The sequence below is a fragment of the Xenopus laevis genome, chromosome 1S (assembly GCF_017654675.1).
Source record: "Xenopus laevis strain J_2021 chromosome 1S, Xenopus_laevis_v10.1, whole genome shotgun sequence".
NCBI lineage: Eukaryota > Metazoa > Chordata > Amphibia > Anura > Pipidae > Xenopus > Xenopus laevis.
In genome coordinates, this window is record NC_054372.1 from 169,006,370 (window position 1) to 169,123,500 (window position 117,131).

Consider the following 117,131-nt stretch of genomic DNA (forward strand, 5'->3'; position numbering starts at 1 on the left):
AAGCCTGGCAATGTGTGGTGAATTTTGTTTGCATGTTTGTTTTAAAATTCAATACATTTTTATTTATTTTCCAAGAATTATGTGTACAGACTATTATCTGTGATGCAATCCCAACTTGCATTTATATTGCTTTTATTACTACCCATGTGAGGGAATTATGGCTTTATGGGGGAAATTATGGGGGATATTATGGGGGAAACACTGCATTATGGGTAAAACTTGTGGTGGAATGTGTCCAAAATTGCACTTTGCACACAGAACTTAGTCAGAAATGATCCCTTCTGTCTCACACACATACAAACAGACTGACTTGATTATTCATACATGTATATTTATTCATACACATACACATACATTCACACACATGTGCACATTCACTTCCCATGCTAAAACTTGCCCCTGGCAGCAGTGTTTCCCTTACTCTTTCTCTCTCCTCCCTTCCCCTGGTTTCATGAATGATGTGTCCGGAAGCCACAAACATTGGCCTGTATTGACAAAGTAATCCCTTTGGTCTGGTGAATTATTTCAGATCTGAAATTGCAGGTAGGTTAAAGCAAACAAAGGCCATGCACATGCAGAAATAGCTTGTGGTGCATCTCACTGTCTGTCTTTCCTCTTTTAAATGTGCTACACTAAAGCAATATCACCACCTAGTGCCCATAGCAAATAACACAGCTGAGGCACCAAGCAATTTGTCATCTTCTCGAGTGGTCCTGGGCGTCAGGATAGTTGGGGATCCACACAAAAGTTATTCAGTGTATGATTTTAAGGTACAAAAAGAGGGGTTGTGGGTGTACTCCATGGCTAAGTTAAAATGTGTTTAAATACAATGGAAGTGCTACTGATCTGGCCAATTAATCAATGCACATTCCCTGGTCCCCTGTCTCATAAGTAATTCCGTATATATGCAATTGCACGTATTTCCAAAAACAGGGGTTTTTAGTTACAAAGTTATGATCATAAAGTTGATAAACCACCATACCACGTCAAGGTAAACCCGGTACGGTGGTCTCTAACTTGATTATCTCTGGTCATAGAATAAAAAGTCTTGTTTCTCTCTGCAGAGTAGCATTACTTGTAATCAGTGTCTCCTGAAACTTGCCATTGGTTTCAGTCTGAAGGCTGGATCCTCCCCTGCCAAGGTCAGTATACCACCACTTTATATAATTATCAAGGAAAGGTAATTTTAATGTTTGTAAATATTGGCATGGGCATTCAATTCCCCAAAAGCCTCTGTACATTTACTAAGCAGCAAACAACAATGAATGATGTGAAATGACACTTCTATGTTTAAGCAGGAGATTTATTCAGGTGAAATGCACAGTAAATAGTACAGAGAAAGTGTAACAAGTCCCGATGTGTTAAATGTTTAATCAGTGACGGACTGGCCCACCGGGATACCAGGAAAACTCCCGGTGGGCCCAGGTGTCAGGGGGCTTCTTGCTTCTAACCATTTGGCCTATTTCATGATCATTCCATATTTCTAGTGATGGGCGAATTTATTCGGCAGGCGCGAATTCGCGGCGAATTTACGCGTTTCGCCGCCAGCGAATAAATTCGCGAAACGCCCGCGAAAATTCGCGGGCAAAAACGGGCGCCGGCGTCGAAAAAACGGGCCCCGTCGTCAAAAACGAGACGCCGGTGCCATTTCGCAAATTTTTCGCCGTTTCGCAAATTTCGGCGAAGCGAAACGGCGCAAATTCACCCATCACTACTTTTCTTTATGGGAACAAAGCATCTTAACAATGGAAAAATAGAGTATAGTACATAGAGGAAAGAATGAGGAGAGGAGGTATAGTAGTTTGAAAAGTGGGCCCTCAGCCTAAAATGTTTTGGTGGGCCCCTGGCATCCCAGTCCGACACTGTGTTTAATAGAAGGTCTATTGCCTATTAAACGGCTGGCCCTTTAAAATAATGTTGCACTTTAACCCTTGCCTGACCTCCCTCTCAGCTGCTACTGCTCCCACAATCCCTGGGGGAGCCTATATAGAGGCCCTTGGTTTTATTGAGTGAGTGAGACACCCCGTGCGTGTATTAAAAGTGAGAGAGACACTGGCACTGAATGAATGCGCATCCTCAGCTCCAGACTGGTAATAAACCTTAAATAAGGATCCTACAGAGAGTGCCCATTCCCTTGCTGATACTAGTGCCAGTGTTGTGCGCATGTCTCCTTAGCACAAGTTCTGCCCCTTGTTGCCATGATGTCTCCATCCTCGGCTGCACTTCACTTCTTAAGGGAGCAGCCCTTTGAGGTGTAGCAGCCTCGCGGCATCAAAAGGAGCTCTGTTATTGGAACCTGAAGCCATTTCCTTTCCAAGGAATGCGTTTTCCCCATCAATGGCTCTAATATACTCAGCTGCTGTATAATACCTTCTTGTTCAGTGTGAGGTTGGTGGGTGCTGCGTGGGGAGCTGTCCTCAGCCATCCCCAGCCTCTCCTGCCTTACAACTTCCCATCTGCTTCTAATTTCAGCCCATGGTGTATATGTAGTGCCAGCCCCACCCACTGTAACCCCCCCACCATATATAGGTTCAGGTTATACAGGGCACTTACACTGTACTTCTTTATTTAAGTGGAATAGTAAAGCAGCACTTGTTGCATTAAATCCATTGGCACATACAGGGGATACACTGAAAGCTCCTATATCAGCAAACTCCAGTTCCAGCGTCTCCCTCTTGGGGCTGTCCTGTGCAAAGAAGAGATGCAGCTTAGGTGATGTGAGACATCCCAGATGAAGAGAGAGCGGATAGAAGTGCATAAAGGAGCACTGTGAGGGCAGCAGGAGGTGGGTGGGGTGGGTGTGTTCGCTGTCCTCAGCACCTCGCACTGAGTGGGCACTTGGAGAGCTTTACGTGCACTCACTGGAGGCAGGGCACTAATTATCCCAGCTCAGTGGTGTACTTTGCTTATGACGTGTTACTTTCCCTTTCTGCTGGATGAGAAGTGACTCCTGTTGTCCAGGAACCTGTGCCATCCAGAGACGCAACAACTGGGACATAGACACAAGTTCACAAGGTGAGAATTTCTGCTTCTTCCTTTAGCTGGAAGCCCAGGTCCTGCTAGCAACTTTCAGCTAACTTTTATTCCCTCTTCTACCTTCTCTACCTGTATGCCAGGGTATCAGGTATTCAGTGACGCACTCTTCCCGCTGACAGCTGTTGAGGGATAAAGTTAACTGAGCTCTTGCCAATGAAATGCCAATCTACTTGGGAGGAAAAAAAAACCTTCAATGACAGCTGCCAATTAAATCCCACACCAGCAGGGAAAGAGTTAAAACCAGGACATGCCCATTTAAAGTGCAGTTCTGCATAGGTACATGGCATCCTGACCCCCACCAAAAAGGCTTTTTTGTAATTAATAGGGTTTCATTTACAGTAGGGCGAGTGATATTCTGTTCATTGTAAATATCAGTCCTCTAGCCGATGAACTATAATTCCCAACACAGTCTGTGACTATATGTGGGTTCTTGGGCATTGCAGAGTCGTATGAGCTGGAGGGCCATAGGTTGCTTTCCCCCAAATGCAGCTTTGTTTGCAACTGTGCAGGGAGGTATTCATACCTGGAGGGTCCAGACTTGTACAGACCTGATGGCTGGTTTATCACTTACTGTCTGGGTATGACAGGTAGAAAATATCAGTTAGTCCTTTATATTGTTTGCCTGGCAAGTGCAGAAGATGATTGTATTTATATGGAAATGGTTTGTTATTGTGTTCATGCTGCTGTCTTAGTTGGGAAGGGGAGACTTTCAGTTGGACTAATTGCAATATAGACTAAGCCAAACCAGTACTCCTACTGTTTCTCAGTGCTGAGAGTTCAAGAACAGAGTTTTTTTTTTTTTTCTCTTACTTTTGGGTCGCTTTGGTGCTGGCAAATTCTCTCTAACTCAGCAATGTCTATAAAACTGATACAGGAATTGACAGTGTCAGTAGAGAGTCAGAAGTGCAAGTTTTCATACAGTACAGTAGGTAGGTGGGCACCACCTGCAATGTCATTATTGTATCTGTATCTGTATAGCAGGCATAACCTCCTTGTAAATCTCAGGCTCTTACTGAACCACAATTCTCAGCATGCCCTGGCAGTACTTAACTGGATTGGATTAAACAATAGCTAAAGGGCTAGTGTTTGGCTTACCTGTGCCGTACAGCTACAGAGCTATAAGAGGGAAGACAAGTTATATATGTATATATAGTGACATAATACTTCATCTCATATTGATGTATGTATTTCTGAACAGTTTAATATAAATACTCTCTTAAATGCTGTTTAACGTAAAGGAGATTCACTCTTGGTTAAAGAAGAGACGTCTTTCTGCCTTCAGCCTGCCAGTATAAGGTGGTTGATACATCTGGTCAGTCAGTTGACTGGGGCTAATTTACTAACAAAGGTGTTAAATACTTGTAGGTCAAAAAAATCCTTAATTGATTACTATTGGCTGCACTATAGGAGAACTCCGCCAATCCATAGGGTGCTGCTCACTTACTATTATAGGTGCTAAACAGCACCAGTGTAAATGTCCACCAATCAATCTGATTTTTATCTTCGTTTTTCCAATTGTTTCATGTCAACTGACTGCTTATTGGATGCTATTGGCAAATGCACTGGTGCAATTTAGCACCTATGTTGGTAAATAAAGAGATAAGTGATCATTTACTTTGACCATGGATACAAGTGCAAGTGGTCTAAGAGGCACAAAAGCGCAGTGTTCATTTAAAAAGCACTTGTGTCTGGGGTCTGGCTGCATTCTGCACCTAGATACATATTTGTGCCCCTCCTATCCGATGTATTTATGGGGCGAACACAGATCTCTGGACTATATTTTAGATCTGGAAGACCAGTGCAGTGCTTAAAAGTGCATGGAAGTACACAAAGTGCAAAAAACATGGTTTGATGTTTTCTGCCCTACAATCTTACAAAGCCAGAGAGAGAGCAAACACTGGAGAGTTCAAGTACTGTAGATGTTGTCTAAAGAGTTCTTTCAGTGGGATCCATCATTCTTTAAGGCCAAACAGCACAAGGCTATGAAAAAAACCTTGTATTGGCTAGCGAGGGTGTCTCACAGCTGATCAGGTGACTACAATTGCCTCCCCAGCTGTGATGACTGGAGATCCTATCATGTGGCAGTGTTGATGGAACCTGATTCTTTAAGGTTCAGGATTAAGTGGAGCGATGACGCACAAGCTCAACAGCTCTGAATTCAGCTCTATATCAATGAGCTCTGTGCAAGGGAATAAAGGCACAGTGAGCAAGTGCAGGCTGAATGTTGCCTTTGTGATGCTTCCTGGCACATGAACAACAACAAACTGCATCGCTACCATACTAAGCCTCTGGCACCGGCCCTTCCACCCTTTAAGGTATTCCCCAAGTCTGTATAAAACAGCCTCAGCTGTACAGTGATATGTAAATGCTTGCCAATTTAAGGAGCACTCTATACATTCTAAAAGCTGGCCAACAAGTCATCCCAGGTCTAGCCAGTCCTACACTCACTCTCATCTGATTTGTTAAGAATTCTACTGCTTCATTATACATTTTACACAGGGACCTTTATCTGCAACTTGCTTTCAAAGTTAAAAATCCCAAATGGTTTCCCTGTCATTGGCTGAGATTACCCGACTGTCGCTGGAAAGGGTGGGAGCTACAACATGGAGCTGGCTGCTGCTGGTTGGTTGCTTTAGATCACTGCACTTGGGCAAACTTAATGGGGTAATGTAATAAATGGTCTCAAGTTTGTTACGTGTCTAGAAAAACATAGCGAGCAATTAGAAGATAGAATTAAACAGATGTCTAATTTCATTAGCCTAGCACTGTCTTTTATGACATAACCCCAAAAAGAAAGAAACAGACACCAGGGAAAGGTGGTCTCTGCCCTGTGAGCTTGCAGTCTAAGTGCAACTTACATATACAAAATGGAAATGAATAGTCGCTGCAGTTAGACATTGGCTCAGAAATATCAGTTGATTGCTATGGGCTGCTAAGTAGCCACTTGCTTGCCTACAGACTGAGCACCCCTACATTTAAGCTCTCTTCCCCTAATGGTGCTGTAAGCTCAGAAGTCACAGAGCTTGCTCTGGGTCAAGACCCACTATGTGGCAGGTAGAAAAATAAAGTGTCATTACTTGCCCACTTGCTTGGCCTTTTCCCTTAAACTAGTGCCACTTTGTCCATGACACCATTGTAACAAATACAGGGTTGCCACCTTGACTCAAGAAGACACTTAAAGGCATACTGTTGATTCCCTACGGAGGGACTTTTAAAGAAAGAGAACACAGTCACCCACCCCAAACAGCATGGTGGCCCCATTGGAGAGTTTAGGTCAATTCATTGTCTAAATACAATTCTCTTTTTTCTTCTGCGTTGGATGGGGACAGAATGGATGCACTGTACACTTCTGCTCCTGCACTAATACACTAATACACAGTGGGACCAGTACAAATGGGAATCTGCTGAGTGGAAAGTCTGTCTGTACAGTTCCGATATGATGTCATGATGGCAAACAGACCTCTGAGTATATTCTTGGCAAAGGGAGCCTAAAAAAAGGCCTAAATCCATTTTGAAAGTTTATTGATCCAAAGTGACATAAAACTGCAGCATTTATTTTCTTAGCAACATAAAATTTATAGATAATTCAAAGAATAATACACTGAAGGAAAGAGGGAAAAGTGGGTTATAAAGCAAATGCATTCGTATGCTTTTATGTTTGGCAGAACTTAATCCATTTTAAATTTGTACCTTATTTTAAGGACCTAGAAGAAATAGCAGGCATTTCATTGGCTGTTATAAAAACAGCCTTCCCAAAAATAAATGAATCCTGCAGAACCGAATTCCCACTCTGAGCACGACCACCTCCCCACACCAACTCTTTACCTGGAGAAAAAAAAACCTGAAATCTGCTGACAAATTGATTTCATAGTGGTCCCCCTCTATCTGGATTAGTATTTTATACAGGGGACTTCAGCCCTGAAATCTGCTGATTTACGTTTATTTACAAGAACCCATAATTTAGTACTAGTGATGGGCTAATCTGACCTGTTTCACTTCCACAAAGAAACTGTGAAAATTTGCCAAAATGCAAGTCTATGGGCGTTAAATTTATTTTTGATGTGCGACATGGCGCGTCAAATTCTTTTTGTTGCACAACATTTTTTTTTCACCCATTGGAGTCTATGGGCGTCATTTTCAAGGCGAAACTTGGTGTAAAAATTCACTCATCACTATTTAGGACAATATTTACCTAAAGAAACTATTTTTTCCATAAATTTCTATAGTAGAGTGTATGGAGCTGCTATTCAATGTCCACTGTACAGCAGCCCTACCCATTAAAAATTAATAGTCTACTGTATATATATTGCTTGGGTTAATGCGCCACTTACTAACCATTGGGTGTAGCTAGCTGAATAAAATATTCACTGCAGATCAGTCACAAGTATAGTTTAAATCTATCAAATAGAAGCCATGTGGCATATATTCACAATAAACTCCCAATAAACCACATATATAGAATAGAAGTTACAATACCAGACTGATTAGCAATGACTTTGTATTCTCATTATGTGGCAGTTTAGAAGCCAGTGCAATTGACATTTCATAATCAGTCCTGTAGCTTTAGCTTTTATGACATGAATCTCATTTTCTTATTGATGATTTGGGACACCAAACTTATCTTATCAGCAGCTGCCCAAATCTCACTGAGCATGTGCAGTGTCACTGACACTCCTAACAATATCCAAGATGGGGAACTCCCGTGCACAACTTTGAAGATCTGAATCATTACTGCTGTAGAGATAATGAAACATTAGCCTGCTGCTGATTTATATTTTATACAACATTTCTACCCATATTTGTTTTTAGGGGTTAGCTCACATTTTGCATGGAAACATTTGCAAACGGTAAATGTTATTTTTTTAATAACTCAGCATAGGGCAAAATGAGACTAACTGCTGCTATATAAAGTTCCACACAGAACATACATAGTCCAGATGTGTGTAAGCCGAGTAACTCTATTAGTCACAGCCTTGGAAACTTCCCAGTGAATACTTCCACCCATCAGTCCTGCCATCACAGAGACCCCGTCTAACCTTTACTGTTGGGGGTTAACTCTTTTTTTAGCATAAAGCAAACAGGTGCTTTGCTGCTGGTATAAAGAGGCAAAGTTTGCATGACTTCATTTTTCTTTGCAATGCACGAATGTACATAAATGAAGGTGCAGCAGCACATTTGTTGCCCAATAATGATGACATTCATTTAATGTACTTGCTCCTAAAGCTACTGATTGCATGAGGAGATATGATTACACTTTACAAGTACATTAGAGGACATTATAGACAAATAGAAGGGGACCTTTTTACCCATAAAGAGAATCACCGTACCAGAGGCCACCCCTTTAGACTAGAAGAAAAGAACTTTCATTTGAAGCAACGTAGGGGGTTCTTCACAGTCAGGACAGTGAGGTTGTGGAATGCACTGCCGGGTGATGTTGTGATGCTGATTCAGTTAATGCCTTTAAGAATGACTTGGATGATTTCTTGGACAGACATAATATCAAAGGCTATTGTGATACTAAACTCTATAGTTAGTATAGATATGGGTATATAGAATTTATGTGAAAGTATGGAGGGGTGTGTGTATGGATATTGGGTTTTCATTTGGAGGGGTTGAACTTGATGGATGTTGCCGATTTAACTATATAACTATGTAACTCGCGCTTTGCTGCAAAGTGCCAGTGCTCCTCACTAGTGATGGGTGAATTTGGGGCCTTTCGCTTTGCGAAAAATCTTGCAAAACGGCGTCTCCTTTTTGATGCCGGCGTTCTTTTCTTTGATGCCAGCGTTCATTTCTTTAAAAAAAACGTCCAAACGTCCTAAAATGTTTTTTGGACGGAGGCAAATTTTCGCTGGTGAATTTTCGCTGGTGAATATTTGCGGCGATTTTGAAAATTTATTCACCGGCGACGAATTGCGGGAATTCGCCGCGACTTTGCGCCTGCCGAATAAATTCGCCCATCACTACTCCTCACCGCTGTTTAGGTTTATCATACACATTGATGCAGGGGAACCCTGAAACTATTGCTAACTCAAAGGTGTGCGTCAGGGTTCCTACAATGGACTGCTTCAGTTGACTCAGTAAAGTTGCACCTAAAGGATCCAATGCAGCAGAGTGCTGCATGATGCCATTATTACTTAAACCTAGTTTCTCTTAAAGAGCCAGTAATATATATATAATGATATAGAATAAATAATATATTTGCATATACGGGTCATTTCTGTTAGTCTAGCACCAGCTTAGAAATATTTTTCTTTGTAGCAACAGTCCACCATTTATGTTGGACATTTCCAAAGTGTTTTGTATTTTACCTGTGGAACTATTAATTGCAAGGGGTATAAAAACCCTAGCATTGCTATGTGTGCCAGTGCTTTTAGAGCTCAGATGCAAAATAACTATACTCTGTATTTGAACACAAGCTAGACCCTTTCATATTAATGTACTCAGAGCTGTTTCAGGCAGGAGGCAAGGTGAGAGGTTCCATGCAGGTGGAAAGGGTATCAGATCAGCTGCCAGGTAGAAGCAGATCCAGAATTGCCCCTGTTTATGCACTTCCCCACACCCATGTATATCAGCGTTTTGGAATTTTCACCCTTCCAGTTACTAGATGTAGTTCAGCAACAGAGGTGTGATGTAGAGTTTGCATAGCAATGTGTGTGTTCTGTATGTTAGCATTCTCCAGGGTAAAAACAAATCCACATCTTTCGGAAACCATGAAAAGTAATAGGTTGAAATAAATGTGAGATGTTATTTAAAAAATGCCACGTATGTATCACAGTTACCGTCTGTTATTCCTAAGGAATTATCAGACATTCTGACTCCACAGTTTCTTACTGTAAAATACGCCCTCACTTCAAAAGGTAATTTGTAGGCAACAAAATGTTCTTTGTGATGAAAAAATGTACGTTAGGCTTTAGTCAGTGGCGTTAACGCAGGATTGGAGGAAACAGCTGGCTAAACAAATATTAGGTGTAGAGTGGATGCATTGGTATAAATTAATAATGTAGCTCTTTATTTACACTATGAATGGGAGGTTTTGTACCGGCCGGGTGAAAGAAACTTGGTTTGTGTGTGCCACCTAGTGGCTGCTGCTGTGATACGGCACCTCTCGCCTTCAAGCAAACCACATCTGTAATGGATTCGAACCTTATTTTAGGATGGAAAAAATTGTGATAGGTTCATGTTTAAATGAAGAGTTGGTTCTAGTAACTGTTAAAGTTAAAAATTCCAACCGTAACATTCCTGTTGCCTTACTCGTTTCTATAAACTGTGGATTTATGTGACTCATTGTTACTAAAATAACCATGGTTTGTTCATTACTAAACAATATCACGTTATTAATAGGTTGGATAAACATGACCTTTTTCAATGGCATCTTATTCAAGGATAGGTACACCCTAGGCTGTGTACACATGGGCAGTGTCTGAACCTCAAGGCAATACTTTCCTATGTCTGTACTTGGCCAACTGTAATGGATTTTCCCCTTGTATACCCACACCTACAACTTTTCCTCGCCTAACTTCTTTCTAGTGGCTGGAGGGAAACAGTAAATAAGCAGAACGCTGCATGAGCAATATCCTTCCTTACATGCTTTTATAAAGGACATTTGGTGGCTTTGAGAAGCAGTTGGGTAATGCTTGAGAGACGCTCAAGTTGCAAAGACCGCATTGATGTTTGGCAAGCAACAGATATGAGCATGGCTCAACTGTGGATATGAATGTATATTCCAACATTTTGACCTCAACCCTAATGTCTTTGCAGTGGTTCTGCATACATGCCTAAACAGATGATGTAGCTGACTTCAATTATCAGATGATTTAGCTGACTTCAATTATCAGATGATTTAGCTGACTCCAATTATCAGTCTTTGATGTAAATTGGTGGTGTCATTAACAGAAATTCATAGAAAGGTTAATCAATGGGTTGCACTCTAGAGATGATTTATATTTGTGTATAGTAGAGTAACAAAAAGCTACTGGGCCCGACATCAAATTCTTTTCAGAACCTGAAAACCTGTTTTGCATGTTTAACTCAACATCATTTAGCTGATGTCTCATTCTCCCTTATATCTACCTGACTGGGCATGAGGTCTAAAGTCTAAAAAGCAGAGAAAGCATTAGTCAGAAAGATTAGAGCTCAAGGAAACAATACTGAAAAGGCTAAACTATTTCTAATTGGACTTGCTTTGTGAAGTAATATGGAAACTGAGCAGTACAGGTATGGGATACATTATCCATGAGAACCCCGTTATCCAGAAATCTCCAAATTATCGGAAGGGCATATCACATAGACTACATTTTATCTAATAATTCAGATCTTTATTTAGAAAAAAAAAAAATTCTTTGCAATAACAAGACAGAATCTTTTTTTTTGTAACTTAGATTTTTATTGGTTTTACAAAATCATAGTAAACAGTACAGCTTAACATTTCTGTGGTTCAGCAGAAATAATGGAGATAGATACAGGTACAAGCAAACAAATATATGGAAGAGCACCAGGGGAGAAACTTACAGCACAGCAATTGGCAGAGCAGGCAGATGTGAGACAAGTAGCGAGTAAAGCTGATGTCCTAAACCTGGGGCAGATTGTATCAGAATAGGAAAAGACCTACTCTAAGGAAAATCAAATCAAAGAACGACCCACCAGGCCTCTCATGGCTCGGTGGCGGACGGGGGGAACAAGACAGAATCTTGTACTTGATGTCAACTAAGATATTATTAATACTTTATTGATGGGAAGCAATCCTATTGGGTTTAATTACTATTTAATACATTTTCAGTACACTTAGGGGGTTATTTACTAAAATCCAAAAATTAGAGTTGGGCGAATTTGACTCGCTTCGCTTCGCCAAAAATTCGCCGCCAGAGAAATGTCGCCGACGCCCATTAAAGTCTATGGGCGTCAAAATTTTGTGTCGTGCACGAAAATTTTTTGACACAAGTCTTTTTTTTTTTGACACGCAATGCCATACAAGTCTATGGGTGTCATTGTCGCGACGAAACAAGGCGAAAAAATTCGCCCATCCCTACTCACTATTTTCTTAAAACCACATCGACAAAAATCCTGTGCACATTTATACTGTATTTATCAATAAATTTACTTGAAAAAAAATTTTTGTGGGAAAAATCTCAATAAAATCGTTAAAAAAAATCCAAACTGTGTAATTTTTTTTACATTTGATGTCCGAAAACTCAGCTTTTTTTTGGATAATCACAGAAAACCACAAATTTTTTGGGCTATTGTAGGAAACCCAAACTCAGCGCAGATCACATATCTTTAATTTGTACATGAGACGTCTGCATTGACTTCTATATAATCTCAACAGGTTTGAGATAGATTCATTTTTTTATTCAGACTTTTAACAGCTTCTGGTTTTCATAAATCTTGAAAGATTTGAGGTTTTTTTTCAAAGAAAAAAATTGTGTTTTTCGAACAGAAAAATCAGACTTTAATAAATACCTTCCTTAGAGTATGGCGATCCAAATTACGAAAAGACCTCCCATTTAGAAAACTCCAGGTCCAGAATAGGACATTTTTAAGCTTACGTTGCTGCTAATCAAATATAAAACATTAGGCTTCCTATACTTCTTTTTGCCTACCTGCTGTGTTTTTGGCGTGGGCCAAGCTCTGCCATCTTATTGCCTCTAGAACCAGCAACAGAGATCCTCCCATCAGCTATAGATTAGCAAACAGGGATACAGGTGAATCCCAAATTCTTTCTTAGATTCGATGATCATCTACATTATGCACTCATCTTTGGAGATGCATTGCCAGTGATTAAATTCCTTTACAAACAAGAAATGAAACTCGATTATTTGTATTCTCTGGAACACATACATGAAGCCCACTTGCAGTGCCTTTTGTGCATACTCAGAGCAAACCTGTTATGTTTTCAAATAATATTTAATTACTACAAAGCAGCACAATTTAGGGGACAATCAATTACATGGAAAGGAAATTCCAGAGGCATAACTGCATTGTAAGAGAACATCATTCCTTCTCATGACAGTCTAAGTTACAGTATATTAGGATGTTTCCACTGAAAAGAGTTACAGCAGAGCAGTAATTGGTTTTAAACATGATGCATGAAGTTTTTACCAATTAGCAAAATGAAGGAGATGTTGGAACCATAAAGTCACCGCACCCTGAAGAAAAAAACCTTTTGACTTTACTGTGCCTGAAAGTTTTTGCAGTGTACTCGGTCCTTTAGATGTACAACAATGTTTTTTTCTATGTTTTCCCAGTAAACGCTAAAGGTCCTTGACAATCTATTTCTGCTTAAAGTGAGTTTACAATAATTGTATGCAAGAAGCCATTTGAGTTAGACAGTAATTCATTCTCAAGGTCATTTCAGTATGAAAGAAGCCTTCTTTATTCATTCTACCCTGTCTCCTGTGGACAATCTACTGAAGGCAAGAGGTCCTGTGTGCTTTCATAATCTTCTGCATGCCACATACTTTATGCTTATGGATTTATTTTACTCTTGTTTTGAAACTGAAGCATCACAACGAAGGCAGAACAAATGTGCTCTGTCATCAGCCGGCACCTTTTATATTCCTGAAACAGCATGTTGAACATAGCTTTAGGTTCCTAGGAGTTCGGAAAAGAGCCTTTTGTGTTGACCTCCCTCATTTTGTTAATACAACATAGTGTACATGGTTCGGTCTCCATTTCGTTTCTCTGGAAAAGTTGCACCAATAACATTTCGGGAATCGCTGCTGTTGTTTTCAGTTATAGACAAGGGGAACTGTTGATTTGGCACAATGGTGGCGACTGGCACCAATAAATACAGATGGGTGTGTTATGGGTGAATGTCATGCAATTTTCGATTATGGGATATGGCACAACTTTAGCATTTTTTATGCAAACAGGTGCAGCAACCTCCTAACTATCTGAATTACTTTCCTAGAAAGGAAGGATAAATTGGAATGCCAGCTGCCAGGTCTGATCCCAACACAACTGTCCAACCTCATTAATGCTATTGTGGCTAAATAGAAGCACATCCAACCAACAATGTTCCAACATCTATTGAAAAGCCCAGTGGACAGGAGAGGGCTGTTAGAGCAACAAAGAGAGGGTCAACATCATATTAATATTTTTGCTAACAATATTAGCAACAATGCAGTTCTGTTGGTGGCAGCCAATTAGCACTTTTAGACCTTAAATAAAAATCATTGATTTGGCAGTTGCAAAATTAAAATATTTCTCAGTTCATTCAATATTTCGCTCACTGTGTTCTGGCTTCACTCCCCTGTGTCCACCCAATAGGGACTGTATAACAGTTTTAAATATATTAATACAAAGTGCCAGGAGTTACAATGGATAATAAAGGAGCTTGATGTATATGGGGAGGGACATGTAGATGCAGATGGATTGGAACTAATTGGCTTCATTGTGGAGTAAACACATCATTTTTGTCAATTATGTTTTTAAAGGGCTTCATGTTTTATGGAAGTTGTGACTCTGGATGTATAAAGGGTACAATTACATTCTGGGTACCAGTTTGGACAATACTGTATCTTAGCTGCTTGCTGTTGGAACAGGAACCCAAGACTTTTCTATGTGCAAAGTGGCTGAAAACAAAGCTTGTTTGTACAAGAGGCCCAGCCATAAGGAATAAGGCATAAAAGACCTTGAGCTTATCTTTAGTTGTCACATTGTTCGTCTGTCCCATTTCCATTAAATACTAGAGTTAATGCTAATGCTTTAGCTGCCTGAGGCAAGTAATGAAATGAGTTCTATACTGTAAGTCTTTGTACACTAATCTAAGCCACCAGAATGTTGGGTTTTAGATAACATAAGAGACAGGAAATAAAAACATGATGAAGATTATGCAGAAAAAAAATACAAGTGTAAATAACATAATGTGACCACTAATAAAAAAGGATGACTGAGATTTTGCTGGTATATTTGTAAATGATGGCAAATCACCTCTAAATTATTAGGCACAAGTAGAATCTTTGTTCATATAATTGGGACTAGTTAAGGACATAGACTCCATGGGGCAAATTCACTAAGCGCCGAAGCGCCGAACGCTAGCGTCAATTCGCTAGCTTCAGGCATTTTCGTTACTTCGCAAATTCACTAACGTACGCTGGCGTAATTTCGCTAGTGTAACTTCGCACCCTTACGCCTGGCGAATTTGCGCATCGAACGAAACTACGCAAATTCACTAACATGCGCATTGTTCTTTACGCCACCTTTTACGCTAGACTTCCTTCGCCACCTCAGACCAGGCGAAGCGCAATAGAGTAGATAGGGATTGCTTCATAAGAAGTGAAAAAATTTTCTAAGTCCCAAAAAACGCTGGTGTGTTTTCTATATTATGGGTGATAGGCTGAAAAAGATTGGAAATGTTTTTGGGGCTCCCCTCCTTCCCCCCTACATTTCCTGACTCATGGCAACTTAACTATACAGTGGGCACATGTGTAGGGCAAAAAAAAAAATTTTATTTGATGTTTTGAAGGTTTCCCAGGCATTTGTAGTGATTCTACGTATTCCTCCATTGAAATTTGAATTTGGCGCCGTATGCAAATTAACCATCGCTAGCGTAACTTCGCTTCGCTTGGCGAATTAACGCTAGCGCAACTTCGCAAACTTTCGCTACCCCTGTGCGCAACTTCGAATTTTAGTGAATTTGCGGAGCACTGGCGAAACTACGCCTGGTGTAGTGTGGCGAAGTGCGGCGAATTTGCGCTTGGCGCAACTACGATTCTTAGTGAATTTGCCCCCATGATAGATGCCTATATATCTGTCAAGTAACAAACGGTACTGATGTCATGTTGTAAAGAGTATCTACATTGTTGTACAGACAGTATACAGTAAGTGTTTACCCTTAAGGACATGGCATTTTTTTGTCTTTTATCTGAGCCCAGCCATTGCTCCAAGTCCATCCCTACAGTTTGGGTCTCTAATTTGTCTCTAATTTAGCCAAATTTCATTTAGTCTGCTTTGGATTCCCACTCTGCTGCAAATATGGCAATCAACAGCAAATGCCCCAGCCTAGCTTTCTTTTGAATTATAGGTAACAAAGGTAACATATTCAAGTACTGTAAATTACAATAAAATCATTTTAATTGCAGAAATATGTCAGCAAAAAGTACAATTCAGCTCTGTTGACACTATGAAAAGTACCAGTTATATTACAGCATTGCAAGGGCATACCCAATCCAGCTTATAGCTAATCTAACAGAAAATGCATTAATGTTTTATCGAACAATACAAAGTAGATAAAACAGAAAAAATAAAGGCAATTTGAGAGAAATAAGTGAGAAGGTGAGGATAATTTTGCAGCGTAAAAATAAGATACTGTTAGAGCCGTGTCTGATCATAAAGCTGCAGCTGTAACATTCTGAAAATATTCCTGGAGATAAAATGGAAGCAGAGAGACAACTTAGGATAATGTAGTTTGATTTTTATTACAAATGCAATCGCTATAAAGAAGAGCCATAGGCTAGTTGTTAGGCAAGGTTTACAAGCATTTATAAAAACTACAATACCTTATTATATTTGAAAAACTAGAGGGGAAAATAGGTGCTATATTAGGTATATGACACTAAGCTATGGCACTGTCATTCAATGGCTGGAGGGTATTTTATCCCAGGATGAACATTATCATGAAATCAAAGTCATCAGGGATTCTGTGACCATAAAAACATAGACGCTGGTTCTCCTTATGCAGGTCATTAGATTTAATGTGCTTTCAAGTTACCCATGAGGGTATGATATTCACTTATGGGACTCCTTGGGGCCCATAGCTTGCTGGATAAGGGGTTTTATCATAATTCAGGGAGCTGTGCTAATAACTGTTATAGCAAGCACTATACAGATAATCACTGACACTGACAGATAAATGGAAATATTTATAACAGTGGAGAAAGCTAAAGAGATATGGTAGTCTGTATTTTGTTTCGATAAAATAATAGCAATCCTAGTAAGCAGTGCACCATCTCATTCAAATTATCATCTGTATTCAATAGTTTTTACCAAATGTAAATTCTACTGATAGCTTTGTGTCAGAGCCCACCTACCTTTTCAGCAGATCGGTAGACTGGGTCCAGAATCTGACTTGGAACAAGTCCTGTACTGGCAGTGAAGACCCTTCTTTGCAAAGGAGGCAGCACTGGGAGCTGGGGGAAGGCTGACTATTATAACCCTAATTTGGTTATTGTCTCTTTAAATAGCAACTTACCCTTGGCAATCCAGAGGCCATGAGTCCCTTTTGCATATGAAAAGTACTGGGAACTGGGAATTACATAGCAATTTACCCTTGGCAATCCAGGGGCCATGAGTCCCTTTTGCGTATGAAAAGTACTGGGAATTACAGCGCAGTGCCTCCACCCAGGGAACATTGAGGAACACACCTCAGGGGGGTTTCACTAGGAATAATAAAACACACATAGTTTGCAAATGAAACTTTATATAAACTGCAGTAAAACTTGGGCAAACTAATACACCATGCACTCCTGCACTGGAGACATGTGGAACACTACCTAAATCACTATTAGGTACTTAACTGTTGCTCCAACACAGTCCTTTTTAATATCAAAGTCCCTATCCTCCAGAAGGGGTATATAACCACACAGTTCAAATTAAATGTCCCTTCCCCAGAGCTCTTATTCCCCAGGTAGCGCTACCATTTCCCAAAAGTACCTCTTCCTTTGGAATTTAGCAGCAGCTTCCATGTAGCAGGTAAATACACAAGACTTGTCTTCACGCTTGTATCCTTGCCAGTATCCTCCCTTGGGTGGCTCACTCACCGGGGTGCTCTCAGAGGCAATCACACTGGAGATAACAGGCAGCTCTGTGGCAGGATAAATCTTACCAGTGGCACCTTTCTCCTTCTTAGTCTCTAGCAGCTTGGCAGGGAACAGGCTGGGCTGTACCTTCACAAATTACACAGAGTTAACAGCTTCTCTGTACTTGACAGTCTTTCAGCTACTTGTGCTGGCTCTGTTAAGCTCTCTGGGAGACCCCGTACATTTGGCTCCAAAGTCAGGCAAGCCCTCTCTCCCAAGGATGCACTGGGGTGCCCAGCCAATCGGATCGCTCTCCAGCCTATAACTGGATGATGTCACAGGCAGAAAAACAGGGGAAGGATTCCTCTTGTCCCCTACACTAGTATAAAACATTTGGATATAAAGCACATCCTATTATTAGCCAGCAATATGGTGGGACATAAGTTTATGGATGCAGTCATAAAAGAATAACTGACATGTGGACAGAGCTGAGGGAAGAAAAGCTCATAGTTTCAAAAAGCTTTAAAACCCTAAAAATTACACTTTAATAAATGGGACTCAAAAATTTGACCAAACACCAAAACCCGAATCCCCTTAATTTACCAATAAAACGGTAAAAAAAATCAAAAGTTATCACAAACTACAGCGTCAATTTCGAATTGTGTGACTTTTTCGAATTGTTACTCCAAAGACTCAAATGTATCTAATTGTCCCCAAAAACGCAAATTTATTGGATTATGAAACAAAAACCAGGGCAAACAGCCCAAAAATAACGAAAATCATGAAGGTAAAAAACATGTTCCAAAGGTTAAAGGGACCTTCTGCCATTGACCTCTATATGATTTCTGATATTTTTGGATTCAAATTTTTAGCAGCTTCAGAGCATAATAAATCTTGAAAAATTCAAGGTTTCATAAATAGGCCCTTAAAAGTTGCAGGTGAATTAGAAATACATGGAATGTTTTCTCAAACATTAATATGGAAATGAAGGTACACATTTGATTCTGAATTTGACACACTTTTTCTATCATCTATCCATCTATCTATCTATCTATCTATCTATCTATCTATCTATCTATCTATCTATCTATCTATCTATCTATCTATCTATCATCTATCTATCTATCTATCTATCTATCTATCTATCTATCTACCTATCTATCTATCTATCTAGCATCTATCTATCTATCATTTATCTATCTATCTATCTATCTATCATCTATCTATCTATCTATCTATCTATCATTGAATATGCTTTTGTCTATGGAGAATAAAACTTGAAGCAATGAAACTAAATAAACAATAACAAGCTTTTAAAATATATTATTCAAAAACTTTACCAACAAAATTTTGTAAAACAATTTTAGAAAGAAAGAACCCCACATATATCAAAATACAACTTAACACGGGTTACTTCTTATACAGCTATCTCTCAATTTTTCTCAATTGACTGTGCAAGATGAATCATAAATTATCTCTTAAATATAATAAATATCAATCACTACTGGTCCTTAAAGGGATACTGTCATGGGAAAACATGTCTGTGCATTACTATATTTTGCATATGCAAACACAGTGATCTATTGGGAAATGTGCATTGGAATTGCGTGAAATGCATTTAGTGTGATCAAATTAGCATATGGCCGTACTTCTTTAGGGGCTTTATTTACAAAGGTGAGAGGAGAAAGGTACATATCCCATTTTGAACTGTCCTTGGTGCATTAATATAACATAATGATATTAATAAGATAATGATACTGATGTACAGTGTACACTACATATAAAATATTAAAAATTAAGTCTTGGAAGGAGGAGACCTGTCTTTTGCTTTCAAAATTCAGGACCAGCAGTGCAGAAAGGACGGACAAATGGTATTATAACTAAACAGTAAATCATTCAAAGTTTCTAATGAATACATAATGGGAAATTGCTTACCATCACTTTCATTGGGCATATTTTATTTTTACACCCTCTTTAAGCATGGCTTCATATTTAAATAGCATTTTCTTAGTTCTATATCTACGGTGCATCCTAGTCACATCCAAAAATTAACAGCAGCAATGAGGATAATAGATTAGAAAAAATAGCCAACTTTATATTTATTTAAAGAGATACTGTCATGGGAAAACGTGTTTTTTAATATTCAATTTTGAAATCTGACATAGGGCTAGACATATTGTCAGTTTCCCAGCTGCCCCCAGTTATGTGACTTGTGCTCTGATAAACTTCAGTTGCTCTTTACTGCTGTACTGCAAGTTAGAGTGATATCCCCCCCAGCAGCCTAACAAAAGAACAATGGGAAGGTAACCAGATAGCAGTTCCCTAAAGGTGCCCTTACATGGAGAGATCCGCTCCTTTGGCGATGTCGCGGGACCACATCAACGAATAGATGCGGCCGCGATCTGACGGGATTTTCTGTCCCATCCGATCGAGATCTGGCCGACTTTCGGCCAGATCTCGATCGGTGAAGCCCGTCGTGGGGCCCCATACACGGCCAATAAGCTGCCGACACGGTCTGTCGGCAGCTTTTATCGGCCCGTGTATGGCCACCTTAACACAAGATAACAGTTTCTTGGTAGATCTAAAAACAACACTCAATAGTAAAAGCCAAGTCCCACTGAGACTGATTCAGTTACATTAAGTAGGAGAAATAACAGCCTGCCAGAAAGTAGTTCCATCCTAAAGTGCAGGCACAAGTCATATGACTGGGGCAGCTGGGAAAATGACAATATGTCTAGCCCCATGCCAGATTTCAAAATTGAATATAAAGAAATATGTTTGCTCTTTTGAGAATAGGATTTCAGTGCAAAATTCTGCTGGAGCAGCACTATTAACTGATGCGTTTGGAAAAAAACATGTTTTTCCATGACAGTATCCCTTCACGACTTAATTGATCATAGTAATTAAAGTGCAGTGCAATAAATTAGAATTTAATGAATTAATTAAAAGAAATTAATTCCCAAACTTTCAGTGATTCCCAATATTCAATTAATTGGTTTTTATACTAGTAACTAGTGATTTAGTGAATATGCTTTAATAGCTTATCTTAATTTAAAGTGCAGTGCAATAAATAATCACTATGGCGTTCTTTCTTTCTAAAATTGTTTTAAGTAATTGTTATACTGACGTGTGTCAGACCCCAATTACGATCAAAGAAATAGAATTTTAATTGGTCGGATCAGGGGTATTACACAAACAATATTTTTTACAGATATCTGCTCTGTGTTTTAATTTGCAAATATTGTGTTTACATGTGTTTTCAACTGTATAAGTGCCAGCTATAACAAGAAAGTGTATAAATCAATTATGTACACTTGGTATTATCAGTGATTACACACAAGAGCAGCAAAGGAATTGTAGTCATGGCTGTCTGTACAAGCATAACAAAATCAAGAGCCAGTCTTCAAATGTGGAATAAACAATAGATCCTACTAATTCTAATGCAGTTTTGTTATTTTAAAAATGCAAGAACCTTTCTTTTAGATGTTTCCTTTTAAGGCTAACTCTACTAAATCCAAAGCAAATACGTTTTCCAAAATTATTTTTGTTCTCTGTTGTGGTTCTTTGAGTATTTAGCCTGGCAGAGTTCACTGCTTGAATCACTAAATGGCCTTGGATTGTATCAGTTGTGAAAGGGACACCATTTCCTTAAAGGGATGCTGTTGTAAAAGTAACACCTGTTTACCTGTGAAAATGTGTAATACTGTAAATAAACTAGTGCAGATTATAAAGGATGCACGGACTTTGCTTCAAAAATTATAAACAAAAATTATAAAAATGTGTTTATAAGAACACAGTCAATAAAAATGCAGGCAGTGTAGTCAATGCACATTTGTCCCTTCCAGTGGAAAACCTTCACACTTGGTGATCCTTTCCCCATCACTGGAATTATCATGGGGTGTAGCAGTACAGAAGGAAATTCTTCATACGGCACCAAGGGGGCAGATTTATCAAGGGTCGAAGTGAATTTGAGGGAATTTTCGAAGTAAAAAAATTCAAAGTAATAGTAAAAATAATACTTCGAACTACGACTTCGACCTTCGATTCAAAGTAAAATCGTTAGACTATTTGACCATTCGATAATCAAAGTACTGTCTCTTTAAAAAAACTTCGACTTCAATACTTCGCCAACTTAAACCTGTTGAATTGCTGTTTAGCCTATGGGGGACCTCCTGTGTGTTTTTTTTAAAGTTTTTTAAGTCGAAGGATTTTTTGGGAAAATCGCAGGATAAAATCGTTCGCATCGTTCGATTCAAAGTACGATCGGAGTAGAGGACTGTGGTGATCTCTTCACTCTTTGATAAATATACCCCTAGGTCTGAGGGTTTCCCAGGGAGAGATTACTGTATAACCGTCTTCCTTTTTTTCTTTTCTAATTTTGATTTATGATTTTGTGCACAAAGAACAGAGCCACACACAATTGTTTATGCGTTTATTCATGAACAAAAACAGCCACCGAGTTTGAAATTGCCTCAATATATAAAATCTAAATCTGTATTGTCACAGAAAACATCCCTGCTCTGTTAAAATAGGGTTACGTATATATGTGGCTTTTTCTTTAATATGTACACAAAAGGTTAGGGTTCCGTATTGCTTCTCCGATACCTACTTTAAGAGACTTTGTGTAATTATATCCCTTCTCCTGAGGAAGCAAAAACAATTTCCCTACATGAATAACAGAGGCTATAACAGAAATATTATGTATGAGTAACAATAATCCTGGAATATAAAACATAATATTTGCATGCATTATTTGTTAAACAGCTAAAGTTTGTGTTTTGCCTATTACTCCTTTCTCATCATTACATATCCATGAAGCCAGGATTATAAATAACACAATATTAATCCTTAATGTGCTTTCAGCATCTTGTTTTCAGCTTTTCTATCAGCTGTGTTTAATGGAATTTTAAAAGGAAATATATGAAATTGTTTTCATCAAATAGCTGTGAATAGGAAACAACTCATTATAAAGAAAGGTAGGCATCAGCGGGTTGGTTATGAGAAGGCACGTTAAAATTCCAGAAATGTTTGTTCCATCAAAATTTTTGCCACCTTTGCCCTCAAATGTCATAAAGGAGAAATGTTCAACAGAAGTGAAAGTCTCCCAGGAAAAGCTCCGAACAGTATAAAAATGAAATGCTCACCGGCTGAAGTATTACATGTGTCATTCTGCAAACAAATGGAAATTGAAAAGTGGTTCTTTCTAACAAATACGATTGTCGCTAAGAAATACATTTATCATAGGAGAAAAATGGGAAAAATGTAACTACAGACACACACAACATCTTTGAAAAATATATTAGTTTGGCTATTGTTCACTGAAGCTTTAATAAAAATTATAGAAACTTAATACAATGGGACAGTATACCCCAGTGTTCAATATTAATTTAACAAACAGGGCTGAACATGCCTTGTGCCCCCAGATAAGCAGAACATCCAAAAAGCGGAGAACAATTAAAACCTTCGAATCAAACGGTTCGAAGGATTTTAATCCATCGATCGAAGGATATTCCTTCGATCAGAAAATTGTTAGGAAGCCTATGGGGACCTTCCCCATAGGTTAACATTGGCCTCAGTAGGTTTTAGGTGGCGAACTAGGGGGTCGAAGAATTTTTTAAAGAGACAGTACTTCGACTATCGAATGGTCGAATAGTCGAACGATTTTTAGTTTGAATCGTTCGATTCGAAGTCGAAGGTCATAGTCGAAGGTTGAAGTAGCCCATTCGATGGTCGAAGTAGCCATATTCGACCATTAGAAATTCGAACTATTTTTCCTTTATTCTTTCACTTGAGCTAAGTAAATGGGCCCCTTCTTGTCTGTGTAACAAAAAGTCATGTGATGTTTAAGATTCGGATTCCATTTGGCCAGGCACTTGAATTTGAATCTGAATCATGCTGGAAAAGGCAGAATCCTGGCCAAATCCTGAACTAAATCCTGGATTTGGTGAACCCCTATTGTCCACGAAGGCTGCTAAAATGGGATACAGAGGGAATACCTTTACAGGAACCCTTACCCTAAAAAGTAAAACATGAGTAGTTTTAGTAAGCCCAGTAATATCTTTATTGTATAGGTCCCCACAAGTTCATTTCTGCTGACAGTCCTTATAATTATAATGGGAACTAGAGAGGAATCACTAACTGATCAGATCAAGTTGCCTTGAGTTTATTGATCCTACATTTCATCATACAGCTCACAAGGTAGAAATGCAATGGCAGCTTACAATAAATAAAAGCAAAATGGTATGTTACTGAATTACACACATTTTTATGGAAAAGCAGGTATAGATGATATAAAAACCAGTCTTTTAAAAGTACATTACCAATGATTTCATAATTCTATCAATACCTGTTGTCTGAATTCCAAAGTCTAACTCAGCATAATATTGTGTACCTGCCAGCTAAAAGTAAAGAGACGAATTTGAAATCGAAACACATTTGAAAAATTTAAAATCCATGAATATGTAACAATGTAATATGTAATAATAATTTGCTGATTCAATCCAATAAAACTTCTCCTAAATATTCCAGTTTTCCCCACACACAAACCATTGACCACAGTTTATTTTATTGAATACCACATCTTACACAAAAATGTTGTTCTCTGTGCACGAAAACACTGAAATACATTCGTTTTTAAATGTGACATTTTGGGATAAGTTCTTATGAATTTTATTTTAGTGGTTTTCATTAGTGATGGGCGAATTTATTTTCACGTTTCACCGCTCACGTATATGTTTTTGCGAAACTGCAGCTAAAATTCACCTACCAAAAATTTGCTGCGAAAAAAAAATTAACGTGCGTCAAAATTATTCAGATGCCCATTGACTTTCAAGCATTTGGACAAAATAGTCGCACATACAGTATAAAAATTGTCGCTCGTGTAAAAATTGTTGTTCATAAAATAATTTTGATGCCCATTGACTGAGATGCATTTCGCAAATTTTTCGCCGTTTCTTCCATCACTAGTTTTCATATTTTTTTTTAAAAAACTTAAATTTTTCGAGTTTTGTAAAGTTTTTGCATTTTTTTGTGGATCATTCAGTGTTTTTTTTGTTTGTGCTTTTTCTATTCGGATCTTTTAATAATGTTCAATAATATTCATAGTTTTTGGAAAATTAGTTTATTTGTAGTTTCAAAAACCTCTAAAACCATAAATGCCAGCTTTATTTAAAGGAGAAGGAAAGTCTTCTTGCCACTTGTGGGTGCCAAATTTTTACTTACCTGAAACCCCGGGCTGGTGCTCCTATCAGCAGAAAACTGCACCGGCCCGGGGGTTATTCCAACGAGCACCACGGGGCAGACGCATGTTCAGTAGACGAAATATCCAATTTTTTAGTTAACGTTCAGCTTCTTGCTCTACTGCGCATACACAGCCGCACAAAGAAAGAGGAAGCAGGAAGAAGATTGCTTTGTGGTGCTCACTGGAATAACCCCGGACCGGTGCAGTTTTCTGCTGATAGGAACACCGGCCCAGGGTTTCAGGTAAGTAAATGCAATCACTTGGGGGTGCCTAATATTTGGCACTCCCAAGTGAAAGAAGACTTTCTTTCTCCTTTAACACACACACAGGGAGCACTCACACAGAACTGTGATGTCGTAGAGCTACCGTATATGGCTTGTGTTAATAATCAAAATAAAATGATCTGCACTCCCCAACTTGTAACTCTAAAGTAGTTGTTGTAGGTGCTATAAGCCTCTCACAGCTTGATCTACTTTGTGGATGAATAATGCATCTAATGCATTAAAGTCAATTGGCGTTTTCTCTTATGGTGGCTTATGTGCGTTTCTTTTAAGCAAATTTTTCGGTGGCAATTTTTTGCCGCAGTTTCACGAAAACATGGCTGGCAAATAAATTCGCTCATCACTATTAACGGACCTTAACAATCCTAGGTGACCCAGCCAGTCACCTCGCCCCCCCTTTTGCATGGTGACATAACGTGCTTACACTCTTGTTCGTGGGGTGACATCAAGTGGGGCACCAGAAAGCCCTGATACAATCTGCAGCAAGTGCCCAGACTAGGGGTAAGTGGATGGAAGAGTTCTGTTCCTGGCACCCCTTCACCTTTGCACCCTATGCACGTGCCTCTTCTGCCTAACCCTAGTTCTGGCCCTGCTGACAATCCCACTAGCCACCTGTATAATATCTCACCTTTCCTTTGAGCTTGTAAGATCTCATAAGCAAGGCCCTCCCCCCCATTGTATCCTAACAATATGTAAAAGTAACCTTGTGCATCTATTCTGGTAAAATATTTGTCCGTGTTAACTGTTATGTCTTGTATTTTAATTTACCTTACACTGTAAAGCACTTCAAGGAACAATGATGGATAATAATAATAAAATAATAATTGGGGTATCACAGGATAAATATTTATAATCATACATTACCAATATTATATGTTTTCCGACTGTGTACAAACTCATTTTTAAATGTTCCATACATACTTACCAGAAAGCCATTCAAATACCTTGAGGGTCCGTGCAGTTAGGTGGTGTAGTGAATGCGATCACTGGAAGTTAGCATAGTGCTGCTTCTTAATAGGCTTAGTGCCTGGAGATAAAAAAGCATCCCCTCCAACACGTACTCATTTGGATTTACTTCAGAAAAGACCCAGAAATAGAAACTTACCATAAAACCTGTGAAATTTCAGTATTCCCTTCAAGCAATATCTTTTGCCTCAAGCTACTCTTTCCCCTTAATAACAGCGCAAGAAATAGCCTTTAACTAAAATATAAACTGTAACTAACAAATCCCATCCTAAAACTCCTTCACAAACAGGAACAGTGTACGGAATGTACAGAACCAAAGGTGCCACTTCAATGCTGGGCTGAAATAGAAAGTGTAAAATAGAGTAGATTTACATTTGGAATGGAAATCAATAAGTGTGTGTGTGCTGTGAATAAGAAAGCTATAACTATATTATATTAATACCAAAACATCAGACTTCATATGACCACTATCTCACAATCAAAAGTTTTGGCAAGATAATTTGAAAAAGGCTATGATGGTGCTGATATAAATAAATTATCACACTTGAACCCACAAAACTTTCTAGGTTACTTGGAACTTTTCAGAAGTGGTAATCTACAACACCCCATGCAAAGTGCAACAAAAAGGGCTGCAATTGGCCAATTTTTGCACTTTGCCTTCTGTGTGTGCCTTCAACTGGGTTGGAACTAGGGGTAGGCAGAAGAGTCATGTGCCTAAGATGCAAAGATGGAGGGTTACCAGGCATGTAACTCTTCTGCCGCCTTCCCCTAGGTCGAACCGTTTGTATTCCCCACCTTGATAGCCCTTCACAATCCTTGTCATGTGCATGCTCGTTCATATATGCACACATAGGGGGGAGGCAACTTAGCCAGCTGGGTTGCCTAGGGTGTGGCACTGGCCTTGAATCGACTGCTGTCTGCTCTCAATTCATGAAAGGCAGGCAGGAGAAGGCAGTAAGGTGTAGTCCCTCAACCCCCTACCTGCAGTGTGGAGCTGTACAAGAAACATCCGACATTAGGGACTTGTCCTTACCACCTGCTCAGTCAGTTTGGACAAGGTTAGCTTCACCTCCTCACACTGTTCAGTTCACCAGAGGAAGGGAGGTGGAAGCCCCCAAAACAAAAGGGATGCAGTTCCCCAATAAAGTAGCATAATTGCCTTTATTCTATTCTATTCATCTGCAAAGTACATCGAGCTGTGAGAGGCTTATAGCACCTACAACAACTGCTTTAGAGTTACAAGTTGGTGAGTGCAGATCATTTTATTTTGATTATTACCACAACCCATATATTGTATCTCTACAACATCACAGTTCTGTGTGAGTGCTCCCTGTGTGTGTTAAATAAAACTGGTATTTATGCTGTCCATTACCATTATTAATAGAAGAAGTGTAGTTCGACAACACCACTCCATTCCTCCACTGGATAATGTGAAAGCCCCACTAAGAGAAAGGCTTAGTAGCAAATTTACTTACCTCCGTAAATTCGCCAGCGTAGATTCACCAGGACAACGCTAATTCACTAAAATCCAAAGTTGCATCCAGGGTGCCGAACACTGGCAAAGTAGCGATAGCGTTGCCTAATTTGCATACGGTGGGAAGTTAAAGTTGAATAGACGTATATGTTGCAGCAAATACATTACACTACACAAGCCCGGGAAACCTTAATAAAATAAAATAAAGTTGTTATATTGCCCTACACATGAGCCCAGTGTATAGTTTATGTGCCATATGTTAGGAAATGTAGGGAGGAAGCGGGTTACCCCAAAAAATGTAACGCTATTTTTCAGCCTATCACCCTGAAAAAGAAAAATACGCTAGCGTTTTTTGGGACTTAGGAAAATTTTCAACAATTTTTTTAGGAAGTCTTATCTACTCTATTGCACTTCGTCTGGTCTGAGGTGGTGAAGGCAAGTCTGTCGCAAGAGTTAACATTCAGTAAAATCTGCATCTTAGTGAATTTGCGCAGTTACGTCCATTCGCCAGAGCGCAACTTCGCCAGGCATTAGGGAGAGAAGTACCGCTAGAGTCTCTTCGCTAGTGAAGTTACGCCAGCGACCGTTAGTAAATCTGCAAAGTAACGAAATTAAATGAAAAGTGATTCGCTAGCGTTAATCACTTCACCTTTTAGTAAATTTGCCCCTTATTGTGTAGCCCTGCTCTGCTCAAAATTTAAGGTGGGTTATTTATCAAAGTCCAATTTTATCTCAACATTTTCTGCTACAAACGCCGATCAAATCCGCTCTGGTTTTTTATGCTTATTTATTATTACATTTTCCCGAAAATTTGCTATGCGGGGAAAAATCCGGATTTCATGATTTCACCCAATAATTCGATTTCTTACACTTTTTTGCCCGAAAACTCAGAAAAACTTCTCCCGTTGACTTATATGCAACATGCATAGGTCTGAGAGGGCAGATTTTCTAATCCTGACTTTTCCATCCTCGGGGTTTAGTAAATTCTGAAAAATGTGTGATTTTTTAAAAGTCAGGTTTTATAAAAAAAAAATCACAATTTTTTCAGGATTTGGTAAATTAGTAATAACCCCCCTTAGAGTTTCAGTATTGTATCTACTGCACTTGCATCAGCAAAAGGATGATTTATCAAAAGGTAATGTAATCAAACATCCAAGATGATAGAACGTATGACACAGTGTAATATCTGCCTGGATTTGAACCAAGGACCTGCAATTTACTATGGAGTCAGAAATTCCCTTAGCTCCGTATGTTCAGGCGACTGTGTGAGAGTATTCTGGTAGGCATGGTCTGCTGTAGTTGTTATTTATCTGCCCACAGCTGCTCTGAGTTTCTCATCAGTTTCCCTATGAAAGCTTGCTAGAAGCTCATTCACTGCCTGCTGAAGGTCAAGTCTGCTTGTACCCGGGTGCTCTGATCCCCTCTGATATGCTGTGTAAAAAATGGCAGGATAATACACCACACATCGCCAATCTTTGCAATGGAAAAAAAACTAAAAAAAGGTGTAAAATTTTTACTCATTTTTCTTGGAGTGACTTCCATACAACTTTAAATTTCCCACCCTATGCAAATTGACCTAAGCTCAAGATCACTAGCGAAAATTCGCCCATTAGTGTATCTGCCCCTTGGTGTGCTGGATTCTGGTCTAGATGTCTTTTTCTTCTTTGGCCTGGTCCTTAAGTTCCCTGATATACATAGTGACTTAAGGTACTGGTACACACGGAGATTTGCCGCCCCATTTGCAGTGCTTCATTTTCCAAAGTCGCCCGAAATTGCCTCGCACACACGAAGAATGGGTTCTTATGGTGTATGTATGTGCCACCAAAATAGATATAACTGCTTCTTGGCTAAAAATTATAAAATGATTTGTAGAATTATAAAATTTACATCACTGCCCAGCTCTAGTGATGGGCGAATTTATTCGCCAGGTGGGAACTCGCAGTGAATTCCCACGATTCGCTGCCGGCATAAAAAAAAAATGATGCCGGCAAAAAAGAAACGGATGCCGGCGTCAAAAACGGACGCCAGCGTCAAAACGGACCCCGGCGCCATTTCGCCCCCAAATTTGCCCATCACTACCCAGCTCCATAGTTTGTACATTCAGCTAGCACTGCAAAATTCCTGAAACTCCCGGTTCCTCTTGCAGTGTCTAGGCTGGCAAGGGTTAAATCCAACCAGTAACAACTGTCATTAGTTTTATTCTATAGTGGTATAAAAATAATTCTTTGTTATTAGGGAAGTTTATCCGTAGGAGCTGTGAATATGAACAGTAATGCCTTTTTATTTTAAGAAGCCAGATCTACATACATTACACAAATACAGTATATAGCATTTTTGAAACCTTTGTAAATGCCAGAAAAGTCCAGAAATCCCAATTCCATTCTTTCTCTAATTCATAATCGGTAGGAAGGATTCCTCCGCAGTACCTCTTGCCTGCTGACTGCAGACACTTTACCTTGCACATCAAAGGAGCATGTCAGCATTCTACGTAAAAATGAATGGAAATCAATCAGGGCAACTGCAGTGGTAGTATAAACAAACCACTATGCTGCGAGCATGCTTGTACTCTCTGTATTGTATGTCAGGGTAAAATGGTAAGTAGCTATTTCATGAACTATAAATGATAGACTTTAACAGCTCTTTTACATAGGTATTGCTATAATTAAAGGAAATATGCAAATAAAAATGTAATTCAATCTTAAACAGTTATCAGATCCCTATCCCTATTGTTTTATGTTTAAGCTCTAGCCTTTTATTGTTTGTAACCTGAAACTATATTGCTGATTTATAATATTCCCTTGACAAAAATTGAGGATTTTGGCTTGTTTTTTTTTTTTTTTTTTGTGATTGTACCAAATAGTTATTCTCTTTGTCATAAATGTGCATTTCCCAGAAGTAAGGGAGAACTTAACTGATGCATTCTTTACCTTGTTCAGGAGTTCTAGCAAACTTGGTCAGTGCAGGATAGGCTGAGACACCACTTTCGTGTAATGCCAAGTTAGGCAGCAGCAGCTGCTGCAAGGACGGAAAGATTTCTAATGTTCTCAAGCTTCTTTGTATGTGATGCTCTTTCAGTGAAGAAGATCCTTTTGGCTTTTGAAGATGAAGAGCCTACTTTGCCTGGTGCTAATTCCTTTGTGTTGGGCTGCACATCATGGGAACTCCACTGTGTATCTCGACAGGATCATTCACATCCACGGTAAGGAGACAATATTTCTTTACAGGTAATTTAGTAACATACAGAGGTAGAAGGCTCCCTTTTTCTCTCCAGTGTCTCATATTATGCTGCATTGACTGTTTCCCCTCTCTGCTGTTACTTTTTTCTTGCTAAGTTTGCACTCGGGTTCTGCAGTGCTGGGCTAATCAAAAGCCAAGCCAGCCTTCTGTTACAAATATTTAATATACAATCTAAGCGATCAACTGCTGTATTTACATCTAAACTCAGCTCTGTTTAAACTCCAGTCCATTTGCATTCTCTGGGAACATGCTGATTTCAGGGCTGCTGCAGTGTCCTTCACATCATATTCAGGTGCTAGAGTTTTATACAGTTGAATGTACAAGGGATACAGAAATCAAATGTTTTATCTCATGCCTGGGCCCTGAAGCTGTTATTAATGTCCCTTTTGCCTATTTCTTTTTCCAAATCAGGATCCCCCCTGCAGTGCATTGCAGCTTTTTGAGTGTTGTTTCCTTTAGTAGAAAAGTCACAGTAAAAGGAAAGCTGTAATGCAGCAAAAGAATCGCAGAAGAATGCCTTTATGCCACAGGCGCTTTTATTAAACAGCATTGCACAATAGAAGGGAGAAAGCAAATCAAGTTCAAAATCATGTTTAATACATTCTTTCATGAGAACTGTCAGAACAACAAATACCATTGCAATGCTTATATCACATGTGCAGATGTTAAACTTTACATGCTATTAAGCTTTGGCGGCATTTAAACATGAGCTTTGGAGTTAAGGCAGTCAATATCAATCAGTCATACAGTCTGACAGTTCTCTGGCTTCCCCCACTGAAATCCACGCAGATATTTGCAGGCCTGATTTTACTGAGATAGAGATATCAACCTATCAGTTTTTAGATTAAAAATTGATCCTGTGTTTTATTATTGGGTACACTTGATAGAATGTATAGCAGATTCTCTAGGAAGATCAGACTCATAAAGCAACTGTATATCTACTGCAAAGTAATCAATGCGTTCGTGGGGTGACCCATGCCTCAGAGACCACTTTAGCCCCTTTCTGGCACACTTGACAATAGCAGTAACAATTGAAACCTATGCATATAGGCACAATTTTTATAAAATATGATAGGTCCTGCGTGCCTACACCATACATTCTGCACTATAGGCTTCATGGCCTTCCAACACAAGAAACTGAAGGGCTATCACCATGCCCAGATTAGAATAAGGTACGAGTGGCCTAAGGGTGGACTAGTGTTAAATCGAGCCCTGTGAATCACTGCCACAGGTATTGTGAGGGACAGGGGCGATCCTGGCCCCTCCGCCGCCTGAGGCAGCAGCAGTTGCTGCTGCCCCCCCTCCCCTGGAAATTTGCTCTTAAAGTGCCAGGAGCAGCATTTTTGCTGCCCCTGGTACCTAGTGGGGCGCTGCCGTCTGAGGTGACCGCCTCAACTCGCCTCATTGGCGAAGCACCCCTGGTGAGGGATATCCCAGCAGAGGGTGTTTGTTCAACTCTTGTTCCGGCTTTGCCTTGCTGGCATATCTAGGTATACTTGCTGTGGTTGATAGCCTTCTCACATATTCAGGCCTGACATTAGAATGTAAGCTGCACTGCTGCAGGGACTATTCTGCAAAGTATGTCAGCACTATTTAACTAAATAAATAATATATTTTTCAATAAGATGCTATTAAAAGTGAATCTGTCATCCATATATATAAAGCTGTATAGTAAAAGTCTTTTCCAAATTAGACATGAAACCCAAATTCTTTTTTCCATTAAAACATCCATACTTGTTATAAATGCAGGATTTCAGCTGTCAATCATATATAACCTGCCCCTCCTCTATGCCTTAGGCTGACTGGTTTAAATAATTTATATAGTGTAAGTAAAGTTTATTTTGCTTAACAAACACAATAGATAAGAATTTGGAATTATTTCCTGGGGTGACAGGTCCCCTTTAAATAACCTCTACAGTGGATTCAGTATCTTCTATGACAATTAAGAAGTAAATTCCATCTGGGTGTTAGTTTTTTTAACCCAAAACTTCAGTTGTATTAATTTCGGTGTCACTGACATTCACTAAAGTGCGAATTTTCCATAGTGTTACCTTTTGCCAAAGTTTCCTTCACCAGCGTAGGCCTGGCGAACTTATAAGATGAAGCTACATCCTCCTCAGTCTTATGTCAGTGACATCATATCCTGTAAGCAGGGGGGGTAATAAAAATGATAAAAAAACGCCACTTCAAGCATTTGCAACAACATCTCTTATAAAGACATATATATGCCCTCTATGTACCCGCCCTATTCAAATTGACCAACACGTAAGTGTACTAACAAAGTTTCGCTAGGCCAAAACAAATGGTAGCAAAAGTTTGCTATGAAATGCTTGTGCTGACAAATTAACACTAGTGAAATTTCGCCAGAGTTGGGCTGCAGAGATGCAACTTCGCATATTAGTGAATTAGCCTGACAAAGTGGCGCAAACTGTGGCAAAGCCTTCACAGGCGAAAAATTCGCCCTTTAGTGAATTTCCTATATTCCTTCTTGCTAATACATACCTGTACTGTTCTACAGTTACCCATGAAAAGGATCTGGTTCTTGAGAAACTGGTGAGAGTGAGAACGGCAAATGGCTACAAGCTTTAGCTCTCTAGATAATGTTTCCCTCTTCCATAAAGAATTATAGAGTTAGTTACTGACTATTGAAAATTGGCATTGCTCTTCTGCAGTTAAGTGGCCCCTTAACACAACCACTTGTTGGTGGTCCTTCCTGCTCAGAACTTCTACTTTTGTTCTGAAATACGCTACTACTTGTAATGTAAACACATGTCTTTTAGCAGAGACTCGTGTTTATAAAATACTTTCTGGAGATTTATTCCACCTGTCAGGACTCAGTTCTTTGTCTCAGAATTTCCTGTTATACAGTTTTCAGTTTTTAAAAAACGACAATAAAATGCAGGAAGATGTTCTATGTATAGAGCCCTTTTCCTTAAACAACTGTCTCCACCGGTAATTTATATCCCGTGGATTTGTGCATTTCATTTAACACTTTATTAATTGTAGTACTAACAATACAAATGGCTTTTCAACTATTTTAACATAGGCACATTTAACAAAGGGAGGGGGGAACACATACAGACTAGTGATGGGCGAATTTGGGGCATTTCGCTTCACCGAAAAATTTGAGAATTTCCAGCAAAATTCACAAACTGCAAAAAATTCGTGAAACGGCGCCGGCGTCTTGTCTTTGATAGCCGACACCTGTTTTTGACACTGGCGTCTGGTTTTTGGTGAAATTGCGCTGGCATCCAAAAAAAACAGATGCCAGCGTCCATTTTTTTTGACGCCAGTGAATTTTTGCAGCTGTTTTGCCAATTTATTCGCATGTCGGCGAGTCACAGGAATTCTGCGCAGGGCCGGATTTACCCTCCTTGCCCCCCTAGGCCAGCTACTGTGCCGCCCCCCCCCCCGCACTGCATTTTCTGGATGTGAATCTTTTTTCCAATCAGGACATTTATGCAAAAGTGGATCAGATGGATCAACTAGCAGTTAGGCTTGTTTGAGATATATCTATATATATTCTCTATATATAGACACCTTTTTATACATAGATGCAGAGAGAGATGTGTCCCTTGTTTTGATAAGTTTGTCAATTGTGCTCCAGTGGGCAGCCGCAGCACCAGTTAAATATTTATTATAAATAAAAAGTCAAATCTTGGCAGCATCATAATCTTTGTAGTTCCTATTTCTCAGCAGACATTATCCCTTATAATACATGAGTGATACTCCGAGTTCCCTGTGTAACTCAGCCTGCAGCCTTGTGTCTTTATATGGTCACAGAACCCCTCAGTGACTTCTAATATCCTTATCATTTACAGTAGGGGGTACATTATCCCTTATAATACATGATAATACCCCGACTTCCCTGTATAACTCAGCCTGCAGCCTTGTGCCTTTATATGGTCACAGAACAACCCCGTCAGTAACTTCTAATATCCTTATCATTTACAGTAGGGGGTACATTATCCATTATAATACATAAGTGATACTCAGAGTTCCCTGTATAACTCAGCCTGCAGCCTTGTGCCTTTATATGGCCATAGAACCCCTCAGTGACTTCTAATATCCTTATCATTTACAGTAGGGGGTACATTATCCCTTATAATACAAGAACTGGAATGGTTTTCATTTTGTAGGAAGCAGGAAAGGGACATAAAAAAATCTGTAACAGGTTTAGAAGTTAGAACACTTGTGATTCTGCACCTCCAGCAAATCTGCAAGTTGACTATGACATATTTCTCTACATGGCCGATATACAGCAGATCTGCAGGGGAAATATTAAATGTACATACCAGGAACAGATCACCTTGCTGGGACACACGCAGCACAGCAGAGGCAGCAGCAGCACGAGCACAAAGAGGAGTGGGAGGGGGCGGAGCCACAGCGGGAGATAGGCTGGAGGAGCGGTCCTAAAGCCAGCCGGATCTATCAGGAGCAGCCGACTTACACAAGATGTTAGGGGGCGCCTTCTTGCCGCCCCTAACATCTTGCCGCCCTAGCCCCGGGCCTAGGGGGCCTTTCCCTAAATCCGGGCCTGATTCTGCGCGAATTTGCGCCTGCCGAATAAATTCGCCCATCACTAATACAAACTAATAATTAAAATCAGGTAAAAAGTCTTACTGGTTTTCAAGGTATAAATGCTGAACTCCTGCCCCACTACCTACCAGCTGCATTCCTCTTTACATCTTGGAAGAAGTTCCTGCACCCTAATATTAAGCCATTTTTGGACCTTCAAAACTGTCTCTATTGTTACTCTAATGGTGAGGCTTGTTGCTGTCTAAAGGTGTATGCAACAGAAATACACAGGCAAATAGATGTAATGGTGAGTAGCATTAATTGTATAACAGATAAGAATAGTATGCATAGTCAGGTGAATAGTTAACAGACTAGAAATGCTGTAGATATACATACAAATGCAAGTCTGTTGTTCATAATTACTTTCTATATTCAAGGATACATTTGTTAGTTCTATATTTATCTGATTTCTTATCAGCCAACACCTACATACAGTACAATTTCCCAGTGGTAGTCTGAGCCATGCTGTTGATTAATTATGCATTAAACAGTAACATTATAAACACCTTTACTGTTTATAGATCCCCAGAATAAATTATTCTACCTGTTAAATATTCAGTGAGGCCCATAAATCTTTGGACAGAGACAACATTTTTCTAATTTTGGTTCTGTACATTACCACAATGAATTTTAAATGAAACAACTCAGATGCAGTTGAACTGCAGACTTTCAGCTTTAATTCAGTGGGTTGAACAAAAAGATTGCATAAAATTGTGAGGAACTAAAGCCTTTTTTTAACCCAATCACTTTATTTCAGGGGCTCAAATGTAATTAGACAAATTAAAAAACTAAAAATAAAATGTTCATTTCAATGGCAATGGCAGCCTGAAGTCTTGAACTCATGGACATCACCAGATTCTGGGTTTCCTCCTTTTTAATGCTCTGCCAGGCCTTTACTGCAATGGCTTTGCAGTGCAGTGCAGTTTGTGGGCCTTTCTGCCTGAAGTTTTGGATCATGAGCTGTTGAGGTTGATATTTGTTTCTTCTGTCCAAAGAATGTTTTTCCAGAACTGTGCTGTTTTTTTTTTTTTTTAGCAAACTCCAATCTAGCCTTTCTATTCTTGATGCTTATGAGTGGCTTGCACCTTGCAGTGCACCCTCTGTATTTATTTCATGCAGTCTTCTCTTTATGGTAGACTTGGATATTGATACACTACCTCCTGGAGAGTGTTGTTCACTTGTTTTGGCTGTTGAGAAGCGGTTTCTCTTCACCATGGAAATGATTCTGTGATCATCCACTACTGTTGTCTTCCTTGGATGTCCAGCTCTTTTTGTGTTGCTGAGTTCACCAGTTCTGTCCATCTTTCTTAGGATGTATCATACTGTAAATTTTGCCATTCCTAATATTGTAGCAATTTCTCGGATGGGTTTTTTCTGTCTTTGCAGCTTAAGGATGGCTTGTTTCACCTGCATGGAGAGCTCCTTTGACCGCATGTTGTCTGTTCACAGCAAAACCTTCCACATACAAGCACCCCCCCCTCAAACAAACTCCAGGGCTTTTATCTGCTTCATTAATAATGACATAATGAAGGAATTACCAACACCTGCCCATGAAATAGCCTTTGAGTCAATTGTCCAATTACTTTTGAGCCCCTGAAATTAAGTGATGGTGTGAAAAAAAGGCTTTAGTTCCTCACATTTGTATGCAATCTTTTGCTTCAACCCACTGTATTAAAGCTGAAAGTCTGCAGTTCAACTGCATCTGAATTGTTTCATACAAAATTCATTGTGGTAATGTACCAAAACCAAAATTAGAAAAAAAGTTGTCTCTGTCCAAAGATTTAAGGGCCTAACGGTACATAAATTTAAATTTTGTTTTTGTTTGTATGTCAAATACTGTACTCATAGAATAAACCATTGTACTTTGTGCAAATTCTGTGAGTGCGGTGCTTTATTGTCTCTCTTGCACTGGCTCAGACTGTAAATTATATCCTTATAAACAATGTGTTCAGAACTTGCCATTTAAAACTTAAAAAGACAGCACTTGAAAGCTCTCTTTCCCAGAAACCCTTTCCTCTGCTGCTTGAATCCAAGCATTGATTGTCCACTCACCAGGGTCCCTGCTAGCTCGCTTGTTCCTATTGACTTTTGGCTGGATCTAATACAGTATGGCCAACAATAACATCAGATATTGTGTATAGGGAAGAATGGGGAGTGAGCAAGGAGGAACTGAAGGGACAGAGCGAAGGAGAAGTTCCTTAGTTAACATTGTACATCTGATTGTATTTAGAAAGTTCCTTATTTCCATGGGACAAAGCTTGTTTCACTTTGATTAAAATTCCCCTAAAAATCCCTAGAGGCATAATGTATATAATTACACTAATCTGTATTGTACAGTGAGAGCAATGTTAATGTTTAATTACAGTCAATTCATGGAAGAAAATCAAAGATATTAAATAATATTACAATAAATAAAAATAAACCAAATGAAACCACAACTGCACAACAGATAAATATTCTGGCATCATGTAGCATATCAGTCTGACTCAGCTAGTCAACGTGTACTCAGTATGGATGATTGAATGGTACAAAGTAAACAAATAAGGTGGCCAAGGAAAATATGATATGGAATTCGATTTTAAGAGAAGGCAACCCTATGAAAAAATCTTACAAATGAAAAAGCCAAATTCTGTGTAATTTAATTTTGAAATCCATCTGATACTGAATATCTTAAGGGTCATTGAGGTGTTGAATCATCGGTTGAAATATGTGAAACATGTGCCCCAGGTATAATGTCCAAGCCATAAATTCAAAGGATGAGCACATTATTCTAGAAAGTACATTTTACAAAGTTCAAAATGGAAGTGGTGGTGCTGCCCATTTTTCTGTAATAAATTAGAACTGGCCAATGATTAAAGTATTTTCTGTAGCCATTTTATGTGCTGTCTGATGTCGTATATTTTGCTCACATTTATCCTCAGTGTTTCCAATTAAGTATTTTACAGCAAGTGCAGCATGTACTCACGGTAACCTTCTCAAGGTCTTCTAATCTGTCTTAAAGGCAGTTTGTGTGTTCTTGTTCTAAGGGCATTTAGGGACATGAAATTGATATGACCAATCCAGGATAACAAGATGTTTGCTACACTACTTAAGGCAAGGAACTGTAATACAAATGTTTAAAAGCTTTTCCAAAGACAGAAATAGAAGTATTTTTATAGCAATAATGAACTGCAATGCAATGAACAGTTTAATTGCAAAGTAAATTATTTAATTTGAAATGGCTTGTTTTATTGTTTTGGCTTGATTTATTATTCACTAAATTATAAGCTGCCAAAAAGTGTATTTGCAGGAAACTCTGGCTGTGAAAAAAAATATTATAATTGTTAGAATTAGAAATATTGCACAGTGCAATAATAATGACATATGTGTGTCATAAACTTGTAATTCACAGCCTCTACCTGGCTCTTTCATTATCTTTCAGTACCCCACAGGGCTGAATTTTTTCTTTTTTGGTGATTGGTTTAATTCGATTAAATTGCAAACAGACCAATGAATTAATGGAATGTATACATCGTTTTTTTTATTATTTTACTATGTATTTATTTTATGGGATAAGGCGGTCGCCACTAGTCTTTTGGCAAAGGAGGGCCTAAAGATTCTGCAGTTTCATGCCTGTTGGTTGAGTAGTCAGTATACCTTTCTTTTTTTAAGGAGTGTCATTGCACTCTTGCCCTTTCACACATTGTTTTCTGCTCTGTGTGATTTTTGAAGTACTTGCTCAGGCTTAAATAAAAAAAACAAAATTAATTATTGGAATGGAAAGATTAATTCCATGTTTTTTTTTTTTTTTTACATATTCTGCTTCTATCGACATAGCTCTGGGCTCAGATTACAGCAGAGATGGGGGGGGGAGCAAACTGAGCATGCTCAAGCCCTAGCCCTGGAGGTTTAAGATGAAAATAGGAAGTCTGATACAGAAGCCCATGTGTACACAATAGAAGGAAAGAAATGCTGTGTTTATTTTGACAGAGGACTCTCTTTCTGATAAGGCTTACTTAGTTTTAACCTTTCCTTCTCCTTTAATCAGGCTCATTTGGATGTATGGTCAACTGTAGGAAATATGCAGTGTCTAGCTATGATTAATGGATTTGAAATGGATATTGCATACAATAGGGCAGATTTCAGTGAGGAAAATGTTTATGATGTGAAAAGTGATAGGCAAGATTCAATTTGGGATGAAATTCAATTAGAAACACTTATCTCATGGTTTATCATGTGAAAACTCTATTGACGTGTATGGGGAAAAAACTGGAACTGAATTAGGAGAAAAGCTTTTTCCCTCAAATTAAATCTCATCCATGAGTTTCCAAGGTGATTAACCATGAGATAATTTTTTCTCACTGAGCTGAATCGGGCCCAGTATTGGAATGTACAAATTGTAAAACTTTTTGGGAAAAAACGTCTCTTAAAAAACTTTCTCTTGCCAATCGTCCCACAGTCTCTCAGCTGTATAAAAAATCTCCAAAAATTGTATGTAGATCAATGCCTACGGCAACAGAGAAAGAAACAAAAACAAAAAATAGTACAATATGTTTCAATATTACACCATACACCCAGGGGCAGATTTACATATGGTCGAATATCGAGGGTTAATTAACCCTCGATATTCGTTCGATTCGAAGTCGTAGTCGAAGGTCGAAGTAGCCAAAAAAAAACATTCGAAAAAAACATTTTTTTTTTGTTCTATTCCTTCACTCGAGAAAAGTAAATGGGCCCCCCAGTGTCCAAATTATTTTCTTGTGGTGTATTTCCCCTTCAATCTTTCCACTTCTATTGGCAACATGCACGATTTGTCCACTCAGTTACCACCACCGTTTGGCCAAATTGCCTACTAACAAACTGGAGGTATGGTATATTGTCCGTAGTGTTTAGTGGATCTCTCCTTCCTCTTTAGGTCAGCTTCTCATGTCCCCATAGAGAGATATAAATATATATATAAATAAATATAGATGTATGCATTACACAGGATATTGCAGCTTCTACATGGGGGCCCTGTCAGCGTGTATATTCCCCTAGTGGCTCTTCCTGTGATCTCTGTGTGACATCACTTCCTGCCTGATGCAAGAATTCCAAACACATTCCAGTATTGGAATGTGTATGTATTTATTAAAGGACAGGGAAAGCCTAAAGGTGGCCATTTCTGTTGCACAATATTCGGTTAATCTATGGCGGGAGACGAGTCAAAACCAATACCTGCAGATGACTTGGATTTCGGCTCGTCAATTAGGCTGGCAAGAAAATTTTGATTGGGTGCCTTTGAAGGCACCTGAACATCACCCACTGTTAGTGCAGAATTGTCAGATTTCTATTATTACTACCGGTATATTTAACTATTCAGCATTATTGTATTGTAACTTCTATTGCCACCTTAAGTCCCTTGGGGGGAAGAGCATCTTTAATCTCTTACCTCTCATACAAGATGGTAATCCTGTACAAAGTGTACTGCCATAAGATTGAAAAAAAAAAATAATAATTCGCTTTTTCTGGTTCTGTTTTTAATTGAATCCTTATGTCTAAAGTTTAAAATATGTACTGAAAACAAATTCAACTTTACCGTATTTTGCTCTCTGAAAATATACAATTTTCACGGCACATCTGGATGTGAGAAATTATGTTTTTTGTGAAGTTAATGTACAAAGCAAATGGCAGGAGTATAATCACGGCCGCTGAAGAATTATCGATCCATCAAATCAGAATTTATATACAGGTACTTAAAAATGGTAAAAGTTAATAAACTCATTTTTGTTTATTTCTTTTATTTAGCGGCTTCATGTTCTGGAAAACACTGCTGAGCAGATGCCTTGTTGTTCAGCCTTTCTCCAGGAGTGTATTAAGGCTTTTGCACCTCCAGCATATGGACCTCCCACAGTGGAGCTTCCCGCAGTAACGACCCTTGAGAAAGTTCTCTCAGTAATTAGCACATGCAGAACTGTCAAACTTCCAACTATGACTGACCTTATGTGTTCACAAATAGAAACCTTTATATTCTTAACTGTACAGGAGTCCACCTGTTTATAAAATATGCTCCTCTTCTCCAAGTCTACCGGCAGATTGATATGGATAACATTTTAGAAGAGATAATTTGTTTGAGTTATTTAATGTGGCAGATGTTCTCTAGTATTTAGGACCCCCCACAGAAGGGGATTAAAAAATAAGAACAGGTGGTTCAGTCAATATTACAGAACAATCAGAAATCATACTCAGATCTATCTTTGAGCTACTAAAACCAAAAAAAATAGTTTTGCTTAAAAATGATCTTTTAATCATTCTGCTCCAGACATTAGCTTTGTTGTATATAATAATGTAATATGAAAAAAAAAAAATCTCATGTAGTTTATTTGTACCTGAACAGGCATTTGGATGGACGGTTACACATTAAATCACGGATGAATAAAGCCATAATCAAGTTAAAGCTTTTACAAGAACCATACCAGAGCTTTTACTCAGGAAAGAGAAAACGGAATAAGGTTCCTGCTGGCAAAAAGATTAATTACATATGTCATAGCTGAGAGTAGAAAATAACACAAGCCAAGTACCTTAGGCTACAGTTCATAATGATTTAGAATCAGCGTTTCATATGGTTTTTAGCGCCCATTTTCAACAGTTCTCCTCTGGGTTTTGGTAATGAGAGCATAATTAAAATGCCAATGAGCTGAACATGATTATTCATTATCTACTTTACTAAAGGGGGAAATACAATTTGCATGATGGTTTCAGCTCATGCATGGTTAAAAGTCATTGAGTATTTGTGGCTGTAAGTACAGTTATCTACTTTCCTAGAGGCTTTTTTTTATATAGAGAGAGAGTAGAACAAACTGTCTCACAAACATGCCAATGCTTTGCAGTAGTGATCGGCGAATTTGGGGCGTTTAGCTTCGACAAAAAAATAGCAAATTTCCCTTGAAATTAGTGAAACGGCGAAAACTTTGCGAAACAGCACTGGCATCTCGTTTTTTACACCGGCGTCCAAAAAAACGAAGGCCAGCGTCCATTTTTTTTTGACGCCAACGAATTTTAGCGGCGGTTTCGCAAATTTATTTGCCGGCAGCGAATCACAGGAATTCGCCCCTAATTCCTGCCTGTTGAATAAATTCGCTCATCCCTACTTTGCAGTGAACAAACAGATGGGGTGAAGGCTATTGTATTTTACCTTATTATTATTGTAGAAACGTACACAGTTCCCCAGAGAAACATGTCTGAAACCCTAATTATCTCACATATTAGTAACAAATTCCTGGGATTATTAAAGGATTAGTAACAAACTGTATATATATATATAGGTATATTTATATTGTACTTTATAAGAATTTCTAATGCAAAAACACTTTTGTTTTCTTCATCTGGGTAACAGTTTAATATATTTTTACATTTATATAAAAGCCTTGTGATTTTTTTGTTGAAAATTGGCCTTTAACTCCAGTTAGTAGTGTGCATTTTATTATAGCCAAATTAAAGAAAATTAAAAAAAAGAAGAAAGAAAAATGAGAAAAAAAACATTTTCTAAGCAGACCATGATCTTCCAAAGATGGAACACCTAGATCACATATACTGCCAGAAGTTTCATTTTTAATATTCGTTATATGTTCATACTTACGCAAAGAAAAAAGTTCCTGGTTATAAATTTCTTATTTAGCTCTTATAATGAAAGGCTGGGGAAATATTGTTTGTCCTCATTGGGTAAGAGGCAAGGATATTTCAGTACAGATAAATCTCTACCACTCTTATTGAGAGTGATGTAGAAAAAACATTGTGTCACCTGTTTAGCATATATGAAAATGAAATATGTTCAGTAGCACAAAGGGATCTTTACTTTAGGAATAGTAAAAACCCTCCAATATATGGCACTTTCCCTAAATATTCTTTAAAAATAGCCTTAGCCAGCTACTCACACAAGGTATTAAGTAGTTAAACATACTAATTGTTTTTGATTAAACTATGTGACCTATTCATGAAGACCCTACAAACACAATAGAAACAAATAGACCCTACAAACACAAACACTTTTGGTTTCTAGATACAAATATGATGAATTATTTTGCATGCAATAATTAGCAGTGATTCATATGTATACTTGCAAGGTCTACCAATCATGTTTAAAAATGTCTATGGTGCAGTATCCCTAATCATGATCAAAATATGAAGAACTTAAAGAGGTTTGAGGTCCTTTCAACCTCAATTTGACTTGAGTATATGATGTACCTTCACAACAGTTGAATTTGTATCACATTAAAGGGGACCCGTCACCCCAAAAAAATATTCAAAATCCTATTTTATCATATTAGCCAAGAAAAATGAATTTTAATTACACTATATAAATTATTTGAATCTTGTTTCCTTTAGTCTGGGAATTCAAAATTATAGCAAGCAGGCAGCAGCCATTTTGTGGACACTGTTATTAAGACAAGCCTTGTATCATCTCAGAATCTTGTTTGTGAACCAGAATGGGGGACCTGATGTCCATCCCCATGCCCTGGCTACACAATTAAATGGTGAAGAGAATGGGGGGATGTGGGGAGAGCAGTGACATCTAGGAAGAGCTGAATGGAAAGTGAAAGTAATTGTCTGCCCCGTCTCTATGCCCATGGCATAGAGGAGGGGCAGCCAATATTTGATTGACAATTGAGATTTTTAAATGAGCTTACAACAGCTATGAATGCTTTAATAAAAAATAGAAATTGGATTTCATGTTTAATTTGAAAAGGAATTTTGTTATACAGATTTTTGTGTCTGGGTGACAGGTCCCCTTTAACAATGTCTATTATTCTAATTTTTGTTTGATTCTTAGAAAATTCTTGGCTATAGCCTTCCAATCAACATGGTAGCTTATAGAGTTTGTCTGAATGGCACAGAAACATGGGTATTTTAATAGATGTGCTGCATCCAACAACAAATGTTGCAGAGATGTTTAACATCCTAAAACTTGTGCTTCTTTATTTTAAAAGATACCAGAAGATACCTTCTTCTCTGTGTCTAATATGAGTAACGGAACAGAATTTTATAGCAATAAGTAATGTCTGGAGTCATAGATGCAGAACAACTATCCAGCAGTTTGTCTGTATTTGTACCTTATACCATTGTTATTTTATTTCTAATCTCCTCTGTATAATTACTTTGTAGAAAATGGACCACGACTTGTTGTGGAGGTGGAGCAAACGAAAGTAATTACACATCGTGGTGGCAATGCTACACTGCCTTGCAAATTTCAGCATGAGTCCATTACTGCTGGCTCACCCTCTCATAAAATCCGAATCAAGTGGACCAAACTAACTTCAGATTACCTCAAGGAGATAGATGTCTTTGTTTCCATGGGGCACCACAAGAGGACCTATGGCAGCTATCAGGGCAGGGTTTACTTGCAAGGAGCCAGTGAAAATGATGCTTCTCTAGTGATCACTGACATAACACTGGAAGACTATGGGAGATACAAATGTGAAGTGATTGAAGGACTAGAGGATGATACTGCTGTTATATCACTGGATTTACAAGGTAATTGCATGTCTTGAGAAAATCGAGAATAAGATCTATAATTGCAGTTTACTTGCATGTCTGTGCATTACTATATTTGGCATATGCAAACACAGTAATCTATTGGGAAATGTGCATTGGTATTGCATGAAATGCATTTAGTCTGATCAAGTTAGCATATGGCAGTACTTCTTTATTTACAAAGGTGAGAGGAAAAGGTTCATATCCCATTTTGAACTGTCCTTGGTGCATTTATATAACATAATGATATTAATAAGATAATGATACTGATGTACAGTATACACTATATAAAAAATATTAAAAATTAAGTCTTGGAAGGAGGAGACCTGTCTTTTGCTTTCAAGCGTCAGGACCAGCAGTGCAGAAAGGACAGACAAATGGTATTATAACTAAACAGTAAACCATTCAAAGTTTCTAATGAATACATATTGGGTGATTGCTTACCATCACTTTCATTGGGCATATTTTATTTTTACACCCTTTTTAAGCATGGCTTCATATTTAAATAGCATTTCCTTAGTGCTATATCTACGGTGCATCCTAGTCACATCCAAAAATTCACAGCAGCAATGAGGATATTAACTGACAAGGGCAACCAGAAATTAAATTAATCCAGTAGATACTACAAATGGCCAATAAACTTGGAATTCATTTGGTTCCTGTTTAATATGGTACATTAATGATCTGGATACAGTTTTCCCTTGGTTTGCTCTCATTAGAGAAAAATGCTGTTAATGTAAATGAAACAGGGTTGAATGTGCTCTGTGTATATCTGCATATTCTTGCTAAGAAACAGATTTTGTTCTGATTCCATTACAATATGGACAAGAACTATCTCTTCTTGATTTCTAAGGTCCTTTTGATATACATTGATATATGAAAAATGAATGCAAGAAAACACTAGATGGAACAAAATACCACCCTAGGGGTTGCTCCTCTCCTTGCAGGTGTTTGCAGAATAAAGCACAAAGACCTCCAATTTTTCATGAATGCATCACTGTCTGCATTCGCCAAAACTGTTTCTATGAGAGGCTGTCTGGGGCAGCATTTGGGATTCCCTTGGATACATCAATTAATAGCTCTCTGAACTCCATTTTCTAAAGGGCAAATGGATGTTTTTATATTTAACTTTGAAAACTTACCGGGGCTAGACATGATGTTAGTTGTCCAGGTGTCCCCAGTCATGTGACTTGTACTCTGATAAACTTTAGTCACTCTTTACTACTGTTGGAGTGATATTAACCGCTCCTCCGAGCAGCCCATCATCAGAACAATGGGATGGTAGCCAGATAAAAGCTCCCTGACACCTGCATTGCTACAAAAGCTCCTATGTGCCCTTGTGATAGATAATAAAACAGCACTCAACAGTAACAAAAAACCCCAGAAATAATAGCTTATCTACAAGTAGTTCCATTGTGAAGTACTGGCTCTTTCTGAAAGCACATGACCAGGTAAAATGACCTGAGATAGCTGCATACACGCCAATATTACAACTAAAAAAATTTATTTATTGGTTCAAAATACAATTTTAAATGCTAGAATGAATTACTTATAATTTACACTGTGTAATTCAGTAATAAAAAAAAACTATTACATAAAATTACAAGAATCCCTTTAAGTATAGTGCTCCCTTGAGTTGGGTTTTAATCCTTGGAAGTCCAACACCCCATCTCAGCTACAGTTCAGTCTGTACAGTCTTATGGCTTTGTTGACATGGTATCTGATCAAGCCATCCATATTACTTTATAGACAAAATAAAGTCTCAGTCTGATTGCAGTCACTGAAACCCATCCAAACACAGAAAGCAGCCCAAGAAATAATCAACTCTGACAAAGCAAAGAAAAGTTACTTAGTTGGCAGACTTATTGATAGCTGTGTTAGGAGGTGGTACAGAGGTTACAAAGTAGATTTCTATGTTATTAAAACCATCTATAAATTGCTTTAAATGGATGCCGACAGCTAGCTACTCACTTTATATAGATTACCAGGCTTTTTACATAATTTTCTCTTTTGTCACTTTACTCTAAAATGCTGTAATGCAGTTAAATGTAAAAGCGAGATCAAAACACTTATATAACTTGTTACAAAGTTTCTGCCTGAGCTGTGTGATTTCAATGTCATGACCACATTTGTACTTTAAAGGCTCATAATCGGGAAATCATTAACGTTTATAAAATAATACAGTAGCTCCTAGAACTGACATAACAGCAGCCATGAAAGTTACAGAGTATACATGTCTATGTTAAATACATGCATTCAGCAACCTCATAAAAAAAAAATTATATATATATATATATATATATATATATAATATATAATATATATATATATATATATATATATATATATATATATATATAATATATATATATATATATATATATATATATATATATATATATATATATATATATATATATATATATATATATATATATATATATATATATATATATATATATATATATAGGTATGGGACCTGTTATCCAGAATGCTCAGGACCTGGGGTTTTCCGGATAATGGATCTTTCCATTATTTGGGTCTTCATGCCTTAAGTCTACTAGAAATTCATTTAAACATTAAATAAACCCAATAGGCTGGTTTTGCTTCCAATAAGCATTAATTATATCTTAGTTTGGATCAAGTACAGGCTACTGTTTTATTATTACGGAGAAAAAGGAAATCATTTTTAAAAATTTGGATTATTTGGATAAAATGGAGTCTATGGGAGACAGCCATTCCGTAATTCGGAGCTTTCTGGATATTGGGTTTCCGGAAAAGGGATCCTATACCTGTATAGTGTTCCTACCATTCTAGATCTAATAAAAACTTAAATCTACTAAAAAACATTTAAACATTAAATGACCTGGAGTAGTGATAAGCAGAATGTTCTGGCAGGTATGAATTCATGGTGAAATTCTGCATTTCACTATCGGTAAATATTTTCATGAAGCTGCCGCAAAATTTAGCCATAAACATTTTAGACATGAAGGAAACACTGTGACAAAACATTCACAGGCCCCAATGTATTTTGCTTAAAAGAACCCATCTGTAGGCTCCAATGTATTCTGCATGGGAAACGTTGCTCTGAAAAAACACATATAGACTCCAGTGCATTTTACATGGAAAAAGTCATATTGATAAAAAATTGACACAAAAAAGCTGTTGAAATTAAATGCCCAAAGATTTCAATGCATTTTGCAATTGTTTTCTTTTTTTACAAACTTTCCCGCAATTTTCAGCAAAGTGAAATGGGACAGATTTGCTCCTGCCTAAACAGCATTGTTTGGCCACTTATATGAATTAATGGAGCTTAGTTACCATCAAATATGATATATTTAAATTATAGTGTGTATTCATAAAGGATCTGCCAGACAGGACTCTGTATGTTTCTTTCCCGCAGCAGATACATGACTTCTCAGATAAATGGGTTAGCTAAGCTCATGAATACCCATACACAGAATTTTATTTCAATAAGGAAGAGTGGACACTGAGGACCTTCCTCTGGAAGGGGGCATGGAGTTAGTTTTTTTTTATTATAAATGTAACATCATTTTGGGGATATTCAAAGCTCCTCCTGCTCCAGTTACAGTGCTGTCACTCCTTTCCCATTCAAACCAACAAGAAGCAGCAGTGGCAGATTCATGGAACTTCTTGTAGAAGATCTATCATGCTATCAGAACAGAGATAGGAGCCATTATTTCATATGTAGGATTGGAACATAAATCATGTCAAGTGTACATAATGGTATTACTTTATATACTGTACAATTTTTCCATAAATCAGAGCCACACAAAGTTTTCTATGTATTATATAGTGCTGTCACATCTCCTTGACCCCCAAATTAGTTTAAATGTTTTCTCTATAATTACTTGGTGGTAGGCTTTATATGAGTAGGGTTTGCAGTTCACTGTGTTAATCTTGATATATAATGGTATGTTTCACATTTCTAAAACCCTCAGATATGGCTTGTCCCTAGTTTTCTCAGATCAAATATCATATACATTAAACATTGTGTTTCCCTTCATGTTCACGTATTTATTTATGTCATTAACTACCGAGCAATGTGCTTCATTTACTGGAGCCCCACTTAGTATAAATCGCTCCTCAAGGGTTTAAAAGATTAAACAAGTGATTGAAAATGACAGTTTAATGCAGGTTCAAAGAATTCAAGTTGTCTTGCAGTCATCTGCTAGTCCAGATGCATAGAAGTCTGCTCTACATTACCTCAAATAGGGAAACTAGTTGCACAAAAGGCACTTTTATCTACTGCTTAGAGAGGTCCTATACTCAAAAACTATTTTTTGCATCGTAAAATGGTATTGTAATTCAAAGAAAACAAAAATTCACATTTTTAATGTTATTTGTAATGACATTGCTATTAAAAGCAATATCTGTCTGGCTGTTTATATTCTCTGCACTCCTTTGACTGACTCATGAAATGTTGGAAGCCTGCTGATAAAGGTATATTAAAATGTAGCAGACCTAACTTCTATTACAGTATTTTAAGTCATACGCAAAGATTAGATACTTACTTTTGACTTCAATTACATTTGGAATTGAAGTCAAATTGAACATTTTTTAATGAATGTATATTTATGTACAATGTATATATTTTATTACATTGAACATTTTTTAATGAATGTATATTTATGTACAATGTATATATTTTATTTCACTATCTAAAAATTACATTTTTGGGTGGAGATCCCCAAAAACTGGTTTTATGTAGGAGTGACCAACGGCAGAGGGTGCAGTAGCCTCTTTGGATACAAAAGTTAGCTGATACCTCAGCAAGCAATCAGCATAAGTGACTGGTGCCCAACTATTCTAGGCTTTAGCTTAGATTGCTTCACCAGTTCTACATTGGAATCCTAGAGGTCACCAGAGAACCTGACATATTCCCTTCTCAAGCATCCCACCAGGGTTACCACATCAAGGACCTCACACTTCCCCGGCTGTCACAATCTGGACCAGTAGGGGAGCACTGGAGCACCATGGGGAGCAGGTCTGGGGTTGCAAGGCTCACAGGGTATTTTTCCCCGGTGTCCTACCAGTACAACCCCATGCCTTCACTATAATGCATTAGATTAAACCATTTTTGCATTGTTTGTACAGCAGTCTATAATGAAGGACTGAAGGTATGGTAAGTAATGTTCTGAGGACCACTAGTTGATCCTCTAGTATTCTGATAGGCAAGTCTAATATTTCAACATTATAAACTATCTATAGAATTGCTTACAAACTGGATATAGGTCACTTGAATGTAAAGAAACACCTGGCTTGAGGAGATGGTTCTTCCAAGGCCCCTTACATTTTGTGCCTACACACTCAACTATTGTCTATTCCATTTCAACTAAGAAAAGGAGACACCCATTTGCGGCGCACAAGAATGGCACGTATACTTCCTTGCACACTATTTGACAGTCTGGATGATGAAATTCTTGGATAGTTCTGGGTATCTTTGAGAAATGAATCATTGCAATAATTACATCTACATAAATTCAGGGATATCGTAGAGTGCACTGATGGATCTATAGAGATGAATTTATGTTTTACCTTCTGAAAACACTTGCATAGATTATAAATATGAATGCATGGTTTCCCATGCTAATGAGCACATTAATCTTTCTTACATGTCTGCAGGAGTCACTTAATTAAGTGAACATCAGAGTTTCAATCTACTTAAACGATGTGAAGCTATCTTACCATACATTTAAAATGATGCAGTGCGGTTGAGTTCCATGTTGTGTATTTAATTTGCTTCATTCAGCAGATGCAATGAGATGCAACTAGCAGCTCTTGGCACTGGGAACAGAGGACTCAAAGTGCACAATTGGCCCTTTTGACTTCATGCAATGCAGTAAATATGGCATATACTAGCCCTTCCTATCTCACATAGGTTAAACCTAGAAAGACCTGCAAGTTCTAGATGTTGAAACTGGGAGGTGTTTGCCCTTATGATAAGGCCAGTACATACAGTAGCTAGTAATAACATTATTCAGAAATGATTGCAAAAAGCCTTCAGGTCTGTATTGTATTGTAAATAGCAGATACTGTACCACGGCATAAGTGAAAACCATCTATTTATACCGCTGTTTATTAATTGTCTATCTATCATCTATTGCTCTCTCTTTTTAAAAACATACTGTCATTTTTCAACAGCTTCCTTTAATTACAATAATATTTCATTTTTAACACAAGCTGTAATTGTGTTCTATTAATTTATTTCATTTGTGCATTTTAAGCAGCAGTGTGCTAAATGTTAATGAGCCATTCAGATAAAGGGTAACTGCTCCTGCTTTGTCTTTTGGGACAGTGGCTCTGATCAGGAGAATATATCTTGAATGATGTTGAATCCCTACCATAATTTAAGATGGGGCTTCTGTTGCTTGCTACAAAGGACACATCCATTGAATACCAGGATTTGGTTTACCATGCAAGCATAAAGAATGTCCAAACGAAACCAAATTATTAGTTTTTCCCTAAAATGACACTACATCTCACTATATTGGTATTATGTAGATTGTAGTATAATGGAAGTCTGAATGGAATATAAATTGGAGAGGCCTGAGATGAAGATAAGCCATACAAAATAATAAAATTGAAGCCTAATTTTTAGGGGCATATTTATCAAAGGTCAAGGTGAATTTTTGAATTCAAAAAATTTGAATTAAGAGTTATTTTTGAGTACTTCGGTTTGAATTAGTTAGAAAATAATTAGAAAATTTGAAATTCTAAATTTATCATGTACTGTCTCTTTAAAAATTAGACTTCGACCATTCGCCAACTAAAACCTGCCGAGTTGCTGTTTTACCCTATGGGAGACCTCCTAGAACCTATTTGGAGTCAATTGGTGGACTTTGAAAAATTTTAGTTTTTTTTGTGTGAAAAACTGATTTGAATTAGATCGAAAGCACTATTATTCTGATCTACAATTCAAATTCAATCGAAAACAGGCCTATTCGACCAAAAAAAAAACTTTGAATTCATTTTGATTGGTCTTTTTGAATTCGAATTTCAAAGTTTTTCAAATTTGAAATTCAATCCTTGATAAATATGCCCCTAATGTCTTTTTTTTTTTCTTTTTCCGGGATGACAAATGATAATGAAGTCCTAAGTTTAGCAATACGTGGAAAGAAATTTTTCTATAAATCTTTTGCTTTCTCATCCCCATTAATTTGCACATTGCTGGAAACAGATATTTACAATGCAAATGAATCTGAAATGTGTGAATCCGTTCCATCCTGTATTGCTCATCTCTATGTTCAGGTAAAATCAAGGGATTTTAATTAAGCAGACAAAAACACGGTCCCCAGACAGACGTTAAAGATTTTTAATGAAGAAAGGAATACAACATCTCAAATACAGTAGCTTTCCAAGTACCCTCAGCATTTCCTTCTTTCAAATCAAGTCCAAGCAAATCACTGTGACACTTACTATTTATAATTATAAGTGCAATGATACAGATATAGTATGGTGTACCAACCAATAAAGGGATATAGATATAAATCTATATTCAATGCAGTGTCCATCCATTAAATATTAAACCCATACTGGAGTCAAAGGACATACTGGAACATCATATAAAAAGTCAATATTCAGGATGCTAAGCTTGAATTAAAACTCACAACTCATGACCCTAATGAATAAGGAATTCTAATCTTCCCAAAAGGCATGGGAGGGCAAACATCTTGAAAGGGGCTATAACTAGTCTACAAACCCTTAAGAGCAGGCAAATCTTGGACTTATCTGTCTCAACATAAGGTCTGTATGCCAATGATATGTAGCCACTTTGTACCCAGTGTGAGTAAACCCATCAAGCAACTTAGTATAAGTATTACTGCAAATCTATGACCCAATAAAAACCAGGAAGCTTACCCATTGCTGAATTTAGAATTTTTTTTACACCTACACACAGTTCAACTGTATACTGTAGACTTTTAGAAATGTTTTCATAGAATGTTGTAAAGATCTCAAAATAGTTTTGAACACTAAAATGCCTTTTCAATAGATTGTCATAGAGGGATCGACAGCCATGTTGAAAGTTTTACAACAAACTACTCAGTCACTGGATCTTTAGTAAAGCAGGTCGGATGAGAATCAAACCCAGGCCATTTTGCTCTTTCTTCAACCACATCTGTGCCTTCCAGTAGAGGATATTCTATCGAATAGAAAGCAAATGTTGAAAAGTATCTTGGGTGATGTAATAAATGGTGCCCTGGTCAAGTTGTCCAACAACCAATCTGATATTTATTTTCAAGCAGCTTATAATTAAATGCTACTTGGTGGTTGGTTGCTATGGGTTAGTAGGCCAATAACAATATTCATACATTAACCCCTATTTGTTTAGCATTGATTGTTTGCCTATACATTGCTACTGCATTTCTATGAATGTCTTGAGTCTGCAAAATACACCACATATTGGAAATATATAACAATACTGAGTCTATTTAGACTTTTAATGCACATACTTTATGTAAAGGACCTCTAGGAAGCCTGTTAATTTTAGATATATCATCGCTTTACAAAATAAAAACAATTGTGCTTATGTTCAGTAGTATAAGTATAAATTACCTTCTGCTTTTATTGCAGGTGTTGTTTATCCATTTTTCCCCAGAATGGGTCGTTATAATTTGAATTTTCATGAGGCACAGCAAGCTTGCCAAGATCAAGATGCTATCATCGCCTCTTTTGACCAGTTATATGATGCCTGGAGATCGGGACTGGATTGGTGCAATGCAGGTTGGCTCAGTGATGGTTCAGTGCAATATCCAATAACGAATCCCAGAGAACCATGCGGAGGCAAACACACTGTTCCAGGAGTACGAAACTATGGCTACAGGGACAAAGACAAGGGCAGATACGATGTCTTCTGTTTCACTTCCAACTTTAAAGGTAGGGTTAGTTCTTCTCCCCAGAAAAACTGCATTTCAACAAAAAAAACAAACAAACTGAAAACCAATTTGGCACTTGCTAAGCCATGTTTTCATCTCATTCCAATGATTATTTATGAGCTTGTTTCAACAGTGTCAACAAAGGAAGTGTAATCGCATTAAAATAATTTGTCAATTCAACATGCTCCACCTGATTCTGAACTATTAAACGATTTGACTTCAGTCGTAACAATAGGATCACATTGTATTAACTAGTAAATATGATTATGCTCATTGTGTTAAGAATCCCACTTGGACAACATAAAGCCAATTATAAAAAGATATCTGTTTATTGGAGTATACGTGAATAAACACAAACAACCATATTTGTAGGAAGATAAATCAGAGATGTAGTTTCTCCTGCAATAATGTGTTTAATGCTATTAAAGACAGTGTAATGACTCCCTCAGTGTAGCCATGCTTTACTGCAATTAATTGATAAGATGTTGTTATTTCTGGAAGCCGTTCACCGAGAGACCAGATTTCTGGCACAAGGAGAAGTTAATGTAAATGTAAGTGTGTTGTTTCTATGGAGATTGTTTTCTTTGCTCTGTGCTTCTTGTGCTTGAGACTTTAAGAGCCGGTGTTTGTGTAAGATTAGGAACATGTTTGAGATCATTTGTGTAATTATAATCATAGCCTAACAATCTTATTTGTGTGTCTGAGTCTCAAAAAGATAAACTTTTCAACATAGCTCATCTAAATTATATATTTATTATATCACCTATGCCATGTATGACATGAACCAGCTTTGGAAATGTGCTTAGACTTCTATAATGTGTCTAAGATCTTAGTGCAGACCAATGGTAGAACTAATTACCCTATATTTGATCAATGAATGACTTGGAAAGTGATTCTTCTTTATTCTCCTTCATTGTTTCATTATCATTATCATTCACAAAATACTGTAGCGAAAAATTAGTGAAAAGCATTGAAGTTAATGGGCATCAACATTTTTTTTACACAATTTTACACGATTTTTTGCACGCACTGCTATTTTTTCTCACTCCAAATCAATGTTATTGATGGATGGTGAATTTTTTGTCTCAGCAAAAATTTTGTCTTGGCTACTTTTTTGTCTCAGCGACTTTTTTGTCCAAATGCATAAAAGTCAATTGGCGTTTTTTCTTATGGCGACTTTTTTTTACATTTTCTGCGGAAATTTTCTGAGGAGAATTTTTGACACAGTTTAGCAAAAAAATAAAAAATTGCAGGTGGTGAAGTGGGGACTTTTGCCTAGCGGAAAAAATGTATAGGGTTGTTCCCCGCAACACCATCACTAAATTACCCCTAATGGGTCTGTTCTACATACAGTAACGGACTAGAAAATGATCTCAAATAATGTAATGAGCTATATTCCATAATAGTGATGAGTGAAACTTTTCGCTCTGTTTCACGATGGCCATAGACTTCAATGGGTGAAAAAAAATATAGAGTGTCAAAACATTTTTTAAAAAATGACACGCTGCATCGCTTGACAAAAAATGTTGACGCCCATAGTCTTTAATGGATTTTGGCGAATTTGCCCCATTTTGCTAATTTTTGGCAAAGCAAAATGGATCACTTTTGCCTATCACTGTTCCATAACCCTGTATTTGTTCCTTTGCTAAAAAGTCATCAAACCCCTTCATAAAGCTATCCAATGTATCAGCCTGTACCACTGATTCAGGGAGAGAATTCCACATCTTCACAGCTCTCACTGTAAAAACTTCTTTCGAATATTTAGTCGGAACCTACTTTCTTTTTAATCGGAATGGGTGACCTCGCATCAGCTGGAAAGACCTACTGGTAAATAAAGCATTAGAGAGATTATTATATGATCCCTTTTATATTTATACATAGTTATCATATCTCCCCATAAGCGCCTCTTCTCCAGCATGAACATCCCCAACTTGGCCAGTCTTTCCTCATAGTTGATATTTTCCATACCTTTTACCAGCTTGGTTGCCCTTCTCTGTACCCTCTCTGATTCAATAATGTCTTCTTTGAACGCTGGAGAGCAAAACTGTACATCATATTCTACATGGGGGCTTTACCAGTGCTCTATACAGTGGAAGAATAACCCTTGTTTGCTCTTGAAGCTGCTAACTGGCATTGCTTGCATAAGTTTATTATTTACACACCTATTGCTATTGTAGGGTTGGAGAGAAACAAGGGTAAAGACACCAACAATAGGCGGGTTAATCTCCATAATATACAAATTTATAGTATTACTTGGCCAGAAGCAGGAGACTACCAATACTTTCAAATGAATTAGAGAATGAAAGGCAGAAAGTCATATTTTGTTTTGGAAATAGTACCTGCCATTTTTCTTTACCTAGATCAGGGATCCCCAACCTTTGGAGCCCATGAGCAACATTCAGGAGTAAAAGGCGTTGGAGAGCAACACAAGCATGAAAAATGTTCTTGGGGTGCCAAATAAGTGCTGTGATTGCCCATTTAGTAGCCTCTATGTGGATTGTCAACCTACATTGAGACTCTGTTTGGCAGTGTACCTGTTTTTTATACAACCAAAACTTGTCTCCAAGCCTGGAATTCGAAAATAAGCTCCTGCCTTGAGGCCACTGGGAGCAACATCCAAGGGGTTGGAGAGCAACATGTTGCTCATGAGCTACTGGTTGGGGATCACTGACCTAGATGTATGTTGTAAGAAATTCACTTTTCATTGGTTTCTTCTTATTGTTATTTTTGAACAGTATCACCAACAGACTCAGAAACCATTCCAATATGTTAGTTTCTAAACCATCCATTTAAATAAGTCATAATATCTATCCAACATTTCTGACAGTTGAATCCTGTAATTATTTCAGATAATGATAGGGTAGAGCTAATCTTTCTCTGGCCTCTCATTAGGCTGTGAAAGGCTTTACACAAAACAGAAAAATATTAGCTGATACCAAATCATTAATACCTTAATGCACAGCTCCATCCATCTCCTCTTCTGTAACAGCATAGTAATAAATAATGTTCAAGTATACCTACCAAAACCATAAATTACTATATTGTATATGTTCTCCATTGAGGTGGTCAGGTTTAGCAAAATAATTTAACAAGAGAACTTCCCACTTCTAGTTAAATGTGTTTATTAGAGAGGTGTGATGCCCAACATGTTTTGGATCACCATGAGTGCTTGATAAAGGACCCCTGGAGATTTAAAATGTGTCAACTTTTTTGTGCTAAATTTCATGAATTCAAATGAGGGTTCAACAAACTCAAATGATGGATATTTAATAAGCACAAAAACAAAAAAATTGAATGGAAAACGTTGGCATCTAAAAGCTTGCGATCTCATTTAGAACTTAATATAAATTGGCCTAGGCAAAATGTAAGTGATTTTTTAAATTGTCTTTTTATGTTTTTTTCAACATTTTCACATTTTTAGACTCATTGAAAATGTTGAGTACAATATGCAATTGATGCATTTGAGTTTTTTTAGATTCAATTTCTATTCTATTCATATGAGTTTAGTAAAATTTCAAGTTTATTTGAATTTAAAAAAAGATAATCAAAAATTCACCTTTTTAGAAATAGGCTTGAGGAATTATTTGTTTTAAATTATGATGCATAACTTGGTTGGTCTTATTAAATGTACCACTAGTGGACTAGGGTGCTAAAAAGCATGGATTCAGTATTATTCAAGAAACAATATAATAGTTTTTTAGCTTATACACCTCTTTCTAGTAACTTAAAGGGTGGTTCACCTTTGAGTCAACTTTTAGTACGTTATAGAATGGCTAATTCTAAGTACCTTGGTCTTCATTATTTATTGTTTATAGTTTTTTAATTATTTGTCTTCTTCTTTTGACTCTTTCCAGCTTTTAAATGGGGGTTACTGACCCTATCTAAAAAAACAAATGCTCTGCAAGGCTACATGTTTATAGTTACTGCTATTTTATATTACTCATCTTTCTATTCAGACCTCTCCTATTCATATTCCAGACTCTTATTCATATCAATGCATGGTTAATCCTAGCATGGAACCTAGCAAACAGATTGCTGAAATTGCAAACTGGAGAGCTGCTGAATAAAAAAAAAAAAAAAAATCATAAATAATTAAAAATGAAAACCAGTTGAAAATTGTCTCTGAATATCACTCTCTACATCATATGAAAAGTTAACGCAAAGGTGAACAACCACTTTAAGCAGCCAGTTAATTTTGAATATCGAAATCTAAGTATTTTTCACCGCAGTTGGCCATCGAACGATCAAAGTAAAATCATTTAATCGAATGATTACATTTTTTTAAGTCTTCACACATCGAAGTAAAATCATTTGATCGTACGCTAAAATCGTTCGATTGTACGCTAAAATCATTTTTTAAAGAGACAGTACTTCGAATATCGAATATTCGAATATTCAAACTATTTTACTTCAAATCGAATTAAATTCGAAGTCGTAGTATTCTATTCGATGGTCAACGTATCGAAAAAATTACTTCGAAATTCGAATTTTTTTACTTTGAAAATTCCCTCGAATTCACTTCGACCCTAGATAAATCTGCCTCTTATTGTATGTCAGCATACTTTACATGTTACAATGGAACAAAACATTTACGGGGGAATGTAATAAAAATCGCTAACGGAAAAACTATTCGCAATGCGAAAAGTTATGCCTTTGCGCGAACAAATTTTGCTTTGTGCGAATTTAATATAGCTTTTGCGAGCCCGGAAACTGTTTAGCGACCACTTCCGACAGTAAAAGACCGTTTGCGAATTTTATAGTTTGCGCCAATGCGCAGTCAATGTAATAAAACTTCTTACTGAAAAAGTCGTTGTTTGCTCCAAAAGATTACGACACCTTCAAGCACTTCTTATGAGTGCGCAATTAAAATTCGCAATGCGCAATTAAAATTCGCAATGCAGTAACAGTTTAAGGAACAATATTACATTGCGAGATGTGGATTTTTAGTCTTATTGGTGCGAATTGTTTTGCTCTTTGCGACTTTTATTACATACCCCTGTTAGATCTTTAGGCTTGGTTTAGGCCTGCTGGTTTTATTGTCCAGGGCCACAGGCAATGCTAGAGATAAAATGCAGTTTAACTTTATACAAAGTTCTTTTGGCTGATAAATCTTCACTATGCATGATCTAATGTGATGCTGTATGCAGTTCATCTATATAGTATTCCTATGTATTTATTAAACACAATTGTTTATGATTGATTCAAAACCTGTATATGTTGAGTGACATTGTATAAATAGTAACTATGTTATTGTCGTTAATGGAAATGTACAGATCAAGAGTAGGTGATTGCAGGTTACTCCATTCTTTCATATAAGGTGAACATTTTGATAATTGTTTAAAGGAGAGCTAATGCTTAACTAAAGAAGTAGCTAGAAATGTTTTACATTATGTTTTGGGCTTCTGTACCAGCCCAAGGCAACCACAGCCCTTTAGCAGTAAAGACCTGTGTCTCCAAAGATGCCCCAGTAGCTCCCCATCTTTTTTTCTGCTGATTCACTGCACATGCTCTGTGCTGCTGTCACTTACTGAGCAAAATATACAGTGAGCATAGAATATAAATGTTACAATATAAGGCACAGACACCAGTGAAATTATCATCAGAATTTAATGATCAGCCCTGTAGCATCAGCCTTTATTATAGACCAACTTCATTTTCTGTTTGATAATTAGTGACAAGCCCTAAGTTTAGCTTCTCAACAGCTGCTCAGAGCCCACTGAGCATGTGAGTGTCACAGACACTTTCCAAGATGGTGACCCCCTGTTACAAGTATGAAGTCCTGGATCATTGCTGCTATTGACAAGCTGAAACTTTAGGCTGGTACAATAAGTTCAGTATATAAAATTTTACATTTTTAGCCATTTTTATTTGTAGGGGTTAGTTCTTCTTTAAAATGAGAATTTGGCCTATCAATTAAAGTTGAAGGAATCTCGAGCATCATTTAGGATGGATCCAGCCATATGGACGATGCATTTATGTAATCTATGAACATAGACATCAGCTTTACCATGTGTTGTCTATCCAAGTTTTGGTGCTGTCTGTTCAATCCCAGTGAGACACCATCTGCGGTTTTTGTTCATTCGTTAAATATGTCATTTCTCCTCTCTGCACTCTATTTTGCTACTCGCACATATTTACTTGTGGGGATAATATAGGGAGCCTTTATCAGATTGTATGAATCCATCTTTTGATACCAGCTTGCACATTTTCTCATTTCTACATACGGCTGCAGTCTTAAGAGAATATTGATTTCGTTTTCTGATTCCTCTGATCAAAATGTTATGCTAATCACACATATAAAATTGATTCTGTCTGCCATGGAATATAAATGTAAAGCACATGGGTGCAGAACATTATATATGTCTCATTATAATCTGTTCTTCCTGCTTTGTCTCCATAAATCCCCCTGCAGAGAAGCATAGGGCTTGACTAATTCAGATAGATGCAAGATGAAAATGACTAATTTGTATCAGTTGTGTCCCAAGCTCACTGTGATATATATCAGCAGACCAACATAATATTAGAGATCAGAATTTAACTCTTTCTAGAGAATGTCTTTATATATTTCATGGCAAAAATAAAAGAATAAAGAATATAATATATAATTGGTCCTACAAAAATGAAACCAGAATTTCAGAGTTTCATTTTTGGGTTGGGATTAGCTTGAAGAAAACAATATTAATAGAATCTTGCCCTTTGTTTCTCCTGAGAACCTCTATTGCATTCTCTAGTCTACTGTGTATGGTTTATGGTTGATCTAGGTTACTAGTTCTACAGCAGAATTTGTAGGTAATCAAGTGTAATGCTGTCTCATCCTATACCCAAAATTCTCTCCTGCATATGTTTCTTCCATCTTTGTTCACATTCTCCTGTTATTACCAACCTACCAACATTCTCTTTTATTTGCAGTCCATTTTGCTACCATCCAGCCTTCACTTCTGACGCTATGGGGCAGATTTATCAAGGGTCAAATTTTAAAGTGAAAAAAACTTTGAAAATTCGACCATTGAATAGGGCAGTCCGACATTCAAAGTCGAAGGATTTAAGATCGTATGATCATACGATTTTACAAAAAAAATCCTTCGACTTCACAAAGCTTAGCCAAATATTGGCTATAGGTTCTAGGAGGTCCCCTTAGGCTAACATAGCAATTCGGCAGGTTTAAGGTGGCGAAGTGTCGAAGTTTTTTCAAGAGACGGTGCTTCGATTTTCAAATGGTCGAATTTGTGAAGTATTTTCAATTCGAATCGAAGTCGAAGTCGAATTTGGCCTATTCGATGGTCGAAGTACCCAAAAATTACTTTGAAATTCAACGTTTTTTAATTCGAACATTCACTTCGACCCTGGCCTCCTATGTCAGAGAACTTGATGGGTAGCTAGCAACCAATGAACCCATTTCTCTTCATATATTATCTATGTATTTTTTTATTTCTTTATAAATTATCATCTAACAATTACTTTTCTTCCCTAGGACGATTCTACTACCTAATCCATCCAACCAAACTGACTTATGATGAAGCTGTACAGGCCTGCATCAATGACGGAGCCCAGATCGCCAAAGTAGGCCAGATGTACGCTGCTTGGAAACTCCTTGCTTATGACCGCTGTGATGGTGGCTGGTTGGCTGATGGCAGCGTCCGTTATCCTATCTCAAGACCAAGGAGACGTTGCAGCCCCAATGAGGCTGCAGTACGTTTTGTAGGTTTTCCAGACAAAAAGCACAAGTTGTATGGGGTTTACTGTTATAAAGCATAGAACTGCACAACAGTCAGACACGGATGTCCAATATGTATCCTTCCAACTGCTCTTGAATTGCAGCTCTCTATGGACAGTGGGAGATGTGGTTCAACAGCAGCTAGAGCCTCGCAGGTTAGACATTGCTGCCCAGACAGCACAACAGTATTAATAATAACCATTAGGAACATGTGAACGATGTATGTATGAATTCATTCAAGCTATAACAACTGTGATAAATCTTTTTACTCACTGTACAAAGCCTTGTCATAAATACTGGCCATTTGCATGGTTTTTTATGATTATTATATTACTTTTATAACTCGTCATTTGGATTAGATAAAAGAAACAAAATATCACCTAATTGCTTAGGATGGGTCCAATGCTTATTGTTTATAAGAGAAATACTGTAATATTCACAGATATTATTACAGAGGTTTCCATAACTTGATGGAACATATTACCTGGACCCCACACAATGCTCAGGGTTATGGTTCATCAACAGCTTTATGGACACACCTACCAACATTCCAGATTTTTAAAACCCCGTCACACCCAGTCCTCCCAAACTCCCCCCACTGTTTCCTGCATCTGTCTGGGGCTTGTAGTTCAGGACAATTCCTCTACATACAGCTGGGAGGTAATGGAATTGGGGTTTCCTGTGGGTTTTCACAACAAAACTGACTCTAGTGTCTCTATGCAATAGGGTCAGGGATGTTGGATTGTAAGCTCCACTGGGTCAGTCTGATGTAAATGATGAACAATATCTGTAGAGAGCTATTTATCAGGTTGGTGCTATATAAACGAAAGACAAATAACAAAATAAAATACATCATGTGTCTTCTAAGCAGGCAGGGGATTCCTGCATAGCAGTTTCTCCATGACTTTGGAAAGAAACCAGAGTTATCACTTGCCAAGCATGCTACAAAGCACAGTATATAGTAAATGCCCATCACTGTATGATGAGTAATTTTAACCTTCAATTATAGAACTTTATTCACCCTCTATTCCTTTTCTTATTAATATTTTGCACTGAGCTCTAATTCCCTTCTTAGTATTAAATGGTTATGTTTACCGCTATCCCTAATATTTATATCTCATTTTTTACCAAATCCATATCCATGTACTGTCTCTCTTATCTTAAATGTTGACCTATCATGCCCCCTCCACTCCTGTAACCCTTGTTATAGGGTTACTTATTACCCTAATTATCTGCCATCATCATTCAACACATGTGCTGCCTGTTATTATGTTGTCTTCAGTCCAAATAAAATTCCACCTTACATTTTCTGTTTGTTTGGGCAATCTTGGTTGGACCAATCAGCAGCCTGTCAGGAAAATGGAAACTCATTTTTTGACTGCCTGCAAATGCATATACTGTATACACCAGTTCAAAAAGAGTTCTACAATTCTTGCTAAGGCTCTGTCAAGTTATGAAAGCATATGTATGTATATATCTGTTCAATGCAGACAAAAAATTACTTTTATTGTGCATGTGGGTCCCTTTATTTACCCCAGACATATCCAAGTTCATTTCAGAGAAAAGGGGCATGTCATAGCTTGAAAATTCCTAACCAAGGATTGTATGGTTGCTCACAATAGATGCATAAAAAGCAAATTTTTCTGTATTCTAAATAGTTTATATACTGATATTTTAAAATGCACTACCAGGCAAGAAGATTTGAATTATGTCCTGCTGATAGGAAATATCTTTTTTTGCGTACAGAAGGTCAACTAGCTTAGAACATTAGTATTAAAACTGTATATGCTTTAAAACATGGCTTGTTTTAGTGTCTGTTATAGAAAACAATGTTAACCCATTCCTGATGGAACAAGAACAGCAAGGATCTTCTCAATATTGAAACTGTCTTTTTATTGGATATCAAACATTCATGAATGTTTGAATTATTTACCAATGAACCTGACTTTCCTTTTATCTTCAAATAACCGTTGTCTGAAAGGCGTAGAATTACAGGTACCTTGGCTTAGGTGTGCTGGGTTATTTAAGCTGTTAAACGTTAGCATTTACTCAGGACAGTTATATCGGTGAACTGCTGGGCAGAACAAACACACAAAGTTAAAGTATTAAAATATATTCTGTGTCTAGTCTTGAAAAAAATGTTTATAAAGAGCTATTTAATATTTTGTTTTATTTACGAAACAGGTTGTATAATCTGCAAACCATCATTAAAGTAAAATTCACTTATATATAATATGGGATCCCATGTATTCAAAGCTTTCTTTCTGCTTTTCTGCTAATTCTTATGTAAGTGCACATGGGTTAAGGAATAAATTCAAACTGTGTCACATTACACAAGGTGGAACTAAGGCATCCTTTTCGGTTTCAGATACACAAGTTTGACGTCATATATTGTGGCAGTATACTGTATAGTGCTGCTGTACATACAACAGATGTATGCATTGGAAAATGGTCCCCAAGCACCCTGATAAGTGCCTACTTGCTGGTGTCATTAGCTGACTGGTGCCTAAAGGAGTGCCCACTTGTCAGCATGCCTAGATACCATACACTATCATTGCTGTGCCATGAATATATTACTGAGCCCTACACCAGAATCTATTTAGGGCCCCCCTAGGAGCTGATTTATTCCTTCAGTGGAATCAACAAGAACAGGCCAGTGTCGGACTGGGACACCAGGGGCCCACCAAAAACCTTAGACCAGGGGCCCACTCTCAGTACTATTATTCTTCCTCTCCTCAATCAACCTCTTAGTCTCCTAGTCTCTTTTCTTTACATAGTCTAATATATTATTCCATCTGTTTATTGTCATAGAAATAGGGAATTGACATGAAATAGGCCGAATGTTTAGCATCATGAGGGCCCACTGACACCTGGGCCCACCGGGAGTTTACCTGGTATCCCGGTGGGCCAGTCCGATACTAGAACAGGCTGTCCTTTTTTGAGGCGGATGGCTGGCTGGAGCCAATATGTAGGCGTGTCTATAGAGCAACTGATATTGATTCCTATAGAACTGTAAAGAAACAAACACATTCACATGCTTTGAAGCACAGATGAGTTAATGGATCCCATTCGTCCCTGTGATACTTATGCCAACTGCACAATGTTGAAATGCAGAACAAAGACAAGAAGCTGCATGTTGCCTCTCACCTCCATGCTGTGGGTCCAGGCACAATAGAAAAGAATGGGCTTTTCTACTAATACATGCAGCCCATTTTGTGTCAGCCATTAGTTCCCCTTTAAAGCTATTCCACTGCTCCCTTTAAAGCCCATGCCAACCACCCACGACAGCTTGGTCTGCTATGCCCATTCTATGAGAGGGTTGAGGTGGGCCATGTATTTTCGTGCTCAGGGTTTGCTGTAGATTTCACTTTTGTACAACAGACCTACACATATTCCTTCACCCATTCTCAAGCTGAGAATTCTAACTAGGGATGGGCGAATTTGAAATGTTTTGATGCGCGTCTTTTTTGACGCACAACGCCGTACGAGTCTATGGGCGTCATTTCCGCGGCCAAACAAGGCGAAAAAATGCGCCCATCCCTTATTCTAACCCCTTAGGACAAAAGGGACATCTCACATTTCCACAAGTGTAGTATAACATGTGGGTTATTCTGTTTTTTCTAAGTAATAAAATATTTACTGTATAATATGTAATCTTTATTTAAAATAATAAACTTGATCCCCTTCTAAATGATTATTTTATATAAGATACTCACTGTGGCAGCTGTTTACATGATTGCGCCATGGAAATGTTATTAGCTAATATGTCGGGCTTGATGAATATGCTTTTCAGGGCTATACTATACACAAAATGAGATACACAAATCTGATTATTAATGGTATAGTGCTTATTAAACTTTTTGTTATCAAGTTAATAATGCTTGACTTTGCATAATGTCATTCCTAACGAGCTTTTATATCAGACATTTAGGATTAGCAGGAGTATGTTTATTCCACATTTCATTCTATTAAGGCATATACTATAGGCATGCAGAAGCAGAACTGGAATGCTTAAGTAGAAGCATAAAGCACACATTTATTTACATATTTATAAGAGCAAGCTCACATAAACTATAGGGACAACTTAATCTATATATATATATACACACACACACACACACACACACACACACTCGCCAGTTTGTGTCGTCAAACTGGGCCAGGAAAATGTACATTAGTGTCTTTATTCCTTGTGGGTGGACAATACAGCCTCCTATAATTCAGCATGAAAAACATTTATATACTGGGATTTATATATGAGGCCAGTCAAAGGGCCATAGGGGCAAATTCACTAAGATTTGCGCCAGGCGTAGTTTCGTCAGCGCTTCGCAAATTCACTAAAATCCGAAGTTGCGCTCAGGGGTAGCGTAAGGTTGCGAAGTTGCGCTAGCGTTGATTCACTAAGCGAAGCGAAGTTACGCTAGCGATGGTTAATTTGCATACGGCGCCAAATTCAAATTTCAATGGAGGAATACGTACAATCACTACAAATGCCTGGGAAACCTTCAAAACATCAAATAAAATGTTTATTTTGCCCTACACATGTGCCCACTGTATAGTTAAGTTGCCATGAGTTAGGAAATGTAGGGGGGAAGGAGGGGAGCCCCAAAAATGTTTTCGATCTTTTTCAGCCTATCACCCATAATATAGAAAAAACGCCAGTGTTTTTTGGGACTTAGAAAAAATGTGAACTTTTTTTGAAGCAATCCCTATCTACTCTATTGCGCTTCGCCTGGTCTGAGGTGGCGAAGGAAGTCTAGCGTAAAACGTAGCGTTCAGTACACTGCGCGCGTTAGTGAATTTGCGTAGTTACGTCCGTAGCGAAAATTCGCCAGGTGTAAGGGTGCAAAGTAACACTAGCGAATTTAGGCCAGAGTTCGTTAGTGAGTTTGCAAAGTAACGAAAATGCCCAACGCTAGTGAATTGACGCTAGCGTTCGGCGCTTCGGCGCTTAGTGAATTTGCCCCATAGTCTCTGGGATATAACACCCAGCTCCAAGGGCATAATATTCAAAATTCAAAAAAGATCCCATAAACTGAGTGTTACCATAAAAAAAAACAAATTTTTATTCAAAAATCATTTTAAAAGACTGAGCATACAGACTCCATGGTAATCCCCCTTACGCATTCCATACCCTCTGGTACTTAATCATAGGCATTATATAATTCAGCAGCCTAAGTTTTCAAAGAGCAGTAATACTTAAAATTGTGGGACAGTTTCACTTCCTTTAAATTTGGCTGAGAATAAAATTTGGTTTATGAATAAATTCCGCTCGCTGAATTTTATCTGGCCCAAGATATTTTAATATGAAAGAGCACAGTACAATGGTAAATTATTCGCAAAACAAAAAATGACTTATCATTTTTACTTATATAATGTAATAATCATTTTTAAAGTTTTAATAAGCAATTTTGCATTCTCGAATGACAAATTTCACTTTCTTGCCTCTCTCGCCAGCAGTAACACAGACATTTAAAGATTACTGCTCCTTTAAATTTGATAGCAAATATTTATTGAGCAGTGCAAAGTCATAAGGCCCGTCATCCGTTAAAGGGTGCTAATTATTAAATACCCATTTGCTAAGGTTTCCTATGGGTTAAAGTGTTTATGGTGTTTGTGAAAGTCCTTTAGCCCATAGCAATGAGTTGGCTATTAATAGTCTAGTTCACCAAAATGAAAACAGGCTTCTGATTTGTTGCTCCTGGAGTTTTGAAAACCTTGCTAGTGGTGCAATAATCCCCTCTGGTCTGTTATTTATCACTCAAGTACAAAACAATAACTTTTTAAAGGTTTCATCCAAGTGACCTCAGCACATGAGTGGTGAGAAGCTCAAGCACAGTGCCCAAAAGGTAGACTGGGATCCACCAGTAGACCACGAGCTGGTGACTAACAGATTAAAGAAGCCTTCACTTCAAGTTTAAAACAATGACTAGGGGGCAGAATTATCAAGGGTCGAAGTGAAATCGAGGGAATTTTCAAAGTTAAAAAATTTGAAGTAATTTTTGGATACTTCGACCATCGAATAGGCTACTTCGACCTTCGATTCAAAGTAAAATCGTTCGACTATTCGACCATTCGATAATCGAAGTACTGTCTCTTTAAAAAAACTTTGACTTCAATACGTCCCCAGCTTAAACCTGTCGAATTTCTATGTTAGCCTATGGGGACCTTCCAGAGCATATTTAAGTTTTTCGTATTCGAAGGAAAATCGTACGATAAAATCATTCAAATCATACGTTTCGAAGGACGATCGGAGTACGATCGTACGATCGTACTACCATCGGAATACGATCTTACAATCCAACGAATTCGACTTCAAATTTCGTAGTATTCAATTCGAATTTCGAAGTATTTTCCACTTCGAAATTCGAACCTTGATAAATCTGACCCTATTTAATGTCCTGTATGTTGAATTATGACATTTAGCCTACCCATAAAAAGACCAACTTCCATAAGTATAATGTTATAAGTGCTCCTGTGGTCTTTCATTCTTCTGAGGTGCTCGACCATGAAGTGAGAATTTGGCTCAAATGTAGCTGATTGATAAATAACACCTGCCACTGAAGAGAAAACGCTTCTTAAATCCACCTTAAGTTGCCTTAGGCTTTGACTTTGTGCTGTAAATAATGAGTTGCTCAGGGGATCACTAGTATGGCAAAAACACAGTACGATCGACTGATTGAGGGCATGGGGATATTTAGATACAGGCTGGGCTCCTTACTACCAAACTGGCAACTTGTTTAGCAATTTCAAAAACAAAACTTGAATGTGACGATCTGTTCACCTGCCCATGTACTCACTGTATCAATAGAGAAGGGAGGATTTGACACTTGAATGATGGAGAATCTGGTGCTGTCATAATGTATTTGATGATATTAACTGAACCCGATGCGAAAATCATTCTGCAGGGACAATGCAATGTATGCTATAAAATGTGACAATAAATGACAAATTATTTTATTTGTGGAGTCTGTTTTTATTTTGCAGGGGGTGGGAAAGGGGAAGTGTCTTCATTGAGCAAGTCAAATTGAAGTGAATGGACTGTTTCAATATATTCTTCAGGAGGGGTAGAACATTCAGTTTCAATATACTGATATGAGGAAATTGTTCTGTAGTTCTCAGTGTCTATTTGTCTAGGCCCATTATATTTGCCTTCCAGACTTAATATTAATGTTGTCCACTATGCTAGTATAATGTACAGGGATAACCACTAAAATCACAAAGAGTGTTAAGGGGAACCTATGAGCAATAAGAATCTAGCTTTGCACTAGGACCCACGGAGCAGATTTACTAAAGGGCAAAGTGGTTGATGCTAGCGTCAATTCACTAGCGTTACCACCTGCAGGGACTTTGCCAATTTACTAACGAGCGCAGGCGCCACTTCGCTAGCAAAGGAGATAGACACTAGCGCTGCTTCGTACTCTAACACCAGGCGAATTTTCGCTCTGGTGAATTGACGTAACTCCGCAAATTCACTAAGATGCAGATTTTACTCAATGTTACCTCTTTTCTGTCAGACTTGCATAGATCTTCCTCAATATTTAATGGAATCTAAGTCCCAAAAAACGCTGGCGTCTTTTCCTTTTTTTAGAGTGATAGCCTGCAAAAGTCCCTAAATTTTTTTGGGTAACCAGGTTCCCCCCTACATTTCCTAACATATGACACATAAACTATACACTGGGCTCATGTGTAGGGCATTATAACAACTCTATTTTTTTTTTATTAAGGTTCCCTGGGCTTGTGTAATGTTATGTATTTGCTGCAACATATCCGTCCATTCAACTTTATCATTTCCCGCCGTATGCAAATTAGCCAACGCTTGCGCATCTTCGCTTTGATTGCCGAAGTAACGCTAGCAAAAATTCTCCAGCATTGGACGCAACTTCACATTTTAGTAAATTAGCGTTGTCTGAGCGAACTTTCGCCTGGTTGGTGAATCTGCTCCATGGCATTCTAGTTATGCTTAAAGATTTCCCTACCCTGTATTGTAGGTACGGGACTTATCCAGCATGCCCGGGAGCTTTGATTTACCAGATAACTGATCTTTCCGTAATTTGGATTGTAAACATTAAATAAACCCAATAGGCTGGTTTTGCTTCCAATAAGAATTCATTATATCTTAGTTTGGATCAGGTACAAGATACTGTTTTATTATTGCAGAGAAAAAAGAAATCATTTTTTAAAAAAATTATTATTTGGATAAAATGGAAGCTATGGAATTTCCGTAATCCTGAGCTTTCTGAGGAACAAGTTTCCGGATAATGGATCCCATACCTGTACTGGATCATAAAAGACATTGGCATGGTGTGATTTGTTATGTCCAAGTTCCAATCTTCATATCTCCTCTTTGGAACCCAAATAAAGCATTTCTTTTTGCTAACACCTATCATTTCAAAGAACACGGCATTTATTCGCTCACAGCTGAGTTTTTTGTTCTGTTCCGTTGTCTTCATGTTTTGTTAAACATTCTTCTAATCCCAGATAGAATTCAAATCTGTAAAAAGACTGCTAATCCAAGTACTGGCAGGAAGAGAAATATCTGAAAGCAAAAGAAGTGGAAATAATGTAAACAAAAGACAATGTGCAACATCAGAGGCTGCTGCTGTGGTCAAACAGGTGAATGTCCTTGGTTACTAAACTGACTAGCTGTGTTATTGGCTACACTGCTCCCATTGCCTATGGCTCTCAGTGAATATCTGTTTCATATAAAAGAAGAGCAGTGAAATATGTATTGCTGTAATACATTTCAAGCTCCTAGGTACACTTTTACAGTATTTAATACCTTTTAACAAACAGTAATTGCAACATACTAACTGATGTGATATAAATGTAGTGATGAGCATGTGTCCCATTTCAACGAAAAATTAGCAAAACTGCTAAAAAATTTGTGAAACGGCAAAAAATTTGTAAAACGCATAGAAGTCAATAGCCAACAAAACGATTTTTTAATGCGTGACTTTTTTTCTCATACCAAATGCACTACAGTCAACGGGCAGTTTTTCTTTTCGACAATTTTGTCTTGGCGACATTTTTGCTGGGAATTTTTGCCGTAGTTTTTATAGGCACAATGAAAAGTGATTGGCCAACAGTTACAACAGAGCCTGATGTCAGTACCAAGCTGTAAGGCATGAGTAACCCTTTAGATACTAGAGGGAATGTAGCTATATTGTTGCTTTTGAGGAATACATGGACTGAGTGCTTTGGCATAGCTAGAGTCAGGAGGGACCTCCCTATCCAGAAGGTTATTCTTTACACCCTATCATGCCTTTTTTCTGCCATTCATTTTGGAAAGCATTTTGGACCAGCACAGAAACTTCATGCAATTAGGTGCAAGAACATGGCTGGCAAAATCTGATAGTGGCCTTAGAGTCTAAGAGCTAAAGAGTGCTCTCATTGCTCTCATAATCCACAGGTGAATAAAGAGACATGGCTACCTTCATAGTGTATGCTTCCCTTCCTGTATATTTACATCCTGTCTGCAAAAAGAACATACTACTAATAAATGAGTAGTGTTATTGTAAGGGCAATACAGAGCTATAAAATGATATGTCTGGGGTATTGCCTTTAATTTAAGGTCTTCATACACGGGCCGATAAAAGCTGCCGACAGACCGAGTCGGCAGCTTATTGGCCCATGTGTGGGGCCCTCCAATGGGCTTCCCCGATCGATATCGGGCCGAAAGTCAGCCAGATGTTGATCGGGCAGGGTTGATGAGGTCCAATGATCCGACCGCTCGTATTGACTTAATTATGATCCGAACGTTAGGCCCTACGGCTCACGATGGGATCATCCCGTTATCGAACTTGCTCTATGTGGGCATAACAGGGAGAAATCTCTAAGGGGCAGATTTATCAAGGGTCGAAGTGAATTCGAGGGAATTTTCGAAGTAAAAAAATTCTAAATTTCTTAGTAATTTTTTTGGATACTTCGATCATCGAATAGGATATTATGACTTCGACCTCGAATTCGATTCGAAGTAAAATAGTTTGAATATTCGATAATTGAAGTAGACTCTTTAAAAAAACTTTGATTTCAATACTTGTGCTATGTTAGCCTATAGGGACCTTCTAGAGCATTTTTCTAAGTTTTCTGAAGTCGAAGTAAAATCTTTCGATCGATCGCCGAAATCCTTCGAATCGTTTGATTCGAAGGATTTAGTCGTTTGATCGAACAATTCTACTTCGACCGCAGGATACCCAAATTCGCTGAAAAAAAACGTTGAATACGATATTCGAAGTCAAAGTTTTCAATTTTAATTGAATGGTCGAAGTTCGAAGTATTTTTATCTTCGAAATTCGACCCTTGATAAATCTGCCCCTAAGTGTATGGCCACCTTTACACTTTAAAAAGATACTAACAACAGAAATCAAAACTTTTTTCCATCTATCATAATATTGTGCTATTTGGAATTATACTGTAACAGTGTTTACTCAATGCTTTTACATTACCTATCTGATCCTGCATGTTCCTCTATGAGGAGGCTGCCATATTTGTGCAGCAGTAGTCCATTAGTATTGGAATCTCTGAGAGGTTTAAAAGAGACAGTCATGTTGGAACTTCAGGTTTAGGAACTTCAAGTAAGAAGAACTTACAAAAGCAGCCCTATCCCAGAAAAGATCAGCATGTCCTATAGCCAACTTGTAAAGTACATTCATATTTTGAAGAGTAGTTTTAGTTTCAGCATCACTTTAACTTACACTGACCAGCAAGTTCAAGACTGGGGTCAAACCAGAACTAATAATAACCTGATAATTTGGCAAACCAATAGTTACCATAATTCAAAGAATGTTTCTTTGTTAAATTATTATTTATCCCCGAGGCTCTAACTAAACCAACAGTTCAGTGATTTCTGTCTCCTATTAGCCAGGAGCATCTTCTGTTCCTTCATATGAAAACTGAACTTCATGTAGATATGGTAAATGAAGTAGTTAATGACCTTGTGTAATCGGTTAAAGTTTATGGGACAAATTCAAGCATCAAGTTAGTTCTGGAAGAAGTCACTCCATGAAAAATTGTTGCCCGTCAAAACAATAAAAATATTGTCAGCCAAATTTTTCGCCGTTTCGCAAATATTCAGTGAAGCAAATTGGATCAGATTCGCCCATGATTTGTAAGAATTGAAATTAAAATCAGAGAACGGACCTGAGGAGTAAAAAAAACGAAACATAGAGGTCCACAAAGAGATTCATTTTGGGTGTAGGAAACATTTATGCCGAATAGTTGGTTTTCTGTGTAAATGTATCTCTGAAAAAATGTCACTAACGAAATTAATGATTTTGCTGCGAGAACAGTTGTTTCAGCTGATATTAAACGCATCATATACATGGAGTACTGATACAGCTGAAAATTAACAATGGACGGTCTTGTAAAACTGGTACAGCCAAAAATAAATAAAAGAACATCTATAAAAACAGAGTAAAGTCAGCAGAAAATATAGTCCATAAATAGAGTTCTCTAATATGAATCAGGCAATGAATATAAATGTAATATTCTAGCTATGTATGCAAGCAATAGGAAAAAGGCAATAAGAGCACTTGAAACAATGAATATAAATTGATAACAATTATTTAGGGGGGGGCATTCTTAATTTACAGTCCTGAAAAGGGGTGATGCTCTTATGTGGATTGGAGTCACCTGAGATTTTTCATATTGCAAAGCATGCATGAACATTTGTGGTTCTAATTTGATGTCCACTCAAAATGCATAGTTCCCCTGCAGTGGCTGCTGCTTTTTAGCATACAGGTATGGGATCTGGTATCCAGAATGCTTGGGAACCAGACAAGGGATCTTCCGGTAATTTATATCTTCAGACCTTGTTTATTAGAAGATCATTAAATAAACCCAATAGGCTGGTTATGCTTCCAATAAGGATTAATTATATCTTAGTTGGGATCAAGTACAAGCTACTGTTTTATTATTACAGTGAAAAAGGAAATTTTTTAAAAATTTGGATTATTTTATAATAATGGAATCTATCGGAGACAGCCTTTCCTTAATCCAGAGCTTTCTGGATAACGGGTACCCCTTACCTGTATTAGTTGCCAGATCAGATTTGGACCCCACTGGCAAATATAATGCAGGGGTATATTCCATTTAGGAAAAGCTGCTGAAGTCCTGGATTGTGTTTTATTCCATCAGCTATATCTGCCAAACTGTACTATTCAGGTGTATTTATTGTATTATTAGTAGTGTGGGTTTTCTGAGACAGGAGCCACTGGAACAGCTCCTACAATGTGCATCACTATAAAGAAGAGCACAATTTAGCTTTCTCATGTCATTGGTGCAGCATCCCTGGCCCACAGCCAACAGCATGGAAGCTGCAGTGCTAGCTATGATGGACACTATACCAAGTTGGGCTTGTGTGTCTAACATAATCTGTGTTTTCAATTTTTTTTTTTTTACATAACAGCCATTCAACACATATAATCCATGCAAGGCTTGTATTTGTGTTCTTGTGTTTTTCAGGGGATACTTTGGTGAGCAAGGCCTATAAAATGAGTCTTTATTGCCATGGTGAATGTGAAATAAATTATCCTGGTTACAAATATGATGTCTGAGTAGGTCACGTGACTACATTTATAAATACACCAGTAAACCCTCAAAGTAATGCTGTTCTGAGTCCTCTGTCAAAAGAAACACCATATTGCTTTACTTCTATTGTGTACACTTGGGCTTCTGTATTAGACTTCCTGTTTTCATCTTAAACCTCCAGGGCTAGGGCTTGAGCATGCTCAGTTTGCTCTTCTCCCTCCTCACCTCCCTGCTGTAATCTGAGCCCAAAGCTATGAGTGAGCAGGGAGAGACTCAGGCAGGAAGTGATGTCACATCAAGCTAATATGGCAGCTGCTATCCTAAACAAACAGAGAGAGCTTCTAGAGTGGTTTACTCAGGTATGGTAAAGAATTCTACAGAATAAATATAGTGTTATAGCTTGCACTATTGTGGCTAATCTATTGGCAATAAACTGCTTCGGTAGCTTTTCTTCTCCTTTAACAAACATTGTAATGATATGGCATTCTCACCAGAAAGCAAAGGAGTTATGTCCATTTACTATCACATGATTCAATCACATTTTGATGCTGTATTTGAATATATACATTATAATAGTTAAATAAGTCTTACCATATCCAGTGGATCAATATAATTATTTTGTCTATGCTCTCCTTACTGAATATGGAGGCTGAGGAACTTTTTCAAACTGTTCATTAGTCCAGTACAGTATTTGGAGCTGCTAAAAAACTTGAATCAAAGACACAACTTCATCTCATCTCTGCTATGGGGATTGTAATCAAAGGTGGATCCCAGCCCAAATATTGTAGAATTTTTTTTAATTTAAACCAGGACTGGGGTCAAACCTAAATACTTCTTTGCTGCAACATTTAGGATGACAGCATGTCCTATTTAAGTGAATTGGAGATGCCAGGGGGTTATTTCAGGCTGAAAAGCAACCAGTGTGCCGGACTAAAAATCAATAGGGACTTTTGTTGAATTTCTCCACCAGAAAAAATGGGAAAAAGCTTAAAAACTGCAATACAATGAATCATTCAGTAGTTATCTCTGGACTGTAAATGGTAAATACTGGGTACTCTGGTGTCTAAGTGGTTTGGAATCCTTATTGGGATTAACTGAATTCAGAATACAGTTCGGCCACATTCCAGTGCTTTTTTACAGAGATTCTGATTCAGATGAATCTCTACTGCTAACCCTTAAAGTTCTGACAAGATCTCTTGATAACGGAGGGGCATCAGAAAGTTCACTTTTTTGTTTTTGTGCAAATAGGAATATTCGCATTATAGCATGGATTGGCCTTGCGATTTGTCTTTTGTAAAGGATTTTGCATTTGCACAAATTAAGAAATGATGTACTTGGGACATCTTTAATATCTGTCATCATCTGTGATGTACAGCATGGAAAGTATCCATAAATCGTTGCTCCTTGGATAAACTTTAAGGAAATAAGAGGATATCTTTGCTCACTATGCACATACTTAGGCTGTATGAAACGCTCTTGGGGTTATTTACATTCCCTGGGGCACAAATATTTGCACCCTGGGGAGCTGCACACTGCCCCTGCTCTATGTGGAAACTGAGAACTAGACAGTGATATTGATAAGACTATTTGCAGTTGGATATTATTTTACCTTTCCATTGTGCTTCTATCCATGACAAACCTGTAGGCATGTTCCCTTATAATGCTTTATATGCAAGCCTTTAATTCTACTCTACAGTGCCACTGTGTTGGGGGCAGTGGGATGGATTGTAATTCCATAGAATAGAATAAAAAAGTAATGTGATTTCTACATGAATTCTAAACAGATAAGAGGAATCATGGCTACTCTTCCAAACGTGTTCCTATTGAAAACAAATGTAGGATTGCCATGTATTTGCGTATAGCATCTTGTTTATAGTTCTCTTGTATTGTCCCCTACAGAGCACTCTCATGATGTACACATTAAATTTGATTTCAGGCCTTTGGGGAGCAAAACAGAGCTAGACTCACAATAAATCGAATGTTAAGAAAAAAACAAATGCCAGATGTGAGAATCAACAGAATCTACATAGTAATTTCATAGACAAAATTAGGTTTTGACTCAACCTTTTCCCCCTTAATTGCCAATCACTCAGACAAAGCAAGCTCTGTGATGCTGCCAAGCTTCCATCCTTACATCCCGGGCCAAAATACACTGGCACTGAACATTTCTCATATATTAACACTGAGAAAATAGTGTTGTACAGAGCAGATTCTACTGGTGCTATTATGTCAGCAGATTAAATCCATGTGTTTGCATTAGATTGCTTACAGTGGGCTAGGACTGTTACAAATGAATACAGGCAATGCAGTGGCTTGATAACTTTCTTGACATGTTTAGACAGCACTGCAATGGCTTTTATCACAAAACTGCTAAGCTTCTAATTATGAAAACTTTAACTATTAAATATTAATAGATAATAGAATGTTATTCAGTTCCATCAAATATGAAAAGTACAGATGTTACTGGACAATAAGCTATGTTGTAAATCAGTTCCTTATCCAGAAGAAGAAGAAGTATGGATTTTCCCTACCTACAAACCATAGCAACTTCTTTCCTTCCACTAACTCACAAAAGTTGTACAGGGATAAATGCCAAAGCATCCCAGGAGAAAAAGTTTATTGTAACAAAGTCTTCAACTAACTTTCCACTATAATGGCATGCTGTATTCCCCGCTATTTCACGTATGATGGGTAATGTGCTACCATCATGACTACTGTCATATTATCATCGTTTATTTATATAGCGCCAAGAAGTTACACAGTGCTTTACCTTAGTTTAGAACGAACAAATGGTGAATAACAAACAAGGGTTTACAGAGTACTATAAGATTAGAGGGCCCTACTCACAAGAGTTTACAAACTAAAGGTTAGGGTACAATTGAGACATAAGGATTTTAGAAACAAATCTGTGATGTATGATACAGCTATGACTGATTAATTAAGATTTATTGAATAAGGAGAATTTGAAAGTTTGGAAAGAAGGAGAAAATCTGGCAGATCTAGGCTGAGAGTTTCTGAGAAAAGCAGAAGCCCGAGAGAAGTCTTGTAGACGAGAATGGGCTGAAGTGATGAGAGGAGAAGTGAGGCGAAGGTCAGAAAAAGGGCGAAGGTTGCATGAAGGAGTGTATTTGGAGATCAGAGATGAAATATAGGGAGGGTGTCATTGTTAAGGGCCTTGATTGTAAGTGTGAGTAGTTTTATTTGATTCTAGAGGAGATTGGAAGCAAGTGGAGGGATATGCATATGGGAGCAGCTGATGTTGAGCGGTGAGATAGATGAATGAGTCTAGCAGCATCATTTAGAACAGATTGGAGTTGTGAAAGGCGACTTGTTTGGAATACCTTGAGGAGTAGGTTGCAGTAATCAAGGCGGGAGATAATAAGAGATTGGATACATGTTTTGGTTGTGTCTGAACTGAGATACAGTCATATTCAGACAATGTTGTACAGCTGAATATGACAAGATTTTGCAAGTGTTTGAATGTGTGGTGAATAAGACAGATGTGAGTCTAAGATAACTCCTAGGCAGCGTGCCTGTGTGGTCAAATGAAAGGTGGTGTTTTTAACTGTGATTGAGATCTGAGGGACAGGGGAAGATCTTGGAGGATATTTTAGAAAGTTCTATTTTAGAAAGATTCAGTTTCAGGTGAGGAACTCCAACAGAGAGCGGGAATATTGTATAAGTAGAGTTAGAGAAGGCAACTTCAAATGAAATCAGAAAGAAAAGATGTAAACCATGAAAGAGCAGTGTCACGAATGCCAGGTGAGTATAGAATGTCTAGGAGGAGTGTGTGGTCAACTGTGTCAAAGGGTGCAGAAGAATTTAGAAGCATGATTATGGAATAATCACCTTTAGACAGGAGGAGATCATTAGTTACTTTGGTGAGTGCAGTTTCAGTTGAGTGTGTTGGACTGAAGCCAGATTGGGGTCAGGAAGAGAGTAGAGCGTGAGATGCTGGACCACATTTTGGCACTTTGTGTGATAAATTGATATGTTACCAAAGCATGTTAACGAATGTAGTCAGTGTGTTTTCTACTATATATGTACACTATACAGTATATATATATATATATATATATATATATAAATATATATATATATGTATAAAATATGCATATTTTGTACAAACTTTGTAACTAAAAGTGTCTTTTTTACTAGTTACAGTTCAGCTGTGCAAAAATAGGTTTCTCTTGGGGTTCTATATTGGAGTGCTGGGGTTAAACTTTGTGTAATTTATATATATATATATATATATATATATATATATATATATATATATATATATATATATATATATATATATATATATATATATATATATATATATATATATATATACACATAGACTCCCATAGACTCAGTTTTATCTTTTTTTCATGTGTAAGTGATTTTCTAGTACACTTAAGGTATAAAAATCCAAATTACGGAAAGATCCATTATCCAGAAAGCCCCAGGTCACGAGCATTTGGGATAACAGGTTCCATACCTGTACTGGCATAATTGTACATCACTCACATATTCCTTGTAGGAACAGCATGAATATGGGGTAATAACCCTTGTGGGACCTATAATGTATTTTGCCTAAATAAGTCATTATTTATAAACAGTAGAATAAATTATAATTTGAAGTTCTGCCAAGTAGAATTGGCTACATTTAAAAAAGTGAATAGAAGCTGATATTAAAGTACATTTTAATATAATTTTAATATAACCCCATGAAATTAACAATGATTATTTTCACTTATTTTGCCCCAAGTAAATTCTTGAGACTTCAATAGGTTTTATCCAGGTCTGTAATATATAGTCAGTTATCAAAGTTTAGTTGAAAAGTATAAATGCTTTTATAAATAAGTTAAACAGTCAAATTGATCGATCTGACAATATGTTAAATATGAAACGTTTTCGATAGCGAATATATTTTGCTTCAGAAGATTTCACAGAGAAAAATTGAGAAAATTTAACCTAAAAAAATAGAAATTGATAGTTACAAATAAGCCTCATGTAAAGGAATTGAAGCTCCAACCACCATAAAAATAATATATTATGTGGATCTGTCACTGTGCCTGTTCAGGTGTGTAAATCTGGATCTTTATGTGTGGTTCAGAAAAAAAAATATTACCTTTCTTCAAATGATTGATCCAACCAATGTACTACATTGATAGCCATCATGTTCTAGAGTGATCCTTTAATCCTTTGAATGCTAGGAAGCTAGGAATGGTAAAGTAGAATAACACTACTTCAAAGTCACACGTAGTCCAATGAACAATTCTGCTTTAAGATACTGCTAGCATCAGTCCTTAGAAATATCTAAGCAAACAGTTCAGAATTTCACAATTTGCAGATTTTAAAAACAAGTATCTGATTTCAAGACTTTGATCAAAAAAGTTAAAAAAAGAGTGAAATTTTGCTTCCTGAATCACTTGTTGCCATATCAACTAATCATCATGATAATGCCAGTGCTAATCATTAAATGCTCCTTCTGAAGGTGAGAGTCAGTAGCCCCCCTTCCTGTGATTAAGCCTAATAATCATGGGTAATTAAAAAAGCTGTGACGAACCTGATCAATGATGTGCAAGCTTTGAATTACATTAAACAAACACAGTCATTATGAATGTATCCATCAGTTCCATAAAATCCACAAAGAGCATTGTGCATTGGTCCTTTGTGATATAAAGGTGCCTACATAGCCAACATGGGGGCAGATTTACTTAAGGGTGAAGTTGGCATCGCTAGTAAAAATTCTCCAAAAATACTCTATACTGGTAACATTGACAATGCAGGGTACTAACCCTTAGAAACCTCCTTGTTGGAGCCTCCGCTGCTCTACTAACTACCCTAATTTGCCTCTCACTTCTAGAGTGTGCTGTTACAAATCTTTCCTGACACTTAATTCTTCTATTGGAACCTTTTGCCATTCCAGGCTCCCATGACACACTTTTTTATAAACTAAGGCAGGGGTCCCAAACCGTATAACCTTTATCCTCCTACATTTAGAGCAGAGACTATTGCAGAGACAAGTTGGTGAGGGCAGATTTGGGTTCATCTCGAAAACAGGTGCAAACTTTTCTAAAACCGCAAAAAAAACTGGACCTTTCCGTGCTGTGGATGCAGCCATTGTAATAATGTGCTAAAAGGGTACCCGTTTTCCCATCAGGGGCTTTTTTACTTGTGCATCCACTTGTGTGGTGTACAGCATCAACTGCCCCTGTGGGAAAATTTATGTTGGCAAAACAATTTGATGTATACGGGATAGGCTGACTGAACATAAATCAGCAATTAGAAATAGATTAAATCAGCCAGTAGCAAAACATTTCAATGAAACTGGTCACACTATACTGTAAGTCAATTACGTTTTCAAATCCTAGACATGGTGCCAAGAGGAGACGTCGGGGAAACCATGATAATGAAATATTACGTAAAGAGGCGCAGTGGATAAGAAAATCGGCCACTTTGACCCCTCACGGTCTAAACCATGACTATGATTTGAATCCATTTGTTTTTGCTTTTAATTATAAGTTGATTTTATTATTTTTTATAGGTGGTTACATGGACAGTTTTATTTCCTGTCTCGGGATCTGAGCTTGTATTGGACACATTTCAGATAAGTTGTCCTTTTGATACTACATGAATATAGTTAAATTTGATAACTACAGAAAGGCATGTAAAATGTAAATGGATACTTATGTAAGTTGACCTGTTTGATATTATATGGATACAGTTAGATGTGATAATCCCGGGTGGGCATGTAAAATGTAAATGGATATGTATGTAACAATAATTGGACACTTAGGGGCAGAGGTATGAAGGGTCGAATATCGAGTGTTAATTAACCCTCGATATTCGACTAGGAACTAAAATCGTTCGACTTCGAATATCGAAGTCGAACGATTTAGCGCAAATCCTGCGATCGACCGATCGAAGGATTATTCCTTCGATCGAACGATTAAATCCTTCGAATCGAACGATTCGAAGGATTTTAATACAACGATCGAAGGAATATCCTTCGATCAAAAAATCTCAGGCAAGCCTATGGGGACCTTCCCCATAGGCTAACATTGACTTCGGTAACTTTTAGCTGCCGAAGTAGGGAGTCGAAGTTTTTCTTAAAGAGACAGTACTTCGACTATCGAATGGTCGAATAGTCGAACGATTTGTAGTTCGAATCGTTCGATTCGAGGTCGAAGTAGTAGTCGAAGGTCGAAGTAGCCCATTCGATGGTCGAAGTAGCCCAAAAAACACTTCGAAATTCGAAGTTTTTTAAATTCGAATCCTTCACTCGAGCTTTGTAAATGTGCCCCTTAAAGATGTTGTTTCCATGTCCTTTGTTATAATGTGTGATGACACCAGGGGGCACTGTGTTCCATGGTATTTAAGATCAGGTGATTTTGGAATTTTTAATGCTTGACAAAGAATGGAGTGCCACTCGAAACGTTGCATGATGCTGCTGTCCTTAAAGTAATAAAGTCGGTTTTAAATGAAGAGGAGTGCTGTCTATTGGATGAAAAAATCCTCCTACATATATATGCATTTCTACAACTGATATATCTTTTTTAGGTTCACTCCTGTTTGTCAGTTACTTGGTCTAACATTTTAACATTACAGGTATACATATGGCTGCATTTGACTGTATACATAATTCAACAAGGGATTCGATGTGTCTGAAACTGGCCACAATAGAAGATTATTTCTAGATGTTTGAGGGGAGTAATTAATAGCCTAAGCAAATATTCTTGTGACAACTAAATTAAGGGAACACTAGATCTAATATTGAAATGAATTTAATATTGAAATGCTGGTTAACCATATGCTTCAGGCAAGCCTTGATACTCTTGTATCCTGGTATTCTGCGAAATTGCACTAGAGGAAAACTGTAATGTATTTTGATAATGTTTGGGTTTCAGACGTTAACAGAGTTAATGTTACAGATGGCAAATGGATGAGATTGGGTTCCTCGAGTCATTAATGCTAACGCCAAGTCACCCACATCCGCTCCAGTGACTGCTGATATATATTTCAGCCTCAATGAGACTTGTATTTCATATTCTGTGCCTTATCGTCATCATCGCTGAATTGTAATGTTTCCATAGCCCGGCTGTTTGAAACCACTATACAGTATGTACTGCACATCATTCATCATTACTGCCTGTTCTTACATTCACTACAGTATGCTTCCAAACTTTTACATTTACTCGATCATATTAGTAAGAGAGTATTTTTATGTTTAGTGTGGGAAAATACTATAAAACCTTGGTTTGTGATAACTACTGCAGTTGCACAAATGAGATAAATTAGGGCAAATAGTCATCGGCCCTCTACTTTAGATGATCTTTAGGTTCCTTGTCTACTACTCTTCTTTCTACTCTTTAGTTTTGACTACCTTATCGCCACTTTTTAAATTTATTTTCAGCAGTTTGTCAGTTCTCTTTGTTCAAGCTTGACACTCTATTGAAACCCTTCTGCAGCTGCACTTACACATATCTGACATGCTACAGGTGGGAAGATGGGCAAGAGAACAGCAGACCAAGAAGTTTGGGAGGAGTAGATAGACAGACAGGAAAAAGGTAGAGAATAGCATGCATAGTGTCACAGTTGGCACCCTAAATTCAGAACCGATGCTAAGCACCCTGTTCTTGGCTCTTGCTTCCACCTTTAACAGCCGCCTTTCACCTCGGGAGGAGCCCTCGGCTAATTGTATGCCGCCAGGTCTTATTAAGAGAGGTGCAAAGCAAGGGGTTCTGAACAAGCTAAGGGGCACAATTGTAATGCAAAGTCTTTTGGGCAGATGGTCACAGTACAAGGCATAGACAGATTCGTAGTCAGATCAGGCCAGGTCGGGGCAGGCAGAGTACAAACGAAGTCAGGCAGGCAAGGGTCAAACCAGGAGATCAATCAGCAGGGATATAGAATAAGCGAAGTTGGATATCAGGCAGGGGTCAATATACAGATGTCAGAATCGTCAAAAAGGCAGGGGTCACAACAGAAATCAGAATCAGATACACAGATAGCACAAACGCTCAGAAGCACCAGGAACAAACTCCTATAATGGGCAGTGTGAAAATGTGTACTGTGGCTTTAAATACTCAAAACTTTTGCGCCAATGCATGCTGGCATCAACACGCCAGCGCACCTGCGCCTATAAAAGAAGCAGAGGCGCACCACGCGCGCCCTAAGTAACAGGTCTGGAGACAGAAGAGGAGAGGCGTGGTGGGCGTCCTCGCCGCACCACTAGACCACCAGGGTGAGTGCAATTCATTACACATAGTTGGTGTGTTGGAAGTTAGCTGATATTGTAATCCATAGAAAAAAGAAGATCCAGAACCAGCCAGACACCAGAATAGGAGCAAAGTTCTGCAGGACACACTTCAGCTTGGGAACCAGCCATGGAGAACAAACATTTCTAAATACATTTTAATGAAAATAAAAATTCTGTACCGTTTCTAAAATAAAGAGAGTTATTCTTCACTGTCTTTCTCTCAGCAATTTGTTGCTCTTCATTTTGCCTTCATGCAGGAGTTTGAGTCTCATTTTGACTGACAGTCAGGTCTAATTGAGTTCACTCAGAAATCTTGTCTCTCTACATGCAGGAGAACTCCCTAAAAGATGTATTAGACCTACCTATCGGCAAAAATCTCACCCAAACTTCTGTTTAAAGAGAGAATGAAGATAGACAAGTTGCTGAGAGTGAGATGAGTGAACTTAATTATTTCAGAAATGGTCCAAAATTTGGATTTGTTTATATTTAGTTTAGTTTTTTTTAGGTGTTGATCTTTTTATTCTTTGGAAAATCCCAGTTGTGGTACAAAAATACTGCATCAAAACAAAAAATCAACACCAGAGAACACAAGAGAGTTAATAAACTCCCATGCATTTCCTAATTTTATTTTACTCAAATCCAAAATTCAAGCAATAGTAAAGAGAATGGGGAAGTATCAGTTTTTGAATTGTTACAAATTCAAGAAAAAATAATAAAACTACTTGAATGTTGAAAATCCACCTCCCATTGATTTGTATAGAAGCTCAACAGGTTGTATCTAGTGATGGACAAATTAATTGGGCAGGCACAAATTCGCGGCGACCTTGCGGGTTTCACGAATAAATTTGCGAATTTGCTGCGAAAATTCGCCAGCCTCAAAAAAAAGTCGACGTTGGCGACAACTACGACGTGAATCAAACGGACGTCCATTGACTTTAATGTGTGTCCAAATTCCCGTTTCCCTAATTTTTGAATTTTGTGTTGTGAAGAGAAACTGGACAAATTTACCCATCACTGGTTGTATCATTTAATTTTTTTTTCATTCAAAGTCATAAGATTTTTACAGCTGATACATTTTGAAAATTCAAGTTTGACATGAATATGAAAAAAATTAGATCACTTTTAATCATTATCTTCTCAAGTCACAGAAAAAAACACAACCTTTTGGACAGGGAGGCCAGAAGGGAGAGTTCAAACTGAACCACCTGTGAATCCTGTGCGAATGTCGACCTCAACCTGCCTGACCTGTGGATAAGACCATGGGACCTGTAGGTTTTAGGCCCACCCACACAACACTACTGTGTGCATAACAAATACTGCAGTTCTTTAGAGACATTTCAGTTACATTCATACACATGTTCAGTGAACATAAATTAACAAGTCCACTATTTCTGCATGATTCCCCATTTGTTTGAAGCCCGGTACCTTTGTGAGTTGTTCTTATTGTCCACCATACTAGAAAGGGGGCAAACTGCTTTTGTGTTCTTTAAAGCAGAATTCTTAAATAACAACTTTAATCTACTATCTAATAGTGATGGGCGAATTGATTCTGCAGGTGCGAATTCTCGCGATTCGCCGCCGGTGAATACATTTGCGAAACCATTGCGAAAATTCAACGGTGCCAAAAAAAATGGACGCAGGCGTCTCTGTTTTTGGACGCCGGCGCATTTTCGGCAGTCTAGTTTCGCGAATTTTTCGATGTTTCGCTAATTTCACGGGAAATCCGCAAATTTTACGGCGAAGCGAGACGCCACAAATTCGCCCATCACTACTATCTAAGACTAAGTAAAATAATGAGTGTAGATGTAATGATATGAGGAAAGTATTATATTTGGTGAACTAACAATTTAGACTAATCATGGTTTTTATCTACAGTCTAATAACAATTTTTCAGGAAAATTCTGTCTAACTATAATACAGAACATTGTAAATATAATTTCTTATAACATTAAATAGTGTCTGTAGGCAATACTTTCATGGACTAGGTATGAATAATAGCAATCACAAAGTAAAATTGAATTTGTTCCTGTAGGCCTATGCAATGTACTTTTTCCAGGAATCCTAAAATCCTAAAAGTTTCCAAAAAAGGTTATGAACTCCTTTACTTCAATGACTCTGCATACAAATCGTTTACAGCAATAGCTTTTATTCTAAAAGTAATACTTGCAATGACTATAGACCCTTAAGCAATACATGAATTTTATACTCTGATTAGTCAGAATAAGCTCCACCCCAAAAGGAAATACAGTATATTCCTGCACAAGACAGGAATCTATATAATAATCACCCCTTAACTCCATAAAAAAGTCACCATGTCAATATTTTCTTCAGGTTGTTAATTTCCCTCCCTGGACAATATGAAACTCCTATTTTCTGGAAGGAGAAGCATTTGACATTAAGGGACAGTTTTAGTAATACTAGATCCTCCAGGCTTAAGCATTCGGGTACTGAAATCATGAATGATTTCCCCAAATCATGCAGTTTCCACATCTGAATACCTCAGCTTGCTGCCAATATTTTTTTCCCCCCAACAAAAAATAAGGTGCCAAGCAGTTTCAAATTTTCAAGGCAAATTTCCGTGTTTCACTGCCGGTCAATAAGGGGCCCATTTACTTAGCTCGAGTGAAGGAATAGAAGAAAAAATACTTCAAATTTCGAATTGGTCGATTATAGCTACTTCGACCATCGAATGGGCTTCTTCGACCTTCGACTATGACTTCGATTCGAACTAAAAATCGTTCGACTATTCGCCCATTCGATAGTCGAAGTACTGTCTCTTTAAAAAATACTTCAACCCCCTAGTTCGCCGCCTAAAACCTACCGAGGCCAATGTTAGCCTATGGGGAAGGTCCCTATAGGCTTCCTAACAATTTTCTGATCAAAGGAATATCCTTCGATCGATGGATTAAAATCCTTTGAATCGTTTGATTCGAAGGATTTAATTGTTCGATCGAACAATTATTCCTTCAATCGTTTGATCGTAGAGCTAAATCCTTCGACTTCGATATTCGAAGTCGAAGGATTTACATTCGGCAGTCGAATATCGAGGGTTAATTAACCCTTGATATTCTACCCTATGTAAATCTGCCCCTAAATGTGTGAAACTGCGGAGAAAATTCACCGGTGAAAAATCAGCTGCATCAAAAAAATTTGTGCGCTTGTCAGAATAGTAGCGTGCATAAAAATTGTCGCGCTGCAAAATTATTCGGATGTCCATTGACTTTAATGGAAGTTAGGCGCGCATATAAGATTGTCGTCGGTGGCGAAATAGACATTCGTCAAACTAATTTTGACGCCTATTGACTTCAATGCGTTTTGCAAAGTTTTCGCCGTATTTGCAAATTTCGCAGGAAATTTACGCATTTTTCAGCAAAGTGAAATGCAACTAATTCGCCCATTACTGGTCAAGGGGTAAAGTTTGTGCACATGCAACAAATAAGCTCACACAAAGGGCTTTATAGCACAGCCAGTGAGTATGCTGAACTGATCAGTTTCCAGATACAGATATTCTGCACTTTTTAGGGCTCACCAGTTGCAACAAGGTTTTCTAGTCAACATTAGTGATGGGCGAATTTATTCGCCAGGCGCGAATTCGCGGCGAATTTGCGCGATTCGCGGCAGGCGAATAAATTCGCGAAACGCCCGCGAAAATTCGTCAAAAACGGGCGCCGGCGTCAAAAACGAGACGCCGGCGCTGTTTCGCGAATTTTTCGCCGTTTCGCGAATTTCGCGCAAAATTCGCGAATTTTTCGGCGAAGCGAAACGGCGCAAATTCGCCCATCACTAGTCAACATATGTAAAACCAGGGAAGTAGATTCACAGGAAAAATATACAGTAATAGGTGAGCAGATTCTCTTCACATTTGCATGCAAAACAAGGAATGGCAACCCAGTGTCACTCCTAAAATGTTAATTTCTATACAAAGCCTATAGAGCTGGTAAAGTGTATCTGCATGAAAAACATTGGGTGAGTAGATCATTTACTGGTGAGGAGATCCTCTAATGCTTAAACCAATAGGGTATCCCATGAAAATAGAAAATTAAAGATCAATATCTTTCTTTCCCAGAATCCCTTTTTGTTTCGCATACAAATGAGAGGACAGCCTCTACCCCCGAAATGTTTTTCTTAATAATTAAAAAATATATTCTTAGACATTTTTGAGTGCTTTCAACTAGACAACTCGAGACAGATGGACAAAATATGTATTTACACAACTGAAGAAGATGAACAAATAACTATTTCTTTCTTGTTCAGCATGAAGGGCTTCTGCGATTTCAACATAATTCCATAAAAACATTTTTTTCCTGATGGAATGTTTAATACAGTTGTAATGTTGTAATGTTATTGTGAGACCAAACAACCCACATTTCTTTCTACTTTAAGAAGGAATTATTCAGAAACTAGCTCTGTGTAAAAGAAATTACAAAAGTTACTGATAAACATCTTTAAATAATAAATTTTACATAGCTTAAGCTTTCTTTTAGTAGAAATTCAACATGAATCAAGTTGCTCATATAAGACATTTTAATTCAAGGTGGTTATGGACTTCACTGATTAAGTTAAATCATGCAACACAATCAAAGATAATAATGTTTCTAATTTTAACATGCTCACAGGTATTTGTAAATGGAGGTTCATATATTTGGCAAAATGCACAACAAACCATTTGTATGAATATCATGCCAATATGTAAATATATGAAGAACACAGCATATTTTTATGCAAGTTCATTATATATGTATAAAGACTAACAATTCATAATTATAATTCCAGTAATTTAATGAAATACTGAGGGGCTCATTTATCAAAGTTCAAATTTGAATTTTTACGGTGATTTGGATTTTGTTGTGTTAAAACTCACGAATTCAAATTATAGTTTCAAAAACTCAAATGTTCGATATTTATTAAGCTGAAAAAAAAACATTTGGCATCTTAAAGCTTGAAAGTTCATATTGAAGTCTATGGGAATTTCCCTAGGCAAAATTTCTGCAATTTGAGATTTTTGAGTTTTTCAAACGTTTCTAATTTTGTTGAGAGTTTGTGGACCAATCGAAAATGATGAGTAGAATAGGAATTCAGTGCATTTGAGTTTTTTCATGGTGTCGTTTGATCAAGTTTTTTTTATAATCAATTTATAAAATAAAAAAGCAAACTTGTACAATTTTGAGTTTACTCTAATAGGAAAAAATTCTAAAATTTTAAAATTCCAAATAGGCCTCTTTAAAGAAAAAAAACAAATCTTTAAAGTTTATCAGGGTATTGTAGATATGACACATTGCTATTAAATTGAAAAAGATAATATCAGTATAATAATAATAATTATTATAATAATAATGTGGCACCATATACACAGAGGTCTCTTTGGGTTTAAATCACAAACTGTAGGTATTTCTTCCTGTGTCCCAGGCTACCTTAAGGGTGATCCAAGTGATTATACACAGAATTCACTACAGTCTGTACCCTCTGGAGTCCTTTCACTGGGTAATACAACTTGGGAACATACCCCACACTAGTGATGGGCGAATTTGGGGCATTTCGCTTCGCCAAAAAATTTGCGAATTTCCAGCGAAATTCTGGAAACGGCAAAAAATTTGCTAAACGGCACCGGCGTCTCGTTTTTGATGCTGGCATCCGTTTTTTGCAAATTCTCTGGTGAATATGTGCCGGCGTCCAAAAAAACGCACGCTGGCGTCCAAAAGTTTTGCGAATTTATTGGCCGGCGGCAATTCATGGGAAACTCTTTTTAGCACTCCTATAGTGTTATGTTACAGGGTTTACTCTATCAACTATCTAACCTTGTTTGCAGGGTCCACTTTAACCTGAATTTTCAGATCTTCCTACTGGGGCCTTATTCTTCAGTTTCCCCCACATATTTCACTCTCTCTAAGTTCTAAGAGGAAGAGCTATGTGCTCCTTAAGCTTAAATAAATGATGTGAAGGCCAATTCACTCTGCCCCTGGGTAGAGGGTACAACTAACCAGGATTTCCTGAACTAGCAGGGGACTTAACTCCGTAAGTGCCCTACACAAAATGATCAACCATTTAAATATTCACACTTGAGTCTCTGAGTTTAGCTTTTATTAGTATAAAGTAGGTGTGAATTCTCTGCATTCTATTAACCAACTAGCTAACTGTTACTCTATTTTATTTCCTGTGAATAAATTCATGTTTATCAGCAATATAAAAATAGAATTATTTTGTAATCTGACCCTTTGAAAAAGCAAGTTGCAGGTAAAACTTTGTCACTTAAAAATGCACAACACCATGCTAAAGTTTAATTGTCAAAATTGTCAAATTGAATCTCAAACAACTAGTAATGTTTTACTAAAGGGTTGATAAATTGGTAACTAGGTATCTAAATATTTGCATGAAAGCAGTATAGACCCAATCATAAACAGACGTTCTTTACTACAATACATTGTATAAGATGAGAAAATGTAAAAAAAAGGGCATCCTATAAAGGCCATTATATTCCCAGACTTGGTAGGGTGCTAATGGACTGAGGGAAAGAATATCATTTGAATATTCAAAACAAAAATTTGATCTTAGTCAGGAAACTATAGGCCAGTAATTCTGACTTTTATAAAGGAGAAGAAAAGTTAGGGTTTGTACAGAGATTTGTTCAAATATATGTTGGTGCAGTAATAAATATGGCTTCATAAAAGACTTACCTCGTCATACAGAATTCATGTTATGAGGGGATAAGAGTAGCCAGTTGGTCTTTTTCTTGTTGCAGAGTGCCCTTTGCCCAAAAGTTTTTTATTATATTATGTAACTTGCTTTTCCTGTGTGCACTTTTATATATTATAAGATTGTACAGTGCTGTGTATCATTGCAGCACTTTATAAATAAAGTTATACAGGTATGGGATCCCTTATCAGTAAACCCATTATCCAGAATGCTCAGAAATATGGAAGGGCCGTCTCCCATAGACTCCATTATAATCAAATAATCCAAATTTTTTAAAAATGATTTCACTTTTCTCTGTGATAATAAAACAATACCTTGCACTTGATCCCAACTAAGATATAATGAATCTTATTGGAAGCAGAACCAGCCTATTGGGTTTATTTAGTGTTTGCATGATTTTGTAGTAAACTTAAGGTATGAAGTTCCAAAATACAGAAAATGCCAGGTCCCGATCATTCTGGATAACAGGTCCCATACCTGTACATAAATTCATACATATCATCTAAATAAATATTACAAATATGTTATTTTTTTATATGGTAATATTAAATGTAAAATGCTTTGTAGAATCCACTACACATAAATAATATTTTGGTTACAGGGAAGCATGGATGATTAATTAGTATGTTCATAGAATCATTATTCAGAGAGAAGTAAGTTTAAATTGGTAACAGTCCCCTTTGTAAGTTCTTGATGAGTCTCTGTCAACTTTTCCCACTTTTATGGAAAGAGTTCTTGTATGAAGGTACATTTTCCAAATTGCAAGTACCCCAAGGCTGGGATTAAATTCATTTGGCATAAACAAATTATAGTGGGAAAAAACCTTGGCTAAATTTCCTCAGCAAGCCTTCAGAGAGGACACAAAAGTTATTCTTGGAGAAGAGAGAAAAGGAAAATTCATTTTCAAACATGGAATAGGGTTTTTACAGCAAATGCAGCACTGGTGGCATTTACTCCCAGTCAATGTCATTAAAGCAGATGCTGTTGGGAACATAATTGGTATACAAACATCACATGGAAAGTGTGATATGATTTATTGATATATGATTTAATTTCTAAAGGTCTGTTATACTGGGTCTAGATGTTTTGTGTTTTGTCTTATTTCTGTTAAGTTATGGCTTACAAAGAAAATCCACCTTGTAGGAACACTTCCACATACTTGATGTATTATTCCATGAACCTTTGTGGTTACTTATTTCACTTTGTTTTATTCTGCAGCCTCATACATTCAGTTATTCCTAGTTCCAGTGCTTTGGCTGGTTTTTGACTGGTCTTACATAACTGACCTGTCTTGATCTTTCCCTCTGTCTCTTGCCCTGTTCAGCCCTCAAATATTGCAAGTTCTCTTTACTAATAGAGCTAATATATATTGGCTTCCATGGAGTGCAACAGAATATATTATAACAAAAAATATACACATATATAAGTGGATTTCACTTCATAATAACACATACTCTATACGAAAAGGATTAGCTACAAAACATAATTATTATTACAAATAGCGATACACATATAGTAATTAGTCCATTAATTAGTCCATCCCTTAAGCTCACAGAGTGATCCAGCCCCTCTATCACCTTACTTTATTGTAATGTGATGGATTTTGGGATTTGAAGTTACTCTGCTTTCCAGAGCACCCACTATGGAAAGCAGAGGGAGTTCAAGTCCCAGAATCCATTACTTTATTATGGAACAAAGTGAGGGAGGGGTTGGGTCACCCTGTGAGCCTAAGGGGGTGGGAAGATAGTTCCAGCAAGCACAGAGAGATATTACGGTTTCCATTCAATCTGAAGAATCAGGTATGTCTGTATAAAACAAAAATATATTTATATTTAAAAAAAATTCTAATATTCTCTGCTAACTGTGAGTGAATAGTACTGTAACGCAGTGTATCCCAAACTCAGATCTAACTCCAAGGACCCAGTCTCAGATCACTCTTCTGCCTTTAGCAGCCTCCTTTGGCTTTGGGAGGAGCCCTCTGCTACTTGGATGCAACCAGGTCTTAGTGTGAGAGAGGACCAAGGAGAGAGTTCTGAGCAGTCTAGGGAACCAAGAGTGTAGTAATAGAATGCGAAACAATAAGTATAGTCAATGGCCAGGCTGAGTCGGAAACAGTCAGACAATGTTGTACAAAATCAGGAGAAGAGAGAGAGTAGTCAGTGTCACAGGCTGGGTCAAACACATCAAAATCGCTGTACAGAAACAGGATCCAGGAGAGTTGTCAGATAAAGGCAAAGACAGTACAGGTGACAGGAGAATAAGTTGAACAAACTTAGAAAACATACCCAGGAACTATAAAAATAGAACTTACGATGGGCAAGGTGAAAAGGGACATGGCGCCTTTAAATATTTGAATTTTGCATCAAACGCAATGACGTAAGCCGCATCGCGTCAAACCCGGAAGTGTCATTCAAGGTTCGGCACACAAAGAGGACGAGTCGGGAGTCCCCATTGCATCCCCACTGGACCACCAGGTAATATTCTCACAGATAGTAGTCAGGGATTCTACAAATCCATACTTTTGTTCTGTAGCCAACAGCCTTTTTATTCTGCAGTGGCTAAAAATTCTATAATCAAATCCTAATTTATTCTGCTTGTGGCATGCTCATCAACAGTTACCCATTGTTGTCACCCATGCCCTTATAGACTGATGTTAGTTTTTGGTAAGGTATCATAATTTCTGGCAGCTTTAGGCTGAACCAGAAGCTTTATATGGGTATAACCAGGCATATCATGGATGCCCCAAGATCACTGCCAAGGAAAGTGCTACTTAAGACATAATTATCTGGTCAGAATGATCATCTGTCCTACTTAGAAACACCCCTAGGTCCTGTTAGTCTATGCAACTAGAGTAATTTGCACAGGATATGCAGCTCTAATTTGAGCAGTTGTATCATGTGAATTCCTGCATAGTTTATTGGGCCAATTGCACCTTGTTTAGTGACAATGCTGGCATGCATATTCTAATCCGTATTGCAACATACAAATAAATTATTTTCTTGCTAATTCAAATCCTTTTAAAACTATTTAACTTCATATTTCATGCACTACACTGATGTAAATGTTTATGCAAAGGGGACACTCTGACACCTTACTGGCACTGAATTGCTCTCTTGTTTATGTAAAACATTCGCTGGCAAAAATGGAATATATTTATCGCAGCTGTGGCCTCTCTCGTGCCAAAGCCATGTTTGTATTGCAGTTGGCAGGAATGTCTAGGCAAAAAAGCAAGACAGGTAAGAAACGTCCACAGCTTGCATTTCACGGATACAATCCAACTTGAGAGAACAATTATAATTAGCAGCATTAATTACAGTTCTAATCCCGTTAAACTGGTATGATCACTTGTCATCAAAGAGCCAGAAACAAGTGCAGGAAATCAGAAACAGGCAATTCCAACATTGGTTACAACCCAAGCAATATTGAAACAAATTCAGGAGTTTGAATATTTGTCCTTTACAGCTCATTGTAAATGAAAACACCTGGGTTTTTTTATAACATAAATCAATAACATGTTTACTGTAACCTTGCTCAACATATATCAGGCATCTAAATAAATAAAATGCACATAGTTTAAAATAAATCAGTTTTTTTGTACAGAATAAATATTTATGAATATTTATGAGAATGTTTATGGGAAATGAGTTACAGAAAAGAATAGTCCACTGGATCCTAAATTCAGAGTCAGTTCATGCATCACATAAATGGATATAACAGGGGACTAACTCCAAATATTACTGTTTAATAATTCATTTTGCATAATTTTTCTTCTTGAAAATTGCCAGTTCTTCCTCTGCCAGATAAAGAGAAATGCCAACAAAACTGATTTGATTACATGACTGAACACAGATTCTACCGGAGTGTTTTACCAATTTGTTCATGGGCTGTAACTAACATAATTCTACTTTTTTAATGACTTTAGTTCTATAACAAGCGCCCGAGCATATATGTTGAACTGGGGATAGGATCACATTTTATCACGAAACTTCCAATATAAATCCCCTAGCGAATGCAATGATTGTGAAAGAAAGTATGGGGGTAGCTATCCCTAAATTGGAGTGCCAATAAATTCCTTCCCTTAATTTAAATTGCATTTATGCAACACCATTTAAGTCAACTGACTAATGTGCAATTCTGACCAAAGTGATGAATTACCAATTGGATCTGAAATATACAGTATGAAGAGGGAATGCTCTAAGCTTACATCCTAACCTCCAGCAAATATTTTTTAACAGTCTCATACAAAATCATGATGAACTCTTAAAAGCTGTATTTTATTCAGTTTATGAAATTCATTATTTTATTCACTATTGATTAATCAAAAATTAACATGAATTGAGTCATATTATGTGTAAATTAATTTATCAATTGATTGTGTATGTATGATATGATGAATTGGACTTTTTGATCATTAATTGAGGAGACCTGTAGTTAATAACATTTAATTGATTGGAGATTATACCTACTGGGTTGGAGTTTTGAGATACTTGTTTGCTTAATGAATGATGTTTTTCTTTCGATCTCATGCACTGCTGGTTAGTCTAGGCTAAGTAGATTCTCCTAAAAGCAGTTGCGTGCACAGCCATTTAATAATTTATTAGTAATTCTACTTTTTCTCAATGCAATAGATATATTATACCATATTATACCTTATTTCTTAATATAAACCATAAAAGAGATTCTAGAATCTTTAAGAGAATTAAAAAAGATTTCACTCATCCAAAGTGACTGAATTTTTTTCAAATGTGACATTGATCAAGTGTCTTTCCCTTGTCTAACTCCATGTCAGTACTCACTGGGATGGTCCCATCCCTTCTCCCATCAGCAAGACCCTCCCAAAACCTTAAAAAGACCAACATGCCCTCCTACCGGCGTCTTTTTGGTCCTTCTGCTTTTGCTCCTATTGGAAGCAAACTTTTTCTTTTTAACCTTGGGAAAGCATTGGGCCTGCACATAAGGCTTCATAGGGACAGGGGTTTTTGGTCCATGAGACATTTTTGTTCCCCAGCACATTACTTCATATCTTGGGGGTCTTCTGTTTTTTTTAGCTCCTGGATCAGATAAGGCACTGGTGTACTCTATTAGGAATAGGATTCTTTTGGTAATACTGCTGGTAAAAGTGTAGCATTGTGGTAGCTTAGGTAGCTTAAGGTCAGGTTGTCCTACCTCCTGGTTATTGAGTATTCAGGATACAGGGCTGGCTGTTCTTGCATACCAGGTAGGTAACTGATTTAGACTGCACATGATGGAAGCATCTGGTGAGTATTGAATCTTCCCTCCTCTTATAAGTCAGTGTCCTCCTGAGCCACCAGCAGTAGTGGAGTGCTTCCTTACAGTAAACCCCTGTTTCTACCTGTTATATTGCCTCAGGCTATAATGTCTTAGACTGTCTTTAAAGAGTATCATAATCTTCATTTTCTTAAAATGTTTGCAGTTATTGTAGGATAATGTGATCGCCTACTTCTGACATTCTTGAGGATTTTCATCTCTGGGTAAATGGAGATAATGTTAAGTCATCTGTACTGCAATTAATCTAGCTCCCACCATGAGGTTTGCATGTTTTTTGTCTGTTCATTTAAGGCTGACAGATTGTTTCCTATGCTGTGGGGTTTTCCCATTTACCATGGCTGAGCACGGGGTCTATGGTACATACAGATAAAGCCACTTGGATGTGTATGTTAAATGGGTCATGACTCACGATTAACTGAAGAAACTGTGTTATCTAAAGTCCTCTTTAACGATGGGCAACAATTCGGCGAACATTAAAGTCAATAGGCATCCGTTAACGTAATCGATATTCACGTCAAATTTGCGAATTCATTTGCCGGTGGCAAAATGTGGAAATTCGTTGCGAATTCGCACCTGGTGAATAAATTTGCCCATCACTAGTCATCTTAACTGATTTAATGAGGGCGATGGGCGACAATCCGGGTGCATTAAAGTCAATGGGCATCCGTTAACGTAATCGTTATTCGCAGCAAATTCGCAAATTCATTCGCCGGTGGCGAAATGTGGAAATTTGTTGCGAATTCGCACTTGGCGAATAAATTCGCCCATCACTGGTCATCTTAACTCATTTAATGCATTTTACCTTTTCATTGACATACCAAAGCACCATTGTTCACAATGGTGAACGCTTTAATTAGATGGGATGCTGTGACGCAATTTTTTGTGTTAAATGGGATAAGTTGGATATCTGGGTTTAGTTATTCTGTGTCAAACACACAAACCAAAGTGGCTTCATCTGTAGTTAATCATAACCAATCTTTCTACAATCTTTGTTTACACTAGGTCTTCATTATATTCTCCCTCCCTTAAAAATTTATCTGGCCTATCTTCTATTTATCCCTTTGTAATTTCTGCCACCCCCCTTCCTTTACCCACCTCCATGCTCTCTTATAGCACCTTTTACAATCGCTGGGCATTGTTCCCTGCTCACTCACTCATCATCCTGCCCTTCTTGGCTCTTGTGGTAAGAGAAGACAGAATGCCACATGGGGAAAATGGTATACATGGGCACATGGTGAAAAGTTGTGAAGAACTGATAATGGCACTTGGCTGGGGATTTAAAGAAATAGATCAAGTACAGTAGGAAATACAGAAATTGGTGGGGTGAATAATGACAAGAGGACCACACAATAGTAGAGCAAAATTCAAATAAAGAAATATTAATTGGAAATTAAAAATGAAGAAACAAAGACTACAGAAGAAAGAATTTGAATGTTCAGATAGAATGAACAAAACGTTGCCTTTTTCATTGGCAGAACCATTGTAGATTATACTTTCTTTCCCTACTGAAATGTGCTCATCCTGAGTAGGATAGAAAGAGAGTAATATATAGCCTTTGTCTTGCTGTGCTTGAGATAGAAAAAGGATTTTGCATGATGAAATATTACAAATCCCATATATGAAACACACTTTTATGTTCACTTTAAAATCCTGAGCAGATATATTTCCTCAGGCTCAAGGCTTGGTTTTCCCCATCCAACAGAGGGTTATTTGAGCCTATTTCAATTTGTTATGTGAAAAAGGCAAGAATGACAACAGTGTAGTTCTGTACATAAAGACACTGAAGCAGAGCGGCATTATTATGTTGGTCATCACTATCAAGACAGAGAGATTAAAATAATTAGCCTTTACTTCCTGAAATCAACTCAGCGTCCACATTTGCACCCTAAATCCAATCAACAGGGGAAATGTGCTTATGTTCTCACTGTAGCACATTCACCCGTGCCTCCCTTTAGTAAATAAAATGCCTTAGTTATCCATTGACAATATGGGAAATGTTTTCTTGTATTATTCATTACCTGCCTGAAACATACATTTGCCACATCCTACATCAAGGTAGCCAATTGCTGAAATTCTTTGTAAATTATCTGTGTTTTCCCCCTACATCTGTAAGCTTTTATTTAATTACAAGAGCTCACAATCAGAATTTGAATAATCAAAGAGATAGTGCTAGGAATAAATATCCATGCAACTTGCAGGCATATAAACTAATGTACATGGGACCTTCATTGTAAATGTAAATGTAGGGATGTGGTAAATAGGGATGTAGCGAACCGCCGATAATGTGTTCGCGAACGCCGTTCGCGAACACCGGCAAAAAATGCGAACAGTTCGCGAACAGTTCGCGAACTTCGAACATCCGAAAATCGTTCGATTCGAACGATCGAAGGATTTTAATCGTTCGATCGAACGATTTTCGTTCGAATCGAACGAAAATCGTTCGATTTTAGCGACCGAATGGTCGAATGGTCGAACGATTTTGACGCGAACGCCTATTGGCGAACGTCGCGCGACGTTCGCAAACTTGCGGCGGACGCGAACAGCCGATGTTCGCGCGAACAAGTTCGCCGCAGAACAGTCCGCGACATCCCTAGTGGTAAAGTCACATCCCTATGAAGTCAGAGTTCTTGGTGAAAAGAGGGAACAGGAATCTACCTGTATGGATGGTATCTCCCTGATTAGGATATTTTGGGGGAGGTTATACCACTGTGTGTTGGGGTAAAGCCAAAGCCTGTAGGATCCGTATGGTACAAACCTAATCAATTGCAATTGTTTTCAAGTGTCTTCAACCCTTGCTCCCATCCAGAGCATATAATCAGAAGAAGACGTTTAGAGGTAATAATACCATGAAGTGCAGAAAGCTGCTGCTAAAGTGTCTTTTATTCACCCCCACGACATGTTTCGAGCTGCAAGGCTCTTTTTCAAGAGTTTGCATTTGAGTTGAGTTTCATGGACCTAAAAGGTTAGAGAAGTATTAAGAACTTGAGTTAAAATGGCACCAAGGAGTCCATGTCATGTCTTCTAGAAAAGAACATGGCAGTTAATGAGTGAGAAGCCCTTACCCATAAATGGGTGGGTATCTGATTAGATTAAGGGTATGCTCATTGCGGTGCACACTTGAGTGTGCCAGTGATCCACTCTGGGTATAACATTTGAAATATTAATCTGTGATATTGAATATTTTGTTACAGTAACTGCTGAACTTTGTGGATTCTGATATCACTGTATTTACCCAATCTGTTGAACAAAACTTGCTCTTACTTTTTTTTAGTAAGGTGATCTGATCTAATCAGGTATGGACACAGAACAACAGAGCTCATAATCAAACAACAGTACAACAAACAACCATGAACACTGAGGTTTTATTAAAAGTGTATTTTTGCCTACCAATCCATAATCAGAGTGTTGAGGTTTTCTCAGGTAAAAAGAACTGGCCTGTTGCCTGTATGTTACACAAAGTAACAGTTGCAGTCTAGCATTTGGCAGGCTGCCGAGTCTCTGATTGTCTGAAAAATATGTAAAATCACTTTGCGCTTAAAGCATAAAACTTTGGTCTTTATACAAGACCAAGACTTTTTAGCAAATATTGAAGTAAAACATGAGTGACCTGCGGGCTCTGCCCATGCCTTCTCCCCTCTCCTGTACAAGGAAGAGAAACAGTATCCAGCAGCCAGTGGGTAGGGAAGCTGCCACCAAGCACTTCAATTGTGTGTAAGGTAATCACATAAATGTATAACATATGTGCTTTACTATCCAATGCCTCTTTAAATGTATGTCATTATGTAAAGTGTTCTGCATTCAGATTAGATAAGAATCAACACAAAACATTCACACCTTTTTTATTTTTAAATTATTGAAATGAGTTGAGAGATGTCTGAAATCAGATAATTGACAAAGATAGATGAACAGGGGAAATGAAAAAATATAACTCAACTGGTGGAAATGGCAGAGATAACGTAACTGCTGGAAATGGCAGATATAACTCAACTGACAGAATGGCTTCAATAACTCTTTTGGTGGAAATGGCAGAAATAACTCAACTGACAGAAATGGCTAAAATAACTCAACTGGTGGAAATGGAAGAGATTACTCAACTGGTGGAAATGGCAGAGATAATTTAACTGGTGGAAATGGCAGAGATAACTCAACTGACAGAAATGGCTTAAATAACTCTACTGGTGGAAAAGGCAGAGATAACTTAACCGACAGACACTGCTAAAAAAAACTCTACTGGTGGAAATGGCAGAGATAAATCAACTGGTGAGAAAGGCAGAAATAACTCAATGGGTGGAAATCATAGAGATAATTCAATGGGTGGAAATAACAGAGATAACATAATGAGGAAAATGACAGAAATATCTTAACTGGGGTAATGTCAGATATGACTTAACTGTTGGAAATGGCAAGATAATTCAACTGGAGGAAATGGCAAAAATGACTAAACTTAGGTATATGTCAAAAATTACATAACTGGGAGAAATGGCAGAAGTTACAGTACTTAACTAGGGGAAATGGCAGATATAACTCAGTTGGGGAAATTGCAGAGAACTCATCTGGCAAAAATAATAATAATAATAATCTGGCAATAATAACTGATGGAAAAGTAAAAAATCATAGTAACTGCAGGCATAACTAAGAAAATAGCAAAAACAAGGAAAATAGAAAGATTACTAAACTGAAGGAAATGGCAATGAATATTTAAATGTGGAACGGCAGTGTTCACTGGATTTACAACAAATAAGGCCTAAAACACATTAATCTAATAAGAAATGTGATGCCCCTTAAGGCAAAACTAGGAACTAAATAATTGCATAGTTTCGTGTTCAGCTCATTGGTTAGTTTGCCAATCATATCAGCATTCACATTCCAATGATGTTCCCAGGCCAATGAGTTTATGTCTAGCCTGACTGATATCTAAACAAACCTGATCAAATTTTACTAGGGATGGAGAAGTTGTTGAAGCCTATGAGTAAGGACAATATGCCCAAAACGCATTAGGCCTTGTGGTCTCAACAGCCTAAACCCACCATTCTTCAGAGTGCCATCTTTAGATTTATTTTAAATTGTTGGAGAAATTGCAGGATACCAATGTTAATATTTGTTAACATTGAACCCAAACATCACTGATGATGTTGCTAATAACAATCAGGTCTTTTGTAGGCAACTGTTCAAATCAATCACTGGTGATGCTTCTCTCCAAAGTTAATAAATGTGCCCCTTGGTCTTTTGTGGGCAACCAACGTGAATAAATAGGGAGTATCATTTGCCCATGGAATCAGTGACTTCAGGGACAAGTAGCTCCTCTTGTGTAGCCTTGAAAGGGTTAAACTAACTCTGTTTAAATTCAAAATATTCAAACTAGCGTCTCCATGACAACATTTATGATTTGATTCACAAGTAGTTTGTAATTTTTTTTGGAGCCTGAATTCCCTTTTAACACTGCAATCATAGAGCAGCGTTCTCTAGCAAATACACGTATTCGCCAGCATGGCTGTCTAACTGACTCAAACGGGGGTATGCCAGGAACAAAATCACTTGTATTTGTAATTATTCTATGTAAGCTTTATTGAGCAAGGTCAAATGGTTAGGAAAAGGACAAGTTGCTCCAGAATTAGATATAAAGTCACTCACCAAATAGTAAAAGTCGTCCGGGTGCACCAGCCCCAGACCGCCCGCTTTAGGGAGCGGTACAGCAAAACATTGGAAAGCGGAGCTGACCGGCACTCAAACGGATCCACAGGACCAGAGATGTTCAGTTAAAAAATTATTTTATTGGTAGAAAAGTTAAAAATGTAGCTTTATCTCCATCCACCCTACGCATTTCACACCCTTCAAGGTGCTTAGTCATGGGCTCCTATTGAGCAAGGCCCTCTTATATTGACATGTTTTGTATTTTTGATGTATACACCTTTATGTTCTTTATGTTACACCAGCGCTTCCTATACAAGCCTTTATATATACGCTCCAAAGTGAGCAGCTTCAGTCTGCCAATGTATAGTGGAGACAACTTTTGTTTGACGCCTTTTGTTTTATTCTCTGTTTTAAATGAAATTCCCTTTTTATTCACTCATTTAAACACATAAAATATTTTATATGCCCTCTCCCGGTTCATGTCCATAATACTAAATCCAAGGCATTAAACTGTCCTGATTGCCTTTGCCTGCTGAATAATAGTTCATGAATATTATGCTCATGCACCAGCATCATCCTCACACACGTCTAATACTATGAATGTGCTGCTGATCTGGGCTATCACCCACCTTACAGTGACGCAGTGGTAGAACCCAATTAAATAGGCAATATGCACTTATGTTCACTATAAGCCAAATAAACAGGAATTGCTCTTAAATCGCATTTTGCCTATTTTTTTATTTTTTATTTTTCATTGTAATGTAATAATAATTTTTTTTTTTTTTTTTTTTACCCCTTACAACTTCCAATCATCCAGATGCCGCCTTTGGGGCAAATTTAATAACCTCTGAAAATTCGCCAGCGACGGCTTCGCTCATAGCGCAACACTTTGCCAAGCGTAGATTTGCCAGGAAAACGCTAATTGACTTAAATCCAGAGTTGTGTCCAGGGCGCAGAATGCTGGTGAAGTTCCGCTCGTTTTTCCTAATTTGCATACTGCGGGAAGTTAAAGTTCAATGGACGTATATGTTGCAGCAAGTACATTACACTACACAAACCCGAGAAACCTTAATAAAAGAAAATAGAGTTATTCTATTGCCCTACACATGAGCCCAGTGTATAGTTTATGTGACATATGTTAGGAAATGTAGGGGGGAAGCTGGTTACCCTAAAAAAATTTACGTTCTTTTGCAGCCTATCACCCTGAAAAAAGGAAAAGATGCCAGCGTTTTTTGTGACTTCGAAAATTTCTATCTACTCTATTGCACTTCGCCTGGTCTGAGGCAAGTCTGGCGCAAGAGGTTATGTTCAGTAAAATCCGCATCTTAGTGAATTTGCGTAGTTACGTACATTTGCCAGAGCGCAAATTCGGCAGGCGTCATGGAGCGAAGTACAGCTAGAGTCTATCTCCTTTGCTAGCGAAGTTACGCCGACGAAGTACTGAAATGACGTTACGCTGGCGAATTTTAGTAAATTTGCCTCCTAGTCTCACATTTCCATAATTGCTCTATAGAAACACACAGTTGACCATGGTTTCCATTTCACGGTTCTGAACTGATCAGGGCAATAACAATGACAATATATTTCATTAAAATATATAATATATTTTATTAATATATAATCAATAGACAGGATGCATTGTCAACACAAGCCCTGTTCATTTAGCTCACGATTGAACCAGATATACGCTGTGTCTTTACAAAAGTGCTTCAGCCCAGTTTATGCGCCAGCCGATGGCTAGAGATGAGCATTTTTATCAAACATGTCAGTTTGATGGGAATTTTGATGTTTAGTCAAAACTTCAGCTGAATGATGTAGAACTAGTGTTTTAAGTGTCATTTTCTAGCTGAAACTTTTGAAGCGCCTGTTAAACTGTTGTTTTACAAATAAATCTTCCTAAATGTTTTATTGCCAGGATAGGGCGATAGTCATCATCATTTATTTATAGGGTGACAGCAAGAAATTCAGCACTTACAATAATATTAGAGTAAATCGGTGCCTTGCAATAAATAGCAAACAAGGGTTACAGAATAAAACAGGAAGTTTAGAAGACCCTTCTCACAAAAGCTAACAATCTAATCGAGGAAAACAATGATAGATATACAATCATAAGCCTGCCCTTTATGTATTGTAGAAGGTTTAGCAGTATAAAGTGAAATAGACATTTGAAGGAAACACATCTACAGATAAACCTAGTGCAGCATACACTGTCCAATTATATCTCCTCATCGCTGTTCCTACAGTCTCATCCTCACTTTGTGTCTGTGATTAAATCTGCTTCTATAGTCAATTATGTCTCACAGTCAAGCCTAGGTGTTTTGGTGCCCAAGTCAAACAAGGCACATGCACACCCCCCATCCCTATGGGTAACCATAAAGCAATATTTTAAATTTGATTTCCTTTTTGCCCCCTTATGTATCTAGTTTTTTCTTGACTTGCTTTTTTCTTATTTCTTTCTGCCCCCTTTCACTCACTGTCTGACACCATGCTCCTCCATTCAAAGTGTGCCATTATTTTTTAGTATGCCTTTCCTTTATTTTGTCAGCTACCATGCTATCCTCATTTTCCTTATATAATGCTTTATGTGCCATTACATTTCCACTTGTAACATGTGTCTATCTCTACTCCTGTTCCCTGTTCCCCATTGTCTCCTCTCTTTTCCCCATGTGCCCCACTCCCCTTCTTCCCTCTACTTTCACCCTCTCCTTATGTCTCTCATTCTTCTCCACCACCCACACCAGTCTCTCCTCTTTTTCCTCTAATGTTGCATTCTCTTTCTCTTTTCCTTTAGAACCCTCTCTAGACAGAACTGGATGGAGGGGGCTTAGATATGCAGCATTCATACCCTCTCTTCTCTCCTTAGATGTCTGGCTGATTGGATGTGGAGCAATACCAGACACCACTCCAGCAGGGTCAAGCAGAGCTCGCATTATTACTGGCAGGGAGAGTGCTTGGTCATTGTCAGTGGTGCTGTGCATGGTAATGGCAATGGCAAAGTTGGGAGTATATTGTCCTTATATACATTTAAAAACAAATGCACCCTTTATTAAAAAGCACTTGATGCATCTGTTCACGCCTTGAACAATTAAGCTCTTTATACTATCATGTCCGATCTACTGCGCATGCGCCGAGTGTCACGAAGTGAAATCGGAAAACTTTGTGACATTCAGCGCATGCGCAGTAGATCCATACCGGTAAATATTCCTACTGCGCATACGCCAGAAGACACCTGTCAAAGCAGGAAGAAGACCTCATGGGAGAAGATGGCGCCTGTGAACTCCGTGGACAGGACCTGCGCAGAGGGGTGAGTAACAAGTTAGGTGCATTTGCCCAGGGGGACAGGTAGGCCAGGGGGGAGGAGGGGGGGGCAACACAGGGGAGGGGGGAGGGGTTTTGCGCCCAGGGGGTTTCCTTCTCCTTTAACTACCAGATGCAATACTGCACGCAATTCTACATCTCTCACCCAATTCATTCTGATCTCGTCCACTCCCACACCTTGTGTCTTATTCCCTTCCCTTTAGATTGTTAGCTCTTTTTGCACAGGGTCTTCTTCACCTTTTGTACCGGTATTGGTTGTGATTAGTGATGGGTGAATTTATTCGCCAGGCGCAAATTTGCGGCGAATTCCCGCCGGCGAATAAATTTGCGAAACCGACGTGAAAATTCGCCAGTGAAAATTTGTCTGCATAAAAAAACGGACGCTAGCATCCAAAAAATGGACACCGGCATCAAAAACATGACGTCGGTATCGTTTTGCAAATTTTTCATCGTATCGTGAATTAAGTGGGAAATTTGCAAATTTTTCTGCGAAACGCCCCAAATTCACTCATCACTAGTTGTGATGTATGTAACTCCATATGTTCTATGTATGTAATTCATGTGACTTGGTTGTATAAATACATTTACTTTACAGCGCTGCAAAATATGTTGGCGCTATATAAAAACATGCCAATAATAATCCTGACCCTAAATTCTCTTCCACAGACCTGCAAGCAAAGCAAGGTCACATCAAGACCACCAAACCCATTCAATAATGTTTAAACTGGTCCTTCCAACTTTCCTTAGATTTCCATTATGAACGTCCAGGATACATTTGTCGTAGGAGACTTTTATCTTCTAATCATTTATCAATACATTTATCGCCAAATCCATAACTTTTACATCCTTTTAATGGAGCATGTTGTAAGACTGGATTTGTGTGGTTTAACTGTAAAGCTTGTATAAATGCTGTGCTTGCAGGGCTGTGTGTGCTGTGCAACTGCCTAACAGATCTCTGCTGCACATTAATTGCATATTAGACATCGCCTCCTACGCACTGAATGAATGAGATAATGAGCTGTTAGTTCCAAAACAAATATTTATTAGGCTAAAATAGTCAGCGGCTTCGGTTTTCATACCTTACATGTAGGATCCGCTGCAGTATATTCTTCATTCTTTCTATTAACTATTCGTATATTCCCTAACTAAATAAAACATTTTATTGTAAATCATAAAACTGTTCACATAAACATTCCCTTTTTTTTTTTACTGAACACAAGAAATAATACAGATTTTAGTGGCATTTGGGATAATGAAATGTGTTAATGTTAACACGATGCTGGCACCGTATAACACATACAAATCATGGTTATATACAGTCTGTTGCCTCCTCTGTTTAGAAGTTTGCTTTCCTCTCACTATATTTATCCCCTCAACTTGCTTTCATTGGCTTGTTACTCTCTTAGCCGTTAACGGTTTCCCGGTCGAGTATGATAATGAGTTACTGTGCCAGAGAGCAATGTTCCTCCCCATTAATATTTATATTTATATGAGCAGGGCTGTGTTAATAAATCAGTATACTCCCCCCCCCACATTAAATTAACATTACTGTTATTTGAATTATATCTGTATAGTGCATTCCATCTTTGCAGGTGCATCTTTACACTGCATGGTACAAGCAATAAATACTCTTGTTCTAGCATAGCTTGCACCTGGCAGAATCTATGAGAGGCATAAATATGTTGACATTCTGGGGAGAAAAAGGCTTTGTTGTTGGGAAAAATGGCAAATTGTGCTGAGTTATTGCAATTAGCATGTTCCCCCAATTTACTAGCAGATGGGTTAATGTACAATTATGTGTATTCGAAAGGTGAGGGCCACTGTTTTGTGCGGGCGATTCTGCCTGGACCATTCAGTACAGATCATATAGTTCTAGTGCAGTTGAGGTCTCACAAATTTCAATGCTTTTGCATGAAAAACTCTATTTATTAAAGGTACTTGCATTAAAGGGTTTTCTTTGCATTTCAGACGATAACTCCAGGGTTCCCAAAGTGCCCTGCGGTGTCTGTGCCAAAATAAATAGTGACTCCTACCTTTTCAGGAATTTGCACCACCTTTTGGTCCTAGTAGTCTAGTGTATGTTCTATGCCCCCCTGCCCTACTCCAGGTAGGAATTTCCAAGTGTGCCACCTCCTGGTCCTAGCAGTCTGGCATACGCTCTATGCCCTGCCGCTCTATAACTGTACCTGTCAGGCCAATATCTGGAAACCAAAGAACCCGACCCTGGGCGTGTCGACCCCTTATATACCCTTCAAACTACCCTATCTAGTGGCTGGGGTGTAAACTACAACCTTAACTCCTTCATTCTAAAACATTATAATTATTTCCATTACTTTTGTTTTAACCACAGATTTACAACATTGACAAATTTACTTCACATCACTCTCACAATTCAAGTACATTAACATTCACACCAATTACTCGGTATACCCCCTTACACACCTGCATGTGGAATTGGGATTTGGCTCATTCAAACCACAGCTTTTTTATTCTGTAAGATGACATATTTATGTATTTATTGAAAGATCTACAATCAACGTTTCATTTTTGGTTCCCTCAATTTAGTGTTAGGTGGAAGTGGTACCAGATACAAGTGGCAGGTCCTAGTAGTAAATAGGTCAAAGATGTTGTACAGAGAAGAGTGTAGTGCGCTTATAGAGCAGAATTGTCCATATTGCCCATTAAGCTTCTTTTCTCAGTTGAAGGAAGCTGCCTAAATATTCCTTTATAAGAAGCTGATAAGCAATATGAAGGAAAAGAGGCAAGAGCAAAGAAGGTACAGGTATGGGATGGCACACACTTCGGCAAATGTGCTAATTCTTTAGTGATTTATTGAGATCTCCACACAAAGTTTCGGAGGTACGAACTCCTTATCAAGTGCTCCAAGGAATATTGGAACCGATTGACGCAGCAAGGTAGAGCACCACGAGACAATTGCTGCCCTCTTGAACTATTGCAGGTGCAGGTATGGGACCTATTATACAGAATGCTCAGGACCTGGGGTTTTCCGGATAACAGATCTTTCAGTAATTTGGAACTTCATACCTTAAGTCTGCTAGAAAATCATGTAAACATTAAATAAACCCATTAGGTTTGTGCTGCTTCCAATAAAGATTAATTGTATCTAGGGATGGGCGAATTTGACCCGTTTCGTTTGGCCAAAAATTTGCCGCCGGCAAAATGTCTCCGACGCCCATTAAAGTCTATGGGCGGCGTTTTTTTAACGCGCATCTCTTTTTTTTTTGTCGGAAAAACAAGTCTATGGGCGTCATTTCTGCGGCAAAAAAAATCGCCCATCCCTAATTGTATCTTAGTTTGGATCAAGTACAAGGCACTTGTAATTTGAAGCTTTTTGGATAATGGATTTCCTGATAACAGGTCCCATACCTGTACAGGGATGTCTGTGCCAAATGTTATAATGTCACCAGCATTGTCTTGGGATCCAGTAGCTGTGGCACGTGTAAAGAAGAGTAATGTAGGTGTGCAGAGATACCTTATGGGAATTGGGAAACCTGCCATGATTGGCTAATTACCTGACTGGTTGGACTGCTGAAATACCATGCAGTCTAAATTATTTATTAAACTCAATGTGATGCAAATGTATGCAGCCTAAAACTCAAGCCTGTGCAAGATTTTAAACAGAACAGAAAAGAAATACATTTTTCTGAACACTGCCCCTTTAAGGAAATGAATTAGCACAGTGGCAAGTAAAATCCTTCAATATCGGATTAATTTTGTTCAGCCGGTTCAGGCAGAAAATAACATTATTTAAGCCTGATGCTAAAGAAGATTATAGTCGCAATCTTAAAATAATTTGTTTCCTATTAAAGACTATAGAAAATAACAGAGGAATCATTGATTGCTCTATTCCTTTTATCCTATATGTATATGAATAAAGCCTTTCCTGACACGTTATTATGATTCGGATCTCAGTTGATGCCACTGGGTCGTCCATGATCTAAATGGAATGAATCAGATTCAGTAAACATATGAGAGGCTTAACCCCGGCTCTGTGAATGGGAACAGGAGCATATTAGTGGCACAAAAGGGAGATGAAAGTCAGAGCTAAAAGTATTCTAGAATCCATACAGAAGGAATGGGCTTCCCTCATATAACATACAGTATGCACATATGAAAAGCTCTATGTTTTATACCGTGTCAGAGGGGAAATGCAACAAGAAGTTCAAGTGAAATGTTATTCCGACCATTGAAATCTTCCTTTTAGCTGTGACAGCTTTAATTGGCCATAGAGAGTGTCTAATTCCTAATGTCTTGTAACGTAACACACGGAGCGTGAATTATTTAGCCATTTGATTAAAATGCTCTCTAATGCCCTGTGTGACATATAAGCGGGTGCACAACGCCCTCGTTCCATTAAAATGAATGTCTGTGTCTCCACTCCCCCCCCAATAACTCTGCAACTATAAAGGAAAGTGACAGATAGTTGTTTATAGGATTCTTACTGGGCAATCCCTTGATCCTTTTATTTTACATTCCCGTGTCTAAAGAAAATATGACCAGATGATTATATAGTATCTCCCTGTTGGAGAGATGTCTATGCTTCTACAAAACCTTTACAACAAGGTGCAGGTATAAAACCCATTTTACAGAATGTTTGGGACGTGGGGTTTTACAGATAAGAGATCTTTCCATAATTTCAGTCTCCATATCTTAAGTCTACATAAAAATTGTTTCAACATTAATTAAACCCTGTAGGCTGGTTTTGCCTCCGATAAGGATTAATTCTATCTTAGTTAGGATCAAGTACAAGGTACTGCTTTATCATTACAGAAGGAAAGGAAATCCTTTCTAAAACTTGAATTAAGGTGGCCTTCACGTAATTCGGAGCTCTCTGGATAATGGGTTTCCAGATAATGGATCCCATATCTGTAAGGGTGGTGGCACACGTGCAGATTCTGGGAGATTACAGCGACAAATCTCCTCTTCTTTGGACGACTAATCTCCCCGAAATGGCATAATGATCACTTTGTTTTTCCAAAGTCACCCAAAGTTTCCTCGTAAAAGCAACTTCGGAAAATGAAGCGATCTGAATGCCATCCCGCCAGCGATTCACATTCTTGCCGGCAGGAAGGCATTTTGGGGGGAAGACGACAAGATTTGTCGCTGGGTGACTAAGCTTCCCAGAATCTTTACATTTGCCACCACACATTTTGAAGTGATAAAGCTAATTCTGCTTCATCATTGTCTCCCTTTGGCTGCCATAATCATCATTTACTTTGGCCCAGCTCTCCTGCCAGTCTCATAATCCTTTTATGAAAACAGCAGGGATCATTCAAGTCTGGGGGCACAGAGAGATTGACATGGATGGTTAAGGAAAAAAGTCAGTTTTTATCCCTTAGGGCTCATGTACTGGGGGTGGGGCAGGGTGCAAAGTACAAATAACAGATACAATCTTCCATGTTTTTCAAACTTTGCCACCTATCCCCACTGTTTGGTGGCTCTAGCCACAGGTCCTTGCACTTCAGAATTGAGCCAGGACTGTATTCATGAGAGGAGGGCAGAAGAAGATGCCTAATGGTCTTGCCTCCTGCCCCCTCCTTGCGCATTATTCTGATTTTAACATTAGAGAGCACCCGCAGGCATAGGGGACAAAGGAACCCTGTTCTTACTGGGACAGGACAGGGCTGCCTTGAACCTGCTGCTCCTTGTGCCAGATTTCCAGTTCAGCATGAGGTACAGACCACAGCAAGACCCAAGACACAAGCACTTATTGAATGCGCACTGAGGTGCTCCAAGACTGGCAGAGGGATATGTGTCTATGGCTGGAGTGTACCCCATGCGTTTACCCTAGGCACATGGCTCTTCTGCTTCCCTGTAATTACAGCCAATGCAGACTGGTGCACCAATATATTACCAAGATTAATGAATGCATTATTTTGTCATTCACCAGTTGGACATCATCAGAGGGGCAGTATTCCTCACTACCAGATAGCAAATGTCCCTATAAATCATCTACAAGTGAGTCCAGAAAGTACAAAGATCAACAAGCATAACAAAGTGCTGAATAAACATTAGCTCACTATAGAGATGGTTGATCACATGGCATGGTGTTTGAAGACATGACTTTTGAAGTTTTCAGTAGTTGTTGTGGGTTATAATCAGCCTGTTTTGGGTTCTTTAAAAATTTTAACCTTTTTTCAACTTATATTACTCTAGGAGAACATAAGGTTACACTAATTACAAATCTGGACACCATAGAGTTTTGACAGAGGACGGTGCTATACTGAGTGCTTGTTCTGTGTTCCTGGTTCCATGCTCAATACTAATTTGAGGATGCAGGACAATTAAGTCCCCCATCTTGGATTTTTTCTTTAGCATCTCCCATTTGTTCCCTGGGCAGATCATCTTGCATTTCTTCAATGGCACAGACCTGTATGGTGTACTGTCTGCAGAAACATGTATAATTAGGGCCTATACCTGGTGTCTCCCTGAGTTTTATTAATATATACTCCATTAGTTTCCTTTTCCTGCCCACTGTTGAGACTCATTCAGGTCATCCCTTGTAAGCTGGGACCACTAAGCCTTCTGCTTCAGCATCAGCTGGGAGAAAATAATTTGATCTTATTGATGGCATTGAAAATAATCTATGGGGTCAGCACCTAATAATGTCTGTAGAGGACAGTGAATGGTTCCTATTTGTACTAATGTCTGTAAGTGCTGGGACATATGTTGGCACTATAAGTAACTGTGGACCATCCGTCTTCCCTGTTCCAGACAGTGGTTCTGTTTCCTTTCTCATAAGAAGTAAATAAAGACTTTCATACATTCAGGTCAGGATGTATCACAAAAGAACTGTGCCTATAGTGTCTTGAAACAATGTGTAGAGAAAGTCCTTCGTTCTTTCTGCCCAAAACTTTCCTGGGGTTGGAGACTGAAAAACTGCGAACAGCAGACCTTGCAAAAAAAATAGTTTTTGTTCCATTTCCAACTGTATAAATCTGGGCAAAAAAAAAAACCTTCTACGGCCAATGCTTTTAGCACTGTATTTCATGGGCATTCAATTGCACCCAGCACACCATTAACACAAGCATTAATATGCAGAAAAATCCTGCAAAAATCTTTGCCCTGTTTTGCTAATGGCTGGATTTATGAACTACAGAAAAATGTCCTCATTTTTAAAAAGCAAGCCATAATAGATAATGTTGAAACCTATTCACAGCAGCCAAATGAGGAATCAGGGCTGTTTGGTGTGATACAGATGAAGCCATTAAACATCAGACTCGGGTTTTGCCGACTAGACGTCCTTACTTTGACATCTAGTGGTGTTCCAGCAGAACTGCAGCACTACGTGGATAAACTTAATCTGAAAGCTAAAGTCATAACACCATCATTAATTTCTACGGTAGAGTTTTTTTTTATATCAGAATAATTCCTTTGGCTGTGTGTCACAAAAAGGAAATTATCGCCATTAGATCTTACAAGTCGTTTTCCAACAAGAATGGCTTCACAAGCCGAAGTCATAAAAGTGTGAATTTGTCTCTTTCGCAAAATCCATTCTGGTTTTATGGCCTCTCATAGAACTCATCATAAAAGCTTCTTTGAGGTTGTTCTTTCATGCAGTATAAATAAATACAAAATAATATTTTAACATGGGCAAAAAGCTGCATCTTCCTCAGATGCCAACTATATAGATTCACCTCATTGTTTTATCCATAGATACTGTAAAGAGTGCTTTATTCTGCTATGTGGAATCACAAATGACGATTGCATAAGAAAAAGCTTTAATTTCTAAAAATTAGAAAAAAAGTTAACCTAAGGTTCATTTTCAGACTGCAATTCAGTAACTAGATCCCCAGATAAAAAAAAATTCCCTGTAAAACGTCCTTGTCTCCAGGGATGTTCCTGAGACTTGAGCACCATATTCCCCCACCCGAGCTCAGGGACAGATGTACAGGCTCCTCTAGTCAGTGTGATCAGGGGGCCCATCTAGCTTTTTTTTTTCAATTAATATTTCTATTTTTTTTAATATTCATTTTTATTTCCACTGCTGTGTCTGGTTGGGTGCAGATCTAGTGAAGTTATTGGCACTCGCTGAACCTGAGATAGCTGGGTGCACGTGTTTGTGGTCTGAGTCCAGACCCAGCAGTAGCTTAGAAGGGGGGCCAGTGGCCTGCAGGGGCCCCACATCTCATTAATCCACCATTGCCCCAGCTCTATTTGATTGAGTGGTATACATATTAGTTATTTTTGCTCAGTGGAGCAACTTATAGCTGCTGAGTTTCCCACCATCCAAACCAAAGATATAGTCAGGATATCGAAGGAAGGCAAAGGAAACTGGCAGCAACGTATTAGCAAAGTGCCATAAATTCCTAGTGTGGCCCTGGCCTGCATATTTGACAGTTTGCCCACCTGTCCAGTGAGAGGAGAGTGAGCCCTGCACAGCTATGTGGTAGTTACTGTCTTTTGCACCTCAGCAAGAAAACGAGGAGAATAGGGAGAAGAACTCCAGCAATTGATTTAATCGGGATAGTAGTTACATGACATGTTTTGGGTTGAAACCCTTTATCAAGTGTTCATGGACTATAACCATGGGTTCCAATTTAAACCCAAACTGACCCACAAAGTGCATAGCGTTCTTGAAAAGGATAACATTTTACCACATAAGGTGTGGTAATATATATACTATAACAAACAAGGGAAAATTGTGCTCACCACTATTTTTTAAAACCATTAGGCGGGGGTGCAATGAGGCTGTGACCACAATAATATTGATAATGGGTTGAGTGCAGAGGACTCTTGTATTTGTCTATATGTATTTTGTGGTCACAGCCTCATTGCACCCCCGCCTAATGGTTTTAAAAATTAGTGGTGAGCACAACTTTCCCTTGTTTGTTATAGTTATACAGGAGCAGTGACCAGCTCCATGTTGTAGCTCCCACCCTTCCCAGCTATAGTCAGGTGATCCCACTGGTGTCTAATAAAAGGGCAGCCAAGTTTGGGAGTTTTACTTTGAAAGCAGCAAGTAAGTTGCAGGTAAAACTTAGTCCCTTTGTAAAACGTATAATTAAGCAATTGGATTCTTAATGAATCAGATGAAAATTGAGCATAGGACTGGCCAGATATGGGATGACTTTGACGTAGTTGGCCATCTTAAATATATTGCAATATATGGACAAACAATCCCTGTTTTGTTTAAAGGGTAAGGCATTTTACAGTAGCAGTATGCACAAAATGTCTCTGTCTTAAATATATTGATAATGGGTTGAGTGCAGAGGACTCTTGTATTTGACTATATATATATATATATATATATATATATATATATATATATATATATATATATATATATATATATATATATATATATATATATATATATATATATATATATACTATATATATATATATATATACACACACACACACTAGGGATGCACCTTCTAGAGCAGGATTCAGATTCAGCCGAATCCTTGTGCCTGGCCGAACCAAATCCGAATCTTAATTTGCATAGGTAAATTAGGGACGGGTAGGGAAATTGTGTGACTTTTTGTCACAAAAGAAGAATTTTTTCCACTTTTTCCTTTTCTGCCCCTAATTTGCATATGCAAATTAAGATTCGGACACCATGCTACAGAAGCAACAATCACATTTACCATTGAGTTTATCTCTTGCAAAAACGTATATCAGTAGCGATGGCCAAATTTCTCCTGTTTCACTTCGCCGAAAAATGAAGAATTCTGAGAAATGTTGAAAAATTCGCAAAAATGTTGACGCCGGCGATAAAGTCAATGGGCGTCCGAATAGTGTTGCTGTGAGCAAGTTGGGTCCAAAATTTTTTTCCACTGGACTTTCGTGCCTGGCGAATTTATTCGCCCATCACTATTATCTGCAAAGTGTGCTGGTACAAGAGGCACATTGCTCAGTGCCTGTAGGTGTGTACAACTTCTGGCATCTTGATGGTGGTTGGGATGTAATGCAAGGGTGGCTCAGAATATCACTCTCTACATCATAATCATTTGTAAAATGATATAATGTGGACATGGAATAATGTGCCAATCACCCCCTGTGTGATTAAACTGGATAGCACTGCTTTAATCTGATGTTGTCTTTAATGCTCTGTGTTCTCTCAGCATAGTAAACTATACCGTTACTACCCCCTGCTGGTTTACATTGGTTTCGCCTAGAGGAACGTTGTTTCGTTTCACTGTGTACTGTACAAACATATATGGATGAAATGACAATAAACTCACTTTTGACTCTCGACTCTTGACAAAGGTATAAATGACACTCACATAAAATGCGGTTCCATATTGCAGTTCTAATAAAATTGTTTCTGAGACACATATTAATGCAATTATACTATCAAAATTGTTTCAATAAACACATATGCACATATTCAATATACGCATATTAAGTCTGTTTTTTTCCAGTCTGACATCGGGGGGCCCATTTACTTAGCTCGAGTGAAGGAATAGAGGAAAAAAAACTTTGAATTTCGAATGTTTTTTTTGGCTACTTCGACCATTGAATGGGCTATTTTGACCTTCAACCTCGAATCGAACTAAAAATCGTTCGTCTATTCGACCATTTGATAGTCGAAGTACTGTCTCTTTAAGAAAAAACTTCGACCCCCTAGTTCGCCACCTAAAAGCTACCGAAGTCAATGTTAGCTTATGGGAAAGGTCCCCATAGGCTTTGCTAGCTTTTTTTGGTTGAACAAAAATCATTCGATCGATTAAAATCCTTTGAATCGAACGATTCGAAGGATTTAATCGTTCGATCGAACGATTTTTCATTCAATCGTTCCATTGAACGAATAACGCTAAATCCTTCGACTTCGATATTCGAAGTCAAAGGATTTAACTTCAACAGACGAATATCGAGGGTTACTTAACCCTCTCTAGTCGACCTTAAGCAAATTTGCCCCTTAAAGTGGAAAAATAATATTTTCATTAAAAAAAAAAGCAAACTTTTTGAAATGTATTAAACCCTGATGGTGTTTAAAGTCCGAATAAAAAAGTACTCCACCTCCGACCTGCCTAGTTCATGTACAAATCAATGACAGATGTCCATATTTGAAATTTTGAAGATATCTTGATCTGCGCTGGGTTTCATTCAATAATCCAAAGATTTCTTGGTTTCGGGCATTAAATTCAAAAGTCGCAGGTTTTCGGGTGTCCATATAGTACTATAAGAGGATAGTCTGAGAGTGATATAGAGATCAGGATAGAACACACGTAAACTATGTTCCAAATCCAGTCTCACATTATACAAAATAGTTGTAGTTAAATAGCCCATCAAATACTCTTCACTGATTCGATATTCTCACGCTTCAACTTTTCTTTAGCGACAATAAAACATAGCATGTGCAGGTAAAAAAAACATTTTAATGAAAAACCATGACGTCCCTGCTTCAACGTGACTGTGTCCTGATGTCCTCGCTGACGTATTTCACCTGTTTGGCTTCTTCCAAAGCGATGACCGCATTGGCTAGTTGTTGTCCAATAGATCACAAAACTTTATTGTTCATTTTTGGATAAAAAACTTTATCCATTCCTGAATTGTCACCAACCCTGAAATCCTATTTACACAGTTAATGTGGACATATTGGTACCTTCATGCTCAGGATAAATATGGAATAGAGAGGTGAAACTATCCGTATTGAGTCAGTGGCACAGAAGTTTTAGTCGGCCTTTTGGGCTTGGATGTACAGTATATTGACAATTAGGGGTTATTTATCAAAATCCAAAACATTCTCACTATTTTCTAAAAAACACTCCAACCAAAGACCTCCCCCCCATTTATCAATACATTTTCACGAACATTTCTTGTGCTGGAAAAGACTTAAAACCGTAATCCGTATAAAAGATAAAATCGTAATCCGAAATGTATGATTTTTTTGGATTTGTTGCCAAAAACGTCAACTTTAGGATTGGTTATAAGGGAAAGGCGAGAGCTTGCTTGTGATATCATTTGTGAATCTTCAGCAGCCTTAAAATGAATGGTTTGGCACATGTATTTTTGTCAAATTCTTTTATTTCTGCATATTGCACGGAAGAGATCATTTCATAGAAATGTGAACAAAAGGCAAATTTATCAGTCCCTGGAATTTTTTAATTGACTGTCACACATTTTGACAGCTGTTCCGACTACAAACACCTTCCTCTCTTCTGCAAAACTTCGAACCTGAATGCTGCGCTGCTTGTTATACACGGTGACGTTCCTGCAATTGCTCAGTGTCAGCCGATTCCCTCTGTCGGAAAGGCAGTAAAAATAATTTAGGAGCTCCATTGACACTTTTACTCATTTAGAATCATGCTAGCAAATGCAGGTGGATTGTTTTTTCTAGATGATTTGAGGCTTTTTTCATATTCTGTGTAAATCAAAGATGAATCAAAACTTCCTTACGCCTTCTTGAGATTTGATATTTTAAAGACAATTTTATAACTCTAGTCTAATTTGGAAAGATATGGAAAACTGCAGCCTTTTCAGCAGTGTATGAAATCGTCACTAAGGGGCAGATTTATCAAGGGTCGAATTCCGAAGTAATGGAAGTTTTTTTGAACTCCCATAAATTCTAAATTCGAATAAAAAAATGATATTATAGATTTTTTTAACCCTATGTATACAATCCTTAACTCAATAGACAGTTCAGAACTAATTGGTGATGGGTTGATACAGGCAAGTGCCCTTGTGCCATTTAGCACCTTGTTTGGCCCTCCAGGGGCTCCAGTTTTTCTTTGTATTTTCAGGCAGTAAAATATTTCTTTAAGGCTTGTATATATAACTCCAGGGATGGGCAAACACCAGA

General features: G+C 37.9%; 1 protein-coding gene across 2 annotated transcripts; it reads left to right on the forward strand.

Annotated features, from left to right (window-relative positions):
* The first annotated feature begins 1,058 nt into the window (after window positions 1-1,058).
* hapln1.S (hyaluronan and proteoglycan link protein 1 S homeolog) lies at window positions 1,059-63,882 on the forward strand. 2 transcript variants are annotated; one of them, XM_041580483.1, is made up of 5 exons: window positions 1,059-1,142; window positions 30,811-30,934; window positions 44,668-45,036; window positions 53,632-53,934; window positions 61,405-63,882. In XM_041580483.1, exons 2-5 carry the CDS (start codon window positions 30,838-30,840, stop codon window positions 61,686-61,688), a joined length of 1,053 nt encoding a protein of 350 aa, XP_041436417.1. In that variant the 5' UTR covers window positions 1,059-1,142; window positions 30,811-30,837; the 3' UTR covers window positions 61,689-63,882. The 2 variants fall into 2 exon arrangements, with proteins under 2 accessions (XP_041436417.1, XP_018099885.1); XM_018244396.2 differs by lacking the exon at window positions 1,059-1,142 and adding an exon at window positions 2,574-3,015.
* Window positions 63,883-117,131: the final 53,249 nt, after the last annotated feature.

Bases quoted from the DNA above. Each gene is read 5' to 3' on its own strand.
- hapln1.S (XM_041580483.1), top strand. From the start codon at position 30,838: ATGAAGAGCCTACTTTGCCTGGTGCTAATTCCTTTGTGTTGGGCTGCA. The intron at 30,935-44,667 runs GTAAGGAGACAA...ATTACTTTGTAG, and splicing joins CAGGATCATTCACATCCACG to AAAATGGACCACGACTTGTT. The intron at 53,935-61,404 runs GTAGGGTTAGTT...TTTCTTCCCTAG, and splicing joins TTTCACTTCCAACTTTAAAG to GACGATTCTACTACCTAATC.